We start from the raw sequence: 129,463 nt of genomic DNA, 5'->3' as shown, positions 1-129,463 counted from the left end.
CTACCCCAGCCAGCATAGCTAGCTGGAGGGATGCTGGGAGCTATAGGACTTTTTTCTGTCTAAATATGCGTAAGATTGCACCCCAAGGTTCTTTTGTTTTTTTTAGTAGATTTTATTTCCATGCATGTGCTTTAAGATGTGTATTTCTAATCCATCTTACATGTCTACTACATATAGTAAGTACATTCTTTGTTTTGCTGTAATTGAATCCTCAACAGGTTTGAAGATTCTGGGATCACATTCAGTCTATGTTGAAGATGGTCTTATGGCACTGATTCTAGAGACAGCTGCTCCCATTTACATTAGGCCTAGTTTTGGACTAGCATATTTCCTGCTGGACCAGAATCAATCTGTTTCTGTGATAGCTCCTCTGTGTTGGTTGCTTTTTACCTCAGTGCCTTTTAATAAAATACTACTCTCTGCCCAAGGAATGGTCTTAAACTGCAATGTGTAGAAGTTTCAAGAAGCTTCTACAGGGGGGCTTTAATATATTTTAAATATATTTTACTAGTCTACGAAAGCCAAACTCCCCTCCCGCCCCGACCACCCTACAAGCTAGAAGGATTTCAGTGTTTTCTGAGCTTTTTCCTATAATTAACTTCTTAGTACTTTATGAGTAGAATTGTAAGAAAAGTATAAGTCCCTTGAAAGGAGAAAACATTATTTTCACTGTACATTATTATACACCACATATTGTTTTATGATCTGTGAAAGTCAACATAAGCATATGGCCAGATTCATTATATTTACTTTATATCCACTATAAATTTCATATAGTAATTACCTATAATAAGTTCAACATCTTATTTTTGTTTATACAGCACCATCATGTACAATATGGTGCTTTTATAGCATTTCATTAGCAAAACAAAACAGGTTCCTATCCCATGTACCTTAGGATCTCATCTTCAGCCGCAGGAGAGATATAGAGGGAGGGGAGGAAGAGAAGGCCAGTCGATCAGTATATTCTCAGGCCACATCATGTGAGATGTTTCATTTCATTCACCAGTGTAATTTCTGTAGGTGCATCTCCATTCCAAATTATCATTGGCCTGGAGGTGCTCAGGTAAGAACATAAGAACAGCCATGCTGGATCAGACCAAGGGTCCATCTAGTCCAGCATTCCGTTCCCACAGTAGCCAACCAGCTGTCAACCAGGAATCCACAAGCAGGGCATGAGCACAACAACACCTACCCATGTTCTCCAGCAACTGGTGTACATAGGCTCACTGCCTCTGGTACTGGATAGCCACCAGGACTAGTAGCCACTGATAGCCTTCTCATCCAGGAATTTGTCTAACCCCCTTTTAAAGTCATCCAAATTGGTGTCCATCACTACACCTTGTGGTAAGACCATAAGACTGGTTAGGCTAGTCCACAGTGTGCTCGCTTGATGACCAGCCAGCATACACACACTGGACCTGAAGGTGCCACACCAGTGCAAGCCATAGCAGCTTCAATAAGGCTCTCAGCAGTAAAGCACTTTGAGAGGTGGGTTTAAAAATGTGAAATCAGTAGCCATAAGGCATGTAGTGTGGCTCAGAACCTAACAAATGCTTTTCTTGGAATTGTCTGTAGATCCAACAGATTGAAGCCAGTGGTGTAGTGATGGCTGGAACAAGGAGCCAATGTCCAGGGCCCCACAGCCCAGGGGCCTCCCAAATGACCACCCAGAGAGCAGCAAGGGCAGAAGAAAACTCCGTTTTATTTCTGCGGTCATGATGGTACTGTGATTTAAGTGAGTTTAAAATGTGAAATTGCACATGCTCAGAATGGTTTATTATTATTATTAGGGTTGACAAATAGTTTTGTTGTTCTAACATATCAGGAATGAAGAAGCAGTTGTAAAGCATAGAATGGTGATGGGGAGAACAGAAATGTGCTTCACAACTGAAGCAATGCACATGGCTGTATTACGAGGGTGAGCCATAAGACCAAAATGTCCAGGGTCTAAAATTACCTAGCTGCACCACTGATTGAAGCATAAGAGGGGGTGGGGGGAGAATCTATGACTTCATCAACTTTCTTTAGGGCACAATCCTATGCATGTTTACACACAAAAAAGTCCTACAACTCCCAGTATTCCCAGAATGCTGGGAGGTGTAGGACTTTTTTCTGTATAAACATGCAGAGGATTGCATCCATAATGTTAATCGTCTATAGATGCAAAGTACATTGAAATGTTAATCTTCCTTATCTGCATCAGCCCTGTTCAGTAGGTCGTTATTCTTATATTTCATATGCGGAACTGAGGGTGAAAGCCAGATACTTATCGCAAGCCACCCAGTGAATCCACAGCCGAGCAGGACATAACTCAGCCTTCCCCAACCTGGTGTCCTCCAGATGTTTTGGACTTCCAACTCCCAGGAATGCTGAGTATCAAAAACATTTGAAGGGCACCAGGTTGGGGAAGACTGACACAACTAATCATTTCTATGGACAGGACAGGTTCCCAGTTCTGTGTTTCTGTCATTCCCTCCCACCCAGGAGTCAGCACCAGCATGAATTAAGAGTGGTTGTGGAGCATTAACTGCTACTGACATTCAAAACACTCCTTCTGCTCAAAAGCAGTTGTCTGAGGGCTGTTTGTATCCAATGAACATGTCTCAGATTTTCTCCTCCCGCACCAGCGGTATTCAGTGGATGAATGTGCTTTATTAGGCTGCAGGCAATATGAGGCTGCATCTGGACCACCTTGCTACTTAGTGCCCTCTGAACCTCTGGACAAACTGATGTTTGGCTTTCTACCTATTATTTTTGAAAACATGTTGAATTATTCCAAACTGAACATTATATATTACATAATGTAATAGTACTGTAATAAATGTCAGTATATCACACAAACTGACACAAATGTTAGTATATCACACAATATATCACACAGTTGACCATTTATGTCAATGTTGTGCCTCTGTCCGGGTTATAGAGGCTGGTGCCTCTATGACCCCACCCTATGAACGTAAGAGTCTTGCTGAATAAAAAATGGGTCCATCCATTCCAGCAAGTACAGTGTTTTACTTTTCCCCCTAAGAGTAGGCAGCAGCTGATCACATTTTTTGGAAGAAAGTAAAAGGTTGGAACTATATCCATTCCCTGCTTCTGGTGACTCCAGCCATTAACAATCAAGCTTACTGATATCTTCCTAACTACCTGCATCCCCAGGTTCCGTTTCTTGGTCACACTAGGGTGTGACAAAATGCTAGAAACTGGCTTTTATGTACTGATTGCTTTTTTTTTTTTTTAGTTTATTGTAATGTTGTCTGTATTCCTGATTGTATACTGCCTCCAGCAGCCTTTTACACAGGAAAGCGATTTTCACATGCTTTTAAAAATCAATCAATAATAAACACGAGACTTGGGTTGCTGCCAATATTATAAGTGTAAAGAAATGAGGAAACTGAAGTAGAGAAATTCGAAAACATTTCCCTTCTTGTCATTCCTAATGAACTTATCTTCCTGGGCATGATCTGGTCTGAATCATGTTATTGTCATTGCTGTCGCGGATCAGCCCTGCTAGACACAGCTAGGGTCTAGTTCTGATTTATTGTCCCTAAGAATGAGACAGCTATCACCATGGGATCTCTGCCGGCCTTTTGAGATTCAGGAATGCAAACAAAGGTTGGGTTTGCTCTTGTGTAAGGCCTGGTTGCCTTTTCAGGAGGAAAGGCAAGTTTATTTCTACACACTTCTTTGTTCAACCAACAATCATTGAGGTACAAATTGATGTGGGAAGGAAGGAACTGAAGTCAATTTGTCAATTCTCCCTACTTAGGTCACATGAGGCAAATCTTCCAACTGGCAAATCTGAATCAATGAAATGGCAGATCACTGCTTATTAGGAGTGTAATATACTACATAGGATAAAACAGTCGTGAAATATGTTTGCTTTAAATATTTGTATTTTTAAAATTTAGAAGGGTAGAAGTTCAGATTCTTGCAACATACTAAAGTTGATTTTAGCTAATGGTGATCATGAGAAGCTCCATACTTTATGAGGCAAATATGATTCCTGTGGATATATCTGTGTTACATTATTTATTATTTATTTATTTACAATATTTATATACCACTCCACAACAGAAAGTTTCGGAGTAGCGAACAACAAGGTAAAAGAATAAAACACCAAGTTAAAAGAGTTAAAACATTTTTTAAAAAGACAAATCCCAATAAGGTGGAATTTAATGAACCGTGGCTGGTCACGGAAGGAAGGTCTCTCGAAATAACAACATCTTCAGGACGCGCTGGAAGGATCACAATGTTGGCGCCTGCTTGACCTCTAAAGGTAGGGGATTCAACAGGAAGGGGGTGACCACACTGAAGGCTTTTTTCCTGGTGGACTCCAACTGGGCCATGGGTCCATGTGGAACCACCAGGAACATGCCCTCTGATGACCTCAGTGACCAGGCAGGTTGGTAGGGAAGGAGGCGCACTCTCAGGTATCCTGGTCCCAAGTTGTAATGTACAAGTTGTTGTAATGTACTTCCTCGTTTGGACAAGCCAAACGAGGCTTTTACCATGCAATCACCCTGCCTCATTCATATAATGTTGTGTGTGTGTGTGTCTTCCCCTTTTTGTAACCCTCCTATCTTTACCCACCACTTATTCTGTCTTTATTCTTTCCACACACAAAAACACATTAAGGATGGAAAGTCAGAATAGCTGCCCAGTGCCTTCTCATTGGTAGGCAAGGGGCCCTCCATCTGGAAGCAGCCTGCTGTTTTCTTAAGCAAACATATGACTAGTGGTGTGATCGTAAACATCCATATACGTGCAGCAGGTGAGTTACAATTAGGGCTTCCAGATGTTTAAGGTATGTGCCTGTCATTTGCACTTTGGTCCCAGACTAGCTGCGCATGAGGACAGCACAGGTCGGTTAGTTGGTGAAAGCTCCCATCAGCTGTTCTGGAGGAGGAGAGAGTGAGGGGGAACTAAATACAGCCTCCCTCCACCCTTCAAGCAGCTAACGGGCATTGCCAGTTTTCTGACTTGGGCTACACACAAGTCTAGGAGCTGGATCAGTGGGACAAAGAAAAGCACAATGCAAGTTTACACAGGCTGTTTCCCATCGCACTAGAGATATATGTCTAGAGGCTGGCTTTCACGCAGGTGTGGCCCTATGTCAGGGGTGCAGAACCAAAGGACCAGTGGCCAAACCCGGCCTGCCTACAGTCCCAATTTGGCCCTCTGGAGTTCCCCAGATGGCCACGTCCCTATCCCTGGTGCCATCTCCTTTCCCCTGACCACTGACCATTTGGTGGTTTCCCATTTCTTGTGCAGTTTTTCCCCCATTCTAAAATGCTGAAATGCTTCCCCTAAGTTACTGGCGGTAAGAGCTTTCAGCTAAAATAGGCTGGTACTTTTTTTGGCACCACCCCTTTTACCTTTAGCACTGCCTACCACTGGCATGGTAGCTCCAGGAGCTTCTCCAAAATGGAATAGAACAGATCCTTCAAACCAGATAGTTGAACTTACTACCGACTGTAAGGAAACAGCAGAGAGGAGCCCCGTATTTGCAATGGCCCAGCATCACAGTTTCCTATTGCATCACAATGAGTTATAATGTCCCGAACTACTCTTGCCCTTGATGTACAACCAAGGAAAGGAATGTCTGTGCATTATGGGCAAAATCCAGCAGGAATTGCAGGTTTTACACAATAGGGTGTGGGCTAGTTTCCATTGTTCTTTCTAAGTACATGGCTAGCAATATGCACATGATCCAGCCCAATCTGGGCAATATTTCTGTAAACAAACTAGATAATCTGCACATAATTGCGAATAAAATTGGAATAGCTACAGATCTGCGTGGCTTTGTTTTTAAACTTATTTACCTATGTGTCAGTTCAATCCTGTTCCTGGAGGAAAAGGCTATCAATGGCTACTGATCTTGATAACTGTGTGCTACCTCCAGTACCAGAGGCAGTGAGCCTATGTACACCAGTTGCTGGGGAACATGGGCGGGAGGGTGCTGTTGCGCTCATGTCCTGCTTGTGGATTCCTGGTCAACAGCTGGTTGGCTACTGTGTGAACAGAATGCTAGACTAGAAGGACCCTTGGTCTGATCTAGCATAGTTTGTCTTATGTTTTTATGTTCTTATATCTGTGGTAGGAAAATGGATGTACATAAAATCTTATATACAAGCATACATTGGGTAAAATCCAACCTAAGTCCTACTTAGAGTAGACCTATTGAAATGAATGGGACTTAAGTTGGTCATGACTGACTTAAGTCCCATTCCTTTAAATGGGTCTACTCTAAGTAGGACTTAGGTTGGATTTTACCCATAGTGTACTAATCACATATTAATTAGTTTGTTAGGAGTTAATCATTTGGGTAGCATATAGCCACACTATAGCTCAGAAGGCATATAATAAAGCCCCATAACACAGCTATAGCAAAGGGTTGGCTAAGAAGCCAAAACTAGCATAAGATGACAAGACTATGGAAGGTGACAGAAAGAGGAAACTAGGAAGGTAAAGAACTAGACATTTGCTGACTTATAATCAGAAAATAAATACAAAGAGAACAAAGAGGCAGTGTTGTGGTTTAGAATTCTAAGGAGGATAATGGCGACAGTGATGGTTACTGAAATTTTGGAACAAACAAAGGCAGGAGGCATGGGTAGGCAGGAATAAGCCGGGATATCACAGTAATAGGAGCCAATCAGATTTCAGGGCACGCCATTGCCAAGTTTGGTACACTGGGGCTGTTTGCATGTTACAGTGGTATTTGGTTGCAAATTGTGGGTTAATTAACCCCCGATTTGTGGGGATGCTTACCATGCACGCACCACTTAAACTTACCTGGTTGTTCGTTGGTTGTGACATCTGAACCTCATGGGTTAAGCAAACCATGGGTTAACTTTGGGTTGTTTAACTCATGAACAACCCAAAGTATCCAGGTTTGGATGTCACACCAACAACCTATGAACAGGGTGTTTGTAGGCTGTTTCTAAAAACTGGAAGTGGCTCGTGCACAGCACACATCCCCACAAATTATGAGTTAAATAACTTATGATTTGCAGCAAAATGCTGCCATGACATATGAACCAGGTCAGTGAATGGGTATTTAAGGGAATGGAAGATATTAAGGGGGGTGGATTTTCTGCCAGCAGAAACCTGTAATGGGTAATGCCTTGTTTTTTCCTCCTAATCTAAATGTTTCACAAAGTACCAAGGTATCAATCCTTCACTTTTGTCTTCAAGTCTTTTAAATGAACTTTCCGTGTTTTATAAAGTGACTATTGTGTTATTCAATTCAGGAAGGTGGGCAGAAAAGCAAGGACCAGGGTTTTATGAGGCAAGGTTTGTAGGGGCTTGTCTGAAGCAGGGCTTGGGTAAAGCGTTCATGGCTGTGAAATAATACCACAACTAAAATAAATTCCTACACTACTCAGAAGTAAGCTCCATTGAGCTCAATGGTAGCTCAGTGTTAAGTGAGGGCAGTATTGCAGCCTGAATTTGCCAATAATATACTTCAACCTAAAGAACTTGCTCCGAGACAGCTGTGGAGATATTTTTGTCCCATGGATTTCTTCTAGCCCTCTAGCAGCCCCTTTAGGCAAAAGGAACTCCAGCAAAGGATTGTATTTCTCTTTCCACATATAATATTTTATTTTAAAAAATGGGACATGTCCTTTGATTTGAACTCAGTAATATTTTAAAACTAGGGTATCTTTGCTGCTGCATTAGCTACTTCTTTCTGAGATAGTATGAACTGGTGGTCCTGTTCCAGAGGATTTTCATGTAATGCCGATGCATAAAGCTTTAATCCTTCCAGAAAGGCATTGACAACAGCCCTACCACAGAGACATTCCTCTCATTCTTCTGCATACATCAGGATGATATGCCAAGATTCTGACTGCAAAGGACTGATTGCACCATTTACCCAGACTGAGCTGAAAGATGATGAGCTCTCTTCTGCAGCGATACACACAGTTATGCAACCCCTTTCTTTCTGCATATAAACAGGGTAACAGAAAGGCAGCTGATATGACTCTTGCATATAGTCCTGGACCTGTCATAGACCCCTGTAAAAAAATAGATGTGCAGATAATCTTGAAGTTTATATGTGTTTCAGGTCCATGTAGGAACACATTTATCTTGGACAGACATGCCCATTCTGGTGCATGAATTCTGTAGCTTCCATTTTCCAAGATGGCAGACATACGAATGGGGATGTGCAATGTCATGAATAAATGCCTGTAGAAAGCTCATTGAAGAACGTCGGGAAAACCACTAAACCGTTCAGGTATGACCTAAATCATATCCCTGATGAATATACAGTGGAGGTGAGGAATAGATTTCAGGGATTAGACCTGATAGACAGAGTGCCTGAGGAACTATGGACGGAGGTCCGTAACATTGTTCAGGAGGCAGCAACGAAATCCATCCCAAAGAAAAAGAAATGCAAGAAAGCCAAGTGGCTGTCTGATGAGGCTTTACAAGTAGCTGAGGAAAGAAGGGAAGCGAAAAGCAAGGGAGAAAGGGGAAGATATACCCAACTGAATGCAGAGTTCCAGAGAATAGCAAGGAGAGACAAGAAGGCCTTCTTAAATGAACAATGCAAAGAAATCGAGGAAAACAACAGAATGGGAAAGACTAGAGATCTCTTCAAGAAAATTGGAGATCTCAAGGGAACGTTTTGTGCAAAGACGGGCATGATAAAGGACAAAGAAGGCAGGAACATAACAGAAGCAGATGAGATTAAGAAGAGGTGGCAAGAATACACAGAAGAACTATACAGGAAAGATCTGAATGTCCCTGATAGCCATGATAGTGCGCTCACTGAACTTGAGCCGGACATCCTCGAGAGTGAAGTCAAGTGGGCCTTAGGAAGCATTAGTAACAACAAAGCTAGCGGAGATGACAGTATTCCAGCCGAGCTATTTAAAATCCTAAAAGATGATGCTGTTAAAGTGCTGCATTCAATATGCCAACAAATCTGGAACACTCAACAGTGGCCACAAGACTGGAAAAGGTCAGTTTACATTCCAATTCCAAAGAAGGGCAACGCCAAAGAGTGTTCAAACTACCGCACCATTGCGCTCATTTCACATGCCAGCAAGGTGATGCTCAAAATCCTACAAGCTAGGCTTCAGCAGTATGCGAACCGAGAACTACCGGAAGTACAAGCTGGATTTAGAAGAGGCAGAGGAACTAGAGATCAAATCGCCAACATTCGCTGCATCATGGAGAAAGCAAGAGAATTCCAGAAAAACGTCTATTTCTGCTTCATTGACTACGCTAAAGCCTTTGATTGTGTGGATCACAACAAACTGTGGCAAATTCTTAAAGTGATGGGAGTACCAGACCACCTTACCCGTCTCCTGAGAAACCTGTACGAGGGTCAAGAAGCAACAGTAAGAACCAGACATGGAACAACCGATTGGTTCAAAATTGGGAAAGGAGTACGACAAGGCTGCATATTGTCACCCTGCTTATTTAACTTATATGCAGAGTACATCATGAGAAATGCTGGGTTGGATGAATCAGAGGTCGGAATTAAGATTGCTGGGAGAATTATCAACAACCTCCGATATGCAGACGATACCACCCTAATGGCAGAAAGCGAAGAGGATCTCAAGAGCCTCTTGTTGAGGGTGAAAGAGGAGAGTGCAAAAGCTGGTTTGAAACTCAACATTAAAAAAACTAAGATCATGTCATCTGGCCCTATCACTTCCTGGCATATAGAAGGGGAAGAAATGGAAGCAGTGACAGATTTTACTTTCTTGGGCTCCAAGATCACCGCAGACGGTGACTGTAGCCATGAAATTAAAAGACGCTTGCTCCTTGGGAGGAAAGCTATGGCCAACCTAGACAGCATAGTAAGAAGCAGAGACATCACCTTGCCGACAAAGGTCCGTCTAATCAAAGCTATGGTTTTCCCAGTAGTAATGTATGGCTGTGAGAGCTGGACTATAAGGAAGGCTGAGCGCCGAAGAATTGATGCTTTCGAACTGTGGTGCTGGAGAAGACTCTTACGAGTCCCCTGGACTGCAAGGAGGTCAAATCAGTCCATCCTAAAGGAAATCAACCCTGAGTGCTCATTGGAAGGACAGATAATGAAGCTGAAGCTCCAATATTTTGGCCACCTAATGCGAAGAGAAAACTCCCTGGAAAAGACCCTGATGCTGGGAAAGACTGAAGGCAAAAGGAGAAGGGGACGGCAGAGGATGAGATGGCTAGATAGCATCACGGATGCAATGAATATGAACTTGAGCACGCTCCGGGAGAGAGCGCAGGACAGGAGGGCCTGGCGTGCTGTGGTCCCTGGGGTCACGAAGAGTCGGACGCGACTGAACGACTGAACAACAACAGAAAGCTCATGTTGGTGGCAAAATATTGTGTTTTTCTTAGTGGAGTAGAAGAACTTTTACTAGTCACTGTTACCACCTCTCTAGTAGATAAAATGCCAGGCGAGGAGTAGCAAGACCTGGGTTCAAATCAGTGCTCAGCTATGAAGCTTGCTGAGTACCGTTTGGACAGTCATTGTCTCTTAGCCTAATCTACCTTAACAGGATTGTTGTGAGGATAAGAGGAAGGAGAACATGTACACTCCGTTGATTTCTTTGGAGGATGGGTAGGATAAAAATGAAATAAATATTTATTTAATAACATTTAATCTGAGACTACATCCAAGCAGCAACACATATTTTTGACTGATAAATGCAAGTAAATATTTGTTATTTAAGATGCATTATGACACAGCTTTTCATACTTGCATGAAGTACAGCAAATCACTGAAAACCTCTTGCATTTGCACATTCTTGTAGGCATGGCACATGGTAATCAATCCTTCTGGTACAGTCATAAGGCACTTGGGTGGTGGCAAAAGACCATCCACTTCCTCCCAGATGTAGTCTAGCAGATTCAGCATTGTGTAGTCATGATCCAACAATAAAGCAATGCTAATAAAACAGCACATAATAAAACCAAAATAAAACCAGCAGGAAAATAAATTACAAAGATCTAAAAGCATTAAAACAGATCTTAAAATGCCTGGGAGAATAAAAACGTCTTCACACAGCAGTGAAGAAAACATAATATAGGCATGAGGGGAGCCTCTTTGGGATAAGTCCCATTTATTTCATTGGGCCTACTGTAAGCATGAGTGAATCTGGATGCAACCCAGTATTAGCAAGAAATATATGTAGTTGTTGAAAGAACCAGACTTTAAGGCAGCCCCTGTGGGCTTTAATGTGGCCCCTGGCCTAATTTCATGTGATCCTTGGCCTAATTCCAAAAGCCCTCTGCAACCCATCAGTTCAGACTTCTTGCAAGAGGTATCTGTTTCTCACCTGGCAGCCCACAGGGTGGAGAAGAAGAGAGGGAGAGAGGTAAAGAAAGGGGTGGTAGAAAGAGAGAGAAAGAAAGATGGGGTGGCCCTGCCCACCTTTGGTTCTGGCCCCACCCACCACTGGTTTAGACTTCATTATCCTGAGATGGGTTCCCTGGTCGCCACTGCAACTTCACTCCACCAGAATTAATTAGATATAATGAGAATATGATAGGTTTGGGGTAAGATAGATTTGTGTTTCTGTGACCTAGGATGAGGATAAAAGAGAAATAATCACTGCAGATTGTAATAAATAGCTTTAAACCTCTGTGGATTTAAGAAGCTGGCTATAATTGGTAAAGTTCTACTTCATGTTGGAATGCAGAGGTTCCTGGCCATTTTTGTGACTGTTCTAAAATATATGTCCTGTTTTAATGACTTGAAACCACTTGGAAGATATATAAGAATGAAATATTGTTATAGGCAAGAGAGGCGCTTTGTTATGTTTCCATTTGACAAGATTATGAAGGAAGGAAGTGTTATTTTTAAACGTTGAAGTGGGCATTGCCAACGATTGAAATAACTATACAATTGTATTTAAAATAGACAGTTTCCATTTCAGAGTATCAAGATCATCTTGTTTGCTTTCCAAGTGCAACCTCCCCCCCCTCCAAAAATGTGATGTGGAGAACAGATACTGCATTGAACACTTCTTGCATACAATGAAGTGCTAAACAAAACGTTCCTAAGTTGATATTTTCTATTTTCAGATATTATCACACTTAAAATCAAAAGCACCAGTCATAAAATATAGGGATTTCTAGAATACACCACTTATCTCCTTCTATTGGGCCCAAAACAGACATTACTTTAAGTCTGTGTCTAGTGGGTACATTTTAAAAAAAAAATACTATAGAGTATGTGCAGGGCCCCCAATCCAGATCTTGAAAGCACTCCTATACCCATGCTAGGGTCCCAATCTGGTTCTGGGGCCCTACACCAACTTTTGAGCAATAATGAAAAAAGATGTAGCTGCTTGACATGGATTTGGTAATGAATGTTTTGGCCCTTAGTAAAGTGGCAGTTCCACTTTTCAATGAGCTGGGTGTCAAAATAGGTTAGGGAGAAGTCGAGAGTGGGCTCTCTCATACTGTGGAAAATCCCCAAGGTATACAGAAAAATATGTTTTTGGGAAAAGGGCCTTGGAATAGATTGCGGGTTGTATATGTATGTGGTCCTCATGCTGCCTCTGAATGTTGGCGGCAGAGAGCAGTGGTCAGGCACCACTTCACAGCTAGTTGGGGCTGGGAGTTAGGGGGAGGAAGGCTTGCTGAGTGTCACTTTTCAGCCTGGGGCCTGAAGCAGGACGGGATTGGGCTCAGAGAAGGCGCACTGATTCCCCACCCCACCCCCAGAGCTGCTTTTAGCCATGGAATAGAAAACATACAGTACAGGGGTCTCCCTGACCCATGGCTAATATGGGCCAATTTGCCTCAGGGAATCAGAGTTGGGAAAAGAATTAAACCAGGTATGGAGAACTTTAGGCCTTCCTGGGGACCCAATCTGGCCCTCCCAGCTTTTGTGCATTTCCCCCTCATTCTAAAAGGTGGAAATGCCTCTCCTAAAGCTTAGTTACTGGCAGTAAGAGCTTCAAGCTACAATATGGGGGCGGGGTGGGTGGGTGTATTTTTTGCCTCATCCTTTCGCTTTCAGTCACACCCACCACTGAAATGTAGTCCCCTAAAGATTCTCCGAAATGGAATTGGAAATGGAATCTGCATGCCTGGATTAAACCTTCACTCTCATCACACCACATCCCCAGTTCAAACCCCCCCCCCCAGTGGCTGCTTTATTAGGGGAAGACAAATATGTTGGGACATACATAATGGAGCTGTTTGCATGTAACACTGGCAAATTGTGTGTTAATTAACTCACAATTTGCCACAATGCAGGCCGGGCGCATTCTACAGGCTTTTTGAATATTCAGCCCTCAATCAGACCAACTGAGGGTTGCTACAAGATGTCTGAACCCAGACAATATAGGTTAATCATGAGTTAAACAGCCCACACTTCACCTAACTACTAATTGTAGGTTAACTGTGGGTTGTTCAAGCCATGATTAACCTATAGTGTCTGGGTTCAGATGTCATGTAGCAACCCCTGATCGGGAACTGAATATTCAAAATGGCTGTGGAATGTGTCTGACACACACCACAGCAAATTGTGGATTAATTAAATTGTGGGTTAATTAACCCATGATTTGCCACTGTTACATGTGAACTGGGTCAATGTGTAGTTTGGCTCTTGTTGGGGACTATTGATCCCAATATTAGATTGTAAAGTGCTATTTACAGGCATAGGAGGGTTAACCGATGAATTTAAATTTAGCATTAAGGAGTATGATCTTTGACATTTGTTATATCTAATGTGCACAGATGTAAACCTTTACAAAATGTACAACTGTAGCAATTACTATAGTATTCAAGTGTACAACTTGTGAAGTTCTAACAGACTGATGTTCTAGCTTTCAAAAAGCATTCTGCCCATAACTCATTGGTTCATGCTGCAACCCTAGGAGCATAAAATCCACTCTTCTTTCAACAGTTATTAATATGTTATAGGTTGCAGTGCAGAAGACTTTGTTTCAGAAGAAATGATTTCACTTAGCAGGTTTTAATCTAAGCAGATGCAGCAACAGAAGGGATCAAATATGCAGTTTGACCTTGAGCTCACTTTTCCACAACCCGCCATTGACATGAATGGATATGAATGGCTGCAAATGCATTTCAGACCAAATAGAAGAGACGTTTCACCTCTTCTGACCTTGCAAATATTTACTACTAAAATTCTAATCATAGGAACTGATGTGAGAGCCAAGTCTGAAATAATTGTCTTGTGGAACAAGCAGCCATGCCAGAAAAGTCCTGCAGAGAGATGCATAAGAGACATTACTGATGACACAGGGTACACTGAAGCTAGTGCTAGATTAGCTGGGCTCTCTGGTGTCACACTGCACTGCTATCCACAGATTAGCACAAGGGCCATTTCAACGTCTGGGCTGATCTCTTTAACACCCTGATCCTAAGCACATTATGAGAAAGTAACTACCATTCATTTAAATGGCAGTTATTCCCATGTAAGTAGCTTAGGATCACAGTTCCAAACCTGGCACTGAACACAAGGCATCTGGCTCATACAGGGACAAAAAGGAAAGGAACTAGGGAAGGGTGAGGTGGGAAAGGTAGTTGTGGTTCCAAAGACTTTATGCTTAACTAACTAGCACCACCCTGTTCAGTTGGTAACACAGCTTCAGGAGAATGTTAGGTGTGTTCTAGGGTGCCTTCTCAGTTCACATGGAACAATAGTGAAGCACAACAAGCCTGGCCATTTGGTACACCATATAAACAAAGCACATGTCCTAGAATATGCCAAGGAATCTTCTTTAATGTGCAAGAGGCCCAATGCAGATACTAAGTGATTAGCAGGAAGATGGTATGGAAAGAGCTCCCTTAAAGTCTGAAAACCACTGTATTAAGCTATGGGAGCAGTCACGTCAGGTATCTTAATTGGTCTTATGAAATGAAACTCTGGACAAAGCACCTTGGATCGTTCCTTTAGAGTTCTGACTGAAACCCAGAGCAGATTCACCACCCCACTGTCATCAGAGCTACCAGCCTCCACTGGGAATACTATTAGCTTTTTTACATGAGGCTGTTAATCAGCTGTATCTATTTTCAATTTCATCGCAAAACTGAGATCCAAGCACTACTCTGCGAAGCATTTCCTTTCCCGCTTTTCTGTTCCATAACCACTAAGTGGCACTGTGGTATAGTGGAATAGAGCAAACACACAGGAGGAAATTACACTTTCTTTTGCCAAGCAGAAATAATACCCCATTTTCCCTGCTCTAAAAAAAGCTCTCGGAAAGTGCTGTTTACAAGCAGAAGCCAAACTGGAGGGTCACAATGTCATCTAAAGAACTGTAAATAACTGTGAGTAGGGAATGACGAGCACACAATAAATGCCTCGAGTAGAAAAGCCCCATAACTCAGAAGTTATGAATATATTAATGACAGATATTTTTCACCTCTCCCTTATTGAAGTCACCCAGTCAGTCCGCAGTATATTTATTATAAAAATATATAAAATACACATTATATTCAGTAATGGCAGATTAGCTCCAAAAAGGAAAAACAAAAGAAGGAGGGGGATAAAATAAACTGAGCTTAGATAGGCTATCACCCCTAGAATTATGCTTTCGCACCTTACCTAAAGGATGCCTTCTCCATTATGAACCTGTAGGATTTTAAGGTCTTTTGGATTGGTTGTTTTCTCTGCTGTATCAGCATCCAAAGTGTGTTTGGCAAGGACTTGAGAGAGGGCTTTACCCAGGCTCTGGAACTCCCATCGAGTCCCCTCTCTGATGTCCTTCTACCAACAGGTAAAGATTTGCTTTTTCTGTTCTTTTTAAATAGGTTTTTAATTGGCTGTTGTTGCATTGTTTTACTATTTTTATCTGCTCTTGTTTTAATTTGTGTACTATGATATTTTTATATGGTTGTTACATTATTTTAGGTGTTTTTAGTTGCCTTGAGTGCCATGTGCAGAAAAGCGAGATATAAATTTAATAAAGACATAGTATGTTACTTTCGATATTCTAGAGGTGATGGACTCGACCTTGGGGGAGCTGGGGGTGGCGACGGCCGACAGGAAGCTCTGGCGTGGGCTGGTCCATGAAGTCATGAAGAGTCAGAAGCAACTGACCAAATAAACAACAACAAATGTTACCTTCCTATCCAAAAAATCCTAGATTTCCAACAGATGTAGGGCACAGAAGATAGAACTTCTTCACAAAATGCTAGTTTAAAAGAAAGAGAAAAAATAGCAAGGCAATCCACTTCCTCTCACACTCCTCCATCATTTTAGGAGTGTTTGATCTTAACAATTTCTATTCATTATGGGTGCTCCCTTTCTGTGCAAAGACAATTCTGGAGCATTCATAACAGCCCTGTTTTTGTTTTGTTTTTTTAAACTATGTATATCCCTCTGCAGCAAAATTAGCCCTTATCAGAATAGGATCAGTGTCAGTTAGCACTAAGAATAAAATCTGGGGTGTGTATGTGTGTGTTTAGATCACCCGGAAAGGTTCACCAACCCCAGCCTGATTAAACTCCTTTTGCACATGCTTAGATTAGATATACTGAAATCAATGGGATCAGTTAGTCATAACTAAGTTAAGTGCCATTGATTTGAATTGGTCTGCTCTAAGCATGAGTAAGTCTGGATCCAACACAAATATACTAGGCTACAGGACAATAGTGTCTATTTGTTCTTATTTTACAGGGAATAGAGCCAGCTGTATTTGTAGCAACATCTGGGTTTTCCATTGCAACGGCTGGAATGAGAAAGAAGGGGCAAAAACATGATTGACAGCTCCCATGCGGTGCATTACTACAATACACAGCTAATACTTTTCTCACACAGAGTCCAAATACTCAGTGCCTCAAGGATTCCCTCCAGATGAGAATATGAGATGGCAGGTGTTCTCCTGTTTTGTTGTCCTACTTCTCAGAACATTGTGACATGACTGCCAATTTATTTAGAATCAAGAATAACTAGGCATCTGTCCAACTATAAAATTTCTAGTTAAACAGGAAAAGCAGATTGCTTTGGAGAGTCTTTGTAAGAAGAGTGGCCCCATGTAATATATTGTGAATTATTTCAAGATTAAATACACACTGCTAAAATTGTAGGAGTTCTGCTTAGAATCTAAGACAACCTGCCAGATTTGCCAGACTCATAAGGTGTGACATTTTTATAAAGTACTAGGATAAGACACTAGAATCTTGGGCTTGGATGTGAGAATCCCAAGTTCAAATCTACATTCAGGGCCAACTAGAATTGCCAGATGTACAAGCTGGGTTTAGAAAAGGCAGAGGAACTAGAGACCAAATTGCCAATATCCGATGGATAATGGAGAAAGCCAGGGAGTTTCAGAAAAACATCTATTTCTCTTTTATTGACTATTCTAAAGCCTTTGACTGTGTGGATCATAACAAATTGTGGCAAGTTGTTGGTGGGATGGGGATACCAAGTCATCTTGTCTGCCTCCTGAGGAATCTGTATAACGACCAAGTAGCAACGGTAAGAACAGACCATGGAACAACGGACTGGTTTAAGATTGGGAAAGGAGTACGGTAGCGTTGTATACTCTCACCCTACCTATTCAACCTGTATGCCGAACACATCATGCGATGTGCTGGGCTTGATGAAGCCAAGGCTGGAGTTAAAATCGCTGGAAGAAACATTAACAATCTCAGATATGCAGATGATACCACTTTGATGGCTGAAAGCGAGGAGGAGCTGAGGAACCTCATGACGAAGGTGAAAGAAGAAAGTGCAAAAGCTGGGTTGCAGTTAAACCTAAAAAAACCAAGATTATGGCAACCAGCTTGAATGATAACTGGCAGATAGAGGGAGAAAATGTGGAGGCAGTGACAGACTTTGTCTTTCTAGGCGCAAAGATTACTGCAGACGCTGACTGCAGCCAGGAAATCAGAAGGCGTTTACTTCTTGGGAGGACAGCAATGACAAATCTTGATAAAATAGTGAAGAGCAGAGACATCACACTGACAATAAAGGTCCGCATAGTGAAAGCAATGGTATTCCCCATAGTAACCTATGGCTGCGAGAGCTGGACCATAAGGAAGGCTGAGCGAAGGAAGATAGATGCTTTTGAACTGTGGTGATGGAGGAAAATTCTGAGAGTGCCCTGGACTGCAAGAAGATCAAACCAGTCCATACTCCAGGAAATAAAGCCAGACTGCTCACTTGAGGGAATGATCTTAAAGGCAAAACTGAAGTACTTTGGCCACATAATGAGAAGACAGGATACCCTGGAGAAGATGCTGATGCTAGGGAAAGTGGAAGGCAAAAGGAAGAGGGGCCGACCAAGGGCAAGGTGGATGAATGATTTTCTGGAGGTGATGGACTCGACCTTGGGGGAGCTGGGGGTGGCGACGGCCGATAGGAAGCTCTGGCATGGGCTGGTCCATGAAGTCACGAAGAGTCGGAAGCGACTGAACGAATAAACAACAAAAGTGCATGTTTTAAGAACATAAACAGTTGTGGGGGGGGGGGTTGCCCTGAGGCAGATGACATGGGGAGGGTGCTTTAACTCTTTGTGCCTGCTGTGGTCCTGATTGGCTGGGGCTACTGGAAGTTGTAGTCCCACACATTAGGAGGGCACCAGGTTGGGGTAGGTAAACTCTTAAAATGATGACGTGTGGACAGATCAAACATGTGCTTCTAAGCACGTATACGCTCATTAGCAGGGGATCCTGACTGCACCACCAAATTGAACACTGGGCAGCAAACCAGGATATGTCTGAGTAATGGCCCCTGGGTGAGCAGGGTAGAGTTTATTTATTTATAAATATTTCTTGGCTGCCTTTCAGGGCAGAAGCCCTCCCAAGGTGGCTTACAGCAATAACATACATAAAAACAGTTAAAATATTAAAAGCGATAAAAGCAGCCATAAAAGCCAACAATAAAACCAGCAACAACGATAAGGGCAGTAACACCAAGAGCAGCAGTCATATCGTGAGAAGGCCACGGTAAAGTAATATGTTTTCAAGGCCTGCTTAAAAGCCTGCAATGACAGAGCATGGTGGACCTCCAAAGACAACTTATTCCAAAGTTGTGGGTCCACCACAGAGAAGGGTCTAGGCACTTCAGTTTCCCTCGCTCTGGGGATAAAAGCCCTAACGTATCGCTTCCTATCAGCGCTCGATGAAAAAACAGCGTTTTATGTAGGAAGAGTTTCTGTGGGAATACGGCACTACTTTCGACAGCTGACTAATGCTACGCGGAAGAAGACCGTGAGTGCGATGACCAGACATTTTTGAAGGCATAACGGTCCTTTGTTACGATATAAGCGGGGAACGCGCCCCTAGTGCGTCTCCCATTGGCTGCGCCTCTCGCCGAGCGATTATCCATCAATAAGTAGTTCCGGTTGGGCGGATAAATCCCGAGAACGGACCTCGTGTGAGTCTTGTGGCAGCGGCGCGGAAAAAGGCGGGAGGTGCTGCAACGATGGCGTCGAGCGCCGCTGAGAAGCCTCAGCAGAAAGGGATGGAAGAGAAGGAAGAAGAGGAAAGGGGAGCTGACACGTCCTCCGGCGCCTGCTTCAGTTCAAGTGCAGCGGAGAGCCCGCCTCAGGACTCGAGGGGCCGCCGTCTCCTGCCTGTCAGCGCGGGAGAGGACAGTGGGGAGGAGGAGGCCGGTCCGCTGCCGGTGCAGTTCTCGTCCCAACTGGGAGCCCTGACCGGCCGGGAAAAGGTGGCGCTGTACTGCGACGATCTCCTGAGGGGCTGCAAGGTGATCCTCGGGCCAGGAAGCGGGGGAGAGAGGGCCTTCCTGTTACCTGGCTTCGAGGGCGAGCCCGCTGGTCGGTGGGGTCTTGATAGTGGGTAGTGTGAAGTGAGCCTTCAGTAGCGCTTGTGCCGTGTCACATACACAACAAGGCCGCATACCGTTGCGATAGTCCGTGTAAATTCCGTGTATGCCATAGGGATGGAGAACGTGTGGTCCTCCAGATGTTGTTGGACTACAGCTCCCATCATCCTTTGTCATCAACTATGCAGGCTAGGACGGATGGGAGTTGCAGACCACCAACATCTGGAAGGCCAGATGTCCTACCACCCCTGTTTTAGAGCATCCACACCTGGGGACAAAAAAATCCTATCTTTGTGCTGTACTGCTCTGGAAACGGTGGAAGCTATTTGGCTTCATTTGGAATGGACAGAGAAGGATGCCCAACCACAGAACTCCCAGAGAGGATAGGATTTCCTGTCAAAGTGATGCAAGTCGGTAAAGCGGCCTTGCAGTCTTGGAGACCCAACCTATCTCATTTAGCTATGCTGCATTCTGTACATTTATTTTTAAGTTGGAGTAATGAAGAATTAATTTTAGCATATTGTGTGCCTTTCAACCTAGAGCAACTACAGTCTGGCCTGTTATGCCTAGAATTAAGAAATGTAAGTGATAGGACTACTTCAAGTTATGCAACTCTGCAGGCAGTATGAAGCCTCTGGATTGGCCAGATAATATAAGTGTATTGTGTTTATTGTATTAACTAATATTAGTTATGCTTGTTATCATTAGCAAAAGAAATGCTACAGGAAGTGTCTGCTATGTAACATCATGTGGGTTCTTGCTTCGTTACCTTAAACCATCACCCCAGTTAAACTATCTTTGTATCATAATATACAGATCTTTCCAGGAAAGAAAATGACTGGAAACATGGCTATGGTGGTTATAGCCTCCCATTGGAGCCGCTGAAGCACCAATCATTTCAGTGGCTTAGGGACTTGAGCTCATACAGAGAGTGAGACTGCTGGGAGTTGTAAGACTTTTTTCTGTCTAAACATAGTTAGGATTTCACTCTGAGACTATAATGCTATGCACCTTACCTAAGAGTAAATTTTATTTACTTAGCCAGACTTACTTCTAAGTAGATAGACATAGGATTGGGCTTTAAGTTGGAAGTGGGTGGTCTCAAATGGGATTAGGTAGTGATGACCATAGGCACAGAAATGCTGTGACCTGCCCTGCAGAAAAAGTTATCTGTCCCCTACCTGAAACTTCATTATTGCAGAATTACAGACTTTCCTCTTTTATACCAGTTGTTTGTACTTGGCTGATCAGTGTCACTATTAACACGTTCTATTTGGCTAGCTGAAGAGATTGTGGTAGGGTTAAACGTACCAATCCTGAATTACATATTACTATTGCAAGGTTATATTTTATTTTTGATAATATTCACATACGTTTCTAACATTGAATAAGAGGAGTAATTTGAGAAATTGAAGCAGAAGAGTAATTTGAATAATTTACATCTCCCCTCTATTATGTAAAAGGCAGAAGATGCCAATGAGGCCATTAGTAAATATCTTTTGGAGAAGTTGAAGATGAAGGAAAAATGGCTTGGAGTCTGGAAGACCAATCCAGAACTTTTTTTTGTCAATTCTGAAGAAATTCCCATACCATATGTTGGTGTGCTTGTTGAGGTAACTACGTTCAGCTTTAGTACTTAATAAGAAGCGTTGGTGACAAATGTATTCTGTTTTTAAAAATTTATACTATATTTCAGAAAATTATACTGCTTTATAAAAAAAATTCAGAGTTGTGGAGATTAATTTCATTTATTACATTTCTGTACTGCCCAACAGCCAAAGCTGTCTGGGCGGTTTACAAAGATTAAAAATCTTAAAAATACATATTATAACATAATATTAAACTATTTAGGTATAATATATAAACGCACACACATGTATTGTTAATATGAATTAACAAGAAGAAATCCCAGGACCGGTTAAAATCTCTATCAAAAGCTGCCAAATGCCTGAGAATAGAAGAAGGTCTTAAAGATTTGGCACCAAAAAGTTGTCAGCATTGGTGCCAGATGGGCCTCACTGGGGAGATTGTTCCATAATTGGGGGGCCACCACTGAGAAGGCCATCTCCTTTGTTGCCACCTTCTGAGCCCCACTTGGAGGAGGCACTCAGAATGTGTTGTGAAACAGTGCCACGAATTTAAAACTTTCTTGTATCAGAAAATGTTATAGGATGTTGTTTTAGAAAGTTCCTGCATTTTCATTACTGAGTATGAGACAGAGGAGGATAGGAGCTAAGCCCCACCAAACATCCCTTCTGGAGCTTTATTCCAAGTGTCTTAAATTAATTGAACCTTCTGATGGTTGTGAGGACAATTGGTTCTAGGCAAGCATGTTAGTCCCCACCCCCAATGGAATTGCCCAGACCCCATTCACATACATACAGCATACATACTCCCCCTCCTCAGTAATGCCTCCATGGCAATTTGGCTTTTAAAAACCTTCATTGGCACCAGTGGAGGCTTTTTAAAAAGCCTGAATGTTGTGCAGGTGGGGTGAATGGGGGGTGAGGGGAAGTGTCACAGCTCTCGGAGAGGGTAGACACTAATGGAGACTTTTAGAAAGCCTGATAGCAGTGCAGGGTGGGGTTCAAGGGAGGCTGTAGTCTTCAGGGAGGGTTAGCCCCCTCCCCAGCAGCCCACCCCCCTAAAGATCTAATTGTGCCACAATTAGGCTCCATTGGCGCTAATGAAGGCTTTTAAAAAGCTTAAATGCGGTAGGGAGGGGGCATCAGGGAAAATCAGAACTGATTGGAAATGAGTTTTCCTTGCCTGGGAAGAGGGGGTGAGGCCTGAGGAAGAAGCTGGCAGGCTGAATGGGGAACCCTGCAGGCCAGAAGTTCCCCATGCTGCCCTTAGGGAATACCTTGTTCTGTTTGTTTCTCCCTGTTGCTTGAGCTCAGCAAATGTGGCCTTGCTCTGTATCCTTCAGGTGAGATCAAGTAGAGCACAGAGTAGGGCTTTCTCTGTGGTGGCTACTATTCTTTCGACTTTCCTTCCCAGGAAAGTCTGGCTGGGAACCTCTCTACATAGCTTCTGCCAGCAAGTGAAGGCTTTCTTATATTGGAGGTCTTCCTCAGGAATTCACTGACTTGTTGAGTTTTGATTATGCTCCTTTTAAAAAGTCTTTTTAGGGCCACAGTCTTCTGCACAGTTACGAGAGAGTAAACCTCATTGAACACCGTGGGACTTACTTTTGAGTACACATGCATAGATAGGATTCACTGTTAGTATTCTATTTTAATGGTACTATTTTTATTTATTATATTCTAGGTTTGTATTTAATACATAGCTTTCAGAATAGGCATACTACTACTACTACTAAATAAATTAAAAAATCCCTTTTTGGTAACAATAGCAACAAAGGGAGGACTCTTAACAGCACTGGGGCTAATACAGAGAAAGCCCTGCTCTGTGACCCCACAAATTTTACTTGCTGAGTTTGATTACATTTTGACCAGAATTCCTATTGAATTCCTAAAGGGTGTGGTAGTACATGTGGGGCAGTAGCATGCAATGAAACATGCCCAGTTTAAGGTCAGATTGCTTATTTTCCATCCCATGCTGCTACTTTCTGTTCCCTGCAAATCAGCAACATCCTCCAGTCTTTATAGATTACATAATTTTATGTTTAGGGAAGTTAACATTTCAATTTACACTAGTATAATAGGCAGACCTCAGGTCAGCAGTTCGAGACCCGAGTGCCGCGTGACGGAGCGAGCTCCCGTCTTCGGTCCCAGCTCCTGCCAACCTAGCAGTTCGAAAGCAAGAAATTGCAAGTAGATAAATAGGTGCCGCCTCGGCGGGGAAGGTAACAGCGTTCCGTGCACCTCTGTGTTCAGTCATGCCGGCCACATGACCACGGAAGCGTCTTCGGACAGCGCTGGCTCTTTGGCTTAGAAACGGGGATGAGCATCGCACCCTAGAGTCGGACACGACTGGTTGGGGACACCGTCAATAGGCAGACCAGTCCTATACTCTATTTATGTGGGGGTGGGTACTTGCTTTGCTGCAATGATGTAACTAGCACCGTATCCTATGGTGGTTAGCCACTCAAAAGCATATCTTGATTGTGCCCTAAATTGGGTTTTTATACTATAAAAGTCAAAAGTGTTGGTGAACATACTGACAAATATGAATCTTGATCCCCTTTTACCTTGTAATAGTTTATTTCTTTGTCAATTTTAGGTTACTTGCAAACTTCCCCAGAATCCCTCTGCTAACTTCAAAGTTTCTGTATCTGTAGCTGAACCCTTTTCCTCTAATATTGCAAATATTCCAAGACAATTAGTTGATGAAGTTCTGGAGGAAATGGATCATTGTGTGCCTCTTTTGGAAGTCTATCCTGTTGAGGGGCAGGATAGTGTAGTGTTTCATATAGCCAAGGCTCTGGAAATTGTGAGGTATGTTTTTCCTCAAATTTGGTATTCAACATGTTATTAAACATAAAGAATGTGTGTTAAAGTAGAAACAACTGGAAGATTTATCGTTCATCTAGATTAAGCATTGAAAACATTTCAGCGAAATTCAAATACTGTGGAAACTTATTACTGATCCTTGGAAGGAACCATCGCCCCAAAGCAGAGCATCTCCAGTTAAAAGCATCCCAGGTAAATGGTGATATGAAAGATGTTTGCCTGAGACCTTGGACAGCTGCTGCTAGTCAAGAGTAGAGAATACTCTGATAGATGGACAAATAATCTGATAAAAGGCAGGTTCCTTTATTCCTTTTGAAGTTATAGGGCAGTATCCAATAGGACACAACTGCTAAAGTAAATTACTTTGCGCTAGCATAAAGTACTCTAGTGCAATGCCAGTAGCATGCCAGCTGGGAAATCAGCATGCCAGCTAACAGTGTTGGCATTGTGCTAGAGTAATTTACAGTAGCGCAATGTAGTTTACATTAGTGGTTGTCCCCGTTGAATACAGCCAGTAGAGCCCTAAAATCTTTAAACCTAACAAGCCAGCTGATGATCAATTGATGTATCCTGCCCATTCTTCAATACTTTACATTCCCCCCCCCCCATTATTTTTTTAGCAATTCTTGGGTAATGGACATTCACTAGTGGATTCAAAGATGCAATAAATATTTTGAAAATGCCACAGTATGTTATGGCATTGTGAGTTGCAGGTGTTTCCTTAACATTTACTAATCATTTGGGCCCACATTCTTTGTCTTGATGTTATGAACCTGTGCCCACATTCTTTGTCTTGATATGAACCTGTGGTCTCCAGAAGTTATGTGCCCATTGCTTCAATTGTATAGTCTCGATTACTGCAATACTTTATCTATGTTCCTGCTGGTCTGTCATTTGGAGCCATGGCTTATGTAGGAACATTATTCGCCTGGAGGCTTACTTTGATTCTTATCATTAATGTGATGCTTCTTGCTTTGGAGCCATAAGTTCTTGTCATATGTTATCTGAAACTGTCTCCTACTATGATTTAAAATACTGTTTCCTTAAGATGCTCAAGAAATATTACTCAAGCACTGTACTTCATTAGTGACTACAGACTATTCAGATTTTGTGAATAAGTGAGCTATTTAATCCAAGCTTCATGTTTAAAAGAATTAAGGGTGCAGTCCTATAGATTGCACCCTTGATGATCAGAAGCCCCCAAACTTGGAGGCTTCTGATAATCCAAAGCAGGGTGGGAGGAGTGGCAGAGGCAATCTTCATCTCCCCATCTTCCTGCCCTGCATTTTTTACTACATAGGGTTTTTTGACCATCTCGTGATGGCACTTCAACAGGAAGGAAGCTTGGGAGGCCTCAGGATAGCTTGAATCCTGGCCTCTCTGGTCCCCTCCCCACCCGCTGAAATGCCCCCTTTCTCCCCTCTCCAAGGTCATTTTTTCGCACCGGCTGTGAGAGGTCAGGGGAGTCAGATCTCCAACTCCCCCTTCTGAGGTTGGGGTGCTATCTCTGACCTTGGAGGGGGAATCCCCAGTATCCTACAGCTCCTCATATAATGTCTAGCAGCCCCAGGATTTCTTCCTCCGTTTCTTTTAGTCAGAAAACCAAAACTAATAAAAAACTACCCCATACTTGATCCTACCATCTTGGTGACGTTGAAGAGCAAGGATGTGGGAACAAATGACATTTTAATCTTTCTGTACTACTTGATTGGCAGAAGTGTTTGTCTGCAATATGATTTTTAAAAAGACTGGTTTATTGTTTAGTGTGATTTCACACAATTTCTGTGTTTGGTTTCCATTGTTCTAGTCTGTATAGGAAGGAAACCTGCTTTGTTTTTTTTTCCTGCTGTACTTATAATATCTTGGAGTTAGTGCAGTCAACCAGCAAAGTGACTAACCATACAGAATCCCAGTTTTTATTACTTTAGGCTGCAGAAGGAAAGGGAAAGATAGTTGCAAACTTTACTTTCTTGGAATAGTTTAGTCAGCATGGCTGAATTACTTTTAAAAATAAATTATGAAGGACATTCTGGAATAACCTGAAGCAGAACTTCAGTATATTTAAATAAAACAAGATATCTATGGAAGCAAAACCAGGCAGAACAAAAATACGAGGCATTTAGAAATAAAAGAATAAATACATTTTAGTTGACATATTCTTCCTATAAATAGGTTGTAGAAGGATTATGTGGTTGATAAAACAGTCAGAACATAAATTCAGTATAGTACCTATACTAAATTAAAAGACAAAAGAACGGAGGCAGAATGTGTAGTGTAGTTTTGTCTGCACTACATTAAGGGAGCAATCCTATACCTCCCAACAGCATCGGGGGGAGAGGGATAGGATAGCTTTGTTTCCTGGTTCTGAGGTTGGAGACAGGGCTCTGACCTTGGAGACAGGAGACTGTGCTCCTTGCCCCCTTGTAGCTGGAGCATAGAGAACTGTGCTGACTACCTCTCCGCCCTTGGAAAAGAGAGCGCAGAGATGGGGAAAGGGGGGTATTCCTGGGGAGGCTGCCCTGGCCTCCTTCCCTCCCCCTCTGAGGCACCGCTGCTAGATGGGCTAAATTGCTTGTCTAGCAGAAATGTAGGGCGGCTGGAGCGTGGAGGCGAAGATCCGCCTCCTCTGTCCTCCCGCCCTGCATTGGATAGTCGGCAGCCTCTGAACTCTATCCACATAGGATTGTGCCCTAAGAGGTGTTACTGTGACATTAACAGACTTCAGTTCCTGAGGTTCTATAGTGCTTTTTCTTTTCCCCTCCTTTCATTTCCCTTCTAGCAAAAACAAAATATTGTTCTTGCTAGATTTCATGTCTTCTTGCAATGAATACTTTTAGAACTTGTTATAATATATACATAGATACTTTAAAAATAAATATCAGTGTTAACACCACTGTGGGTTTTCTGTGATTTAGGTTTTTCTATGATTTCCTTTGGAGAGATTGGGATGATGATGAAAATTGTGAAACCTATGCTGCACTGATAGAAGAAAGAATTAAGATGTAAGTATACTTCTCATGCCTAGTTCTCACAAACAGTGGATGAGGTGGTAAACCTGTGTTTGGGTGATACCACTTCACATTCCTGGTGGAGGCTTACATGCCTGAATATTTCCCTGCCCAAAAACATTTCATCACATTGGAGGCTAGGATATCACAGGCTAGGCTAAAAGCCTTGCTCTTCGTGGTCTCTGTGCATCACACATATGGGCTCTGCGCCTGTGCGGAGACTCATTCAGGAAACTTCCAAGCTGTATAGGTTTTTGGCGGGAACCCCTCCCCCACCGTCCATGTTATATATAGAATGGGTTCCTGCCTTCCCCTCAGTTCCTTTTCGACTGCCTTAGCGTTACTTTGTAGGGAACTTCTTCGACATTCTTGTCAAGCTGTTATTCTATCTTTATCTTGTCTGTCTTCCTTTTTTCTTTATCTTTTTTCTTCTTTATCTAAAACAAGAGTGAGAAAGAGAGAAAAGGAGAGCGGTGGAGGAGAGCGTTGTTCACCTCAGTGGCGATGCGTCTTAAGGCCCAAAAGCTCTATTCAGAAAGTGTACAGCTTGTGGCAGTAAGGTACCTTCTTCGGACGGTCACTCTTTATGCCTAATTTGTTAGGGAGAATCCCATGAAGTCGAATCTTGCCACCACTGCCAATCGTTATCAAAGCAGGCTTGCAAGAATAGGGCAGATCGACTAAAGGCGATCCTTTGGCAACGGGCCCTTCAGGCGGTTGATATGCCTAAGACCCAAACATCTCGAGAACAGCCCGCTGTTGCTCCTTTAACAAGTGCAAAAGGAGCAGCTTCTATGGCTCAGTCGTCCCCTCTCTTAACCACAGAGCCAGTTGAATAGACCCACCTACGCTGGGAAGGAACCTAACTATTTCAGTGGCCAAGAAACTTTCAAAAAAGGCAAAACGCCCTAAATCGGCTACAGACACACAGGAGAAAAAGAAGAGGAAGTCTCTAAACAGCAGAGGACTGGGATGTTTTGCCTCCCCATCCTCTGCTTGATTCGCCCATTCGTGTTGTGGCCCCTTCCACACAAGCTGTGGCTTTGGATCTGGCCTCCATGGTCTTGGAGGGTGAATTGAGGGACACGCTAATCACACCACCCTGCCCAACTCAGACAGCTCGGGACCGGAGATCTAGGTCTCCAACACCACACCATTACGATATACAGTCACCTTGGTATCGACCGACACTCTCTCCTCGGCAGCTTCCTCAATACTGATCTCTAGATCGATACCGTATGGATCATCAGCGTGGACAATAGGACCGTGATCGCTCTCGCTGCCATGATTGGGATCGTTTTTCTACTTGGTTGTCTCCTCCCCATGGACTGCAGCGTGATGCGGACTGGAGACTTAGGAGGGATCGGGACCTTTTCCTGGATCGCTCTCGTTATTTAGGTGCAACCTCTCCGTCATATACCCGGTTTCAACCCGAACAACAGCCATGGTCCAAAATACAGGATATTTTTTGTCCTCCTCCTCCGGTACCGAGATGTACTACATCTATGATGCTACAACAACCCTGTTGGGTCAGTCAAGCTCTGCCTCCTCCAGTTCCACTTCACAATACAACAGAAGTAGCACAAACACAACCTGCCCCTTCACTGGAATCCAGTGAGGACTATTAATCTGATTCTTCCTCCTTTTCCTCAGTCCCCCCTTCTATCTCATCTCCAGATGATGTCGTTGGGACAGGAGATAGAGCCTCGCCTTCCGAGGAGTTGGGACACTTTTCTGAGCAAGTGCTTAGAATGGCACAATCATTGGGCATTGAGGAGCAACAGCATACACAACAACTCCATGATCTGGTGTTCGATGCCGTCACAACAGACATGTCCATCCCGGTGGCCATCCCCTTTTTCCCAGCTCTGCTGAGTACAGCGCAACAGACATGGAAAATGCCTTCATCCTTGACCCTGACATCCAAGAGGTTAGAATCGACTGGGTTCAAGCGATGGATGCGTCTTTCCTCTTTGCACATCCAAAACCAAACTCAATAATTGTAGAGTCTGCTCAGGGCTGCTCTCAAAAACCGCATGTTCTCACCTGTGGATAAAGAGGGCTGTAAACTTGATCTCGTGGGACACCACCTCTACTCTTCAGCAGCCTTGGGACTTCAGATTTCAAATTGCCAGGCAATGGGGGCCAGGTACCAGTTGTTCCTTTGGGAAAAAATTGATTCCTTTATTGCTTACCTTCCTAAGGATCAACGCAAGTTAGCAAGAATGTTTCATGCGGAAGCGTCCAAACTGTCCAGTCAGCAGATCAATACCACCCATCATCAGGCGGACTGCAATGCTAAGGTGATGATGGGTTCCGTCTCCTTAAGGAGACATGCTTGGCTTTGTTTTGCGATTCTAACTCCTGAAGCTCGATCTAGAATAGAGGATTTACCCTTTGATGGCAAGGGTTTATTTAATGCGAAAACAGACGAGCAAATGGACTCTGCAGAAAGCCAGAACAACTGCTCATAAAATGGGTATCAGTGAAGTCCAACAACAACAACATGTCCCTTATCGTCAGCGCTGATGGTACTGACACCAGACCTATGCCCCTCAACAACCTTAGGATTGAGCATACCAACAACTAGATACCAACAACAGCAACATAGGAAAAGTTACCCTTTCCCAAGTTTCAACAAAAGACGACAGATTTTCTAAGCGTCTTTGACTCCAGTCTTCCCATCTGTACTGACCATTACAAACTACTTTTTGGAGATCTCCTGAGCAAATTTTACTCAATTTGGACGAGAGTGACATCAGACAACTGGATGCTAACTATTGCCTGTCAAGGATACAAAATAGAATTCAGTGCACTTCCACTGCTGGGTTTGGAACGGACCACCCCATTCTCGAAGGTCCTCCAGTAGGAAACACAATCTCTGCTAAGGAAAGGAGCTATCCAGCACATTCCTCCAAACCTCTGCATGGAGGGTTTTTTCTCCAGGTACTGCACCGTACCGAAACAGGATGGAGGCCTCTGACCCATTTTAGATCTTCGGGACCTGAACAAATGTGTCACTCCCAAGAGATTCAGAATGACAACCCTAGCCACGATTCTCCCACTCCTCGGAAAGCGTTCATGGTTCGCCACGGTCCATCTCAAGGATGCGTATTTCCACACAGTGATAGAACAATCACACAGAAAATTTCTCCACTTTGTGATTGGCGCAGAACTCTTCCACTTCAATGTTCTGCCATTCGGTCTCTCAGCAACCCCACGCATATTCACAAAGTGTGTGGCTGTGGTTTGCACTTAACTCCGCCTCAAGGGAGTAGAGATCTGCCCATATCTCGACGATTGGCTGTTAGTGGATACCTCCCGGGAAGCCCTGTCGTGCACTATTATAGTCGTTCTGGATAACAGTTCATAGGGGCTATACTTGATTCCAGGACTGGGCGGGCATATCTTCCCACAAATCATGTCAAGGATCTGGTCAAACATGCCACTTCAATATTTTTCAGTCACCATCCCAAAGCGCACAACATTCACTGCCTACTTGGTCATATGGCAGCGACAGTATCAGTTGTAGAATGGGCTCAACTGCAGATGAGGCCCCCACAAAATTGGTTCATTTGAACTTTTGACTTAACCAGCAACCCTCTCCTCATCAGCCGTATGGTACTGGAGGAGGTCGCTTTCAGCCTGACGTGGTGGATGAATTCCAAACATCTGACCCAAGGGATGCCATTTCTTCCTGCTCCTTCATCCAGGGTCCTGATCACAGACGCTTCCTTACTAGGTTGGGGAGCCCATTGCAGCTGTTTACAAACACAAGGTCTTTGGTCATCCACAGAAACAATCTACCACATAAATTTCCTGGAGCTGATGGCAGTCTGGAAAGTCCTCCATGCATTCGAACCATACCTTCGGCACTGGCACATCCAGATTCTCAGAGACAACACCACAGTTCTATGGTACTTAAACAAGGGGGGACACACTCCTCACATCTCCTTTCTCTCACTCTGGACATTTACAACTGGGTCGTTACAAGGGTCGTTTGTCTGACAGCTCTCCATATTATGGGGGAAGACAATGTCTTAGCGGACTCTCTCAGTTGCCTTCACTGGTGCTCCCACAAATGGCAGCTGGCCAAGGCAACCCTACAGACGATTTTCAGAAAATGGGGTCGACCCAAGATAGATCTCTACGCAACTCCTGCGAACGCGGCCTGCAGAAAATTTTGCCTCAGAGCAGGAGTCAGTCAGGGATCCCTAGGTGATGCCTTTTTCCTGGAATGGAAGGAACGGCTATTCTACCTCTTCCCTCTGTTTCCGCTCCTCACGAGGGTGATCTTGAAAATCAGACAGGACACCACGAATTGCATCTTAATCGCCCCATGGTGGCCCAGGCAACCTTGGTTCAGAATACTGAGAGACCTGGCACAGGGACATTGCCTACTGCTCCTGCGAATAGACAACTTAATTTCTTGAGATCGAGGCCAAATTCTCCACCCTGATCTCCATACCTTGAAGCTCATGGCATGGAAGATCCAGTGCCCGGAGACCGCTCCCCACCACTCCCGGCAACTGTACAGGCAATTCTGGATGCGGCGAGAAAGCCATTAACATGCCGCTCTTACTCAGCTAAATGGGCTTCATTTGTAAAGTTTGCTACTGACCGCTTACGGATATGTTTTCTCTAGCATTTATATAGTACAGGACTGAAATATTATTCCATAAGAGTATATACCCCAGTGATATCCGTGATGAGGGACAACATAGATGGGTGTTCCATCTTCAGCCACCCCTTATGCAAACAATTCTTACGAGAACTTAGAAACTTGGCTCCCCCATGAGAGACCTCATCCCTCAATAGGACTTGTCGCTAGTACTCAACAGCCTAACGTCTGCGCTATTTGAACCTGTTGCTACCGTGGACTTGAGGCTGCTTTCTTGGAAGATCACCTTCTTTTTAACGATTACAAGCTCCAGAAGGGCGAGCCAGCTCTCTGCTTTACAAATAGACTCACCTTATACCATTTTTCACAGGGAAAAGGTAGTACTCAGGCTGGACCTCCCTTTCCTCCCTAAAGTGGTAGCGGACTTCCATGTAAAACAGCCAGTTGTCCTTCCTGCTTTCTTTTCCTCTCTGACTTCTGATTTGGAGAAGAGATTGCACACTTTAGATGTTCAAAGAGCCCTGGCCGATCACGGACCGAGTCTTTCCAGAAGTCACAGCGATTATTCCTGTGTTATGGAGGACATAATAAAGGCTTACCAGTTTCCTCCCTGAGACTAGCTTCCTGGATAGTACAAACTATTAGGTTAACGTACCACCTCTTGAGAAAGGAGTTACCACCTCAAATCTGAGCACATTCGACAAGCGGAGTGTCAACTTCCACAGCCTTTACAAGAGGTGTGCCTCTGGTGGACTTGTGTAAGGCAGCTACCTGGTCTAAGCCTTCTACTTTTATAAGGCAGTATAGACTAGATGTTCGGGCCCGAGAAGACTGTGCCTTTGGAGGGCTGTGCTCTCATCGGTACTGCAGTGAGACACCAACCCACCTCCAGTAAGTCAGCTTGTTATTTGCCCATATGCACAGAGACCACGAAGAAGAAAGACAGGTTGCTTACCTGTAACTGTAGCTCTTCGAGTGGTCATCTGTGTATTCACACAACCCTCCCACCATCCCCACCTCGGCGTCAGCGTTATCATTTATTGGTACCGAGGTGTTTTTTCTCCTCAGGCTCCAGACTGCTTTGTGGTCTTAAGGAACTGAGGGGAAGGTGGGAACCCACGCTATATATACCATGGACAGTGGGGGAGGGGTTCCCGCCAAAAACTTGTACAGCTTGGAAGTTTCCCAAACGAGTCTCGGCGCAGGCGCAGATCCCATATGTGTGAATGCACAGATGACCACTCGAAGAACTACAGTTACAGGTAAGCAACCTGTCTTTCTCCCTAATGTGCTAGTATCCTATATGTAGAAATGTTTTTTTCTAGAGGAGCATGCTGTCATGTGAACAACACTTCCTTCAGTTTGAAGTGATACAGTTCCAATTTACCACCTCATCTGCAGTTTGTGGGAATTAGGGCTCAATTTTCTTGTATAAAGCTTCAAGGAGAGAAGTTCTAATTTTCTTAACTCTTCATAGTTGGTGTGATATTCAGAATGGGATTATCCCTGCTCCTATTGCTCACCGTTTTAGAAGAAATCTAGAAAAGTACAAGAGCATGCATTTGGACTTGATTCATTACCAAAGTAATATTAAGGAAGAGCCCACAGCAGAAGAAGCTGTTGAATGTTGGAAAAAATACTATGAACTAATAATGCTGTGTGGATTGTTGAAAATATGGGAAGATTTGCGCTTAAGGTAATTTCATTTGCCATCTGTTCTGATCTAAAAAAACAACAAACCTGTTGAAGTTAAGTGCCTGTTGTACAGATATTTACTTTTACCAGCAATCACTTTGTTCATTAATTGTATATATAGCTAGTTTGTTAGTGAATTAGGGTAAAATTCTATACATGTCTCCTCAGAAGTAAGTCTCATTGAGTTCATTGGATGTAAAATAGGTATAGGATTGCCACACAACTTATTACATTGAACACAATAGGATATATGTATTTGTAGCTTACTGTGCACAAATTGGCTTGTGCCAGTGTAGCTACAGTTAATATCTTGGGTATTCCCATTAGCAAATATCTGATTGAGGAGTGGCAGCATTGTTGTATGGTCTGTTGTGATTGAAGTACCTGTAGGATGCAGCACAGATGAACTACCCTGGCCCATCCCACTCCTTTTCCCCCACTCAAAACTGATCAACAGTTTTTCACGACATCATATCTGATTAAGAAAACTGTTACTGATATTGGTGATATTCTTATTAAGAATATGTATAGTTCTGCTAGTATGACATCAGATTGTGTAATTGAGGCAGACATTTGTTATCTCAAGATTGGACATTTAGGTACACACCCAATTAATAGTTCTTCCATTGCTGTTTTTCATTCTTTGGAGCAGTTGAATAAATATTAAATCAGAAAATTACTACTATTAAATTTTGTTCCTTCAATGCATGTACATAATTTTATTGTTAAGAAATATTTGTTATAGCTGAGTAGATACAGTCAGGGCCAGAAATATTGGAAGAAAGATAACTGTTTTGGCAGTTGGCCTCTGTACACCACCACATTGAAGTTGAAAGGAAACACACCCGATGGGAGCAAAGTCAGGACTTTCAGCTGTAATTCAAGGGGTTTGACAAAAGTGGGGCACTAACCATTCAGGAAGTACAGCCAGTGGCATACACGCACACCCATCGTTGGTGGCTCATAAATAATGGAACAAATGGCTGACAAGCAGCTGCAGTTATCCTTGTTCCAGTATTTCTGGCCCTGACTGTACTTAATTCTCATACCATTTTTGTCTTCAGTGGGAAAAACAAAGGTAGCTATATTCTAAGTGCACTCACCAGAAATCAAGTTTCATTGAAATTGGTGTGACATAAACAAAAGCAAGTAAGATTAGATTGTCAGCATCTAGTTCAGACAGCCCCATATTCTTAGACTTAGAATCTAAGTCTGTCAGTGTTATTATTTAACATTGTATATATAGATTTAAGTATATAAGAGTGTGTACATTTATTTAAATATGTATATTTTCTTATTTTATGATTATGATCATTTATGTTTCTGATTTGTTTAAAATATTTAAAAGTGCAGATTGTTCTATAACTTAATGAATTACATGGAAATTACTGGAGGGCAGAGGACAAGGAGCATGAAAACTGAAAAAATTCTAGCCCCACTTTAAATTTCACCTTCAGAATTCTAATCTGTGAATTTATTAACTTTGTATGTAACATCCCATCAGCATGGCTTGTAAAAATGCTGTCAGGGAGCTTTGGCCAAGCATCCCTTAGTAACCTTTAAAATTAACTGTTTTGAATACTGTTAAAACTTCAAATAGTTGAAATTCAGACTTTGTTTCTTAAAAGAAATCAATTAAAAGCCAAGGTTGATTACATATTTCTAGGGTCTACAGGGCATTGTTTCAGTTGTAAATGAAGTTGTCTGGCAAACAGCAGTAATACTGGGTATTTGATTTTTTGTGAGCTTTGCATTTTTAAGAATTTGTTATACAAGACATTTCTGATATGTTCATTTTGTATAGGGATATTGTTTAGGCTTAAATATCTCTGTGTGTTTAAATTTGAAAGAAATGCAATGAAGTGTACTTGAAGCCAACTTACTTTACATACATTCACAGAATGCGTTGTCTAAATCTAATTGTAGCACAGAGTTCATTTTAAATTTCAGGGCTCACGGACCTCTGACCCCAAGAATATTGAAGCGTAGGAAAGGACACAGAGATGATGGGAAAACCATAACTCATATTGTTGCAAAAACAGTGCCAGCAGAAATGGTAAGGAAAACTTAATTTGCAGAAATCTCCAAGTGACTGATAACCCCTCCCCATTACTGCTGCTCCTTCTTCAACAACCCTTTTGTGCTATCCCTTCTTTTCTCCTACCCTGCTAAAACATCATCTTCCTTTCTTGAACTGCAGTGTTCAGGATTGTTCTCACTTGCAACAATGTGGACTGAGCTGCCTCCTGCTCTTTGGATAATGTCTTGGTAGTGTGGCTCGAATAGCGTCTTTTTTCTACCCCTGGCACATGTGTACAGAAGGGTCTTTTAATTTTATTTTAATGTGCTTTGTTAAACTACCCACATAGGCTGTTGCAAAGGAGATGAAGACCAGCATTCTTGTTTGGTAAGGTGTTTTATTGGGACTATCCTTTCAGAATGCCTCTCATCTTGGCATTGATAAATTAGTTAACACTAATAGTGCAATATAAACTTGTAATCTGGACTCAAGCCACAGCAGATAGAATTTAACTTCTTTGTTCAAGAATGTCAACAGCAGAGTGTCCTGGGAGATTGAAATGTTTGTCCTACATAGAAAGTGGAAAGGCATCGCTAACAGATGATAACAGATATCACACTGGAAGATTTGTAGGTGAATGAACCCTTGATGTTGTGGTTGATATTATTAGGTGCGTAATAGTGTTGCCTGAGTTGATCTGGGGACATAGTTGGCAAAAGAGTTGTTGCGGTGTCTATTCCCTGTATTTTCTTCTCTGTTACATGGCATGTTACTGATGGGCAGTTGTTTCAGGTTAGCGGACTTCTCTATAAGCTAGGAGCGGCTTGCCACACAAGGCCTGTGAGAGGAAAGCATCGTTGTCTAGGATGGGCTGTAGATCACTGATAATATATTGGAGTGATTTTACCTGGGAGCTGTAGGTGACAACAAGTAGCATTTTGTCACTTTCTCTTCTAGGTCTGTCCTGTAGTAGATTATTCTTGGGTACCAGTCTGGCCTGGTTGCTCATTTCATTTGGGTGGATATTGTACTTGCAGAAATGTCTGATGTCAGACATTGGCTCACAATTTAAGGATTTACAAGACAGATAAGTTTGTATTGCAGGGCTTGGTTGGAGACCGTGGATTTTGTGGTATGTTCCGGCTGGAAGCATGTAGATGTATGTAGTGGTCACTTAAGTTTCTGATACAAGGTGGTGCTTACATGCTCATAATGTAGTTGGACGGTAGTGTCCAGAAAGTGCATCTGCTGCATGGAGTGGTCTAGGCTAAGGTTGATGGTGGAGTGAAAGTTGACATTTTGGTGGAACCTGTCAAGTGTGTTGCCCCATGTTCTCATTCACACACTTATACGAACTCGTGTACATGTGTAATGACGAACACAGGACTCAAGGGACCTCTGCCAGAGTGTGGTGCTTACACAGCAGATTTATGCACCATGTTTCAGCAAAGTGGAGGAATAGCTGCTTCTAAAGTGAGAAAATTAGCTCATTCAGACATTAATAGTATAGACCTTATTTTTACAGACCTTTTTCTTAACGTACATATATGCGTATACATCACAAAAGAGAAAAATATCTTGGTTAATATTATTATTATTATATTTATTTATTTCATTTCTGTACCGCCCAATAGCTGCAGCTCTCTGGGTGATTCGCAGAAATTAAAACCAAAAAACACACAGTAAAACAATATAAAATATAAAAGCATTAATACCACAATATAACAATACAACTAGAATAAAACTAGAATAAAACCGAGCAGCAATGTAGAGATTTAAAATACAAATTTAAAACAGCAAAGCTAAAAAACTAGAATGCTAAAATGCCTGGGAAAATAAAAAGGTCTTTACCTGACGCCAGAAGGAATGCAATGTAGGTGCCAGGTGAACCTCACTATAGAGCTCATTCCACAGCTGGGCGCCACAGCAAAAAAGGCCCTCCTTCTAGTAGCCACCCGCCTCACTTCCTTTGGCAGGGGCTCACGGAGAAGGACTGCTGAGGATGATCTTAAAGTCTGGACAGGCACATATGGGAGGAGGCAATCCTTCAGATAACCTGGCCCCAAGCCATTAAGGGCTTTGAATGTTAATACCAGCACTTTGAATCCAGCCCGGAAATGGACTGGCAGCCTGTACAGCTGGAAAAGTACTGGTGTAATATGAGCTCATTGGCCAGTCCCTGTTAACAATCTAGCTGCCCTATTTTGGACCAGCTGAAGTTTCTGGACAGTTTTCAAAGGCAGCCCCACGTATAACGCATTGCAGTAATCCAGGCGAGAAGTTATCAGAGCATGGATAACTGTAGCTAGGCTATCTCTGTCCAGATAAGGGTGCAGTTGGTATACCAGCCTAAGCTGATAAAAAGTGCTCCATGCCACTGAGTTCACCTGTGCCTCAAGTAACAGTTCTGGGTCCAAGAGCACCCCCAAACTACAAATCTGACCCTTTAGGGGAGTGCAGCCCCCTCCAGAACAGGTTGAATATCACCTAGCTGGGCAGATGAACAACCCACTAACAGTACCTCCATCTTGTCTGGATTGAATTTCATTTTACTGGCCCTCATCCAGTCCATTACCATGCCCAGGCACCGATTCAGACCAGCTACTGCCTCACCTGGGTTTGATGAGAAAGAGTGGTAGAGCTGGGTGTCATCCGCATATTGATGGCACCTCAGCCCACACCTCCAGATAACCTCCCCCAGCAGTTTCATGTAGATGTTAAACAGCATGGGGGATAATATAGAGCCCTGTGGAACCCCATGGCATAATTGCCATGGTACAGAGCAATAATTCCCCAGCACCACCTTGGAATCGGCCATCCAAGTAAGAGAGAAACCAGTGCAGTGCAATGCCTCCAACTCCCAACCCAGACGACCTATCCAGAAGGATACCATGGTTGATGGTATCGAAAGCCGCTGAGAGGTCCAGGAGAATCGACAGGGTTGCACTCCCCCTGTCCCTCTCCCGGCAGAGGTCATCCCACAGGGTGACCAAGGCAGTTTCCATTCTAAAACCATGCCTGAAGCCCGATTGAAATGGATCTAGATAATCTGTTTCATTCAAGAGTGCCTGGAGCTGTCCTGCAACCACCTGCTCAAGCACCTTACCTAGGAAGGGGATTTTGGCCACTGGCCTATAATATACCAACTCCCAAGCACGTGGACCAGTATATTTGTTCTAATAATTCTAACGTAAAGAGAGAGATTGGGGAATAATTGTTTGCCAAATAAGGAGTGGAAGGAGGCACTATGGAAACAGCAAGGCAGGAGATTGGAGTATTTCATGGTACCGAATTGAGAGGGAGGACTTCATCCTATTCTGGATCTCTGAGACCTCAACGATTTCATCAAGACAAAGTTTTGGATAACTACTGGAGGCTGTAAAAAGGGTTTGCAAGTATAATCTCAGAGGTTTGTATCTTGGATTGTTCATGCTATAAAATTAGCTCATGAGGACTAAAACTGGACAGCCCCATCAGGGCTCTTTCTATTAGAAGCGTATCCACCTTGACCGCTTTCAGGAGAGAAGTGTTGCTACTGGACTTAGGTAAGGCTGTGACATGATCAAAGCCATCAACTTTCATCTTGCATTATAAGCTGGATGTTCGGGCAAGAGAGGACTCCAACTCTGGTTGTGTGGTCCTGTCATTGATTTTCCAGTAAGGCATGACAATGCTCCTACCCACCTCTGGTAAGTCAACTTGTTAATCACCCATGTGTGTGATGGACAGAAACCACAAAGAAGAAATACAGGTTGTTTACCTGTAAATATAGTTTTTCGAGTGGTAATCTGTGCATTCACGCAACCCACCCATTGTCCCTACTTTGGTTCGATGTCACTATTGTAGCTGATGCCGGAGTGAGATATTTTCCTTGGTAATGAGGCCATTTAGTCGGTCTGAAGGAACTGAGGGAATGGGTGGGAACTCACTGGGACATACACAGTGGATGGTGGGGGAAGGTTCCCACCAAAAATGTTTTCCTCAGCTATAGAAGGTTCCCAAACAAGGCTTCTTGCTGGTACAGAGCCCATATGTGTGAACGCACAGATGACCACTCAAAGAACTACAGTTCTTCTTTGTGGTCTCTGTGCATCACACATACAGGCTCTGCGCCTGCGCTGAGTCTCATTCAGGAAGCTTCTAAAGCTGAGGAAAATTTTGGCGGGAACCCTTCCCCCACTGTACACTGCACATGTCCCAGCAAGTTCCCACCCATTCCCTCAGCTCTCTTTCGACCGCCATAGTGGATAGTCTTTTCAGAGCTTCCTCTCTGCTTAGAAAGAGAATTGCAGTGTTCCTTTGCTGCTGCTGCTGAGGACTTAAATTTGTTTATTTCTTGTTTGTCTCCCCTGTCGTTCCAAAAAAAAACATCCCTTGTCGTTTGTCCGATCCCTCAACTGTGGCTGCAGTGCTGTCTTATGGCCACAAAGGCACCTTTTTGAACATGTGTCAAGTGTGGGAGTAAGTTGCCTCCCACTGACCCTCTGCCTTTTTTTTCTGGGTGATGGACACCTCCCTGACTTCTGCTCGTGCCAATCATTTGCTAAACAGCCACGAAAGAACAGATCAGACAGGCTTAAGGCACAGTTGTGGAGGAGAGCATTATTGGCTATGGATCCAGTAAATGCTGCAGGGTCTTCTTCAAGTAACAAAGTTGAGGTGACTATGTCTTTGTCCAAGCCAATGTCTCCTCACCTAACTACTTCAGTCAAATGGACTGATCCTCCGACCCCAGGGCACTCCTTAGCACTCTCAGTCGTGAGAAAAATCACAAAAAAGGCAAAGATTCCAAAGTCAGGATTGAATGGCCTTAAAAAACATAAGAAAAAGGTTGCTGAAAAGTCTTTGAACCCAACGGTTTCCGCCGCCACCTCCGTTGTTGGACTCGCCAATTCATGTTTTATCACCGATACCTGGCTCTCCGGTTGCCGAGCCAGTGTCGATGGTGTCTGAGGGTGAGATGCTGGAATTCTCCCCTTCACTACCAGTCTCTCAGGATCGAGAGATTTCTCCATCTGGAGACCGTCAATCGCCTATGAGGCATGAAGCCCTACGTCGCTGTCTTCTTTCCCCTCCCCGGGATCAAGAGCATTGGTTCTATTCTGGGCCATATCGCTCTCTGTATGGGGATCACTGTTCTGATTTTCGCTACAGGGACAGGTGATGGTCTCCTCACGGTGATTGGGACAGGTACTCATAGTGGTCTTGCCCGCTGCAACGGCCCTACCATTTTGAGGAATGGTGTACTGTTCGATGTACTGTTCGAGATTGAGAGTATTTCTCAGAGCTCTCCAGGTATGCTGCCCCGCGCTACACTTGGTATCACTCTCTTCCATCGAAGATTGTGTCCCATCCTCCTGAGAGGTAAGAGTTCCTGGTGCCTCCACCCATGCCACCTCTTCATTGCTAAGGAACAAGGACCACCTAAATCGGTGCACTCGATTCCGACATCGGTCCCACGACTGATCCCATCAACAGACCGTGTACTGCAAACAACTTCATGCCATGATTCTGCTGATGACCACCAGTCAGACTCTTCTTCCTACTCATCTGTTCCACCATCCATTCCATCTCCAGATGATGTGGTAGGATCCCATGATGGGGTGTCTCCTTTAGAGGATGCATTTAACTTCACTGAGCAAGTCAGCAGAATGGCGCATTCCTTGGGCATTGAAGTTCAACAACCGGAGGAGCATATACAGGACCCCGTTTTTGACGCAGTCCATTCTGAGTCTTCGAAACCGGTAGCGGTGCCATTCCTTCCTACCCCTCTACCGACCATCCACCAGTCTTGGAAGGCTCCCTCCTCCATGGCCCCGATGTCTAAGCACCTTGAATCTAGGGATGTATGAAAGTCACTTACCTTTTTGCGGATTCTGTTCATGGTCGGGGGGAGGTGTTCCGTCCCTGCCCCCGGAATCCTCAACGGGGGGGCGATCCGGTCCTCCCCCCCGGAATCCTCGACGGCCAGCTGTGCTCTGCGGCAGCTCTGCGGAGCAGCTGGCCAGGCCGGGGCCATCTGCAGCCGGATTTCCAGCCGCGGAGGGCTCTGGGTAAAAAAAAAAAAAAAATGCGTACGCAAATGGAGGCAGCTGTGGCCGCCACCATTTGCATTCCTTATTTTTCACCGTCTTAGTCTACGTAAATATTTTTCGCCGTCTTGGTCTACGTAAATATTTGCGTACTTGTCTTCGTCTTAGTCTATGTAAATATTTACGTAGACTAAGACGGCGAAAAAAAAGGAACGCAAATGGCGGCCATAGCTGCCATTTGCATATGCGTTTTCTTTTTTTTTTACCCAGCCGTGATAGGCTACATAAGTCTTTACGTAGCCTATCACGTCTATTGGGGGGGGGGGAGAAAAACACAGGCTGCAAATGGTGGCAGTGACAGCCGGTCGGAAGACCAGCTGGAGCCGCCGCCGTCCGAAACATCTGCCCCAGGTAAGTCTTGTCCCGGGGGGGATCCGTGGGGGGCGAGGGGGTGGCAGGCATTTGGCCTCACCGAGATCCGTCGTGGAATTCTCTGACATCCCTACTTGAATCTCTTTATAGGGTGCAGGAGAAGGACACAGCATTCCTGTATTTATGCCCTCTCCCCAACTCCATTATTGTGGAATCGGTGCGAGGTCGATCGCAGAAGTCTCACGCATCATCTGTCGATAAGGGAGGGAGAAGGTTAGACCTCCTGGGTAGGAGAGTGTACTCCACGGCTGCTTTGGGGCTTCGCATAGCCACTTACCAGGCCATGATGGCCAGGTACCAGTTATTCCTGTGGGAGACAATAGATTCCCTTTGTGCCTACCTTCCAGAGGAACAAAAGGAGCTTGCCAGGGTCTTCCATACCGAAGCTGTCAAATTATTGAGGCAGCAGATTAATGCCTCTAGACACAGTGTGGACTGCAGTGCCAAGTCGTTGGTTGGTTCCATTGCTCTCAGGAGACGTGCCTGGCTGAGGTCTGTGGGGTTGACTCCCAAAGCTAGGTCCCGAATAGAAGACCTGCCTTTTGAAAGACGGATGAGCAAATGGACTCTGTTCAGAAAGTGAAGACAACTGCCCGTAAGATGGGTCTGGGCCCTCCAACCTCTACAGCAAAAGTACAAGAGTCGTAGGTGGTTTTGGCCCCAGCAGTACACGACCAAACAACAGTTTGACCAGTAACAACGTTAACAATCTTCTCAACACCAGAAGCAACCTGCTGCGACTGCAAAATTTCATCAGGACCGTGGAAGGATCGACTCATCCTCGAAGTGTTGACTTTGACTCCCTGATGTTGATCGCCTCCATTCTCCCCAGCCAGCCTTTTTTCAGATCCATTGTGGCATGCTTCACACCGACCTGGAAGATCATAACATCAGACACATGTGTGTCAAACATAATTGCTCAGGGTTATATGATAAAGTTTCACACTCTTCCCCCTCTAGGGGTTGTTTGCATCACACCACCGTTGCAGGCCCTCCTTCTGGGGACGTCCACCCTGCTCCAAAAGGGAGCTATTCAGAGAGTCCTTCCATTCCAGCTGGACAGCTGCTTCTTCTCCCGGTACTTCACCATACCAAAACAGGACAGAGGTCTCCACCCCATCATGGACTTAAGGAATTTGAACAAGTTTATCAATCCCAGAAGGTTCAGAATGATCACTTTGGCCACAATCCTCCCTCTCCCTTGAAAGAATATTTGGTTTGCCACCGTAGACCTGAAGGATGCATATTTCTACATAGTGATTACAGATGCCCACTGTTGGTACCTCCGCTTCTTCATCGGTACCAACATTCCAGTTTTGGGTCCTCACCTTTGGTTTGGCAAGTGCCCCAAGAGTTTTTACCAAGTGCATGGTGGTCGTGTGCGCGTACCTGAGGCTGCAAGACATCGAGGTTTACCCTTATCTGGATGATTGGCTCCTGGTCTCGGATTCCAAGAGAGATCTTTGTCGTGCCATCGGGATTGTTCTAAACCTCTGTGCACATTGGGCCTTTATGTCAACAGAGAAAAATCAACACTGGAACCCACTCAACGTCTCCAGTTTATAGGAGCACTATTGGATTTGACAGTTGCGCATGCTTACCTCCCTCAAAACCAACAAAATCAATTAATCTGCGCAAGGGCAATCTTCACCCATCATTCAGTCACCACCCATACTATCCAAGTTCTATTGGGCCACTTGGCAGCTACTGTTGCGGTTGTCCACTGGGGAAGGCTTCGGATGCGGCTGCTACAGAACTGGTTGCTCTGAAACTTTGATTCCACCAGGGATGCCTGGCACTGTCATCTCTCGATTCCAGGTGAGGTGCTGACGTCCCTCTCGTGTGGATGAAACCATCCAACTTGAATCAAGGCATGCCTTTCGTCCAACCACCTCCTATACGAATCGTGACAACGGATGCCTCCCTTTCCAGATGGGGAGCCCACTGTGGCCTGTTGTGGACTCAAGGCATATGGTCTGGAAAAGAGAAGAACTACCACATAAATTTTCTAGAGTGTCTTGCGGTTTGGAAAGCGATGCATGCTTTTGAAACTTACCTTCAAGGTAGACATGTACAAATCCTGACAGAAAATACTTCGGTCTTATGGCACATCCGGAAGCAAGGCAGGACGCATTCTTCTCAACTTGTCACCTTCACTTTGGACATCTTTCAATGGACAATTCAGCAAGGCATTCTCTTGAATGCTCTTCATATTGCTGGACAGGACAATGTCATAGCAGACACCCTGAGTCGAACACACCAGTCTCATGAGTGACAGATGTCGGCTTGTATTCTAGATCGTCTCTTCCAGGATTGGGGCCATCCAACAATAGACTTGTTCATGACTCCGACGAATGCTGTATGCACTCACTTCTGCACAAGAGCGGGGGTTGGTCGATCATCTTTGCATTTGGTGCTTTCCAGGTTCAGTGGCGGAGAGAACTTTTCTATCTGTTTCCGCCATTTACCCTCCTCTCCAAGGTGCTGCGAAAATAGCACACGATGGGACGGGCTGCATTCTCATTGCTCCTTGGTGGCCGAGGCAGCCATGGTTCCCAGCTTTACTGTGTCTGTCAAGGAGATAGTTCCTGCACCTTCCGCAGGCTCCGGATCTGATATCTCAGGACCGAGGCAGGATCCGTCACCTGGATCTCAACACATTGAAGCTCACAGGTTGGAAGATCCAACAGTGATCACCCCTCCTTGAGTTCATCCTGGAGTTCAGGCTATTCTGGATGCGGCAAGGAAGCTGGCTACCCGTCGTTTCTATGCTGCAAAGTGGTCATCCTTTCAGTCCTTTGCTTCATGCTTTCGATCCTCTTCAGGCTTCTTTGGAGAACATTCTCTTTTTTCTACAAAGTTTGTTTCAAACAGGTTTAAAACTTTCATCTTTAAGAGTTTATCTAGCGGCTCTTTCTTGTTACAGAGGGCTGGTTCAAGGTTTCTCCCTCTTTACTCATCCTACTACTCACCAATTCCTGCAGGGTCTAAAGAACTTGGCCCTTCCAGTTCGAACTTGGGTTCCTCACTGGAATCTCTTAGTGGTATTATATGCTCTCCTCTTGAAGCTCTTCAAACCTTTGGCCACGACAGACCTTCACTTACTCTCGTGGAAAGTTGCCTTTTTGGTCGCCATCACATCCTCCAGACGTGTCAGTGAACTCTGTGCCTTGAGGGTGGACCACCCCTACATGATCTTTCAGAAGGACAAGGTTGACCTCAGGCCAGATATTGATTTTCTGCCAAAAGTGGTCTCTTGAATTCCACGTCAATCAGACCATATCACTCCCGACCTTCTTCCCAAACCCGTCTTCTGACCTGGAAAGGAAATTGCAAGCTCTCAATGTCAGGCGGGCATTGGCTTTTTACAAATCCAGGACAGCATTGTTCTGTACCAAGCAACACTTTTTTGTTTGCTGTGGCGGTCCTAAGAAGGGCTCTCCTGTCTCTTCTCAAAGACTGGCTTCTGGGATCGTGCAAACCATTGGTTTGGCCTGTGATTTGTCAGGATTGGATCGCTCTCCTTACTTCGGAGCACATTCCACTCAGGCAGTAGCCACGTCTATGGCTTTCACTAGAGATTTACTGCTGTTGGACTTGTGCAGGGCAGCAGTATGGTCGAAACCACCAACGTTTGTGAAGCACTACAAACTTTACATTCAAGCACATTCGGACTGTGCTTTTGGGTGAGCCGTGCTATCATCAGTCTTGGTTTAAGACACCTACCCCCCTCCAGTAACTGAGCTTGTTAATTGCCCATATGTGTGATGCACAGAGACAACGAAGAAGAAATGCGGGTTGCTTACCTGTAATTGTAGTTCTTCAAGTGGTGCATTCACGCAACCCTCCCACCATCCCCGCTTTGGTGTCAGTGTTGCATTTGATGTTGGTACCGAGTTGTGATTGATTTCCCTGAGATTGTAGGCCACATTAGGCGGTCTCAAGGAATTGAGGGAATGGGTGGGAACCCACTGGGACATGCGCAGTGGACGGTGGAGGAATGGTTCCCGCCAAAACGTTCCTCAGGTATAGAAACTTCCGGAATGAGACTCAGCACAGAGCCCATATGTGTGATGCACAGATGACAACTCAAAGAACTACAGTTACAGGTAAGCAACCTGCATTTACAGGTAAGGAACCTGCATTTATTCCCTAACAACAGTTTGTAACCTGGTTTTGCTACAGTATTTACTTTGATACGGTATGTTACAGTTTGTTTTTTGTTGTGGTAAATTAATACTTTGTCGGTATTTGTTTTTTCAGGTATCACATACGCTATAAGGAATTTTAATTCTTGTACTTATGGCTGTATAAGAGTTGGTTGCCGAGATCTTTTCAAATAGATACACATTTTCCTGTTGAGGAAGATGCCCGCTTGTGGAGCACCGAAAGGGTCAAAATTAGCGTATTTGCAAGCTGATTTTCACCCTTCTGGTGCCCTATAGTAGCTGTTGAGCACTAAAAGGATCAAAATAACTGCTCCGGACACCAATTTTTTTACAATTTTGGGGGGCAGCAGGGGCCACATGCTCACCTCTGTTTTAGGGTTTGAAACATGTTCAAGTTAATGTTATTTTTGTATTTGTGCATATTGAGTTATCTTTGGTTTATTGATGCTATTTATTGCTCATTGAGAACTGATAGATATTTTTGTTCAGTTTATGTATTGGTTCATTTATATTGATATTAAAATTTATGTTTGAAGTTAGGTTTTTTTTCTCCTTTAACATGGGTTAGGCACCAGAGTAGAGCCAGAGGATTGTGCTAGGAAAGGATCAGAAAGAACTATCTTGAAAGCTATTTGAACCCCGCATTAATCTTAGAGCTGAACTGATACCCAGAAGCGTGAGGGATGCCCAAGCAAAAAGAGAGAACTGATGCCCAAATTCGAGGGCTGTTACAGGTTTCTGAACATAATACAAAGTATTCAGTGGCTCTGAGGCCGGTCTTAGGATGGGTAAGACCAAAACATTTGGTTCTGGAGAATGAAAAGAAAGTTCAGGGAGGTTCCTTGCTACTTCTTTGAACTAAAACTTGCTGGCTAAACATGGCAAGAGCTGTAGAGTAGAGGACAATTAATTACCGATATTCAAAACAAAACATATCGCAAGGGCTGCCCAGGTGATGTCTAAACTTGTTGGTCTGTCTAGTGCATGGGAGTGCTTCAGGACTCAGCCTTATTTCCCATCAAGGCTCTGGGTTGGCCAATTTAAAGGTACCCCCATGTGTTTGCTAGCTTGGGTGTTAGTTTGGCAGTCTAGGTATTTGCATATTTCCATAGCTACATGGGGCCAGCTCCCCTTAATCTAATCAATGAGGAAGCACATACACAATTACTGCAACCTCAGAGGGACCATCCCACATATTATCATTGTTCCTGGCAGTTGACCACGCTGTGTCTTCTGTAACAAATGGATTCTTGAGCCAAAATGTCAGGATAATGTCAGTGACAAAGACCAGAAACAACTGCGCATGTATGGAGCATAAGCATGTCTGAACTCCTCTGCAACATGAACCTCTCTTTCATTGCTCCAGATGATAAAGATGCCATCAGTGCACCTCAAATAGAGGAAAGGCTTTTGGGGAGAGCTGAGAAAGCATTATTCTAAGTCAGCAGTGAAAATATTGGCATACTGGAGAACCATGCAAATACCCATGACAATGCCATTGATTCAAAAATACATGTTTTCCTTAAGCTGAATTAATTGTAGTTAAATACAAAGTAGCAGAGTCTGGTAGCTACAAGTCCTATAGCACCATCAGGGCAGATGTTCCTGATAACTTGTAGTTCATCCTTGTGGAAGATGTTGGTGTAAAGAGGTTCAGTATTCATGGTACCTAGCAATGTATTATCTTGGAGATTATCAATGGATTGCAGTTTCCTCAGGAAGTTAGTAGCGTGTGGCAACTAACTTGGAATATTGGTTGCATATGGTCTGCAAATGGAGACCATATAACCAGATATCCTGAATGCCCAGAATTATGGGATGCCCATGATTGCCTGGTTGGTGTATTTTGGGTTGTAGATAAATTCACCTGGTTGAGGCTTTTGAGGTATGTCTGTATGGATTTGGTCCTGTACATCTACAGGAAATTTCCTCATCAGGTTACGTAGTTCCTTCTGGTATTCCTCACTGTGGCCTGAGGATAGAGTCTTATAAAATATGGTGTTGGAGAATTGCCTCTCAGTCTCCCATATGTAGTCTAACTTGTTCATGGTGACAGCACTTCCCTTCTTGGCCTCCTTAATTACGATGTCAGAACAGGGTGAATTGATTTAAATCAAGGCGATTTAAATCATAATGATTTAAATCAAGTTTCCCATTGAAACCTTTTCATATATTTTATGAACAATGGTGCAAATCTGACCACCACTATGACTGTGCCATGTTAATGTACAACTAAATAGAGTATTATTTAGACCATTTCATTCTTACAAGTAGGCTGTGCATCTTTTTGTCACACTGTATGTATTTTGTGTGCTTTCCTTTTTTACCCATGGAGCAGGGTTTAGAATCCTTTTCAGTCCAAGGACTGGATGCAATTTCAGAGAAGTTCTTGGGGGCTGCATTCCAGTGGTGGGTGGGCTGAAAGGCAAAAGGGCCAGGGCCAAGAATGCCAAAAATTTCATTTCATTTATTACATTTTTTATATGGCCCAGTAGCCAGAGCTCTCTGGGTTATTTACAGAGATTAAAAACCTTAATGCAATATTGAACATAATATAAAAACCATTTACATACAAACATATAAACAGACAACACACATGCACCTAAACAGTTGTAACAATCAAGAAATCTGAGGACCCGATTAAAAACCTTATCATATGGTGCCAAATCCCTGAGAGTAAAGGAAGGTCTTAACCTGGCACTGAAAAGATAATGTTGGCACCAGGCAGGCCTTACTGGGGAGATGGTTCCATAATCGGGGTGCCACCACTGAGAAGGCGCTCTCCCTTGTTGCCACCTTCTGAGCCTCTCTCCAAGGAGGCATCTGGAGGAAGGCTTTAGATGATGAGTGTAGTATATGGGGTAGGTTCAGGACAGGAGAGACGCTCCATCAGGTATTGCAGTCCCAAGCCCTGGAAGTCTTTATAAGTCAAAACCAGCACCTTGAATTGGGCTTGGAAACGTACAGTTAGCCAGTGCAAGCGGGCCAGAATTGGTGTTATATGTCCGGACCTTTTGGTACCTGTTATCATTCTGTCTGGCTGCTACATTTTGCGCAAGCTGCAGCTTCTGAACCATCTTGAAAGGCAGTCCCAGATAGAGCGCATTGCAGTAATCTAACTTGGAAGTTAAATAATGTAAAATAGCAACATATTTTAGCTTAACGCTCTTACTGCCAGGACCTGAGCCTTAGGAGAGGCATTTCAACCTTTTAGACTGGGGGGGGGGGGTGCACAAAAGCTAGGAAACAACAAAATGATTATTAGTGGTTGAGGGGAAGGTGGTAGTGCCAGGGAAAGGGGCGGTGCCTTCTGGTGATCCCTGGAGGGCTAGATTTAGCTCCTGGACCCGAGTTCTGCACCCCTGCTATAGAGAGAATGTCTTTAGAATAGTTCCATGTCGGGTTGGTCGTACGACCAGCACCCATGACAGTTTGAGGTTAACAGCATAATCAGCATAACTCAGAAATATGTTCAGTTTAGTTCAATGGGGCTTAAGCCCAAGTAAGAGGGTATAGGATTACAGCCTTAGTATGGGAAATCAGGAAGAAGCACACTGTAAATGTTGTCTACTCTTTTTACTTTCCATTATTGCGCCTTTCTCCTATATTCTGTCTTGGCCCAGCTTAGCTTTGTTGTTGTTGTTCAGTCGTTAAGTCATGTCCAACTCTTCATGACCCCATGGACCATAGCACGCCAGGCCTTCCTGTCCTCCGCTCTCTCCCGGAGTGTGCTCAAGTTCATATTCATTGCATCCGTGATGCTATCTAGCCATCTCATCCTCTGCCGTCCCCTTCTCCTTTTGCCTTCAATCTTTCCCAGCATCAGGATCTTTTCCAGAGAGTTTTCTCTTCGCATTAGGTGGCCAAAATATTTGAGCTTCAGTTTCAGTATCTGTCCTTCCAATGAGCAGTCAGGATTGATTTCCTTTAGGATTGACTGATTTGACCTCCTTGCAGTCCAGGGGACTCGTAAGAGTCTTCTCCAGCACCACAGTTGGAAAGCATCGATTCTTCTGCACTCAGCCTTCCTTATAGTCCAGCTCTCACAGCCATACATTATTACTGGGAAAATCATAGCTTTGATTATACGGACCTTTGTCGGCAAGGTGATGTCTCTGCTTCTTACTATGCTGTCTAGGTTTGCCATAGCTTTCCTCCCAAGGAGCAAGCGTCTTTTAATTTCATGGCTACAGTCACTGTCTGCGGTGATCTTGGAGCCCAAGAAAATAAAATCTGTCACTGCTTCCATTTCTTCCCCTTCTATATGCCAGGAAGTGATGGGGCCAGATGCCATGATCTTTGTTTTTTTAATTTTGAGTTTCAGACCAGCTTTTGCACTCTCCGCTTTCACCCTCAACAAGAGGCTGTTTAGATCCTCTTCGCTTTCTGCCATTAGGGTGGTATCGTCTGCATATCGGAGGTTGTTGATAATTCTCCCTGCAATGTTAATTCTGACCTGCGATTCATCCAACCCGGTGTTTCTCATAGCTTAGCTTTGCCCTCACAAAAAACAAAGTAGTAAACAAAAACAAAATGTCTGTGACTAATAGGTCAAAGCAAGGTTTGATCATTACTGGGCAGAAAAGATCCAATTTAATTTTTTAAGAATCTCATTTTGGGGATTTTTAAAAAGCATCCATTTTTATCTACCCCATTATATTGTCTTTCTGTCCAAATTAACTCCTCTGCCTTGCTTGGCCCAAGTCCACAACTGCAAAGCATGGAACAACAACAATCCTATCTAGCCTTCGCACAAATGACTTTAGTCAGAGAAACTGGAAGCCGAGAACTCTAAAGAAGCAAGAGCTGTTAGTTAGGCTGGACAGAGCCATTTTCATGAGATGAAAAATTGGAATGAATGCCATGGTTGACTGGTAGGTAACTTCATTTTTAGGAGACCGCAAGTGTAGGGTTAACATGTTTCTGATGTGATTTAATTGTAATTATTATATTTTAAGTAAGAGAATTTTTTTTTTTAAAAAAAACCAATTTAAATTAAGAAATCGATGGTTTTTTTTTAAAAAATTATCCACCTTGTGTCAGGATTGTTTCTGACATTTCTGACATTATGTTCTGAACTGCTAAGATTGTGTGGCAAACTCGGCGGGTTGCCGGTTACTTCAGCCTGTGCACTGTGGCGGAAGCACACAGTGGCCCTGTTCACATGTAATGGTGGCAAATCATGGGTTAATTGACCTAAAGTTAACCTAAGAACTAATTGTCAGTTAACTACAGGTTGTTTAACCCCTGAACAACCTGTAGTGTCTGGGTTCACATGCCATACAGCAACCTGTGATCAGGCTGATCAGGGATTGATTATGCAAAGTGGAAGCGGCTCATGTGCAGCATACCACTATTATGTGTGAACTGGGTCTATGTAAAAGTCTAATCTGGTGTTATGACCAACTGAAGGGGTCCATACAGAAATCTTGTCACCAAGAAGATGTTTGCTGTGTATTGGTGCACTGACCAGTGTCGTGTTAAGAAGATAGTTGTTGTGTGCTGGTGTACTGGTTAGTATCGTAGTGGTAGCATTCCTTGAGTTGTAGATGGGAGAAGAAAGCCTCTAGATCTTGACGTGGCAAACATGTCTCATTACCTGAGCTATCAAAACACATTAGTAAAATTTGCCAAATGCTACCTCAGTAAAGTAACTCAGAGGAGTGTTAAAATTCCTCAAAAAGATAGAATAGCATCATTTCCATAAATATTAATTGGATATTGGTAATGCATTTTTATTGTATTAATTTGCAGGACAATACTATATATGTCTACTCAAAAGTAAGTCCCATTGAGTTAATTGGGCTTACTCTCCGGAAACTAGTTCTAAGATTGCACTCTTAGATGTCTTGTCTGAGAGCTTAGCATGGATATATCTTCATTTTGCCATCATGATAATGCTTGTGAGGTAGTTTAGGCTGAGAAATATTATGAACTCAGCACATTCAGCTGTGCCCGCTGCTGCTTGTGTCAAAAGCTTTAAATTTTACATCAAGGTAATTTCAGATTCCAAAAAAGAATTCAGCAACCTGTATACGTTATTTAAATTAATAGATAGTTTATTTTGCTTCTGTTAGTCAAGGTGATTGATTAACAATCTTTACTATAGCAAGAGAACATTCAGAAAGTTGATTTTGAAAGACTGAATTTCTGATTTTCTTTTATGTTATTCTGTCTCGTATGTCCAGGTTAAAGAATTATCCTCTGACACACTTCGACAGCATGATAACTTAAACTTGGCTTTGGACAGCTGTTACAGTGGAGATAATGTGCTTATTTTTCCAGGAGAATATAAAGCAGCAAACCTTTCCATGTTAACTGAAGATATTGTCATTAAAGGTCATTAGCATCCTTCCCTATTTCTTTGTGTTTACAGCTGCCAAATTAGAAGCAGTTGCTGTGGTTTTTATTAAATTGATTAAGAAAACTGAAATAAAATATTTGACAGAATATTTGGTTAAAATGTGAGGGCTCTTCCAGATTCTCAGAATTTAGAAGAGTGGATCACTTAGTTTCATATAAAAACATGTCTTATTTTCATCTCTCTTATTATAGACATGACAGCTTCTTAATGCATAAGCCCTGAAGCAGTTGTAGGCATGTGCAGCACTGGTCAGATCATTTGTGATAGCAAATAATCAGGGGGGTGGGTGAGGCTTGATCTAGTTCTGTGTTCTCCTTTCGCCTCTTGAACAAAAGCATCACAACTATTGCTGATCTGACTGCTGGAACAAGCCAGGAATAATGATATTTCTTAGGCACCTTAAAAAAAGAAGTTATACAGCAGGGATGGGCAACTTACAGGCCAAAACATCTGGAGGGCCACATCTCCCATCATCCCTAGCCAGCATAGCCAACGGGTAGAGATTATGTGAATTGTAGGCCAAAATATCTGGAGGGTGCCCACAAGTTGCCCACCCCTGCTATATAGTATGTAATGGGGGACAGTTTGTTAAAGACATCTATTTTAATATATTTTACAATGTGAACACTGAGAAGCACATAATCTACATTCACATCATCAGTCTTCCCTAACTTCTATTTGTTTTGGACTTCAGATTCCAGCATTCCTAACCGCTAGCATTTCTAACTCCCAGGCTGGCTGGGGCTGATGGGAGTTGAAGTCCCAAGCATCTGGAAGGTAATAATAGGTTGCAGAAGGCTGATCTACATTGTTGTTTCAACCCATGTCATCCTCTATATTGGGTGGGCAACTTGTCACCCTCCAAATGTTCTTGATCTGCAATTCCCATGATCCCTCACCATTGGCTAGTCTAGCTAGGGTTGATGGGAGCTGCAGTCCAAAACATCTGGAGGGTGAGTCTAGTTTGCATCCATTTGTACAAATTTGTACATTGCCCCCTCTAGATTCCCCCCCTTTTCAGTGTATTTATACATTTAGTTAGTTTTAATAAGGCTTTTTTTCTGTTTTATTTAGGAGTTGGAAAACCAGAGGAAATTGTGATTGTTTCAGACCCTGCCCATGAGAGTTTTGTAGTATCCAGGGCCCAAAATGTGAAATTAATGAATATTACTTTGCTACAGCAAGGGACTGTCGATGGTATTATAGTAGTTGAATCTGGACACACAGTTTTGGAGAACTGTGTATTGAAGTGTGAAGGAACTGGTGCCTGTGTACTTGTTGGAGCTTCTATGACAATTATAAACAGTGAGATAACTGGAGCTCAGGTACTCTAGTTCAGTATAAGATACAATATGTATATGTGAATGTAAAGTCCTTACATAGAGCCATGAGTATACTGACACAGAAATAGACTTAGTTTAATTGGACAGGGATAACATATGTAGGAAAATATGGACTCTGTGCTTGCATGGAGCCCCATTTGGGAACCTTCTGTAGCTGATGAATTTTCACTATAATACTGGTGGCTTTGGCTCCAGCTTCTTCTTTGACTCTTGCCACCGCTGCTTTGCTACTGGAGATGACCCATCGCTTCTCAGCTCCAATCTCCACTGTAGCTGCCTCTCACCCGACCTTGTTGGCTCCTCTAATTAAGTGTTTTGGCCTCTACTGCACAACCTCCATCTCCATGACAACTGGCAGAAGCTTCCTATACATCAGCCCAGGAGGATTACCAGTTAGACTTTACATCATTCTGTTATATCGTCCATCTCCTCACCGGATGCAACGATAGGTGCCCACGGCCCCCCTTCTCTCTCTGAAGATACAAGACTAATTACTCAACAGGTTCTCTGAATGGCCCATTCCCTGGGGTTGGAGACACATCAGCCAGTGGTGCCTCTAAAGGATCCAGTCTTTGAAGTGGTACAGTCCAAGGCCTCCTACCCGGTGGTCATACCCATGCTATCTGCTCTCTTGTAGGCCGTTCAACCATCATGGAAGACTCCTTCCTCAGTACCACCACCATCTAGGTGTCTTGAACAGTTGTACAAAGAACCTGATGCTGGGTTCTTGTTCTACCATCGAGCCCCTTTCTCTGTTATAGTAAAAGCTTCACAACAGAAATTGGAGAAGGCCCACTCCTCCCCTTGAGAACAGGAGACTGGGCATGATGGGGTACCACATATAGTTATGGCTGCGTTTGGGCTACATATTGCCAACTACTAGGCCACAATGGCTAGGTTATCAACTTTTTCTTTGGGTAAAAAGTTAGGACTCTCTTCCAGCATTTGCTGGAGGAAAAGAGGGAGCTAACACGGGTTTTTCAAGGTGAGACAATAAATCTCTCCTGCCAGCAAATTATGGCTGTTAACTGGAAGGACATTTAAAAAGCTTCCAAATTAAACTTAGCTGCTCTATTTTTCCTCTTTGTTTGTGATCCAATGAAGCTGTCTACACAAAATGGGGATAACTGCACACAGTGGCTGGTTATTTCACTATTTGCACTGGAGCTACATCTGCTGCTGAAGAAGCAAGCTGCTTTTCAGCTGGAAGTTCAACTAGAATAGTGAAAACACACTAGGTCTTCAGTACTTTCTATTTTCTGCTGTGGGGCTAATAGTTGGGATTTAAATCAGGAAAGTGGGGTGGGGGGGTAACCCCCCCTTCTCCAGGGCTACTGCCCTAATCTAATTTGAACCCCCTGCGGCTGCTTTTAAATTGGGAGTTCTGATTGTAGCTGGTGCAAATAATTTTGGTTCCCTAGGGTATGCTACAGGGTCAAATGGTTGTGTTGCCTCACGTTTTCAATAAAATCACCAGCTTCCCTTTCTGGACGTGGACACAATCGCTGGCTCAATGGGCTGTGCTATAATTGCATTTATTTTTTCACTGAAATTTTTCCATTTCATAAATTCATTAGTAACAATGAGTGGATGCCAATTGCAAATACAGCATTAGGCAAGGTTGGCAGATCCAAAGTAATTCAGATTTCTTCTTTGTGGTCTTTGTGTATCTCATACATGGGTTCTGCGCCTGCACAGAGCCTCAATTTGGGAAAATTCTGTAGGTGAGTTTTGTTGGGAACCCTTCCCCCACCCTCCCAGTGTGCATGTCCTTAGCGGGTTCCTGCCTATTCCCTCAGTTCTCTTTCAACCACCATCATGGCAGCCTCGTGAGAGAAATTCTCCTGCATTCAGTTCATTCGGAAAGCACTTCAAAAGCTGAGGTTTTACCCTTTCTCTTTGTTCTTTATCAAAGTTTTCTATCTTTACCCTTCTGTGTTATTTTTATTTGTTTTTCACAATCTTGTGATTGCCCTTACATTCCAATCATGACGACGTTGGAAGTGAGATCAGGGACCTGTCCCCAACAAATCCACCCCACAATGGTATGGAACATTCTGAGACCAACATCTGGGATCCCCAGATTCACTCTACTCAGTTGCTTCTTTCAACAGAGGTCATCACCCTACTTTTTAAGAGCGGAGCCATGATAAGAGAATGGGCCAGATTCCCATTCTCCAATTGGTAGGGACCTCCATTTTGGGATTCTCAATACAGAAGACCCCACAATTGGGATAAAGACCATGGTGATCCATATGAGTCTTACCACCTGCTCACCATTGTGGCCTTTCCCTTTTGGGGAATGCGTCTATACCATCTGCTCCAATCGGCTACCTTATCAAGACCACTGGATCGGGAAGACACCATTTGAAGTCCCATCCCCAGTACCACTGCCGCAACAAACAACTCAGTTGCAGACTGCCCCACGTCATGAACAACCGCCGGTCGTGCTACAGCCATCACTACAAATCAACGCTGACGGTGTGTTGTCACTCCCCCACAAGGAAGGTGATAAATAAGCTTGGCCCCAGGCACCACCAGGGAAATCCTGGCTCTCCGCTATGGAAAGCAATCAATCTGACAGCACATCTCAGTCTTCCTGCCCTATATCCATTTCTTTGCCTAATGCTGTTGTCAGGTCAGATGACGCTATCTTGCTGTCAGAGGACCTCAGACAATTTTCTAATCAGGTGCTGACATAGTCCCTGGGTTTGGAAACCCGGCCAGTGGTTTCCACAGTGCAGGATCCCATTTTTGATGATGTGAATGCAGAGCTATCCCAACCTTGGCCATACCTCTCCTTCCTGCCTTGGAAGAGACTATTAAACAGTCCTGGAAGGCCACCTCCAGCATGCCACTAAAGTCTAAACATTTAGAGGGAATGTATTATTCACAAGAGGCTTAATGCTGAATACTTGTTTAAACACCCTGCCCTGAACTCCATGGTTGTCAAGTCTGCACAAGGAAAGTCTCAGAGAGCTCATTCTTCAGCTGCTAAAGAAGGCAGATGCCTTGACCTACTTAGGAGGAGATAATATTTTTAGGCATTGATGGGCCTAAAATCTCAAATTATTGGGCAGCTATGTCTGGATAGCAGCTGCTTCAGAGGGATAAGGTTGGCTGCCTCTTTGAACATCTTACGGATGACAAGAAGGAATTAGGCCACCTCTTCCAATCTGAGGCAGTGAAGTTGTCGAGACAATAAATATGTCTTGCCATCAAGTTGACTCCGAGTCAGAAGTCCACATCAGTGCCATCAGCCTGCATCATCACACCTGGTTGAGGTCAGCTGGCCTTCCCCAGGAAACTACAGCCCACACTGAGGATCTACTCTTCAATGGCTAGCATCTGTTTAATTAAAAAAACTGATGACACATTAGACTTGGTCCAGAATGCCCGTACCGCTCCACGTCATATGGGATTCATGTTCCAGCAGCCACCTAGACAACAGCACTGGTTCCAATCATCTACTGCTAAGTAGGAACCCCAGCAACTGGGTCCTTCGCAACAACAGTGCCCTCAGCCAGCGGCATTGGGAAACTCTTTGTTGACTTTGAAGTTTCGTAACTATCGCCACAGAAGTGACAGCAGAAATCATCAGCACCTTTGAATTGTACCCCCTTTGTTCCTCTGCTCAGCTCTCTATATTTGGAACTCTTCTGTTCTCTTACCATCTGGCTTGGCACAACATCATATCGGACTCACGAGTCCTTTCCATCATCCACCGGGGCTACCGGATTGAGTTCAACGACCTCCCTCTGCTCAGTACCATGCATGTGACCACTCCATCTCAGGACCTCCACCTCAAAGTTCAGTTGCTACCTAAGAAGGGAGCAATCAAACCTGTCCCAGGGGCTCATCTACAGGACAGTTTCTACTCAAGATGCTTCGTGATACCGAAGAATCCTGGCTTTGGGTGATCCTGGACCTGTGAGAGCTCAATCTTTACATTTCTCCCAGGAAGTTCCGTATGATCTCTTTAGCATCAGTACTCCTGAACAAAATTTCTTCAAACTCTGTGTGTGTGTGTGTGGGGGGGTATATACTTGAATGGTCACTGGGGGAAAAATACTACTTGTACATAGAAACCTGATGTGCCAGGCAAAATGGTGCTGGGTTAGTCTTTGCCTAGATATGCTAATTTTTTATATGTGGGTAGTTTCTTTCTGATATGAGGGAGTAGTCAAACACACAACCCTCTTGCTAACCTAAAATCCAGAAAAAAGCTTTATCGGTTGATTGCTGATGATATAAACTGGTCCTAAGTTTGAATGACAAGCCTTGTCTACCCCTTGGTTCTCTTTCAAGATTAAAAAAAAAAGCCCTAGAGACTAAATAGAACTGCAAGCAAGGATAAAATATATGAATTTTCCTGTTGTAGCTCCAGCAACTGGAGGCCCCGATACCACTATAACCTCTGAGCAGCATCTCTCTTCCCCACTACCTGAGTTGCCCATCCATAGGCAAGAGATGTTGGGGTGGGGGAGCGGGGATGGCGGCTGTGGAAACAAGACTCGGTCCCAATTCACTTTGCAATAATGCTCTAGCCCTGCCACACTCTATACGCTACTTCAAAGTGGCTCCCCTAACCAGGGCTTTAAATGCATCAGTTACATTGTTTTCACACAAAAATTTGACATTCTGCAATGAACTGTTTCTATTCATGTTACTCAAACTAGAATTAAATTAAATTTTGTTTTTGCATCCAGGGAGCTGGAGTTGAGTTATATCCAGGAAGCATAGCTACTTTGGAGGGTAACAAAATTCATCACTGCAATAACTTCAGAACCAGTGACTCCTCACGAGGTAGTCTTGGTGGAATTAATATTAAGGTAAATCATTGTAGATAATGGAAGGCAACTTAAAATGTTAGCTTAAATACTTGTGGAAGAGAAATAGAGACTGGGAAATGTGGAAAGATGTCTACATTTAAGCAGATATTTGACTAAGCTGGGAAAGATCTAAGAGTTTATGAACAAAATTTTGATTCTTTAACAGGTCCTTCCTGCTCCTAAACTAAGGATGAAAAACAATCATATTTATGGCAACAATGGCTATGGAGTGACTATTATTAAGCCTTCAGAACAGCTGTGTGCTACAGTTGAAGGAGCAGTGGAATGTGCTGCAGCAGGAGATGGAGAAGATTCCATTTCCAAACTAATGCAGGAACTGAGCCTTGAGATAAACACTAATATTCTAGAAGACAACGCTAAAGGCATCAGCATAGTTAACTGAAGTTACAGGTTTCACATAGTTTCAACCATTAGCTGTGGTACAAAGAGAAAACCTGCTTTATTAAAAGACTTTACTAAGCATCGTTAGCCATACTGTTAAAACATGGAGTAGTCATGCCGTTAAGTACTATTTCTAAGTAAAGAAAGAGCTCTTCATTGCTTGGCACAAATAGAACATTTAAGCTTAATTTCTATTTTACATGCCTCTGTACCAGAAACCACAACGATGATTGGTCGTCTTAGATCAAATTACAACCCTTTGATCTATAATTTGAATTCTGTACTTACCTTTCCAACTTATTAATAGATTTGTAAAAACAGTGGCAACAAGTGCAATTCTTAACTGGGAAAATAAACCTCTTGAAAGGTTAGGATAGACTTGCTTTCTGAAAAATAGTTAAAAATGCTGATATATCACAGCATCAATCGTCTTATCAAGTTAATTTTTACTACATTATAATCTTAAATGGCAAGGCTAGTAGGATATTTCTTGTACCTACAACATGTAAGCATTCTTGTAGCAGTGAAGAATGGGTGAGAAATAAGGGATTCTAGACTTAAAATGGACTGTTAGTCCTATTCAGCTCAATAGTAAAGGTTAGCTGTCACTTACCAGCTTTTTCTGACCCCTTTTCAAATCCTATATGCAGTGATGTTATATCAATATTGTTTTCTACAATTTGTCTCATGTGTGAGCCATCAGTTATCATTACTTGTCCATGTTATTTCTAGCTGTAGCACTTTATGTTTTTGCTCATGTTACCTCTAGCTGCAGTTTTCAGCTTTTTTCTTGCATTCAGCAGACACTTGTGGAAGCATTCTTCCCCTGAACATGATTTGCTAAATGCTGTGATTAATTTGCATGTGAGATTGTAGCAATACAAAATAAACAGAATGGAGGGGACAATTTAACTGTAATCAGTTTGTAAGTCAATATATTGCTTTATATTGATAAACTTAAGACATGAGTATTAAAACAAAGCCTGCTTTTACCTACAGCAAAAGTAAAGTAATTATCAAGTGCTATTGCTTCAAGGAAGAGTAATCAAACTCAGACTAGAGAGCCAAATTCCCTACTCAGCAGCCACCTTAAGGCTGCATCCATAATTTTAAAAACCACTGGTTTCTAATGGGGGTGGGGGCGTGATCTTCGAGCCAGTGATTAAATTCTAGAAGTACCCTTTGCCAGTGACCACCCAACCCTGTTGTGCCATCACTCACTTTGCCTGCCAAAATCCATTCACCAGTAACACTGCTTTCTCCAATCACTGTCTCCTCCCTCCCAGATCTGAGCACTTCCTTGCAATTCCCAGCTCTGCATCATTTGAACCCACTTCCTACATACTACTGTTTGCCCTCAAAATTCTCTCTGGTGCCACAAGAACTGCCATGGCTGGTTTCAGAGTTTTGGAGAGCGTTGGCAAGATTCTGACCAGCCCCCTGCCCCCCTTTGCAAAACTAGGCATGATGCCATAGACAGTAGCTCCTTTCCCCCTTCTGCATCTACTACACAACGGCTAGGCAGAGGCAGTCTCTCTCTCTACCTGCCTAAGCCAGTGGGTGAGTAGTGGCAACAAATAATAGCGGTTACTGCCAAGTGAAGAGTATTTGCTCCTATCATTGCCACTTACTTCCTCACTTGGGTTTGCAAATGGTGATGGCAGCTGCAGTTCCTGCTGTCTGATGGAGGAAGAGGAGGGGCTATTGCCACAGGTGTCAACACAAGGAGGGGAGCTGGGGCATCCCCAAATCCTTCCAAGAGGCTCAGTTCCGCTGCCCACAGAAGGCAGGCTGCGGTGGTTGCAGTTGTGTGATGGTGGGCCGTCCTTGGCTGCTTGGGTCTCAGCAGCTGCCTGAGGTTACTACACCTTATAGCCAGCCCAGACTGGCACCCTTGCATTCTAACAGTTGAAACGTAGCTATTGCCTAACTGGTCATAGGACACCAGCTCTCATTCCAGACCCTTCCCTTTTGGGTAAACTGATAAATTGCAAATTCTTCAGCGTGTCTTAGGTATCACCCTACAAGATGTGTTTATACTTCTGTATAAAAATAATTGATTGGAGACTGCCTCTTGGAACACCATACCGCTTCAGCCCCCAGCCGTTTTGTGTGGCAGCAAAAGATGTCAGGCTTTTCTTTCAGCAAGTCTCAACAAGTTTACTGATACAGATAAGATTCAACTAGTTCACTTCAGGAGCACTTTGGATGGGTGAATCTTCACGAAGTCATTGCTTACCTACTACCTAGCCAAACCATAGCTGCCTTTTCTCTATTTACAATGCTACTTGTTCCCACCATCCTGCCTTTGGTCTGATCCTGGAGAATTGGTGTGGCACATCAGGACTATTTGTATGCTGCCTGATGCTCACTTCATGCTTCGGGCCCTGCATCAGGGATAGGTAACATGGTGCCTGCCAGAAATTTTGGACAACCCATGCTAGCTGGGTATGTGGGAGCTGTAGTCCGAGACATCCAGAGGGCACAGGGTTGCTTACCCCTGCCCTACACCGTGTCCTACAAAGATGTACTTGAATAACGTTCATAGCCCTAAAGATGTTTTCCAATTTCCAGTTTACCCAAGCTGTTCTCTCTCTGGCCTGACTTCTTCCAACAAAACAAGTTCTGCACTGGATATTTGCAGGGCAGTAGCCTTTTACTGATGAAAATGTGGGCCCAGTGTGCAGCTGCTGTGAACAAGGCTAATTCCATGTTAGGCATAATTAGGAAAGAAATTGAAAATAAAACTGCCAAGATCATGCTGCCCTTATACTAATCTATGGTGGTACTGTGTACAGTGCTGGTCATTGCACCTAAAACGACATCACAGAGTTAGGAAAAAGTGCAGAAAAGGGCTACTAAAATGATCAAGAGGCTTGAGCAACTCACCTCTGAGGAAAGGTTACATCAGCTGGGATTGCTTAGCTGAGAAAAAGTGATTAAGGGGAGATGGCATAGAGGTGTACAAAATTATGCATGGTGTGGAAAAGGTGTATACGGAGACATTTTTCTCCCTCGTAAACCTGGGGTCATCCCACAAAAGCTGACTGATGAGAGGTGCAGAGCAGATAACACAGCTCATAGGGCATAGTCTGCCCTGGCTAGATAGCCGAAATTGGCCATCTAGCCACAAATAGAGGGTGGCTGCAGGACAAGATCCCCTCTGCGCTCTGCCTACCCTGCATTGGATAGTTTGTTGTTGTTGTTCAGTCGTGTCCGACTCTTCGTGACCCCATGGACCATAGCACGCCAGGCCTTCCTGTCCTGCGCTCTCTCCCGGAGCGTGCTCAAGTTCATATTGGATAGTTGGTTGCCTCCAAATTTGGAGGCAGCCAACTAACCCCATAGGATTATGCCCTTAGGATGTTTCCTACAAGCATAAACATTTACGAGTGATTTAAATGTATGTCAAGATGAAATACTGTCTGGTACATTATCCATCCATTTAAAACTGAAATGTTTTATTAGAATCAAAATGAACATAACATGGAATACTATTATAGTCATCTCAATATTTTTTATAAATATTAGAACTCAAATCAATGTTTCAAACTATTGTGAATTCCAGGAGTACCCCCCCAAAAAAGTACGGAAGAAAAGTTCATGCATCATCTTACTCTGGTAATGTAGTTTCTTCAGTAGCCACCCCTCCCACCCCACCCTCCTCTAAAGCCACCCCCTCTATTTCCCCCACTTTGGTATCCTCCACCTGAACCTCGAAAGCCTCCAGTACCTCGAAAACCACCACCACCACCACCACCACCACCTGAATATCCCCTTCCCCCAGAGCCACCACGATATGAATTATATCCGCCTCCATATCCACTTCCGTATCCACTTCCGTATCCACCCCTGTAGCCACCACCACCTCTTCCTCTGTAGCCACCTCCATTGTCGTATCGAGCCATTTTGGGTGGACGAGGTCCATCACCAAACCTAGGAACAAAAACGAAATTTATGTCTATAAAAACTCTTGATATATACAATCTATAAAACATGCAATTATGGCTCTCAACCAGAAACCTAATTTCGTGTTGGTTACTTGATGGGGATTTTCGCATGTAACAACCCATCAGTTTAAAAATGGATAGGTTGGCATGCATGAGCAAGAAAGAATAGCTGCGCTGCCTGCAGCGCCCCTACCGCCTCACTTTTACACCACAACCCATGATCAGCTCCTTCAAAGGTTGTGGAGCATGACATCTGAATCTGGGCTGCTGGGTTGTTCAGAGGCTAAACGACCAAGCGTTCTCCCACTCATGCATGACAACCCATTAGTTTTTAAACTGATGGGTTGTCTTTACATGTGAACCAAGTCGAAGTGTAAAAATCTGCTGCCTTGCTGCAATTTTTCATTTTTAGATATGGAAGGCACAATTCTATGTAGGGATAATCAGCCACCTCTGTCATCCTCTATATTGGGTGGGCAACCTCTGAACTCAGAGGCAATCGAAAATCCAATGCAGGGTGGGCAGAGCGTGGAGGTGATCTTCTCCACGCTTCGGCCAGCCTGCATTTGTGGCTAGATGTCCGATTTCGGCTGTCTAGTTGGGGCAGCTGGGAGCAAGGGGGGGCGGCCAGACAGCACAGAGGAAGCATCATTCTACCCCATCCCCAGGAATGCCCCCTTTCCCCCTGCTCCATGCTGCTCTTCTGAGTGCAGAGCTGGGAACAAACCACACCACTACAAGGGAGGCAGTTTTCTGGGAAGAAACCTCGGAGCACTGAGGTCAGTCCCTGAAAACTGAAACAATCCTATGGCCATCTAGCCACTGTAGCGGCTACAGGATTGCACCCTTAAAATACTATCTATAGAACTCGTTATTTTATAAATTTATTCTCTCAGTATATTTTTACCTAAAAAGCCTCAATTGTTTAAGCCTTCCCTTTATAAAATAACATCCCTCAATTGTCCTTTTTTCTACCTTCCCCAGTATTTTTTGAGTTTCAGCAATAAGAAATGGAAACAGTGTTGTAATGCAAACTAATGGCATGACACTTCTTTTATGATTGATATACGCAGCTTTGAACAAATATTTCAGGGTGGCTAATAAAAAAACTTTAAAAGCCACATAATAAAAAAATAGCAACAGGCAGCACAATAAAAGCCACACAAAAACAGGAGCAATTGAAAAGAAACAAAAACAGGGAGCACATAACATAAGAGATCAAGTTCCATTAAAACCCCAGAGACTAAGACAGGTATCACCATTCACCTGTACCAAAGGTACCAGAAGCCATATGCTTAGGGAGTTCACTGAGAAGGCCTCTCTCTTGTGGCTACATGCCTAACTTCAGAAGGTAGGATACCTAGAGAAGGTCCTCCAGTGAAGACCTTAAATTTCCAGGCAGGCTCATGTTGACAAAAACAGTCCTTCAGATACTTGGGTCCCAGGCTATTAAGGGTTTTAACTGTCCAAACTAGCACTTTGAACTGCCTACAGAAACAAACTGGTAGCCAGTAAAGCTCTTTCAATACTGGTACGATGTACTCACAACACCCAGTTGCTAGTAGCTATGGCTGCCGTGTTTTGAACCAGCCATAGTTTCCAGATGCTTTTAAAGGGCAGCCCCATGCACAACGTATTACACTCAGTGAACCTGTCTGAACATACAAGAGCATGCATAACAGTGCCCAAATCACCTCTCCATGAAGGAATGTGGCTGGCACATTGACACAGTTTGCATGTCACGCAAGTAATTCCTGGGTTGTTTAACCCAAGAATTGCAGTGATGAGCAGCACTCTTCAATTTTAATTAACAGCCTGGGAACATTCCTGGGTTGTTTTGTGATGTCTGAAACTGGATTTTAATGGGTTAAACAATCCAGAGTTAACCCAACAGTAAGCTATGGGCAATTGAGTTAACTCTGGGTTGTTTAACCATAAATAAGCCAGAGTTTCTGGGTTTAGATGTCACAAAACAACCCAGGAAAGAGGAAATGACAAGCACACAGCTTGCACATGCCACTCGTTGCCACAATTCCTGGGTTAAACAACCCAGGAATTGTTGCTGTGACATTTGAAGTGGGTCATTGTAAGCTATTGCTGCAACTTAGGCATCATCTGTCAGCAGAGGTGGATCAAGCAGACCCCCCCCCCCCCCGAAAAAAAAAAACTATGAACCTGGTCTTAAAGGGGAAGTGTGACCCTATCCAGATCATGCTGAATGCAGCTTCTTGGACTGAGTGTTTACAAACAGAAGCAATTCAGTCAATATACATGTATAAGAATTATTTTTTCATTGTGCATTATTTGTACTTGGAACCATTAAATTTCATCTGGAATTTTCTTTCCTGAAAATCTACCATTCTTTCATCTGTTTTTCTTTCATTTGCCATTTCATCCTGTCTGGCAAGATACTTTTGGGACTGCATTGTTTGCTTCCATACTTTACAAGCCTGAACACATCTGTTACCAAATTCATAAGTTTGGCAATCTTTTCTTCAGATTATGAATTACATTTACAGTTTCCTAACATGGATCCCGGGACAGCCCAGTTTAATTCACCATGAACTGTCCCTTTATTCTGACCATATATAGTCGTAACCAGTTTCCAACTGATAAGCTGGATCCTATCAACTCTGGGGTATTTCTGGCTAAAAGAAAATGCATTCATATCTCAGGAGACCCAAATAGCAAGGGATAAGGTTTTCATAATCATGGAGCAAACCTCATATTGCCTGTTGTGAGGTTGATGCCAGCAGCTAATGGTTTGGAGATCTCCCAAATTACATTCAGCATTTGTTTGTTCAGTGGATCTATGTCACTGATGATTTCTGGATTTTTTGTTACTTCCACCACGAGGGCTTCCATTGCCGCACGCAAAGCAGCAATACAGGCAGCTACGTTGTGAGGCATCCGCAGTTTGATCCTGAGGAAGAGAAGACAGTTTAGTAATTGAATATATTCCTCATAGGTACATAATACATTACTCTGTGGAAAAAGGAGGCTTTTGAGAAGAAGAGTGGTTGGGTAGCCAGATGGGCAACTAATAAATAAAAAAAAATAAAGTATTTTACAGAAGAGCTAGAATTTGAGACTCTCAGTGTGATCCAATACTTTTCTTCCCATTTAATTAGAGAACTGATTATTTCATCAGCTACATTAGTACTTGAGGCACATCAACTCCGCATATCATCACTTCCCCTCAAAGATGTCTGGTAGCTGTAGCTTTGTAGGAATGAATATTGAGAATTCTGATGAAGACCTAGGCTGTTTTGAGAGGAAATGTTCCCAACTGCAAAATTCGTTTTCATTTTTCTCATGTCAACATGCCCTCAAAACTCTGAAAACTGCTGGATTCCTCTCTTTCACCCACTTCTAATGCATCAGCATTGCAATCAACACTTCTGCATTAGTCATGTTGTCATTGCCACTAAAGAGATATGGAAGAACTGAAGCAAACCCTAGAAGCAAGACCCTAACAATTCTGTTAAGGATACAAAAGGATATATGTGATGTCAAATGGTTGCCTATAGAACCCTATAGATTGGAGAAAAGGTGCAAAACTGCAAGGTTATCTCTAAGAGCCTAGTGGCTCTTGTTAAGATTCAAGAGCTTCCGGCGAGTCTTCTGAAGTACCTCAAGATTTCAAATTAACAACTTACAGAATTGCTAAACAAATTCTGTCCCTTGGAACGAGGACCATGTTCTGACAACACTCATCTATGTTTTCCCTTATACAGCCGTTTTAAGCTATGAAACCAGCTGCTGTATCTCACAGCACACACCCCGCCCCGCGTATAACATCTACAGCCAGCCAAAAGTTCATACCAGTCATCCAATATAATGATCTCTCCATCAGATACAACTTTCTTTGAGCCAAAGAGAAGCAGCTGCAAAGGGCTCACTAAAGTCATTGCTTTGGCAGAGATGGCTCGTGTCCGGATCTGCAGATACAGAAGTGTACAGAGGTCTGTGTGCCTCATGCCACCTTGGAATCTGGTGTATGATACAAAATCAGGATCGCTTTCTCATTTTAACAAACAGATTTCCAGGTGTCACAGTTACAGTGAAGAAAGGGAAGTCACCCCAACATTGCATAAACAGTTAAAACATAAGAAGGGAATGGAAGCAAAGTTTATGTTTGCCAGAAGGCAAGCCTGTACTCTGTACCATCCCATCTTGCTTTATTTTTACCTGGCCTCCATCTGCTTCCTCCATTACCCTAAAATGTAAGCATGTTTATAATTCTGTGGGAGGAAAGCCTCAAGCACTGGAATCAAAACTATTCAAACTTAATTCTTAGATATGTACAAAATTTATTCTAAGCAGAATACATATTGCTCTGCATTTCCTACACTAATAAAGCCATCTACACATTCTTTCAGTGACCACAAAACAAAAGATGGTTGACAAGCTAGAACTACTAAAAAAATAACAGCTCAAGTTACACTGTAAGAGGATGCAACAAAGTTGGCTTTTAGTTGGACCCTGGCCTATAAAGGCTTGGGAAGTCATTACTTTTTAATAAAGAATGCAGTGTTCTTTATATTGGACCAGGACATACAAATTCAGGTTTTCTACCACACAGTGCAGGTTGATTAAAAGTAAGAATACAGACACCAGACTGGAAAATTCTCATATTTCAACTGGACGATTTTCATTAAAAACGAATGCAAAACACATGACTCCTAGTGACTAAAACAGGGCTACTGACCCTTTGTTAGCCTGATATCCGAATTACATTTTGGAACTCTCGGGAGGCCACCTACCAGTAGTGGGTGTGGCCAAAGGCAAAAGGGGCACGGCTAGGAATTAAAAAAAATACCAGCATATTTTAGCTTAAAATTCTTACTGCCAGTAAGTAAGCTTTAGGAGAGGCATTTCAACCTTTTAGAAGTGGGGAAAAGTGAAAAAACCAAATGAATTGCAACTGGAAGAAGGGTGTGTCCATCTGGGGAACCCTGGAGTACTAGACTGGGACTTCAGGTGGGATGGATTTGGCCCCTGAGGCTAAGGTTCTGCATCCCTGGCCTAAAAATATACTCAAAAGCAAGCTAATTTGATAATCCCAGATCTACTTTACTTGCCTACCTTTTCTCCAAAAACAAAGAACGGAGAAGGGTACTTCATGTCCTGATTGCTGAATGGGCAGTTAACAGAAGATTTGTGAATAAGTGCATTGCGCCCCTCAGTGGTTAGAATCTTCCTCTTCTCCTTGTGGAAGCAGACATTGGGGTACAAGCCAAAAGCCAGCAGAGAGATAACGACATCCAGACTGTTATCTGGTCCGGTATTATTAAATATTTGCGTCATCAAACATTCTAGGAAGGGAACAGAAAGTTGATTTTTCTCTGCATCTTGCCAACAATGAAAGCCTAATTATTCAAGCTGCACAGTGTTTAAATGTCTCAAGATTTTCAGTTCACACCTGTTTCTCAAGAGCTATCAACTCAGACTACACACACTTTCTTCAAATATAATATAGACTTATTTGCAATTAGTAAAGTAAATGCTGACTTTTTTTAGCTCTGCTTTTAAAATGTACTACTTAGAAAGCCAATTTCCCCCTCCCTACAACAAGACAGAAGCAAATGCAGCTGGAGTGATAAGGTCTCCCTGATACAGCAACAGTCGATCTAGTAACTGCACATCCAAAATTCCCATTGCATACTTTAAAATCCATTATGTGTTTATGTAATTCATTCCAAAAATGGCATTAAAATGCGATTGTAAACTATGGCAGCAAATGGCGGAACTATTTCTGGTGATTTGAGCCAAGTTTTAGAGCCAATTCTTTTTACACACACTTTCTATACACTCTGCATCCACCTGCCATCAACTATTGCCATAGAAAGTACAAAACTGGCGGTTTCTCTCTGTGTCTCAAAATGTTGATTGCCCCTCTGACCATATCATGTGTGACAGGAAGTGCTATGCATTCATTTAATGGACCACTCTCCCAATATTCAGTCTCAAAACATGAAAAAGCAGTATCAAGACTAGTTACATTCACACAGCATTTTACCTTCTGGGAATCCAGAGTTGACAAGAATATCTTTCAATTGCACTTTGGCTTCCCATGTCATTCTGAGTGTTGCCATGTTGAGTCTCTTGTGCTCACAGAAACGTATTTCTGCATTTTCTCCACCCATTCTGCAAAAAGAAAATGGACAAGACAGATTGATTTGCAGCCAACCTGTAGAGCCGCTCTCCAGGTAAGTGTCAATGTGCTGACCCTTTTGGATAGTCAAGTAGGATGCCTTGTAGGCAATGAAGCTATTCACTGCTTGCATTGCCCTAAACCAATTTACCTGGCATGATCCCAGGCTTGGAACACTGAAAGCAGGGCCACGTGATCAGAAAATCGGTTTCCAGCAAAATTCCTGTGGACATAACCCAGCCTCTTTCCCTCACTGATGAACGGCTCAGGGAAACAGGTGGCTGCAGAGATGGTACATACAGCATCTCCCACACTGAAACAGAACCCACAGAATAATTTTTCATTCGTTTCATTTATTATATTTCTATACCACCCCATAGCCAAAGCTCTCCAGGCGGTTCACAAAAATTAAGACACCATTAAAATGCATTATGTAAGTTTAAAACCATTCACATAAGGACATAAAACAAATAGCACACACAACAACAACATATATCTAAAACAATGTAAAACAGGCAGAGACAATCAAAGAGACTTCTTATATGCTGCCAAATGCCTGAGAAAAGAGGGCAGTTTTAACCTGGTGCCAAAAAGATGACAATCTTGGCACCAGGTGGGCCTTGTCAGGGAGATTATTCTATAAAAGGGGGGCCACCATCAATAAGGCCCTCTCCCTAATTTCTCTCATGATCTTGCTACCAGCAGCTGGAGCTCCACTTCAATAAAACCTGATACTGTTATTAACATAACTGTACAGCAGAACTCACTGGTGCAGTTAATAGAGGCTGGGGAGGGAGTGGGTGGGAGGTGGTGGTGATCATTTTCACAAATTCTGAATAAAAACAGAATGAGCACATTTCTGTCTTTTAAAAGTTTGTTAATATTTGGTCTCATGGCTTTTTAATCTATTCAATATTAAGTGCCCACATCTAAGTCCAATCATAATCAGTCCCCCATTTTTTCACTTAACCTTCCAATCTTACTAAATGGCACTTACTAGAAAATACATCCCATTATCATCATCTTCCCAAGGCGTGGTTCGATGGGGAGCCTAGCTAGAATTCGCCCAAGAGGTGTCAATTCATCATTGGAGTCAAGGGCATCAAGCTCTGAAATGAAAGCCGTGTATCAACAAAATCCATTAGTGTTCAGTGCTGTCTTCCTGTCCCACTTGCGAGCTTCCAAAAGGTATCACGGCTGACTATCACTGAAAACAGATTGCTGGATTACATGGACTACTGGGCTGAATTTAGCAAGGCAGAGCTTATGAAACAGAAAACAACAGAAAAGGGGAAAAAGGCCAATCAATCACACATATACAACTGAGATGGGTGGCAACAATTGACAGCACATATACCATATGCTGGTGCAAACTGATGCAACATATAGCAAGAGATATACAAATCTAACTGTCCATACAAAATCATGAATTCTCAAGTTGATTGTGATTTTACAGAATTATACATTCACATGAGGGATAGCTGGCAAAGATCCATTCCAATTTAGTCTTTGTCATAAACCATCCATGTATTATGACCACAATCGAGATCTGATTCTCATATAAGAAACATCACTGACTCCATCCATGTGCATGTCAACAAAATCATTGTAAATATCACTGAAGTAAATAAATCACTGCAAAAAAATCTCAGATGAAGGTCTGATTGCTGCAATAGACTAATCCTTTCTGATGGGTTCAACAAGGAGAGCTACAAATGTAAGCTCTTCTCCGTTTGATCCACAGGTCCTGCAGTTGCACTCTCCTGCATTCTCCCTCCACTAACAACTGCCTTTCATAGGTAGTAGCATTTATGGGCATATCTGCAAGGTATCGTATCATACCATTCAGAATTAACACATTTCTTTAGAAAATTTTAATCTCACCTTTCCACTATAGTGGCCCACAAAGGCAACTTGCATATCCATCCAATTTAACACAATATAAATAATCAACAGTAAATAATAACAAATGAACTAAAAAAGAACTAAAAAATACAAAACCAATGTAGACACACAGAATAAAAAGGCAAAGCAGTTACAACAACCCGGGTATCTTAATTGCTGTAAAAGTTCAGGCAAACAGGGCAGAAGTAACATGCGTTTAAAAGAGTAATTTGACCTCTGAAAATGGGAGCACCTAGAGAAAGGCTTGACAAAAATCAGATGATTAACTTCTGACTGGGCCTGCATTAGATATGAATGACAGCAAGTATATGACATGGAAATTAAGAACAGAGAACACCATCTACGTTTACTGACAGGAAGGGTAAGCCAAGTACCTCTGAGTGTGTGCTCTGCTTCAATCACTGCGTCCAAAGGGGGTGGCTCTATAGCTTTGGCCAGAAATTGTCCAATCCCTCCCAGTCTTAGTAGTTTGATGCTCAATGCAATTTCATGTAGGGGTGTTCGGAACATCTCAGGGGTCATATGAGTCTCAAGCCTGGAGGCAAAATGAAGGGGCGGGGGGGGAATTTTGGATATGTTCATCTCCGCAGGTCATGCTAGTAGCTCCTGCCAACAGTACTCTGTGAGTCATGTACACACCACAAGAGCTCTCCAGAAAGCATATTGCTTTAACAGTGTAAAAGACCTTTTCAGGATCCCCCCCGCATGTGAAAATCTCCCCCCCTCCCCCCCGCTTTGAGACATTTTCTTCCCATCAGATTAATTCTGGTATTAGAGCTGGGTTGGGGAAAAACCATCTTCAAGCAGCAGAACGTGGGGAGGGAGCTGGCGGAGTGGGGCAGGTTTCATTCCCATCTCCCAGCACTCCTTTTAGTGTTAGAAGTTAATCCCCAGAGCCTCGCTTTATAGCAGAACCGGCAAGCACATGTTTAATACACATACAGATCAGGTTTGGGCCCTTAATGAGAGTAGAAGAGGCGCAACAACTCACAGAAGCTGGCACAGTAACAACAGCAAAGTGAACAAGGTCATTTCAACATAAAGTGGATAAATTTGCCTAATGGAAATCCATGCAGATTTACAACCACAGGCTACAGTTTCTCTCTGCATGTATCGTAAGGAAATACAATTCATTTCCACTGCCATGATTGCTGTGGGTCTGGGTTCAACCTGGCTTTCCTAGTTCAGTTTAAGTGCTTACTCAGTTCCCGAGCACTGAGAAGCAGCAGAACTCAAGCCTACCTCTCAAAGCGGGCTCTGCTGCAGAGATGAAAACAAAATCCAGGGCGGACGCGACCAGCTCGTCCTTTCCGCTGCTCCAGGTTAGTTTTTGAGGCCCACACAGTGGCATAGTTGGTCATGTTGTTGTGAGCGGTAAACAGTTTCACCTTTTGTCTGCAAAGCAAGTTGGAAAAATTGCGTATCAAATAAGTTCGAGTTCCCAAATGTTGAAAAACAACAACAGCAGCATAAATATTCTTTGAAGATTACAAAATAACGAACCCCACACCTTCAGGCTAATAGCGCTCATGAGTCGCTTACAGTACAGGGCCAGTTCATGCAGGACTGAGATGGTTTCATGAGCCTGCGAACTCTAACCACACAAAGACATTTGGAGGAACAGCACTAAGTCAAAGAGACAGTTGTAAATCAGCCACTAGGTTGGCACTGGCCCAGGAAAAAATGTGGCTTAGAAGGAATATAAAATGGAAAAATGCAAGGCCTAAACTGGATGAGGAAGGGTTTTACCTCACCTCCTCCACTTGAGGATGCAACTTGATCCCTGCCTCCAAGCAGCAGAGCTTCCCAATCTAGATCACCCTACAACTTTAAAGCAGGGAAGGCCTTTAATAGCAGTGGTTAAAAGCTTCACAGGTGATCCAGGAAATGTCCTTAAATTTAGGCTCAAAGTACACATGACATTAATATTCACTAATCTAAAGCAGCCACGTGGGCTGCAGTCTCCAATGGAAGACAGGCGTTTTGACATCCCCACCCCTCACAAGTATGCTTGCCCCCAGGAAGCTGCTTTTCATCCCTCAGAGGAAAAGCAAGGAGTATCCTGCAGGACCAAAAGCAGCTTGAGAGTTGATCTGGAGGCGGCAAACTTGTAGAGAAAAACGTGTTTAAATGCCATCCCCACCACGTCCCAGAACTAGTAGATGGCAGCCTGGATAGCTGCTTTAGGTAAAAAGAGAACATGTTGGGGAGAAGACATGATCCATGTGTCCTAGTTGAACATCTTGAGGGTAGCTCAGTTTCCTACATTGCTCCAAGGAGAACCTAAAGACAGTTCTATAGAACTGCGTGGAAGGGTGCACATTCTGTGGGACTGAGTCTCACCGCCCCTTTTGTGCATCTGTCCAAGGACAATTCAAAGTGCTTATTTTAATCCTGAAGGACGGTCTTCTCCCATAGGAACCTGCCCAGACTCTTCTCCAAAGCCTGTGCCATTGGGGATAAAGGAGAGTGAAATCCAGGCATCTACCATTTTCAACTGGCCTTTATAGCAGAGCCAATAACTGTGACAGTCCTTGTCCCATCCAGTTGGGCAGAAGCAAGCCCTCCCGACAGCAGCTAAGGAAGCCGCGCCCCCCAACACACACACCCCTCCCTTTCCTACAGGAAAGGGAGATGGGGAGTGTGTCAGCTTGGCTGACGCTAGGCAGAGGCAAGGGGCCTTTACCAGCCATCGAAGAAGATGGAGCAGGACGAGTGGGGTGGGGCTGCCAGTTTGCCCTTCGCACTGACAGGGTGCTCCAATTGCCTCAGCAGCGCAGTAGCCTAACTACGCCAAGACTTCCTTCTAGTCTGGGATGAGGGCAGGGAGGCAGGGATCCCCACACAACTGCTGGGATGATCCCCACCCACTTTTGCAGCTCCAAGGCTGGCTGCTTATCACCCTTGCCATGGCGAGCAAAAATGCAGACAGCTTGATGAAATCCGCAGAACTAGCTTCACAGCACCAACATGTCATTTTCCATGCATCACCTTTGGCGTGTGTGTGCAGTATAATTCATGACTTTATAAAGGTTCTGTTTAATAGCTACATTTAAAAAGACAGATGAATCCAGCTTACAAAGATACTGCCAATTCCATTCTTATGTTCAGTCACTGTCATTTCAAAATCCTGTGCTCCCACTATTAAAATAAACCTTGCTTCCTGCTTGGTTCACATTACAAAAGGAAGAGCAAGAGATAAGGGGGCCTGAGTAAGCATCTCTCTGGCCAACAGGGCTGGGCGAGGCTTGTTGCATCAACCACCATTCTGTTCTTTGTCTTCCCTGCAGGAAGTGGTGATGGTTCTATACCCAATTCTTTAGTTAAACTAGAAGTAGTTATCAGTCCTTGGGTCAAAGGTGGTCACAATTCTCTGCAGCAGGGGTGTACAACCTTTCCAGTGTCAGAGGCCACATCGGGTGCTGGAAATCCTATTGGGGGCTGCACAAGAAAAGGGGGCACACCCAGAGCAAAAAGAGAGGGATGTCCGAAGCAAAAGCAGGTTTATCACTTTCTTTATTCTGGAACAAACGCAACTGTTGGACTGAGAAAAAGCACTGGAGCAGAACTTCCCATCCCATCCAGTTTATAAGGTGCACCCCCTGATCCCATCTCCATCTGTTTAAAATCCCATTTATATTTTATCCCCCTTCATTCATCCTTATCCACCACCACCCTCCACTGCTTCTTGAAAGCATTACCATACTTTCAGTTACTAAAGTTTTCTTGGCATAGCCAGCACCAGAAGGGAGTTCTGGCTGGCTGACAAGCTGCCCAGCAACACTCTGATGGACACTACTCCAGAACTCTATGGTTCCTGCCATAGCTGCCCCATTTTCAAGAGCGTCAGCAGAAGTAAACAAAGAAGTAATAAGGAAGTGTTCTTCTAGCTCAGAGAACATTAAAAGTACAGAATGAATGGGGAAACAGTTATAGTGGCAGGTGTGTGTATTTTAGTCTAGTGGTTTGTTAACTGTAACAGGTGAAAAAGGTTCTCCAAGCTTAATCTTCAGTTTTCTAGGAGGCATAGTAACACAATGTGGCGTAGTAACACAAAACCCATTTTGCAGCTCAATAAAAACAATAGGAGGAAAAACTCACTTGCATGAATCAATAACATAGACAACATCATTGATGGTAATGCTAGTCTCGGCAATGTTTGTCGATAGAATTACCTGGGAAGACAAACATAAGTTTATTCTGAATGCAAGGCTTTATGACAAATGTACCGAGGTGAACCCCAAGATTACCCTGGACTACCTACTATCCTCCTTGCCTAGCATAGACAAGAGAGGCTCACCTTGGTCATACCAGGGGGCACTGGGTCAAACACTTTGCGCTGCTCCTCTCGAGGAATCTGAGAATGCAGAGGAAGAATTCTGTACCGCTGGCTTCCTATAGTAAGAGCACATGGAAGGAAATGTTTTAAAAGCCCAAACAAATGCACATCTCTCTCTCTGACCCACTATTTTAAATATTGCTATTCACTCTTTCAGTCACTCATTTCTTGTGCACAAAAGGGAAGCTATTCCACCTTCAAGAACACCTCAGAAAAGAAATAGGAGAAAAAAGCTGAAAGCTGCTTGTACCAAAGTGTGGATTCATTTCCAGGTATTTCTGCATGGTGTATATCAGATTCCAGCCAGGCAAGAAGACGAGGACTGCTCCTGGTGCATTCAAGGTCTCAATATACTTCAACAGGGCCTCGATGAGCTCAAAGGGGGTTTCCTTCTCATTCAACTGGGCCATGCGGTGTCTAGTTTCTGGGCCATATTCATCACTACAGATAAGGTTGCAATTGGCCTACAAGAGAAGAGAACATGGTACACGTAAGACACCTTCTTTAGTAACAGTATTTTTATGCAGCTCACTATCAAGAGGTTGAGGAAGCAGAAAGACACACAAATACCCTGAGTAAGAAGGGTTGCAATTATAGGCTCAGTTCTCGGTGCTCCAGACTAGGGTTGGCAGAGAATTTCTCCCCGAAACTTCGGGGGGCCGAGCGCCAACGTGTTCGGCCCCCCGAACAAATTTCGGGGAGAAATTCTCCGCCCCCCCCCGCGATGGGACTTACCTTTGCCGAATGTCCCTCCCGGTGGCGGGTCCCGGCGGCGGTTCGTCAGGTCTTCGTCAGGGGCGGGGGCGGCAGCCGATCTTTCAACCGGCTGCCGCCGCCGTCATTCCAATAAAACTAAAAAAAACACAACTCCCCCGTGATAGGCTACGTGACGATTAACGTAGCCTATCACGGCTAGATCTGCAAAGTCAGCCGTGATAGGCTACGTAAATCGTCACGTAGCCTATCACGGGTGACTTAAAAAAAACAAAAACGCGTACGGATAATGGCGGCCCCCATAGGGAGCCGCCATTCCCGTTCCTTATTTGGTCGCTGTAGTCTACGTAAAGATTTACGTAGACTACAGCGACCAAATAAGGAACGCGAATGGTGGCTCCCTATGGGGGCCGCCTTTATCCGTACGCGTTTTTTTTTTCAAGTCACCTGTGATAGGCTACGTGACGATTTACGAAGCCTATCATGGCTGACTTTGCAGATCTAGCCGTGATAGGCTATGTTAATTGTCACGTAGCCTATCACAGGAGCGTTTTTTTTTTTTTAACTTTTAATTTCGCCGCCGGGCGAGGCGCCTCCTCCCCCGCCTGAATTTCGGCCAGGCAAGGCGGGAAGCCTCCCCCCCGGCCTGAATTTTGGCCGGGCGAGGCGGGAAGCCTCCCCCCGCCCCAGCCTGAACTTCGGGGGGAGAGCAGCAAAGCGCCTCCCCCCACCGCAAAAAGCTGCGAGACCAGGTAAGTGGGTTTCGTGCACCCCTACTCCAGACTTGAAATTTATCCTAGCCCTACTATCAATGTTGTATCTTACACAATCTGCTGCCAAAACTATTACCTTTCCTCCAATAAGAGATGATGCTTGACTATCCAACATATAGTTAAGTTAGTACCACCCAAGCCACCTTACTCATTTCCTAGTGTGGGTGTGTGCCTTCTAGTAAACTACAAAAGCTCATCATGAAGTCCCGATGCTCTTAGTTTTAAAGTGCTCTGGCTCCTAACTGAAACACAGCCCTGCTCTCCACATGAGAGGAGTATAGATTTTATTGTTGTTTATTATTCAAAGAAGCCAAAGCTCAAAGTGGCATACATGTGAGAACTTAAAACCATTACAATTCATTCAACAGAACCATAAATTATCACAAAGAGTATATTTATGAATGCATTGCCATTACTGTTCGAGTTCTTATGAAAGCTGCTGAAATTTTACATGGGAAATGCAACAAAAAAACCCTCCCTAGCCAACGCACATCGTCGTCTTCACCACCTTCTTCATCCTTATCTTTCTTCTTCTTGTCCTTTGGTGGAGGAATGAATTTAGTCATCTGAATGCAGTCTTCCAGAAAATATTCTAAAACAGATAGAAAATTATCAGCTAACCACTTAAAAGGACTCTGCTGGGATTTCCTGCAGGGTGACCCATAGGATCTTGAAGATGAAGGCTTACTTCCCTCATGCCTAAAACAATTTGCAAAAATTAAAAAAGTGATACCCCGAAACCCAAAGTGCTAGTGATTTTTTCTCCACATGAAAAGGTACAATCAAATAGGTGTTGTATAAGCTTTAGAACTACATTATCTCACTACTGTTGCCAGTACAAATACAATCTTCCAGGCTCCATTTTTGGCATTAGCTACACAGTAATATCAGCTCAGTATTTCAATCAGTGTTTAACACTAACACCTGAACACTAAATGGCATTGTTTTCTCTATTACACACAAAAACAAACTGGAAAGCTTTTCAAATACTCCCTCGGGCAGTTGTTCACCTTGAACCGGGAAAGTTCTGCCATAGACTTCAATGATAGGGCAATTGAAGAAATATTCACAGAACATGCTGGTATCAATGGTGGCAGACATGAGGATGACTCTGACTTCAGGGTAGGCCTGAACTACGTCCCGCAGAACCACCAACAGGAAGTCTGTCTGTAAAGAGAAAGAGGGCAATTGTTCAGAAAAATAGATCTGGACTCTGGTAAATCTCAGAACAACCATTACGCTCCTGCCTGCTCCCTCCTGTCATTAGTGAAGGCCCTTTTGGTGGTTCTGCATGCTCCCTGGATTCATGTAGCAGCCACTTAAAAAGGGCATTTAGTGTAGGTGTCTCTGCCCCTGGAATACTTTGCTCCTGTAATTAAGGAATACAACAACCATTGTGAGCTTTAGGCATATGCTAAAAACATTTCTTTTCATTCAAGCTTTTCCAGGTTACTTCCTGTCAATCGAGTATGCTGCTGGTCACTTTCAGATACGTACATTTTGAAATGGACAATTTAATATGCTTATATTGTATTTTATTGTGTTCATACTTGCTTGATATTGTACACTACTTTGGTACATTTCTTTAAGCAGTATACAAATGTATTAAATAATCAATTGAGGTACTTACCTAGAATACTACTACTTTGCATCTATAAAGCAACTGTCCAAAGCACTTTGCATCATTATCTTGTAACCTTTCAACAACCCTTAAAAGGTAGCTGACAGTGGCTTGCCCAAGGACCCTAGTGAGTTCATGGCAGAGATGGTGACATTCATATTGGGGTCTTCCTTATTCACAGCTCAGTCTCTTCGCCATCATGTTACAACTAAAGGATCCAAACCATCATCATGAAGTGATATCAAAGCCTCCCTTCTAGCTTTCCTCCATGTGATGCATACTGAGAAGCTTTGGAGTACATCTTTCGGGTTTACTCAAGAGTATAGGACCAATGAATAACTTTGTACAGCTATTTTCTATAAACAATTCACCTAAAGAAATATTATGTTTAGCTCTACGTACTTGCAACAGATCTCTAGCAGTGGCTAGAGGTGAGCAAGGCACCGACTAAAAAGATTAAGATATCCTAGTTTTAAAGCTGCACAGAGTGTGCACACAAGCCCTGTGGAGGCAAAACATACCAAAGCCACAATAGAAGCACTTGCTCTCTTTCACATGGCACAACAGCAAGAACTCTTATAAAATGTATACAGAATCAGGTAGCAAAAAACCTCTGCTGGGAAAGAGTTCAAAGCTTACTCACATTAATATCTCTCTCATGGATTTCATCCACGATAACGTGACTGATTCCTCTGATACCAGCTTCCAGCTTTCTCAGGAGAACACCTTAAAAAAACAGATCCATGCCAATCAATGAAGAGGGATGTCAGACAAGTGATAGTTTCACCCAATCTATTAGAGAGGGCACTGTAATGCACTATACACAGCCACTGTCTAAAATCTCATGACATCTCCTTGCTTCATTATGGAAAAAGTGAGAAATGGGGAAAACAGAAAAATCCCCAGACCCCCCTTTTAACGGCTACTATGGATTCAGCATCTACCTCATCTCCCTAACAAGCCCCGCCAAAACACAGGAGGAAATACTTTCGTTTTCAGTCATTTCAGTCCATTCCCTCTCCATCCTGGCCTAAAAATGAGAATACAGAAACCAGCACACACCTACAGTACAGAACATCACACTGGCATGGGGCCGGGGAAGCACCGATTCAAAGCGGACACTATAGCCACAGCTATTCCCAGGTTCTTCTCCTCTCTCATAGGAGACGCGTTCTGCCACTGAAACAGCACTGATCCTCCTGGGCTGTGTAGAAAGGACATTTTTCACACAGTTCAAATATGAAAGCTTCCCCAACTCACCCACAGCAGTCCCCTGCAACAAGCAGGGAATCTAGTGTTCTGCAGTATTTTTTCACATCTGTGCAGGGACAGTGCTTAAAAATTCATGTGGGCACTACACAATCTGAAATATTGCTCCAGGCATAACTTTACTACTGCAAAGCACATGTTTAAAATGGCCACCATGAAATTAAGGAAATGAACGGATTTGTCCCAACTCCATTATAGTCAGGACACACACTACAAACAACTCTGATCTTTTAGCTAAAAAATACCTGTATCTCACTTAGTTCTCTCTTAAACAGATAACTGAAAATAAAATCTAATATTTACATTGACTGGGTTTGCACAACACAACAACCCACCATGGGCAGCCAGCCAGCCATGGTTGGTTGTCATGTTGTCCAAACCATTCCAACCATTTCCCCCCCTTTTCAAGAACAAGCCATGCTGAGAACCCATGGCTTGTTGTAGGGTTGTTCGTACCCACAACGGCTTGTCATGTCGTCTGAACCCAAGAGACCGATTTTATCATGGATTGTCGTGATTGGTCAAAGAGCCACTCAGGAAGAGCGGCGAAAGAGCCCATGCCACCCTGTCTTCGTGATCTCGCCGGTGACTGCCCTTCCAATGATGCCAAAGTGGCACTTTGAAAGGACTGCCAACTTGTTCCCCAGTTTTTTAATGTTATTTTTCAGTGCCTCAAAAATATACAACTAGGGTTGCAATTTTTTTAAATTATTATTATTTTTGTTTTCCTTTTGCAAGTGCGCCGTTACAGCTGTCTGATACCTGCAGTCTTGCCTGGTCAATTTCCTTGTCTGTATCAGCTGTCAAAGAGAGAGGCAAAGTGGAGTAGGTAACATACAAGGAAATTGACAAGACAAGGGTGCATATAGGCTAATTTGAGCACAGTTGCAAAGGACTTTGGGAGATATAGTAAAAGAAAGGAGGGACCCAGTAGCATAAGTCAGTGGGACCAAAAATGGGGTGGGGGAGCTAAAGGCTTGAGCATGAAAACCTAGTGGAAAAAGTTCAGCAGAAGTGGAGAGTCAGTTTTAATAAACTGAGGGACATCTATCTGCAAGCTTTTCCTAATAAGATACGTTTCTCAGCCACTACCAGGTAAACTACTGCACAAATACATGAACAAATGGCAAATTAACATCACAGGTGTATTGGAGCAGTATATATGGCATCTGCACCGTAACAAAATAGGAGTTAAATGTATTAAGGCTTGGCTAACTATTAGGTTTAGTGGCAACTAAATCTTATGGGTATTATTGCCAAACGTCAATCACATATACACTTTGACTAGGCTCTTACTTGAGTCACAACAATGCTACATTCAGCAGCTCTTCCACTGTGGATATATTCATCCAGGATGTACTGTGGAACCTGTGTGGTTTTGCCACACCCCGTGGCCCCACGGATAATGACAACAGAATTTTGATGGATGGCTTCCAGAATCTCTTGCTCAAACTTCTTCACAGGCAAGGTTTCCCTTTCTTGAAGAATCTGGGACAGAAAATAGTTTGTCATTAGTACTCAGTAATTATAATCTGGCAACTGGCTGAATCATTCTCCTTAGCAAATAAATCACCCACTCCAAATAAATCACTTCTGTACTTTTTGAGAGTTTGGAAGGAGACGTGTGGTTTTTGGCTTCTTCCCTCTCCTCATATAAAACACATATACAGTTCACACACTTTTCATGTGTATGTGTGTGTTCACTCATGCACATGTGTCATACTGGTGGATGAGCTTCCAACAGGTCAGAGACCGAAATCTACATCCTCCGACAATGGCAGATGACTGGCTCTAGAAAGGGAGTGCCTAAGTCCAGCCCCTGGCCAAGTCTATCTCCAAAGAACCTACCTCGTGGCGAATGGAGAAGTGTCCAGGACAGTTACCAGGAGGTGACAGTAAGGGAGAAGATGAGTGAAGGTGGAGCACTGCATATCATGGGAGTTGGGCTTACTGGCAGACCACTTGTATGTGGAGTTTGACTAAACCAGACTGATATGCATTCTGGCTAGTAACTGCTGTCTAATGTCAGCAGACTTACTTTCTGTAGGTCTTGATCATTTTCCAGCTGATACATGAGGTTGCTTTTCAGGTCAATGCTTATCTGCTCTGGTGTGGCCTAGAAAAAGAACAAAGGACTTGAAGACACATATTAATTTAAAATGGCTACAATTAAGCCAATTAAGTGGACAGTTAATGTACTTCACAAGAGGCTTTGGTAAAGGGGGAAAATGGTTGGAAACGTAAGATAAATTTATGAGAATTTGTAAACTGCAGACTTACATATGCCAGAGGACCTTCATCAATATTGCAACTGGTCCATGGATTCCAGTTTGACTGAGGGGGTGACCATGGCACAACCCCCATTTGATTCTGTTTTTGGGATGGTTCAAAGTGGGCCAACTTTCCAATGTTGAGTACAGCCGGAAAGCTGGGATCCTCAGGCTGCAAGTTAGAAAAATAAAATTCTACTCTCTGAAAACTGACAGAACCCCATTGACTGGGAAAGAAAGGGAGAAAGAAAACTTTCTTGACCACACACTCACTGGTGGAACGATTTCAAGACCCATCTCTTCTACAATACTTTGCAGTTGACTTTCCAAATCAACGGAGAGGTTGACTTCATAAGGCTCCACCTATGGAATTAAATGAGTGAGGATCCAAATTAGCCACATAATGACAGGCTCAGATTAAATAAGAAACCAAAGTCCTTGAAATATATACTGGCACAGTATCACACTTAAGGAAAGATACAAAATATTCTTGGATCAAAGACAAATAGGAAAACAGTCATGTTAAACCATTAAAGTAGCTTCATTAAAAAAAAATTATATGCATGTGCTAGATGTAAAATCAACACATGGCACAAACACTGTATAATACAGAACTTTAAAAATGATTTGCCACAGAATAAACAAACATTAAAGGAGGGAAACACAAAGAAATGGTTTAAAAACCAGTATGAATACTTCTAGATGCTAGCAAAGTAAGATGTAGCAGGAAATACTTTTAAAACATTGACTAAGCTAGGCTGACTCTCAGGGGCTGTTCACATGTAACAGCGACAAATCCTGTGTTAATTAACCCACGATCTGCCATGGCATGTCACGGGCATGTTCTGCAGCCTTTTTGAATATTCAACCCCTGATCAGGTGATCAGGGATTGCTATGTAACATCCGAGCTAAGACGCTATACGTTAATCACAGGTTAAACAACCCACAAATAACCTAACTACTAATTGTAGTTTATCTGTGGGTTGTTTAACCCACAATTAACCTATAGGGCCAATTCGCACACAACAAACCACCATGGATTAATTAACCCTCGGGGTGCTGTGGTGCATGCCAGCTGCTGTTCTGAATCTTTAAGCCTGAGCAGGCATGGCTTGTCGTATTAGACAACCCTCAAATAACCCAAGGTTTGTCTTAGGGTTATTTGAGGGTTGTCTAAATCTCAGACAGCCCCTGGCTCCTGGGTTCGCACAACACAACCAACAGCAAGCTAGGCGCCTTGCAAAAATGGTGCCTGTGGGCGCCTGGCATAATGCGACAGCCCACGTGGGTAAATTAAGCCACAGTAGACCATTGTGTCATGTGAACCAGGTTGTAGTGCCCCATCACATAGCAACTTCTGATAAGCCCGATTGGGGCTGAATATTCAAAATGGCAGAACAGAGCTGGCACGGTCTTGACAGATCGTGGGTTCATTTATCCATGATTTGCTGCCATTATGTATGAACCAAGTCTCACTGAAACCAACAGAAGCTTTGGGAGGATCAGGCCCTTCCAAAAAAACCCAGAAACAAAAGCTAAAATAGGACGAACATCCAAAATCTACCCAAACCATCCATTATCACCCAAACCATGAAAGCCAGCCCATACAGAAAGGTTTTGCAGTACTTCAAAAAGACATCGCGCTTTGTCAAGTCTCCATGAGAATAAAATCTTATTTTACCTGCTTGGCCCTCTGAATACATTCTTGGTGGACAGCACACAGGGAACAGTCTTGTCTTCTTCACTCACTCATTTGCATTCTTATTTCTTTAGCTTAATCACCCAACTGTCCAAATATTAATCACTTCTCCAGAGGACTCAAACAACATAGCAATCTCATGGCTGTTCAGAGAGTTTGATCTTCACATCAGCAACCTACAGTTTTTGGCTCAACAAGTTGCTAAAGCATTTCTCTGTGTGTGTGTGTGTGTGTGTGTGTGTGTGTGTGTGTGAGAGAGAGAGAGAGAGAGAGAGAGAAACAAGCAATTGTGGGAAATTTCCTGCAGGACTCACCGATTCACCTTCTTTCTTCTTGGTCTGCCCAGAGTAAGCTTCAATGACGCCCAGGTGATAGAGTTGTCTTACAAGAGACAGAGCACAGGACTGTGCTGCCAGCTTTTTATTTGAGCCATGCTCACGAGCAAAGATTCCTGAAATAGAGAAGTACTAAATATGGCAGTGGTCAATAATGATCTGTCTCTGGCTCTTTTTCTGTAGAAAGGTATATTAAAAACCAAGTACAACCACAATAATTGATTGTGTGAAAATCGCCAATGTACGCTCTGAGATGTTACCCAGTGTGAGTGCTTTAGAATTTAATTATCATCAGGAAACACATGCTAGAAAGTAGTTATCACGGGTTTGCGTTATCCTGTGCAGAGCCTGTTTATATAATCAATAACCTTATTCAGGGGTTATCTTCCCTTCAGTCTAATTTATTTATACAACAGAAGGAAGAAGTAGAGGTTGGGCAGAGATGAAAACAACAAGCTCTGGCAATATTAGAGGCTCTCGGCATTTTTTTTCTCCATCCAGTAAGGTGTCAGTTCTCAATCTGTGTGTGTGAGCAGGAAGGCAACGGACAAGCAAATTAAGTTTCAGAGGACTGGGGACTATGGGCATGGTGCCAAAGGGGCACAGAATATTTGTAGCTTCTACTAGCATTGCACTATAGTGACCTGGCAACCTAAGGGTCAACAAGCGCCAACATGGAGGGGAGGAAGAAAGGGAGCTGTACTTCCCCTATTTATTTCAACTAGCCAGCCAATTCTTTGACCGCAAGCTTCTAGTCAATACGAATTTATGCTAGTAAGCATAGCTGGAACAGATGAGGCTTATTAATACCACCAGAGTAAATAAAACACCTTTGAAGTGGGACTGCCCACATTCTGCCATGATGTTCACTCCCAATAACACTTACTTCTGGCCAGCTGCTTGACATAAATGGTCATTTCTGCAATAAAACTCCTGCAACACATTCAGAAAAAACTGTATTAGTGCCTTCATTTTTGAGGAGGATCAAACCAGGCCTACCTCCAGCACAGTCAGGCCTTCCAAGTGATTAGGCAAAGCCCATCACAATTCATATACCCATATTTCCAACACACTGAACAAGAACTCACATTTTTAAAAAATGGCTCTAGCCTGAAGTAACTATAAAATGAACAGCTCTTCCCAAGCCTCTATGAGCTCATCATGCCCTAAAACAGGGGGAAATATGACCCTCCAGCTGCTCTTGGGACTGCAACTCCAGCACAGCCACCAGTGAGGACTGATGGGAGTTGCAATTCAACAACATCTGGGGGCCACAAGTTCCCCATCCTGGCCCTGAAGATCAAGATACTATTAAGAGAATAATTTGGACTCCATTCATTTATTTATTGCATTTACATCCCGCCTTTTTTCCTCTTGCAAGGAACCCAAGGCGGCTTACATGATCCTCCTCCTCTCCCTTTTATCCTCAGAACAACAACCCTGTGAGGTAGGTTGGGCTGAGAGTCTGTGACTGGCCCAAAGTCACCCAGTGAGCTTCCATGGCTGAGTGGGGACTAGAACCCGGATCTCTGGGCTCCCAGTCCAACACTCTAGAAAGGACGAGCCCAGACGTTCCCAAATATGTAGGGCAAAAAGAATCCATTGAGACCAGCACTTCATAATATAGGCTCAACATTTTACAGGATTACTTTGCAGAGTAGAGCCACACTTTAATTCAAACCCCAATGGTTTACAAACAGCCCATTTAGGATGCTGCATACCTCAGCCTTAATATTTGCTCAAGTGCAGTTTCTGCACAACAGGAGCCAACATACAATTAAGACTGGCGGGATGGGCAACATACGTACCTCTTTTTCAATGAAGACAGTGCTTCTGCAAGCAAGATGTCCAAGAAAAATATGCCTGTGTTTGGGACTATCTTCCAAGACAGCAACAAACACAGCCAGCTCCATGTGGCCCTTATTTCAACCTGTCTGAGATCTGATCAGATTCAGGAATAGCCTCATTTGGCACAAGGTATTTAATTTCCCCAGCTACTGTGACAATTTGTCGAAGGGCGCAATCCTATGGCCGCTAGACAGCAGCTAGATGGCCACAGGATTTTTTGTTTTCTGGGAACCAAGCTTGGAACCAGCACCCCCGGCAGAGTTGCCAGAAAACCGACTCCCCTCCCCCTCCCAGGTGGCAGTTTGCCCCCGGCTCCGCACTTGGAAGAGCAGTGTGGAGTGGCTGAAAAGGGGGCGTTCCTGGGGGCGGGGCAGGGACAGCAGAAGCGCCATTATGATGCTTCCTATGCGCCATCCAGCCTCCCCCCCTCCTCGCAGCACCCTGGCTAGACAGCCAAAATCAGCCATCTAGCTGCAAATGCAGGGCGGCCGGAGTGCAAAGGAGAAGATCCCCTCTGCACCCTGCCCACCCTGCATTGGATTGTCGGTCGCCTCCAAGTTCAGAGGCAGCCGACTATCCCCATAGGACTGCACCCTAAGAGGCTCTAAGCAAACAAGGCTGTAGCATACTCATTTGACAATGAACACCACCGTCATCAATGAGACATAGGCCATAATCCTATACACTCTCCTACAGAAAGTCAGTCTCAGTGGGATCTACCTCTGAGAAACATGCATAGGAGCAGGCTGTTCGTTATTTCCCAGTGAATGTCTATGATCCAAATCTAAGGCTAGGATTTTTAAAGTAACTTGAGAACCAGACACCCGGCATCAACAGAGCCTGGGAAGTCATTTTAAAAATGCCAGCCTAGATACATTATTTGGGAGGGGTTATTCAATCAATTGGGTTGTTTACACTGGCTTTTAAAAATGGATGCAATCTGAAGTGCCTCCTTAGATTTTAAAAGGTGAAACTCCCCTCCAATAGCTATACCTCTAGTATTTCTACCATGCTGCGGGAAGAACACATTACACCTGCAACTAGGTCAAGGTCCAGATTATCTCACTGCAAACAAAAGAGCAAGTTAGATGACGCTAAGAGCTTGTTCTCGGGTCCCTTCCTAAACCACCAAGTGAACTGACCTTCAGGCACAGCGGCTTCATGAGTCAAAAGGCCACTGGCTCTCAGGGACACAACAGCAACCCTTTCATTAATGACACCGATGCCAGTATGTTTCTCAGCCAGGCTTATATTCAGCACTCAATTCATTCTCCTCCACCTGGGGGGAACAGCGACACCAGAAATCAATTTACAATAGATCCCCATGTGATTGCTTAGTACAGCCTAAGCAGAAGCACATGTGTGAATGAGCCAAAATCGCTGGTGTCGCAGTTGGCCACCCCTTTCAGCACAGAATTTAAACTGTATGGCTGCTATGAAGTCATGCTCCCATCTCATCATTTGATACAATACCCTGTTTGTGCACCAGGAAAACATGCTTGTAGTATAGCTTTTGCAAAACAACTCCCAATTACAAATTTCATGCTCTCGCCGAGGCATGGAACCCTCTCCAAGTTACGTAGAGTGGAAAACATTTCCACCGGTATATTTTTCTATAGAAATTTTTCCATGTCTAAAAAGGCACTGCTTCATAAAATTGGTAACGTAATGAGCAGAACAAATACTAGCCAGACTGGCCAATTTCAAAGTTGTAATTAATGTTTAGAGGTGACTACCTATTGGAAGCATACATACATACATATAACAGATATGGATAAAAGGATGTGCACAGCTTTTCAGATGTGATAAAATTAAGTTAACAGTTTTCAGTGCTTTCATTTCATAAAACAATTAAACAAACCATGGATAAGCATCTCATGAACAAGCCTGACTGAACTTTGGAACTGCGCACTCCTTCTTCTTCTCTGGTGCACACCAGAGAAGACCAGAAGCATCCACTTTCAGTTTTAAGGTAATGAGTGATCCCTTATATCTGAATTCTTGCAAGTTTACACTATTGTTGGTGAACACGACAGAATCGCAAGTCACAGCTTGATCCTGGTTTGTTCGAACCAGTTTAATCTAAACAAAACTCCTTGAATATGGATGTAACAGGGAACTTTGGTTAGTTTAAGAGCAGAAGTTTTCAATCTCCTCCTATAGCATGTGCCAGAGGAGGAAAGGAGAGGGAAAGCACAAGAGCCGAAGGTTCAACCAGGCTTGTTCACGTAACACTAAACCATGGTTTAACACACAATCCTATTCACATATTTACTCAAATGTAAGTCGCACTGTGTTCAGTGGGGCTTACTCCCAGTGTGCACAGGATTGCAGTTTCACTGTTATGTCTGAAAGGGCCCCATGCAAAGGAAAAATATGCCATTGAGTTAATATGCCTAAAAATATTTCCAAACATTCCAACACAACTAATTTCCAAGTAGAGATATGAATTTGTTTGAATATATAATTTAAAACATACTGTCTGCTTTCCTGTTTGTTTTTTTACCCCAATTAGATTTACCAGTTCAATGATATTTGGCTATTGGAAAAACATCTGAGATATAGGGCGCTGGAAAAAAAATTAATTCAAGATTTCCCAGAAAACCTACATCACTGGTCTGATCTGAACAAAAAGGAAAATGCTGCATAGAGAAGTAAGACACACTTGCTTAGCAGGAATTGCAAGGCTAACAAAACACATATGAAACATCAGAATTCATCAATACAATAGAACCTATGCTTTCTCAGAAAGTTTTGTTTGAGATCACCTTGCAGCAGATGGCTGCAGTTAACAGGTTACACCATTTCTTCTTCTTCTTCTTCTTCTTCCTGCTAAGTTAGAACTTAACTTCTGGAGAAATCTAAACCACTGGACATAGATAGCACAGCATTTTTCAACACCATTTCCCCCCCATAAAACACAAGTGATCCATCCGAGCCTTCCTGGGAGTAACAAGTCCTACACCCTGGAATACTCTCTGGAAAACAGCAAGCAGGCTGAGAAACATACTGTCACCCACTGCCCCCATCTTCATCAAGCAAATAGATTTTAAGACTTCAAATTGAAAGGAAGCCTCATTCTAAACAAGTACAACTTCGCAGCTGTTTGGGAAAAATCTTCTGAAATTAGCACCTTCCAAAGAATCCATCATCAGGGCTGCCAGCTTTTTTACTGGCATTGTTCTTGCGCATTTAAAAAGCAGCCCCATTGTGCAGAAATGACACAAGTGACATTTTTTCCTGGTGCTGCAACAGAGAGATGGGAAAAGTTTCAACTGCTTGATTGCAGCATGCCAGGCTGCTGATAAACACAAAAGAGCACTGCCAATAAAAAAGATGGCAACCTTGACAATGTTTTTTCATATTCAAAGCAATGCACAAAGATATATCACCAAATGGAAGCTGAAAGAAAAAAAGAGATGACATGAGGTACATTTAAAGCCAGAAATTAAATCTGACTCTGAATACCTAACATACCTAGTCCAACAAACCATGGGGTTGTTGGAACCGGAACAAGCAACAAGATGGAGCCCTTCCTCCTACCTCTCCCTTAGCCGCAGGGGAGACTTCCTGGATTGTTAAACAACAGTATCGATGAGATGTCCAAACTAGAAAGCTGTGGCTCTAGGGCTGCCTATGAACCAGGACTGCAAGCCAGAGGAGGGAAGAGGAGGCAGGAGCACTCAAGCTTATTGCTCATTCCCACTCCAACAGCCTGTAGTTTGCTGAACTGGAAGCATGATGTCTGCGCTGGACCAGTAAGTCCATATAGCACCTAAAAATGTAAGGAATGTGATTTGCCACTCACCTACTCATGGAAATACCCCCCCCCCCAAAGCAACAGAGTTAAAATTGCCTTGTTGCCCTACTAAGAAAAATACAAATGAGTACTAACGGTAGCTGCTCTTGTGCGTGTCTGGCTCCTGGCCTTTCAAACCTTTAAGAACAGAGCCCAGAAGCCCCCTAAGCACAGCTGTCAAAAGCATTAGCCATGGCTGCAGCATGTGTCCATTTTTGCCCTTGGCATTAAAGGCGTGGAGGAGAGGGATGGGGTTGGCAGCTGCCAAAGCACTAAACTGTTTTGTCCCAGAAGAGAATGTGCAGCACTACGGAGGCTATACTCCACTCCTTGCATTACAGCTAGACAGGAGAGACTGAGGAATGGCAGTTGCCATTGCACAGTGCTGTGCTTCCCCATGAGTGCATTTTTTGCCTATGGCTTGGAGGAGCAGCAGAAGCTGATGGTAGGGAGTAGCAGGTAGGTGACTGGAGCAGGAGATGGATAACCACTATCTGCACACTCCTAAGGCAATTTACTATGCATTCTCTTGTTGACAGAAATAATTTTGGTAAGGAATAACCCTCATCAAACCTGTTCCTGTATAATATATTACATTTCTCTGGCGTATATTGTAAGGAACTTACAAAAAGGAGTTAGGTGCCAAGCTCACCCCAGAAATCAAGCTGGCATAGACATTGACAGCCTTGCTCTCAGGGCTGATCAGGAAATCACTTTACATGGCAAAGTTCTTCTGGGATTATACTAGATAAGACTGCATAAGGAGGAACTCACATTTTCAAATGATCTGTGTAAAAAAAAAAACAACCCTCCGTGAATGTAGAAAACTAGCACAAAGATAAAAGGTCTTAACTTTGCCTTGTCCTTGATGTGCTAGTTTTCTACATGCAGGGATTTTATTTTTTGCTAATAGACAATCATTCAAAAATCTTCACATTGTGGTTGCCTTCCCACTCCTGCAATCTGAGTGCCCAGGATGCACTCTTCCATGAGATTTTGCTCAATATGAAGCTCAGGTTTAAAGAATAGTTGTCACTGAACTGCATTTCTTTATACTACAGTATTAGCAATCAGGTGTTTACACAAAGCCTTCAATTTCCTGAATGTCACAAATTCTGACTCCTACATAAAGATTATGAAGCAGAGCCATACTTTTATCTACTAAGAAGGTTGATAAAATAAGTCTTTTTACAGAAATTGTAAACAGAGACAGACCATTTTCAAATTCAAGCAAAGGGAGCAAGAAATAAGGCCAGCAGATTAACATGACTTTTGGTTGCTTATGAGGAACAGCTCATGCGACCTTCTTTTACCCTGATCCATTAAGGGCACAATTCTATGCATGTTTTGACAGCAAAATGTCTTACAACTCCCAGTATGCCCCAGCCAGAATCCTAGGAGTTGTAGGACCTTTTTCTGTCTAAACATGCATTCGACTGCACCGTAAGGTAACTATATTTATTCCTCATTTGGAAGTGCAGAGCATAAGCCAGGTATTTCAGACAACCAAGACGGATTTCAACATTAGCAGCAACACTAAGGAGAAAAACTAGCAAACCTGTTGTGATCAGGTCCCACTAGAGTATATTTATATTCTCCTTGGATCTTCTCCTTTTGGAAAAAATGGTTCAGGCGTGCCTTGGCATTCTCCAAGGTCCAATTCCCATGAAGGCCAGCATTTAAGTCTACTTCTTCTGACTCCAAGGTCTAGTGGTAAGAAACAACTGACTTGTGATTAACGTTTACAAGCCTCACTCTTTAACTTTGTTACATGTCTGTGTAAATAAAACAATATTTAAGACTCCTTGATCATTTTGTCTGCTAAATGAGCATTTCCCCAGGAAGTCTAACTTTTAATCCTATTAATAAACCTTTGGATCTGCACACCGGGAACTCTGAACACACAGAATAGGAACAACCCTTGATATCTATTTTGCGGAATGCTCAGAATTATTTGACTACACCCCAAATATATTGTCATAGATTATTGGGCGGGGGGAAGGGTAACAATAATCAATATCTTAATTCATATGTTAATCAAGGAGGACAAAATGTCAAACATTTGGGCATTACTTGCAGAGTTATCTATCTGCACTGGAGCACTGATCCCACTCCCTTCCCCCAAAGCATACAGAAGTATATTCTTTGAATGAAAAGGTGATAACCTTGATTACAGACCAAAACTGACACCATAATGGGGAGCTTAGCTAATCAGTCATAAAGGGATGGTGGGGGGACTTACTGCCTGGGCCTCCTGCTCCTCCTTCCTGGAATAGTAATCCTTCAGATTAGCTCCACGGTCCCACTGAGCTCCACCATAGCCAGAGCTCCCAATCCCAGGAGGAGCAGCACCATCTAGTGGGGGGGAAAGAAACCCAGATGTTTCCTAATAGTTATAAAGCACATGCCATGAGTACTTTCTGAAGAGATACAGAATCTACCTGAATCTCACCTCTGCCTGGCCCCCAACGCTCTTGGCTTATACAGCATGAAAAGTGCCACACAGGCACACACACCAAGCCTACTTGCCAGAGGAATTATAGAAAGCAGTTTTCCCTGCTCTGGCAAGTGGTCTTTAAGTTTTACTACTGTTTGGCATTATTTGCTCACATTCAAAAGTTGTGGAGAAGACGCCTAGCCAAACACTGCAAGAGAATACCTGCTCTGTTCTGTTATCTTATCTATTCTAATCAAAGACAGCAAGACTAGGGATTCCCGTTTAAAAACAAGGCTGGGGGACATGGACTGTAGAGCCTGATCCTCTCTTTAGGTCTGCAGACTTTTTATAATCACCCAGTTCTAACATCTCAAACTACTAGCTTGAACTGCAAGGGACTAAATGCCCAAAATATATAGAAATAGAAAAGAGAGTGAGAGGAAAAGAATCAACAGACCCTCCTTTTCTTTCAAGGCGGTTCCTAATTTAAGACTAGTAGTTTAAATGGTAAAAACTCACCTGCATTTCAAATTAAAAGCAAAAGGGTACATCTTAGTTGGCTGAGGAGGAGCTGTTTGTTATACAAATGCTCAATGTGTTTTACAAGTTGAATATATGCATATTAATCAGAAGTAAGCGTCACTTAGTCCAGTGGAGTTACTCCCAAATATACACACATAGCATTATGGTCTTAGAATCAAAATATATAGTTGGGAACAGTTGAAAGTTAGGCAGTGTTTAATAATTTGAACAGATTTCCCATCCCACTTTTCAACAGAGATTTTTACTCATTTTAAAAAAACAGGCTTACAGAAGTGTTAACTAACTCTGGTGTAAATTTTTATACCTTGCCAACACTTTGCGTTTTTCACTAGGCATGATGAGAAAAATGGTATCTCCTTGTAATATCATAATTGAATCAGATCATTTGTCATGGAAGTTTCTGAAGAAAATAAACCACCATTCTGAGGGCCCTAAATGAAAAGGCTTACATGCCAAAAAATTGGTTTCATCATGAATTCTGATTATAAATTCTAGTGTGGCTTTTCCAAATGGCAGAGTTTCAGTGATTCAGCTTAGGAAAAAAACAGCATCTGAAAAGATTTCTCTGATGTCTGAACACACTTGATAGGGATTAAGTTCCACTAAACACAGTGGAACTTATTTCTGAGTAAACACGTTTAGGACTGCGCTGCCAGTGTTTAAGGTGCTACTCCTTCTCAAAAACCCCTTCTTTAAAAAAACCCTTCTTTCTTCATCCATTTTTGTTATAACATGTCTTAGACAGAAAATTAATATAACCATCTAACTGATCAAATTCCACACTTTCCCCACCTTCTGTAATTACAACAGAAAACAACAGTGTACATGAAGCCTGATTTACGTAACTCCAGACAGCATCTATATTAATAAATTCAGATAATGTTGTACTATGATGATGGAACTGGACTTCACAGCCGGCTAGAAGAAATTAATGCTTGGCTACCAAGTCTAGCTATACTTTGCAGATCCCTGGCAAAACACAAAATGAGCATAGACTGCAGGTATTCAAGACCTTACCCCCTCCTGATTTGAGAGCCAGATGTGGAGGAATCGGCCCTCCCAAAGGACCATCAAATCCATCTCCACCTTCTTCCGCTCCAGCCACACCGGCAGCAGCAGCACCCACAGCTCCTGCCTAAGCAAGAACAAGTATTTGGTGAATTACAATGCCGCATCCCTCATAAAACACAAGCTTTTCCCAACCCTGAAGAGTCCTCATATTGCTCAAGGTGACACTTGATACAAAAGTGATCCAAGCTCAGCTTGGTGTTTTCAATTTTGTAGTCAATTTACTGTTTCAAAACTATACTAGAAGTATGTGTGTATGTCTACATGCACTCTGTTTCCCAGACTCTGCATTCCTAGATATCTCAGCTTTCTTTTCTCTGCCTTTTAAGAAAGAGTCTAGCCTTTATGGATGTGGCTAAAAAGGCTGAATATTTTAAAGGGTAAGATGTGTCTCATGAAACGTCAGGATGTAATCTGAGACAAACTTACTAGTGAATAAATCCCACCGAACTCAAGAGGACTAACTTCTGAACAAACATGCTTAGGACTGCACTGTATGTAACCAATCACACATAAATACCCCTATCCCTCCCTAGAGTGTTTCCTCTTTGTTTCTTCATCGCACCAGTCTGTTCTTAAAAAATTCTATATTTGCAATATATCAAGTATCTCCATTGTAATACACTATGCTAAGCTTCATAAACGTATACAACTTCACACAAACATTTTGTGCCAAAGAATGTGATCTTCATCAGATTTTGAAGAAAAGTGTTTTACATGTAAAGTACCTACCTAGTCTGGATTATAAAACTATACATTCACCAAGCATGGTAAAACATACCATATACCCAAGCATATGACAGATCTACTTACTCCAACAGCTGGAATTTCTTCGCTCTTGATTTCATTCACGCGAACAAGGTAATTAAGGAAGTCTCTTGCAGCATTGGTTTGGGCATCTTTCTTGTTGGTGGAGTTACCCATACCAATATAGTTGAAGCCTGTCACTCGAACCTGTAACAAATAGACATGTGCAGGAAGAAAAAGTATGAGGAGCTTCCTTACTCCCTTTAAATTACAATGTTGCAAGTAACACATTTAGATGTTTTAAATGTGATTTTACTATGTTTTAGAAATTTTTATTTAATTCTGTAAGTCATCTTGAGAGTCTGCTACAGACTGAAGGTAGTGTGGGATATGAGTAAGTAATGAGGGTACAATCTACTCAAAGTGAATCACTTTTCCAGCTCAATTAATTTAAATGAGGAAGTTGTGCTTAACTCTCTCCCATTGAAATCTGTGAGCCTGAGGAGTGCCTAACCTTGACCGGATCACGTGAACAAATAAAAAACGTATATAGCCAAGCTCTCCGTATTACTGCCCAAGCCAAATAATCCCTCTCTTTAGAGGCTAAGTCTTTCCAAGCAAATTTGCATGAGCCCATGTGAAAGTAGTTGAAGGCTAATTGCTTTGGGCTGTTCGCAGACACAAGTATGCACCAGGCCCTCACCTCACATGTGAACTTCTGTCGGTTCTTGTTACCCACAGCACGGATCTCATAAGCAGGCGTTACTTTCCGTTTGCCACACCAGGCATACAGGAAATTCTTCACGTCCCCCATGGCAGGCGCAGCCAGGGAAAGACAGGCCCTATAGAAGAAAAGTGCAAACTTAAAATACTAGGCCGATAATGTCTTTGTGTAGAGGCAGCACTTCCCAGTTATGCCACCATCCCCCATGAGTGAGGGAAAAGCAATAGGTGCCCACAAGAGAAATCCAGGTCTTTCTTGTAGCTGTAAACTGGCAGCTGTGTGTTGTCTGTCTTTCTCTCTTTTACACACACAAACAAACACACACATAGTAGAAGCAAAGACAGGAGTTCATACTCTTGCAAGATCAGGTCTCATTGTGTAAGAGAAACTTGGCACTTTAGAATGGTTAAACATTTAAAAAATGCCCCTGCAAACGCAGCCCATAGTTATTATTATCAACAGACTGTAGGCTAGATCATTGTAGAACGTTGTAGAACTATAACTAAGACAGCAGCTTACAACAAAACTGCAATATAGTTGTTCTCTTATTCTACTAATACAGCAGACACTGAGTAGTATTATGATGTACTTCGGAATTTCTAGTACATGGTTACTACCCTTTTGAACAACAAACAACTTGGTTACACCATGCTTTAAAACAGCGCAATATGATTTATTTATTTATTTATTTGTATTTATATCCTGGCTTTTATCCAACAAGGAACCCAAGGCAGCGTACATAATCCTCCTCCTCTCCATTTTATCCTCACAACAAACCTGTGAGGTAGGTTGGGCTGAGAGTATGACTGGCCCAAAGTCACCTAGTGAGCTTCCATGGCTGCGTGAGGACTAGAACCCAGATCTCCTGACTCCCAGTCCAGCGCTCTAGCCACTACACCACACTGGCTCTTATTATCAACTCTCAGGCTGAGTCCTGCTCACTTCCTGTTGGGAGCTGTGTTGGATGTTCTGCAAAAGATCCCTTCCCTCCACCCCTATCCTCAGATTGCAACACAGGCAATTCCAGTTGAACTACCACCTCCGCCAGTCCCTCAAACCAGGGGTGGGGAAGCGTGGTCCCTCCTGATGTTGGACTGCAACTCCCATCAGCCCCAGCCGGCAAGGGATGATGCGAGTTGCGGCCCCAACAACCAACCCAAAGCCAGCGCCCAGTTGAATGGAGATCACTGCGAAACGGAAATCAACCCAGAATCTGGGAAGCCAAAAAACGTGTGTTACATTCTACCATTTTTTACCTCTATGGTAGAAACGTATACCGGTGCTACAGCGAGCGCAACTGCGCCTGCGCATCCTATCCTCCCCGTCCCAGGCCCAACAGTTCTATTGCGCATGCGCCCTCCTTTGGCCACCCTCCCAATTCCCCTCGCACGTTAGCGTTCTTCACGCACTCGCTTGTCGCGCCTGCGCACTCTGTCCGTCCCCGGATTCCTTTCATTTCTACGCCCCAAGCCCCGTTCTTTCTCTCTCAGAAGGCCCACGGCGCAGACGTTAACACGCACAGCCTATTTATTTGGGGAAGAAACCCTGGTAAACGTAACCTTGTCCTGCCGGGGAGAACTTTGCCTCAAGCGGTGGTCAGCGCGGGAGCCTCTTTCTCAAGCCTCTCGCTGCCTCACTCGACACACCAGCACGATGGCGACGGCTTCGCGCCTGCGCAGAGCAACCTTGGAAACCTCGCCGCGCTGAGCAAGCGAGAGCGCGCCTCCCGCGGAACGGAGTGGAACTGCGTCCTGTGCAGAGGGAGGTGGAGCCTGCGGTCTTGTGGCGTCGTGAAGGGGAACCCATTTAAAATGGGTGAGCCTGCATAGGCCACTTCCTCAGATACGTGAAGCGCTACTACACACGCGCACGCAGGTGGACAGGGGGCGAGAGAAATGCAAAGGGGATCAAAGGGCAGTGAAATGCAAAAAGCGTGGTCTGTGAAAATCCAATTAAAGCTCAAATGTGTGTGCAAGAAGCAATGGCCATTCATAATTGCGGTAGTAAATGATAACACAATCACTCTAGCATGGGCAAGTTAACACCTGCAGGGGGATGGGAAACTCTTGCCCTTATTGGTGATCATATGAATAAAATAAAACACCCATATTGGTTCTAATTCAGCTCTTTTTTAGAGCTTTCCCTGTGAAATTCCGCCACAAGAGAATGGCAAATTTCCAAAACGCCGCAGAATGATCAAGGAACTTCAAGTGTGCTCCCACTGGCTTCTGAATGTTCTCATTTCTGATGGCACAGCTGGGTCCATTTGTGTTTGTGCATAATGACTGACCTGTTTGTCATATGTTGATGGGCATTGCAGGCCCTTGTAAGCATATTTCCCTGCTGGAAGATGAGCAAGTGAATGAGCTCAGTATTACTAGAATGAGCCTAGTAATAGACATGAGCCCTTCCATTTGTTTCAGAAAGTAAGTTGGAAGCCTATTCTATGGGATCTAATAACATCCACAAAATCCACTTACTTTCTGAAACAGATAGAAGGGCTCAAGTGTATTACTAAACAGTGCCCTCTGATTTAATCTTAAATGGGTGAGGACAACCTGTGGTTACTCAGTGGTGAGAGGAAGAAACTCTGTACATTCTTAGAAACACTCATTACACTACATATTCCAGGAGCCGTGATAATAAAAGTACATTGTGGGGCTGAACTGGAAGAAGTTAATCTCTGGATAGGCTGTTTTACTTCCAATCCTTTCCCAGCTCATATCCGTCCGGTAAAACATTTTAATTTTAGTTGCAAAGCAGTTTGCAGTTTTTGCAGTTTTCTTTCAGTATACAAGTAGAATGCTTTGAATGACAAGTAGGTTCTATCAGGGTTGGAAGAAGGTGAAGAATTGTTAATCTGCACAGGAAAATTCAACGGTCAAGATGTCACTCGCAAGTTAGCCACTACAAGTATACAACATCACCTTTTCGAATTAGATTTGCCCAGGAGAAAAATTGCCAGTAATAACATTGGCTTCTACACATTCATTCATAACGGTCAGTGGTTTTAAGTGTTGCATTTGGCAGATCTGCCTTGTATTCCTGAATTCAAGCAGGATGCATGTATAATGAGCAAGTTGCCTTACCAGATCTTTCAGCCTTACTAAATAAAGTGAAGCTTCACTTTAACCTGTTCTGGAGGGGGCTGCACTCCCCCTAAAGGATCAGGTTAGTAGTTTAAGTGTTGCTCTTGGATCCAGCACTATCACTGAAGGCACAGCTGGCCTGGCGGCATGGAGCACCTTGTATTAGCTTAGGCTGATATATCAACAACGATCCTATCTGGACAGAGATAGCCTAGCTACAGTTACCCACACTCCATTACTTCAGGTTTGGATTACTGCAATGTGTTATATGTGGGGCTGCCTTTGAAAACAGCCCAGAAACTTTTGCTGGTCCAAAATAAGGCAGCGAGATTGTTAATGGGGACTGGCCAATATGATCATATTATGCCAGTGCTTTATGATCTGCACTGGCTGCCAGCCAGTTTCTGAGCTCAACTCAAAATGCTGATATTAACCTATGAAACCCTAAACGGCTTGGGGCCAAGTTATCTGAAAGATTGTCTCCTTCCATATATACAGTAGATACCATTGGCTACGCTGGCTAGAGTCCACCAGCACCTGGAGGACCACACGTTCCCCACCCCTACTGTATGCCCACCGTGTTTGCTGCCGCTATGAACATTGCATAGAGGAGGGGGTGTAGAGCACAAACGTTCCTCTCAGCTGTCAGAAGTTCCTGACCTGGCACTGGGGGCCAGCGGAGGAGGGTGTATAAAAGTTTGCTATTACAGTAGTTATTTTCACATCAAAACAGTGACATCCAAGACAAGAATAAGAATCCTTCCCCCTCCCACTGTATAAAAAGGAAGATCATGCAGTTATTTTATGGTATACTTTTACAATGACCTAAAGAAGTTACACTCCACTTAACTTAGTAGGACTTACTTTTGAGTAAACATGTAGAGGATTACGCTGCATGTATCCTAGAGGAGTTGAGAAAAAATCCCAGGTTCAGGATTCTCTTTAAAACAATGTTTCTCTTACTAGCCAACTGATTCCGGAGTGTACACAAAGCTTTATTCTTATCTGTACTGTTACCCCTTTGTTGCCTTAAATCAGCACTTATCCAAGAAATGGCTGCCAATTAGAGAAGACAACATTCATTAGCCATGGCAGATGTTACTCCAGTTGGATACTTTACTATTCATGAGGATATAAAAACACCCTGCAAATTTCATGAAGTTGTCTAATCTAAACATATTGGAGGTTAGAGTCTGAGTTCTACAAATGCAAAGCAAGATTAAGACCTAAAAAATCCAGTTATATGACTCTTCATTGTTTTGGGGTTTTTTTTTTTGAGATATAGAAGTGACAAGAAATACTTGTGTTGGTTAGTCCAGTCTATGCCCTTCCCTCCCCCCACCCCGCTCCTCCGTGTTGTGGAAGAATTCTAGAATTTCAGCTGACAGAACTTCTTCACTTATCTTCAAAAGTAGCAACTTCCTTTTTGTTGGAAAGCAACCATAGCCTTACTTTTTTATATTTTTTCATTTTCTTTCTTGCTTTCTTCTTCCTTCTCCTTCTGTTTTCTTTTTTCATTTCCTCCTCTCTTTTTCATTATTGCTGTCTCCTCATAAGAATACTGTATTGTTGGGAACCTGTAGATACTGATTAGGTTGTTGGTACTGTTTATTTCATTTATAAAGATAAAAATAGAATTAAAAGGTGTTTTTTTTAAAAAAAAAGAAAGCAACCATAGCCTTGGTGGACAGGAACACAGCAACCGTCTTCCACATAGACAAAGCTAGAGGACCCTGTTTGATAGTCCCCCGATAGACAGCTACTCAGTCCAGACTCATTAGCCAATTCCCTCATGAAAGCTGTCCAGTCAGCGTGCATCTCAAGTACTACATTTCAAGCGATACTGGATCACCAACTCATATGGACCATGCTTTGAAGACCACATTGATGTTTAAAATCAACTGTAGAGGCAGTTCTTTAGGCTCTCCAGTTTGGCTTTTACTTTGGCAATAAACTCCTCAGAAGCACTTGAGAGTGGAAGCCGTGGAGGACCCATTGGTATCCCCGAAACCAGAGTCATGACTGCTTTGATCTGTGCAACACCAAAGCCTATAAAGAAAAAAAGAACACACGAATAATCCCAAAGAGAAAATTCTTAAATATATCCCTTACCCCACGCCTTTACCATCACACACAGTCAATGATGTGAAGTCATTTCTTTTTAAAAAAGAAAAAAGGCTATGATAAACCAAGCAGTTTATAGCCAAACTGCTCATCCAAACCCTTTTATTTAACCCTTTTACATTTCCAGAGAAAATCCACATACATCATCCTGTTGAAATCCTGTAAGATAGAACAGTAGTATCTTCATGTTACAGATGGGGGAGGGGTCAACTTGCCTAGGGTCACCCAGTCAGTTCTCAGCAGATCTGAACTGGGGGCTTGCCAACTCATATTTGCCACACTAGCTCTCAAAGTTCAAAGCCGGACCATATCACACCGGCATATCTTGACTGGTGTGAGTATCGCTATTGCTAAAACTTTAAAACATCCTATTGCAGTTTGACTAAATTCTATTGAAATGAGCAAGATGTTGTTACAAAAAGATACAGGATGAAATACATAATTCAATCATATATATACATACACCCACCATACATAATGGAATAGACACTATCCTGTCTTTACATCTATTTGGACACTTTGGGGTTCATCACATGGGAGCAGAAATCCGCATCAATGGGCTTTCTCCATCCGGTTTAATCACAGGATTAGACTGGACCCATTTACACTGCTGTTTCTATCTTGTTATATTCCGTCTCTTACCTTTTCATGGGGTGGCTACCTTTCTGCGAAAAGCCATTACACACACTGGGGGCATTGCGAAATTTCCCTCCTGGTTCCTGCCCCTTTCCCTCCTCTCACAGATTACTGGTTTGGTTGTGATTATCACACAATGTGGGTGGACAGCAACCTCCACCGAACTGCCTGAACCCCACCCCCCACAGGCATTGGCTTCCCGGAGATTATGACATCGTGTAATGGTCCCGGAAACTTCCATGAGTGGCCAATCGTGAACGCGCGATAAATTGCAGGTGTAGAGATGTCCATTATCTTCACGTTGAACAACTTGGCAGATAAGTTGTATTTAATAAATGCATCACTGTTTAATTTCCTAATGTTATTGATAGTTATTTGTTACTACAATCTTACGATAATAATTTTAAAAATAGAAAAGAAATGCATTTGGAAACAAAAAAGTCAGAGTCAAAACAATAGGAGAAAAATTGTACCTGAAGAAAATGCTAAGGGCATTTTGTGGAGGAAAATGGGAGTAAGAGATGGTTGAATAGAGTCTTAGAGAACATATTAGAACTTCTTAGATGACAGAAACCCAAACTTATGTGGAATTCAGAAGCATTCAGTCCATTTTAGATAAACTATACAGGAGAAGCAGAAAAGGATTCAGCCTGCTGTAGTACCTACCCTGTGCAATGACGAAGCCAAGGAATTCCTGAATACAGAACTAAGAGAGAGAAAAGGAAATTATTATTATTATTATTATTAGCATTCTTTTGTATTACATTCAGTGACTCCAATTCAAAGGACAGCACTAATTTTGAAATTCCATTTGGGGTGGAGCAGAGAAGAGGAGAATGTGTCCAAAGCACTATCTAGTCTTGTTTTACAGGCTGAATTTCAGTTACTGCTGCCTGAGCAGACAGACAAGGTGCTATGAGAAGTATGGCCTTCCATATGATTATTTGCCTCTTAGCCCTCTAGCAGAAGAGGACTGAGGAATGGCAGTAGCACAGTGGCAGAGCACCTGCTTTGCACGCAAAAGGTCCTAAGTTCAATCCCTGGCATCTCCAGGGAGGGCTGGAAAGACCCCTGTCTGAAACCTTGGAGAGCCACTGATAGTCAGTGCAGACAATCCTGAACTACCTGGACCCAGGGTCAGACTCTGTATAAGGCAGCTTCCTATAGGACTAACCAGCTGGGTCCAGGAGGCAATCAGTGCCTCCTTATGTCTGCCCTAAAGGAGCCAGGTGGGAGACCTTGAAGGAGGCTCATAGAAGCTCATAGAACCATAGGGTTGGAAGGGGCGTACAAGACCATCAAGTCCAACCCCCTGCTCAGTGCAGGAAGCCTGATTCCCAGGTGGTCTCCCATCCAAGTACTAACCAGGGCTGACTCTGCTTAGCTTCTGAGATCAGATGCATCCAGCCCTTTGCTCACTAGCAGGACATCAGTTGGGAGACCTTCAGTTGGGAGTCTGAAGAAACCTTGGAAACTGCCTTGGTCACCCTGATGGATGGCCTTTGTCAAGACAACAGGGCAAATGCAACCCTATTAATTCTCCTGGATCTCTCAGTGGCTTTTGATATATTTGACCATGGAATCCTTCTAGATAGGCTGCCTGGGTTAGGGATTAAGGGCATGGTGCTTCTGCCTCCAGGCCAGCTTCTAGAAAGTGGTACATTTGCCATGGTGCTCAGGCCCATGGCACGTGCACTACCTTTCTCTATTATGTCCCCCATGCTTTTTAAGCATCTACATCAAAGGTGGGCAACTTGTGGCCCTCCAAATGTTTTGGCTTACAACTCCCAACAGCCCTAGCCAGCATAGCCAATGGTGAGAAATCATGGGTGTTGTGGATCTCCCAGATGTTTTGGCCTACCAGTTGCCCACCCCTGATCCACATGAAACTGTTGAGTGAGGTCATCCAGGGACTTGGAGGAAGGTGTCCTCACTATGCGGGTGACACTCAACTCTCTCTTTTATGTCCAGTTTAGGTGACACTGTGGAGGTGCTAAATCAGTGTCTGAAATCAGTAATGGACTGGATGAGGGTGAATAATGAAGCTCAGCCCTGATCAGACAGTTACTGGTGGTGGCTGGTTCAGAGAGGTGATATAAGCATCACATTCCCCCTAAAGGATCACATTCACAGTCTGCAGGAGGCTTATAAATCCAGTTCTGTTACAAAGTGCCTTTCACTGGCTGTGGCCTTTGCTGGACAGAGACAGTCCGGTCATGGTTACCCTTGCTTGAGTAATCTTCAGGTGAGGCTGCTATAACACACTGTAAGTACTTGGTGCTGTTTCAGAAGGCTGTTTTGGAAATGGCAGTTAGTTCAAGACACGGTTGCTAATGGCAACCAGGCACTGGAGCTTTATCTTGCCAGTTTATAAAAACAGGTCTAGTGGCTTCCAGTCCATTTCCGAGCACCATTCAAAGCACTGGTTCTGAACTTTAAAGTCCTAGAAGTTGGCCTGGGACTTGAAGGCTCACCTGTTCCCAAACCAGGCTGCCTGAGACCCAAAATCTTAGAGGAGAGGTAGGGAACATGTGACTTTCCAAATGTTGTTGGACAGCAACTTCCATCAGTCCTAGCCAGCACAGCCAATGGTGAGCACTGATGGGAGTTGTAGTCCAACAACAGCTGGAGAGCCAAGCATTCCACATCCCTGTCTTAGGGTGGGATGGCTGGCTGGGGAATGCTGGGAGTTGTAGGAGCTTTTCTGTCTAAACATGCATAGGATTGTGCTTGCCTCTGGGTGCCCCCACCCTCTGAGATGAAGCAGTCAGCGACTGAAGAGGGGTCCCTTTTGGCTGTTGCACCCCATTTCTGGAACGCTCTCCCCAGGGAGGCTCCCATGGTGCCTATTCTGTAATTTCAGCAGCAAGCAAAGTACTTTAAATTTATTTCCCAAGGCCAGTGAGTTTGCTTTATTTGTTGTTCTTTCTCTGCTCTGATTTTTTTTATTATTGTTCTATGTAGATGTTTATTTTGATGTACTTGTTTTTATTCTTTTAGGCTTTGCGAGCCACCCTAGGAACCCTTACATTGTAGAGAGGCATATGAAGTTATCAAATTAAAAAAACAAACCAATGAAGTGTGGAATGGTGTGCACAGAGGCCCTTTTAGAAAGCTGGAATCCTTCCAATCCACCAGCTGGTGGAGGAGGGAGACATCAGGGGAGTTTGGAGGAACAGAATCCAGCTCCCCTTCCCAGCAGGTGGTAAGAAGCTAATTTTCGGGGCTTCTTATAAAGGGCTTGTAGTTTCACCAGCTGGATCAGGGTGCACAATATCTGTGGAGGGTGGTGGTTGCAGCAGACAGGTTGGTATTTAAGGCACAGCAGCAGCTAGGCCATACTACACCACACACTAGTCTTGCTACAAAAGCAGGATGCGTAGGGAGGAGGGAGGATCCTCATCCAGGAGGTGATACCTGCCTGGAATCCTGTTTCTGCGTGCCCACGGCCCCATGGCAAATCAGGGTGTGCGGGAGATACATATTACTCCTAGCTATAAAGGGTGCTATAATTACTATATACAAAAGAGAGGGAAAAAAACTAGGGCCGTCTTACGTCCCACTGTAATCAGCTTCAGCCAGAAACAGAATACCTGATATTTTTGTGCTGAATCGACGTCTCCACTGGCAAAAGCTTCCAGCATTAAGTTATTTGCCTTGCCGAAGTAGTTATATGTGCTGTTAAAAAAAAAAAAAAGCAATGACCAAAGCAAAAGTAGATTCGGCATTACAGACATGTCAGCACCATCACTGCAGTTAGAAGACAGCAAGCAGAGTAGTAATTTTGATATATTATTCCTATGCAGAAGTAAGACGTGCTGCTGCACAGAGGGTGCCCTACAGAGTTATCATCCTACACATTTGTTTCACCTGCTCCCAAGCCCAGGACCTATCGCTCCCCAAAGGATACCTACGGTTTCATCTTGGCACCCATTTCCTAAGATAGTCCGGTTTCAGCAACTGCCAGGGACCCGAGGCTGCACCTGCCACCCTTTTGATTAGATTCCTTGGGAAGTCTGTACGTTCTATATGGCTGGCAAGAAGCACAGGTTCTGAAGGTCGTTTGCACACATGAGTTGTCTGCTTGAAGCCTTTCCATACAATAAAAATTATGCAGCCCACCAACTACATTTTATCAATACCAATATTCTTGCAACCCCCAAACCAGCCTTCTCCAACCTGATGCCCTCCAGATGTTTTGGACTACAACTCCCAGCATTCCTGACCATTAGCCATGCTGGCTGGGGCTGCAATGGGAACTGCAGTCCAAAACATCAGGAGGGCACCAGGGTGGGGCTGAGAGAAGAAATCAGGCAGAAACTACAATCATAGAAAGAAGAAAACTTGTATATTTCTGGCATGAAATCTTTCATACTTAGCATGCAGCTGTATAAACAAAGCTAGTGCAGCGGCAATGGCAGCAGGAAGAACGCGTTGCATAAGAATCCTTTCTACTGTAGAAGATGTGGCATCGTGACTCACAGAAGCCCTCCCATCCATGCACAAAGGACGGGTGAAAGACAGACTGACCTTCCAACTGCCCCAGTCGCTCCCATTGTCAGGGCACTCAGGAGTTGCTATATGGTGGAAAACAAAATGGTCGGGTTTATTTCCATATAGTTCGAACCAAATGAAGACATTCCAGTAGTACAGCTTGTTGCTCAAATATTTCCACACTTGCCGAGTGGAAACCACTCAAGAAGCAATCATGGAGACTCAGTCTTTGGCATACATCTGTGGAACAAGCTCCCTGATGAGGTCCGCCTGGCACCAACATTGTTCTCTTTTCGGCGCCAGGTTAAGGCCTCTCTCTTTTCCCAGGCATTTGGCAGCACATGATGAGTTTTAATCGGTCCTGCATGTGTCTGTAGTTATGACTGATAGTTCAATGTTGTTTTTAGTTATATGTTGTTTGTGTATATTGTGTGTGTGCTTTTCTGTAAATGGCTTTTAAACTTTTTTTATGTTGTATTTAATGTTTTAACTTCTGTAAACCACCCAGAGAGCTTTGGCTATGGGGCAGTAAGGAAATGCAATAAACAAATAAATAAATAAATACAGGGGAGCTTAGGCAATGAAAGGCCTTGTATAGAGATGGGTGGCCAGATGGGACTGCCATTTGCCCTCCACTTACCATTCCTCCATTGCCATCACATCCATCTACCGCTTCTCTTACCCCTAATTTCCTTGGGCTCTTTCCAGTCTACCATTGCCTGAGGCCCTTAAGGGTGGTATAACCTTCCTTCCTTCTCCCCCTACCCCAGTGTCCCCTCTTTGAATTGTTCTGCTCACTACATTTCAGCCTTCACCTCCTTTTTCCAACCATCCAAACAGCTGGCAAGTTCCTCACATGGAATTTGCCTCTAAATTTGGAGCACACCTACTTCTTGTTCAGTCAGGGAAGAAACTGATGAGATCTAGCAGTCCTTGGTAGGTCTAGCTCAAAAAACTCTACAACTTGGCTACATCGCCTTCAGAAGCCATCTTGTGGTTCTACTACAGCACAGTAATTCACATAGGAAGTCCTTACCTCATCCACACCATACAGAAGCACAAATCGGCCTTCATCATTTTTCTTCACACACCGTCCAAAATCCAGGAGGTCTCTGTCGCTGAACTTCAACCCCTGAAAGCTGGGGATCTGCTCTTTCATTCCATCTAGCAGCTCTTCAGCACGAACTAGAGAGAGAGGGTGTCATCACACGGGGCCTTTATTTTGCGATTGGGATTGGTCACTCGCAGAAGTTTGTGGATCCTGTACATGATGTCATCAACCTCCAGCGCCTCTCTTGTCCTTTCCAAGCAATTTTGTGGGGTTAATTTGAAATGGAAATAAACTAGTAATGAACAGATCCATTTCCAATTTTTCCATGGGGGAAAAAAACGTGGTAAGAAGAGCTAATCCACAGCGCCATCTCGTGGCTGCATAAATGAAACATACAGAAACATATAGAACTCCCAGATAAAGGGGGAAAAGGGAGTGAGGAGGGGGGAAGGAGGAGGAAGAGATGGGGAAATGGAGTGCATCATGATTCTGCAAAGGAAACGAAGGCAGAAAGTCCTAGTATAGTTGTGGGATTTCTGCATTGTGTGATGACACCCAGAGAGAGAAAGAGAGAGAACCACAATAAAAGATGTTTTCAAATCTTACCAGACAAGGTACCAGTGCAGACAACATAGCAGCACAATGCAGGCTGTGATTCTATCACAAAATACAATACAAATAGTGTCTTGTGAAGGTCTGGGAAAAATACCCCAGAAAGTCCCATCTTCCTTATTCATGGAAGGCAATGAGATTAGAATTCTTTGATAATGGAATGGACTACCGAGTATACTTACAAACCTAAACTGGATTACTCCCTTGCTTCAGGTCAGGAACTCTGAGAACTGTAGTTCTTGAGAGGGGCCAAGGGGTATCTAAGAGTATTCTCAGCACCCTGAGGGTAAAATCCTATAGACTGCACCCTTGATGATTTGAAGCCCCCGAACATGGAGGCTTACGGTCATCCTATGCAGGGCGGGAGGAGTGGTAGAAGCGATTTCCACCTCCCCATCCTCCTGCCTGCATTTTTCACTAGACAGGCTTTTTTACCCATCTAGCAACGGCACTTTTCAGGGGGAGGTAAGGAGGCTGGAAGAGGCTCAGGACAGCTCATATCCTGGCCTCTCCAGTCTCCTCCCTGCCCACCAAAACACTCCCTTTTCACCCTCTCCAAGGTCACTTTTCTGATTTCGGAGAGCAGCCAGTGCGGTTCTTTCTGCGCTGTCTGCAAGGGGTCAGTTCTTCCCCCCACCTTCTGAGGTCAGAGCGCTGTCTCAGGTGCAGTCAAGGGGCCATAAGATTGCTCCCTCACCAAACTATAATCTCCAAGATACTTTTAGGGAAGCCATGACAGTTAACCCTGGTTCTGAATCAGCATGGGTTGCAGACTTCAGGCTTGCAAGATCTATTTTGTTCTTACTAGGACTCTGAGATCCACAGACCGGAGCCACATGCGATAGACATATGCTTAGAATTACAGAACTCTGAGCTCAGGGATTGGTTGTGAGTTGAATGGCGCTCACGGTCCCTCCACACACAAATCCACTCCTGGCTAACCTAAGCTTTCTTCATTTCAGCAGTATAATTTAAGGCAGAGGGGAGTCATCACTATAGTTAAACGGAGTCAGAAGTCCTTGCTGATCTTCTTCAAATCACCCACAGCTCTCCCAATTGATCCAGATCTACCTTCTGCCTGCCCTTGGTATAGGTAGACCAGAAAAAAAATATCTCAGTAATACTAACATAAGTAGAGATATGCAAAATGGGACTTACATGTAGTTATTAGTACACTGCCAACTGTAACAATCTAGTGACTCTCCCAACATTATTTCCTGTGATGAAATTAGCCACCACTATTCTCCTTACACATGATTCTAATAGTATAAGTATTACTAAGCCGTTTTTTAAAATCCCTCCCATACAGAGATTTGGGTCTGTCTTGATCACCACTACATCATGAAGCACAGCTCTATGGATGTGTACCCAGAGGTCAGTCCTACAGAGTTCAACAGGGCTCATCTGGAAGTCAGGGTGTCGTCTAAGAGCAATGTTGCTTACACATAGTCTGGAGGCTCACACAGGTGAAGATAAGCCCCTCTGCGTCTGGTCAGGGCCCAGTGGGAAGACCTCCTGGAGATCCCACATACACTGTCCTAAGCTTCGTGGAGGAAAGGTGGAATATAAATGCAACATCAACCAAAAAACCAGGAACAATCCTCCTAGTTAGGTATTTCTCATAGATTAACTAGGATGGCCTGGATGATACCACTTACTTTCTACACCAGTCAGGGGAGGGATGTGGTAATAATAGAAAGGGACGCCAGGAGCTTCACACGCAACATCCCGAAAGAAGGCGACCAGCGCATCTAAAGGAGACAAAGCAAGGAAAGCAATGGGACACCTGGGCAATTTTAAAGGACAGATGAAATTGACTAAGTAAGCCAGCTTTCCCCAATCTGGTGCCCTCCAGATGTGCTGGACTACAACCCCCAGCATCCCCAGCCAGCATGGGAGTTGTAGTCCAACACATCTGGAGGGCCCCAGGTTGGGGAAGGCTGGCATAGTCCTATGTGACATGTAAGTAGTGGCCCCACCCTTACTCCACTCTTGAGGAGGAGCCATAGCTCCCAGTTCATCTGGCCCTTCGAGTTCCCAGCTGGGTCACAGTGTGTAAATCTATGGCCTCAGGTGAAAAGGCCAGAATCACTCCAGGCTTTAATTTAGGATGCCTAAACAGCCACAGCTAGTCTGTGTCAGGAGCGCCCTAGCTGCCTCTTACAGTCCCCTCCAATAGCCAACTCAAGACACAGACGAAGAGGATTCTTTCCAAGGCTTTATTCCGTTACAACTTAATGACTCTTTCAGATGCTCATCACAAGCAACTAAGCAAGGAACTGCACTGGGGTAGTTAGCAGAGTAGCCTAAACTCCAGGTAAGGCAGTTGGTCCCCGTTTGAAGGGGAAGAGCGGGAAACCTCTGAACTTATGGGCTATGGAGAGGTCCTCCCTCTTACCCGTAGATCCTCAGGACACGACCGTTGTTTTAGCGCCAAGCGGGCAGAGCGCCTCCTCTCGGTGCCCTCCATCTGGCGCCGCTCCCTGCGTCTGCGCCGAGCATCCAGCAAGACCCCCTCCTCTGCTCTCTCGCTGCCAGGGTCACTATCTCTCTCAGGAATGCAGTCAGGAGGAATCTCTCCCTTCTGCTGTGCCTGTGAGCGATGAGCAAGCTCCTCTCCCACAGGTTGTTGTTCTTCCTCAGAATCAGAACTGCTCTGGGGCTCTATGGACTCAGTTTCCACCCTGACAGTCTGGCTCAAATCAGTGGGGAGAAATGCCAGCTACATCTTGGATTAGCACAAAATGCTGGCCACACCTTGGATTAGCACAAAATATGGTACAGGAAAAGTGCATGCAGGGAAAGGCAAGAAGAAAAAGGCCAGAACCCCATATCTTCATTGTTTGTGAATGATCAGTCCAGGATGTCTAAGAGCAGAAATGTATCCAGGAGCATTACCAAAAATGTTTACGGCTTTGATACAACTTTTTGCATGCTATAGAAATGTGTGCCCTTCGGCATTTTCTTCCTGTTCCCTTGTATTTAGGGCCAGGCATACTCTGCACTTAATAATAATAAAAAAAGGAACACATACACGCATACACACACACACCTGCCCAATGTAGCCTGAGTTATGTTCAAAGAAAAGCTGGAGTTTGCAACCAGTATAATTTATGTAAATTTGCATAACTTATGCTGATCTTACATAATTAATTCTGCCTCTGCCAGTTAAGGGAAGGGACAAAAGTTATGGGGGGCATTGAATCCTCACCTCCTGCGCCCTGGAAATTTCATTCAGTCTCACTTCTGAGATTTCTCAAGGCACTGCCTGTTCATTCTCAAGCAGGTCTTTTAAGCCATAAGGGCTAGAAACGTGTTTATTTTTCAAATGGAAGCAGAGATTTTCTGGAAACTCAGTTTGTACCCAATACCACATTCTGCAGCTTTTCTTCACTCCCATGGAACATGCAAAATTCTTTGCATTTTAAGTAATGTGAAGAGGGAATGCAAACTGGGAAGCAACTGCCTAGCAAAGTGTTGGTTTTGCAGCAATAAGCAGAAACTGCCCCACACATCTTGAGGCTTTACAGTTGCACATCGCTACAATGCTGTACACCACAGACCTGAAGGCCTGCATGGGCAGTGGATGGCAAGGGGAAAAACAATTTTGTGGGATCTAATAGTCTACCCACCTTTGTTCACCTGTTTGAAGAAGGAGGGGGTGATAACAGCTATGCCATCCGCTCCTATTTCTGCTGCATGCTTAGCCTGAAAAGGAAGGATTGGGGTGAACTGAGGGCACACTTTTATATTGATAGAGACCATTATTGTCATGATAGTGCCAGAGAATAAGAAATATAAAAGGGATAACATGACAATAGCCTATATCGGACCAGTTGCAGCTGGAGTAGGAGTGTGCAAGCTTTTGAATTACACAGAACACTATTCCATATAAAATCCTGCACGATCCTACGCAATTAGATGCTTTGTCTAGTATATGTTAACTGTGTATCTATTTCCTATATTTATATGGCGCAGAATAAACAGCTCATCATACCCACACACCTCAGCACTACCCATCTAGGCCAGCTTAAGTGCAAGCACATAGAGATGGTGTGAATTGCACCATTTATTCCTCCAAACACTATCTTGCAATAATGGCTCCCAGTTGGAAGAGTTGTCTCCTTGCACACCAATGCTCTATGCAAAAACAAAAGCAGGGTCAAGGAGGAAAGTACATTTAGCACACACACACTCACCAGTCCCTTTGATTCTGGCAAACTCAGTGCTCCAACATGAATGATCACATGATCCAGCCTGAAGAAGTTAGAAAATGTTTTTTGTTTACGGTTTTGATTGGTAGGTAGGTGAAAGAAGGGAGGGTTCCTAATACTGACAGTTTGCACAACAAGATATATTTCACAGTTATTTTACTGCGTGCACATGTGTGAATCTATTGCCTGTCAGGGTTAACTAAACCTCCACACGGAAACCCATGTATTAGAGCTCTGACAATATCTATCTGCCTGCATGTGTGTTTAATAGAAAAGCTGCTTCAGGAAGGGGCAACTGAGAATGAATGGGGAAGCAAGGCAGGGGGACTTTAACTCTTTCAAAAAAGAAACAGCTGTACCAATTGAATTCCCAACGCCTTTTGACACTGGTCTCTACCAAGGGAAAAACTCTTAGAGATTTTTCTGGAGGATTCCCTCTCCCTTGCTTCTTCCAAAGAAGACCCTTTGGAAGAAGCAGGGGAGACGGAATCCTCCAGAAGAATCTCTACGCGTTTTTCCCTTGATAAAGACCAGTGTGGAAACACGTTGGGAATTCAACTGGTACAGCTGTTTCTTTTTTGATTTGGGTTTCTAGCCTTACAGTTGTTTTTTCTGGTCCCTATTGGTACTGTTGCACTTAACTCTTTCCTCACCCACCTTTTCTTCACTCCAAATTGTACCCCCAGCAGCCTCTCCTCATAGCATTTCAAGTATATTTGCCCTCATTAACATGCATTTCAAACCACATGTGGGAAAAGGTGGGGGGGGCAGGGAAAGAGTTGTGCCCCTTAAGTCCTTCCTCTGCATGTACTCAAATCACCCCTTCTGAAGGGGGTCGGGGAGGATTCAGCACATAATATGGAGTTAGGCCAGATTTCCCCAACCTGGTGCCCTCCAGACGTGTTGGACTATATTTCCCATCATGGCTAATGGTGGCTGGAGATGTTGGGAGTTGTAGTCAGATGCATCTGAAGGACAGAAGGCTGAGCAAGTCCTTCAGGTTTACATCAACATACAGATATGCACTTATCACATGTGGTAATTTGCAACACAGGGTGCCTGGGATTTCCTACACAGAGGTGGCATAAAGACATCCAGGGACTGCTTTGCATAGAGGCCTCTGTTCAGTAATGAGGTATCCAGTGAACATCCAGTTATGCAGAAAAGATATTTCAAAAGAGATTATTAATAGTAAAATAGAACACAGAACAAAATTAGAATGTTGGGGAAAAGCCCACATTTCAAACACTTGCAGGAAAAAAGAAAGACCTTGGATCCCATCCTCCATTCTTACTTCTGCAGGCTGCCCATAACCTCTCCTCTGAAGCTGCATGTTATTCAATGAAGAAGTCAAAAGTTGTATCTCTTTCAAATGTCTCAGGTGCTGAGAAACCGCAAATTGGGATGTGAAATGATTTGGTCCAATCACAGCTGCTTCATAGGTCAGATCCCTGAACTCTTAAGGATCTCATTTGATTCTAACTGTTCTTATTGGAATCTTCCTTCTGTTTCTGGACCAGGATTATGGCAGTCCAACTGGGCTTTCTTCACACAGAGCTTTTATCTTGTGATTGAGATTGCTCCTTCACGGAAGTTTGTGGGCTCTTGACATGACACCATGAACCTCCAGGGCATCTCCTGCATGAAATGCCCTTTGTTCCATTTTTAAATAGATCACAGAGAATGAGCTATCAAATCACCCCGCTGTGTTCCGCTTGAGTTCCCTCCGTGAAAAGAGGAAAAGCGGCAAGAAGAGGAGCGAGATCGATGAAAGATAATGGAAGATTCAGATACAGGGAGAAGGAGGGGGGACAGGGAGGGGGGAAAGGAAGTGGGTGAAAAAGGGAGTCGTTGTGATCCTGCATTTAAAATGGAAGCAGAAAGCCCCGTTTTAAATGCGGGATTTTAGGCTGGTGTAGAGATGCCCCAAGATTCCTGTCAAGAGGGCAACATTCTCCCTTTCCCCCTATCCCAGTCTCTCCTTCCGTGTTTTCTCCCTGCAAGAAATCATTTGGGTAAGACAATATAGACACAGTGCTCCCATTAAAAAAAATCACTTCCTATTTTCCCTTCTCTTTCAGCAATGGTGACTAAGCCAGGCAGTAACTTCTTGTAACTTGTTGCTTCAGCAATATTCTCATGGCTCCCCAGTCCCTGACTTTTAAAGCAACAACAAAAAAAGGAAGTCAACAGTGCATACAGATTTCACAATCAAGCATCTTTGCTTAGATAGGCAGTGATTTTTCACAATACATTGCAATCTTTCCCGCAGAGTTACTCACTTATCTTTGCCCTTGGCCACCCACTCCTCTGCCAGCTGCTTCCTCTCCTGAACGCTCAGAGACAGGCCTTCCCCTGTTGTCCCATTCACTGTTTTAAAAAAGAGATTTTGACACATACAGGAAGGATGGAATATTGTTCTCTGGAGGCACTAAGTTTGAAGGAAGCCCACTTCACATACCATTGCCTACCAAGGCACACCACAATGCAGCAGGGCGATTCCCACTTGCCATACCTTCCCTACAAACAAAACAAATTTAAAACAAACAAATAAACCAAAAACTGTGGTGCAACCAAAGGCTTGGCTGCCGTAAGACAGAGCCCTATGGCACCTTAAAAGCCTAGCAGATTTATTGCAGCATAAAGCTCTTATAGGCAAGGTTCTATTTCAGGAAGAAGTACAGTCAGGACCAGAAATATTGGAACAAGGATAACTATTTTGGCAGTTGGCCTCTGTAGTCGAAAGGAAACACACCCAGATGGGGGCGAAGTCAGGACTTCCAGCTGTAATTCAAGGGGTTTGACAAAAGTAGGGCACTAACCATTCAGAAAGTACAGCCAGTGGCATTCACACACCCCCATCATTGGTGGCTCATAAGTAATGGAACAAACCAACATCATTTCAAACTGAAGGATCGCCTTTAATACCTGGATGAAAATCCTTTGCAGTCAATGACTGCCTGAAGTCTGGAACCCATGGACATGACCAAATGCAGAGTTTCCTCCCTCAAGATGCTTTGCCAGGCCTTTACTGCAGCTGCCTTCAGCTGCTGCTTGTTTGTGGGTCTTTCTGCCCTCAGTCTTGTCTTGGGTAAGTGAAAACATGCTCTATTGGGTGGAGATCAGGTGACTGACTTGGCCATTGAAGAACATCCCACATCTTTGCCTTCAGAAACTCTTGGGTAGCTTTTGCTGTATGTTTTGGGTCATGATCCATCTGCAATATGAAACGGCGTCCTATCAGTCTGGCAGCATTCGGCTGAATCTGAAGAGAAAGTATAGCCCTATACACTTCAGAATTCATCCTGCTGCTTTGATCAGCAGTCAGGTCATCAATAAACACCAGTGAGCCGGTTCCATTGGCAGCCATACATGCCCATGCCATAACATTGCCTCCACCATGTTTGACAGTTGACGTGGTATGCTTTGGATCATGAGCTGTTCCTTTTTCTTCTCCATACTTTTCTTTTCCCAACATTCTGGTACAAGTTAATCTTGGTTTCATCAGTCCAAAGAATCTTATTCCAAACTGGGCAGGCTTTTTTAGGCGTTTGCTGGCAAAGGCTAATCTGGCCTTTTGGTTCTTGAGCGTTACCAGTGGTTTGCACCTTGTTGTGAAGCCTCTGTATTTACATTCATAAAGCTGACTGTACATGTTGACAATGACATGCCTACCTTCTCAAGAGCGTTCTTGACCTGGCTAGATGTTGTGAAAGGGTTCCTCTTCACCACGAGCGGAATTCTGTGGTCATCCACTTTAGTTGTCTTCTGTGGTCTTCCAGGCCTTTTGCTGTTGCTGAGCTTGCCAGTTAATTCCTTCTTTTTCAGGATGTTCCAAACTGTTGTATTGGCCACTCCCACTGTTTTTGCTATCTCTCTGATGGGTTTATTTTGTTCCCTCAGCCTAATGATGGCCTCCTTCACTCGCATGGACACCTCTTTGGATCTCATGTTGGGAGTTCCAGTGAACAGCTACCAAATGCAAATGTAACACTCAGAACCACCTCTGGGCCTTTTCTCTGCTTCATTGGTCATGGGGTACCCAGGAAACAGGCCACACCTGGCCATGCAGCTGCTTGTCAGCCATTTGTTCCATTACTGATGAGCCACCAACGATGGGTGTGTGTGTATGCCACTGGCTGTCCTTCCTGAATGGTTAGTGCCCCACTTTTGTCAAACCCCTTGAATTACAGCTGAAAGTCCTGACTTCGCTCCCATCTGGGTGTGTTTTCTTTCAACTTCAATGTGGTGGTGTACAGAGGCCAACGGCCAAAACAGTTATCCTTGTTCCAGTATTTCTGGCCCTGACTGTAGGTGCCTACCAAAAAAACCCTTGCATTACAATAATCAGTTAGCATGTTAAGATACCCTAAGCCTCTCTGGCTGCAATTCTCCAGATGCAAGGAGAATATAGCCAGCCATTTACCAAGTGATTACCTACCACACTGTGCATGTAATCTCTTGATATTCTGATTGGCCATATTCACATGTCACTTGAAGCCATGAATTATAATAAATTATAATTCTTAATAAATCATCCACCCTGTTTGCTCCCACTTAGTCCCTCCCTTGAGAGTAAACAAAGTAGGGAGCCTTTTGCATGACACCCGAACCAAGGCTTTTGGCTTTATTGCATCCAAACAAGTCAGGATTGTAAGCCAGCTTTAAACAAGAGTTTGTTGTTGGCTTATGGATCCTGGCTTGTTTGGGCGCACTTGGTTGTCTGCATCTCAAATTGTACCCATTTCTGTGCAGGCCCTCCCATTTATACGAAAGCAAATGCTCTTCATGACAAACACATTATAAGCCATATCTTACCAAATACACTCCTCACACCTTGCTCATTTATCAGGTAGTCCACATATTGGCCAACCACAGAAAGATTGATTTCTCTAAAGGAAAGAAATGCAAGACAGCAGAAATTACTACTTACAAAATTCATTTACAAGTAATATCTTGCAGATTGAATTCCTTAAGAGATGCAAGCTTTAAATAAACAGAACTTTCTTTCCCCTGGTCTGTGATTGACACAAAACACGCAGTAATTGGAAATACGTAGCTGTAATTAGCTCATTTCCCCCAAAACACTTTTACCAGATTGAAAAGCAAGGAGAAAAGGGTCCCAGGCTACCTCACAGTTCGCACCAAGATCATAATTGTCACTCAGTGTCTCACCACTTGTTGACTGAGGTAAACTAGTTAATCTGTGAAGACGGACAATCTTTGTTTACTGAGGCAGTGCGAGGCCCTCTCTATTTCAGGAGGGCAATGAGACACTGACTCAGAGATACGTTGTTGAGAATGACATGGCTGACATGCTGCTTCCCTCCTTGGCGGACACTACTGGCTTGTAATTTCCTGGAGTTGCCCCTTTCAGCTCTTATCTTAGGCCTTCAAGTTGTGCAAGGCCCAAAGAGCCAGACTGGTGCAGCTAGGCAATTTCAGTCTCTGGTCTTATGCTGCCCCCATCCCCGTCTTTAGGTGGCAATGTGAATTACTTCACTTCCTTCAAAATGTGGCAGGCCAGCCCTGCTGTGTTGCTCTCCAGCTCATTTTGCTGAGTGGAACCCTAAAATCCTGTGCTAATGGCATCACTGGCCAGACAGCACAGGAATCAGCAAAGACCTGCTTGTTTGTTAAACAGGAAGGCCACCTCTATGGTTTATTTCTGTGGTGGACCGACTTCTGTCTTGTACAGTCTCCTGTATTTTAAAACTAGTATCGTCATGGTCCACCAACGGATTATCAATTTATGAAGCAGGAGATCCTTAATTCTTAACAGTTAAGGTTTGGCTACATAGTGTTGCAGCACCCATCCTCTGGAATGCTTTACCAACTGTCGATCAACAAGCACCCACAGTTCTGACATTTAGACATCTTCTCAAGACCTCTTCACACAGGCTTTCCCCGAAGTGTGACCCAGCCAGATATGGTCTGTTGCACACAGCAGAGTGTGCAGTTTTACTGCTGATTAACATTTTTATCATTGCATTATTTTATTGTTATATTTTATTATTGTTTTGATGATATTACATTTTATGTTCACCGCTTTGATATCTCTTTGAAAGCGATACATAAATTTGAACAATAATAATAACAATAATAATTCATTTTTAAATTATGGTTATTATTATTTACATTTATATCCTGACTTTTTTCCTCTTGCAATGAACCCAGGGCAGCTTACATGAACCTTTCCCTCTCTATTTTATCCTCACAACAATCCTGTGAGGTAGGTTAGCGGGAGACTCAGTCACTGGCCAAAAGTCACCCAGCGAGCTTCATGGCCGAGTGGGGACTAGAACCTGGATGTCCTGAGTCCCAGTCCAACACTCTAGCCACTATACAACACTGTATTGCATATTATAATTATTATACTTATAATGCACACTTCAATGAGTCACAGAATATACACTTGCTTAAGAACAGAAGGAGTACCTTACAGGACCAGACCAATGACCACCAAGTCCAGCATTCTTTGCAAGAAGTGCAGAAACCAGCAGGCACTGGATGGTCCACAGGAAATTGGCTAGTGGTGAATGGTAATCTTTCTTATGCCCACTCCTGGTTTATTCCACACTAGAATCATAGGACTGCAAGGGAATAGATCCAATCCCCTGTCCCAGCCTCCCCAAACCTGGTGTCTTCCAGATGTTTTGGTCTTCAACTTGCAGCATTCCTTACCATTGGCCAGGCTGGCTTGAGCTGATGGGAGTTGCAGTCCAAAACATCTGGAGGGCACCAGGTGGGGAAAATGGCACTGCCCTGAAGCAGGATTCTCCAACTCTTACAGAGGAACCCATGTGGGATCCACAGAGCTACTTTAGGCACACGCAAGGACTTGTGTGCACCCAGTGGGACCGTGAGTCCCCTGCTTCTCTTGAACAGCAGTCCACATCACAAATCGCTTTTGAAACACCATTCACTTTCAGAAGTAGTTTGTCATACACAGCATGGGAGGCTCCTATTTGGGAAACACAAGTCCCAAGCCCTTGGATGCATGACTAAATGACTGGTTATTTGGATTCTGGTTGTAATTATTAGTGCTGTCCATGTACATGGAATCTTACAGAATAAACATAAGTTATATACACGCACATACACACACAAATACAAGGGACAGGTCACTGCTCCAAGGAGCTGACAATATAAATGTCTTTGGGGGAGAAAACAGTAGTATACAGAGAGGCTTAGCAGGAATAGGGGGAAAAAAGGTGGTACTCTCTAGGTCAACCTTTCCCAACTTGCCAGCCTTCTGGACTTCAACTTCCATCATCCTCAGTCAGCATGGCCAATGGTCAGGAATGATGGGAGTTGTCATCCAAAACATCTGAGGGGTCCCAAGTTGGGAAAGGCTGCTCTGGGTTATAGTGCATCCCAAGAAAAGAGCTGGCAGGAAGAAGTCCCACAAGTTCATTGCCATTCTGAAGTCCACTTCCACCGTCCTTTTAAGTAATTTGCATACGGGCAATGACAGATATGATACATCAACTCTAGATTTCAGCCAGCTATTAATTTAAGAGCCCACCAATGAATACTGCCATTGCTTTTAGGGCCAAGGGAATATTTACCCATCCTGAGTCATTGGAGTGATGGTGGCTGCCACCAGGCCCTGCAGTTTCTTTTGATGTGCCATGGAGCAGTCAGAGAGAAGTCAGAGAAAAGGAAGAAACCTGGCTGGAACAGGAAAATAAGTATGTGTTGAGTAACCTCTGTTAATACCAAAGCCTTGCAGACAAAGTCCAGGACAAACAGAATTTGGTCAACGTCTTTCAAGAACAATACCTATTATTTGTACGGCCATACATCAGCACTGATACAAGGCATAAACAGCAAGAACACGAGTTTCAGCCCAACACATAAAGACGACCTGGCCATAAACAGCTTCATCGATTAACCCCACGACACGTAATAATGAGGGGATTCACTTCCACAAAAACGTGGCGATAGCCACCAGCTTGCATGGCTTTGGAAGGGGGATAAATGGATGGAGAATAAATCGTGCTTAGTCTTGGCAGCTAAACGGAATCTGCATGTTAAGAGACAGTAATACCTACTGCCTGCTGCAAGGGGGACAACAGGAGAAGGTTCTTGCCTTCACACCCTGGTTGTGGGGCTCCTGGAAGTATCTGATTGAGCACTGCATAAAAGAGGATACTGGACCCAGGAGGGGGTCCAGGAGGACTTTTAGGTAAAATCCAACGTAAGTCCCACTTAAAGGAAACCCACTGAAATAAATGAGACTGAAGTTAGTCATGACTAACTTAAGTCCTGTCCATTTCAATGGGTCTACTCTAAGTAGGGCTTATGTTGGTTTACGTTCTAAGAACAAAAAGGTAACCTCCCCTTTGCCCCGACCAGCTCTGTTTTGCACCTGCCCCGCTAAGTTTTAATGCAGCCATCCCCAACCCGGTGCCCTCCAGATGTGTTGGACTACAACCCCTGGGGATGCTGGGAGTTGTAGTCCAACACATCTGTAGGGCTCCGGGTTGGGGAAAGCCGGCTTACTTAGTAGGTGACATCTGTTCTCCAAAATTGCCCAAGTTTCCAATGGCTGGCAAGTCCATCGGCCGCGACAGTTTGGCATCTTGCGCACGAACTCACTTCCTGGACTCTTCTTGACCCAATATGAAAAGACTTTAATGGCCCCGCTTCCAGGCAGCTCTCCCTGTGCCAAAAAACGCAGCATACTGTCAGCATCATGTGCTCCTTGCAAGAGACGGAGAACAAGGTCGGCTGCAGCAGCACAGTCGCCCCGCGGCTGGCGATCCCCGGAGCTTTGGCATAACCATGTCAGAATCTCATTATTGTCCCCCAGAAGCCTTTTCCCCGGAAGAAAGAGCCAGTCTGCCCTCGAGCTCTCCCGTGCCAACAGAAATCTCTTGCGTTTTGCAAACCAGCCATGCACCCGACGGACACAACAAACCACCGCGAAGAGACCGCTCACCTATCCACCGCTACACGCCCCTGCCGCGGGCTTCGGGCAATTCAGTTCTGTGCCAAACCGAAGTTGCAGTTCCTTCAAAACAATAAATCACTGAGCATGCCCGGCAGATCCGCGCAAGCTCAGAATCAACATGCGAGCCCACTGCCCTGAATTCAGCCTTCCGATAGAGTGTCAGGAGTTTGCTGGCTGGGAGGGAGGCGACAACAGGGATCCAGCGCGGTGAAACAGCTAAGGGCGTAATCTTGTGCACGTTTAGGCAGAAAAAAGTCCTACACCACTCAGCATATGCTGACTGGGGAATGTTGGGAACCGTAGGGCGTTTTTTTTTTTACTTTCTTGGGCTCCAAGATCACCGCAGACGGTGACTGTAGCCATGAAATTAAAAGACGCTTGCTCCTTGGGAGGAAAGCTATGGCCAACCTAGACAGCATAGTAAGAAGCAGAGACATCACCTTGCCGACAAAGGTCCGTCTAATCAAAGCTATGGTTTTCCCAGTAGTAATGTATGGCTGTGAGAGCTGGACTATAAGGAAGGCTGAGCGCCGAAGAATTGATGCTTTCGAACTGTGGTGCTGGAGAAGACTCTTACGAGTCCCCTGGACTGCAAGGAGGTCAAATCAGTCCATCCTAAAGGAAATCAACCCTGAGTGCTCATTGGAAGGACAGATACTGAAGCTGAAGCTCCAGTATTTTGGCCACCTAATGCGAAGAGAAAACTCCCTGGAAAAGACCCTGATGCTGGGAAAGACTGAAGGCAAAAGGAGAAGGGGACGGCAGAGGATGAGATGGCTAGATAGCATCACGGATGCAATGAATATGAACTTGAGCACGCTCCGGGAGAGAGCGCAGGACAGGAAGGCCTGGCGTGCTCTGGTCCATGGGGTCACGAAGAGTCGGACACGACTGAACGACTGAACAACAACAACAACAAAACCTGCGAAGGATTGTGCCTTGAGATACTTATGTACACAGGGACAGAACTGGTTTTGCGGGGTGGGTAGGAAATAGTTGCGCTCAGCGATGCTAAGTTTTAAGAAATGTTACCGTTATTAGTTTATTTTTAGATGTGTATCCTTCCCACTCCTGAAGCCCAGGGTGAATAGTAACATTAGCCGCACAGCCCTATACGTGTCTGCTCAGCAGGAAGCCCCACTGAGTCCAATGGGACTTATTCCCAGGTGAGTCAGCATGGAATGCAGTCTTAAACAGGCAAAAGCAAGAATTGTTAGGGCGCGGACCTATGCACGTTTAGACAGGAAAATGACCTACAACTCCTAGCATTCCCCAGCCAGATTGTCTGGGGCATGCTGGGAGTTGTAGGGCTTTTCTCTGTCGAAGCATGCATAGGATTGAGCCCTAACAAGGCCTAACAAATTTGTTTTGGTGTAAGCCAGCCTTTCCCAACCTGGTGCCCTCCAGACTACAACACACATCATCCCCACCCAGCATGGGCAATAGCCATGGGGGCACCAGGTTGGGGAAGGCTGCTCCAAGGGCTTGAATGTACAAGGAAACAGCTTAAGGGTTCATGAAGATGACTTTAAAAGGCCTGTTCCAATGGCAGTAGCATATCCTGTCCACACATAATGGGAAAGGGTAGCCATGTTGCAGGGAAATAGCCCATTTGCCATTTTTCCTGAAATAAAGAGGGGAGGGGTGGGGAAATCACTTGACATACACATCTAAGTGCAGTTAAAAGCACAGATACACACAACATTTTCATGTGCAAGGCACTGCTGGAGTGAGAGGAATAGCTCTGTTGGTGTTCGCTAATTTTCTTTGCAAAGGGTTTCCTGAGCAGTCCTGTGCTCAACCGTTGCGCAAAAAACAAAACACACCTTCCAAAACTTTACAAAAGGTCACAAAATGGCACAGTCATGGGTGGAAAGGGAGTTGCGTTACTTGCCACTAGTAATGTCACAAATGTCGTCCAGTAAGGTGACAGGGACCCACACAACTGCAAGAGCCAGTGTGGTGTAGTGATCAGAGTGTTGGCCTGGGAGTTGGGAGATCCAGGTTCTAGTCCCCGCTCGGCCATGGAAGCTCACTGGTGCTCTGGGCTAGTCACTGACTAACCTACCGCACAGGTTTGTTGAAAGGATAAAATGGAGATGAGGAGGAGGATCATGTACGCCGCCTTGGGCTCCTTAAAAGAGAGGCAGGATATAAATGTAACACATACATAAATAATAAATTCTCTGCAGCAATTGCCATAGCTGAGAGAAGTTTCTTCCTGGCAAAATACTGTGTTTTGAGCACTAGAATGACCTTTTGCAGAAAAGATGCCTGGATTCCCTACAACAGTTTACCCTGCAAAAAAATAACGTGGCACTTTTTGTTTGCAAAACATGAAACTGACACCAGAGGGCACTGGATGTACAGAAAAGTGAAACATAGGCTGAGGGTGTGATTTAAGATGGGGAGGTTAACCCCTCTCTACCCTCGCTGCAGTCCCTATCCAAATCCATCCCATCTGTTTTTTGAAGAAGAAAATTACGTTAGGAGTGTCAGTCACAGAATATGATGTGTAGTTTGGCACTAAATCTCTCCCATCAAAGATTCTAGTTTGCCTCTTAAAAAAAAACAAAACCACTTCTCTAACATTCCAGCACACACTTCCAGCCCTACCAGAAGTCTTGAACTGTAACAGGTAACCAAAAATAACAAGTAAATCACAATGTTTGAGAGACCTTGCTAGATGTATCACATTACAGTGTATTTTACACCGTTACTGCTTCCCTTAAAACAGCACTGATGCTCAGAGAATTATGCTGTAGCCTGTAAATCAGGTATGGGCGTCTTGTGACCATCCAGATATTTTGGCCTACAACTCCCATGATCCCTCACCACTAGCTATACTGGCTAGGGCTGATACAAGTTGTAGGCCAAAACATATGGAAGGCCGCAGGCTGCCTGCTCCTGCTGTAAATGGACGCTTCTAGTTCAGTTTTGGTATCTCAGTGCTGAGGAGAGAGAGGGGGGATGTGTTTCCATGAGCGATTTACTTCGAATGAGCTGCGTGTGGAGGTCATTAGGGATACATGACATCATGGCCATCTAGCAGCCTCCCCAGCGTTTATTGCGGAAAAAACAGTTCTTCTGAGACTGGTTATAGTCTGGCTTTTCCTGTATACTTCAGTTCAGTTACGGTCCTGTTGGGGTGTGTTCCATCACCTGCACTTGCATTGGTATCAAGGTCCTGCCCATGGGGGTGTGTTGCTCGCCTACCCATGACCTCACTGACCCAACCCTTTCCCTCCCTGTTTTCTGGAAGTTTCACCGCCATTTTGGAGCAGGATGCTGAGGGACCAACTTTTAAAAAAAACTTTGAAAACAAGAGCTAGATCATTAGTTTGTATAAGCAAGTACTCCCACTACAGCCTGAAAATCAGGTTTATCTCAGGTCGCTTCCCCAGAACTACATGTGGGGAGGATCCATGGCTGATATTCTTTTGTGTCCTTTGGATCTGGGAAACAATGCCGCAAGCCTCATAGTCCAGTTTTCATATTACACGCTAAGGCGCTATCTCATTATAACACTATTGCGCAGTTCTTCCATCAATACGCATACTCTCTGTGTCAGTATCTTGCTATCACTCTATCACCCAATCATGCAAAAGCACTAACATGCATTTGCGCTATTGCGTGAGGTAACGCTATTGTGCGATAGTGCATTAATTCAGGTGTTCCTGCTAACTCCTGTTGTAGTCAATGAGGCTTATTCCCGAAAGTGCACTATCGTGCATTTGCAGATGTGGGGAGTGTGAACTCTGGGAAAAACCCATACAATCTGTCTCACCAACGTGGCTGCATTCTTCACCCATGGCCCACAGATACATTGAAGCAAATCATGGAAGACCAGCACCTTCCTGGCTGTGGGGATGGCATGGGAAGGACTTCTGTATCAAAGGCTGTGGGGAAAAGGGGGCTTCTCCCCCTGGTTTCCTTCAGCTTTAATGGGACTTCAGTGAGACTATTCTGGACTGTAGCTGTTTCAGCTCTAATCTTTAAATTGTAAAGTGGCCTGGGATATATACTATCAAGGACAATATATAAATAGCTCTGGAAGGAGTGAGTTATGATGAACAGCTAGCTCATGAATCCCAATTTCCTTGGTAATGTAAAACAGATAATACCATTTGTGTAGATGGTGTCATTATGTAGTTTAGTCACCAGGTGGCGCTGAACTTGGTTGCATCTAGGTGGAATCGGGCATTTGCTGTTGCTGTTCTTGTCCGAGAGAGATTATAAAGTTTGTGTCTAGTGTTCTGACTATTGTGTCCTCTAAAAAACGGAGGTGGGCAGAAGGTCGATCTCCAGATGTTTGGACTTCATCTCCAGAAAACTCTGCAAGCATGGCCAATGGTCAGGAATGCTGGGAGTTGAAATCTAAAACATCTGGAGATCTTTCTGTCCACCACTGCTCTAAACCTTGAATGACATGGTGTCAGGGGTTAGCACAGCTTTTCCCAATCTGTTACCCTTCAGATGTTTTGGATACATCTCCCCACATTCCTGACCACTGGCCATGCTGGCAGAGGCTGATGGGAAATGCAGTCCAAAAGATCTGGAGGGCAGCAGGTTGGGACAGTTGGCGTAGCTGTTCTCTGCACTCTATGGCACAAGCATCCACGGGGGAAGTCCAGTATAAACTTGTAAAATCCCCCCCCCTGCCCACACACATATCACAATCCCTTCCCATACAAAAAATCTCATAATTATGAAAGAAATGTTTCTATTTTAATCCTGAAATTTCATTTTCTGAAATTATACCATGGCCCACACTGGGGCTTTTCTACATGTCCCAACACACACACACACACCTTTTGCCACTTTTGTTCAACATAACATCCAGCCTGAGGAAGAGTCCTACAAAGCTTGCTGACTATTTTGTAACTTTTTGTTAGCTTGGCACTAGCTCCCACTGTTCCTGGATCAATGTCCCAGATTATTATGGTGGCACCCTTTCACTAGAGGTCCATCAATCCTGCCTGGTCACAAGAACTCTGGGACTTGTAGTTCTTGAGAAAGCACGTCACATACAGAAGCACAGCTCTCTCGTTCTTCAAACTACATGTACGCTCTCTGTGTTCTAGGAAGGGTCTAGGCCAGCAATGCACTGTTCAGAATGGTGCATGTTCTGCTTCTGATTGGCTCCAGAAAATCTCACAAGGTCTGGACAACAGGGACATAGATACAAGGGAATAAATTTCCATAAATTCCTCAAGCATGATCTACAATTTATCTTTTCCCCTCATAGGAATGGGACCACAGCCTGGGCTGGAGCCTCCTAAAATGTATTCACCCCCACCCCATGCTTGGGCAATACCCCCTCCCCCTGCCCCAAGTCTACATTCTCCTGCATGTCCTTCCAGGGGCCACTCTTGCTATGTTGGTGACACTTTAGCCCTCAAATGGACATTTTGTTGGATTGTTAAAGAGGGCAAAAGACTACACAGTTACTTTCCTAATAACATCTGGGTGCAATTAATATTTGTTTGGGCCCAACTGCACTAAGCAAGGTGGCTCTCATACACCATAAACAGGACATTCCTCCTCCCAGTTGCCCCTTTCTGACCTGGGGACAACATTTCCGTGCAAGATGTGAGGGCTATGCATGTCAATTAGGCACTCTGTAATTGCCTGCCAGAGGTTTAGACTGAGGGGTTTAAGCTTCACTATAGGTTATACCATTGAATCTTTCCAAGGATATACATTTTCCTTAATAGAGTTGTCAGGATTTAGCAACTCTGGGGAGGCTGGTATTATATGAAGAGAAGGAAGGAAGGAAGGAAGGAAGGAAGGAAGAAAGAAAGAAAGAAAGAAAGAAAGAAGCAGAAACAACTGGTATCTTACTCATATGGGAGTGCTCATAAAAGTCTTCACAACCAACTCCTGCCTACCCCCTTGAAGCTCCTCTCACCTGCCCCGGCCCAGCTACTTCCATCATGGAACAGTGGAGGAATTAGTTGCCTCCCCACCACCAGAGCTGGCCCAAGACATTTTGCAGCCCAAGGCAAAGAGTGAGATAGCATCCCCTCCCATTCTATGTACAGAGACCAACTGGATGGGCAGTTGAATCTTTCTTCAGCACTGGTGACAGGACAGGGTCTTCCACCACACCTGAGGGCTAGCTTAAGAACAGCAGGGCAAGCCACACAGCACACAGCTTTCTCCTCCAACACCTTGCTGCTGTGTCTCAGCATTTGTCGCCTAAGGTGACCGCCTCACTCTGCCTAATGGCAGGGCCAGTCTACTTGCAAATGCAGCTTCTCCTCTGCTACCTCTCTCCCCAAGAAGGTTCTCACAAAGGCACTTCCTCAGCCATGCTCAGATGCAAGCCATGCATACACAGGCAACCCTCTCGTCACATGCACACACGCTCATGCAAACAAAGGGCTTCACCATGCCAGGCCTTTTTTATCCCGCTGCTTACTGGGGCTTCTGCTTCTGGATTCTTTGTAGGATTGAAATCGGTTCTTTGCACAGCTGGTTTTTCTTTGACTGCATAACGCTACCTGCCATTTACACTGGTGGGTGGAGCCTGGTGGGATGTTATCAGATGTCAGCAGCGTTGTACGTCCTCGGTTCACTCCTTCTGGGGTAGCTCCCCTCCCCTCTCAGCATGAAACTTTTCCATTCCAACTTCCTTGGCTCCCCTTTTCACTTCCACTGCCTCTGATCCCTACCTCGGCAACTTCTATATACAATCCACAGCACATTCGCAACTTCAGCAGTCTGCTCTCCCCCCCGCCCCATGTGCGCAAGTCCCTGTAAAAACAAGCAGTAACACTTTTCTTGTTTGGGTATACACTGGGAGAGCGGATTGAGTGGAAAGGGGTTGCAACATGGCAGGCGTTCGGAGCAGCAGTGGTCTCTGCCATGCTGTACTAGTGAAACGTCGGTATGCTGCACTTCTGAAATACCCAGTGTTGCTCCCGGGAGCGGAATGGCGAAGGGGCTGGAGATCAAGGGAGGCACAGGAGGGTGACACTCCCATCCGATTGTTGTCACTATGTCAACACCGCACTCCCAACACCAGCCTACACAAAGCGTGTCATAGCGTGATGTCAGCAATACATAGGCGGGTGATGGCAGATCCGTTGCATGACTGCAAATAATACCGCATTTTCCATGTACAGTAATATCCCAGGGAAAACAGGGGGAAGGCACAGGACAGCGACTGCAGGACAACAACATTGTGTATTGCATGCAGGAAATACCATGAATGAAGAATGACAATCGCACACACACACACACAAAAACTGTGTGAAGGAGCCCAAAAGCACCTCCTCACTTCACACTCACATGGAAAGCCACCCCCTTATCTCACACTCCTGTAAATGACAAATGTAGCCCCTAGTATATAAAAGGCTCCCCTCTCTTGCTCCCATCAGCTCCTCACAATTACGGTTAGATTAATGAGATATAACAAGACATGTTGTAACTGATAACTTTGCTGCACAGTGATTAATTTGTTTCCCCCCAATATGTTGATCAGATCCATAGAGCAATATGAAGAGTGAAAGGTGCACCGATATGTTGTTCCCCAGCCCTCTCTTTCCTGCAAATGGTCTTCTTTCCATATTCTTTGTTGCTACTTAGCGACGAGTACCAAGAGATGTCAGCTCCAATTAGTTTACTTAAGTGGCATTGTACAGAAATCATGTAATTGGGCGCCTGACTGTAGTTATGCACCAAAGTTTGCAGACATGCTGGGGACTGGGAAAGTGAATCACATTTTAAAAAGATACCTTGCATGCTGCTCACTGTGGCAAACAGATGGATTAATTGCTATTCTTGCATTCTAATAAGATATGTGTTAATTATTAGTTGGGGCCTCTAATGGAGTGAAATGAACAAGTATCGTGGTGGCAATGTTACCAAGTACCCAAAAATAAATATCACAGCTAACATGCAGGTTCAAGTGAAAAGGCGAAAGACAGCAGGTGCTCATTTGACTTAAACCTGCAGGACATGAAAAAAGCACTTTTAATACCGTAGGTGTTGAAATGTCCTAAGATTAGGAACAGAAAAGCTATGTTTGCTGAATATGTTTGGCTTTTTGGCCAACTGGAAAGTTTCTGGAGATGCTTGCAATCCAAGTATAATATAGTTCCTATGTCCTGATTTTGGAGATTTCCTGTTAACCAGGATTTTCTGATAAACCAGGTGCAGTTTCCATGGCAGAGAATGTATCTCCTTAGAACACAAGTTAAATGACTTGGAAAGGAAAGATATATTTGAATTGGCCACACCCACACTGAGTCGTCTCACTTTTCTTAAAACACTGTTTGTGTATAGGGTGTCTCTACATTAAAGGAAATTCCGCAGCCTTACTGGGACATTTTGCTTCCGTTCCCTTGGCACATTGATGGTGTGCTCTTTCACAAGGCAGAAGTGAAAATGCCATTTCCCTGCAGCCTGTACTGGGCTTCCCATTGTTTGTAATGCAACAGCACCATCTAGTGGCTGCCAAAAACTTGCTTTGTTGTTGTTCAGACGTTCAGTCATGTCCGACTCTTCGGGACCCCATGGACCATAGCACGCCAGGCCTTCCTGTCCTGCGCTGTCTCCCGGAGAGTGCTCAAGTCCATATTCATTGCATCAGTGATGCTATCTAGCCATCTCATCCTCTGCCATCCCCTTCTCCTTTTGCCTTCAATCTTTCCCAGCATCAGGGTCTTTTCCAGTGACTTTCCTCTTCGCATTAGGTGGCCAAAATATTTGAGCTTCGGCTTCAGTATCCTTCCAATGACCAGTCAGGGTTGATTTCCTTTAGGATGGACTGATTTGACCTCTTTGCAGTCCAGGGGACTCGTAAGAGTCTTCTCCAGCACCACAGTTCGAAAGCATCGATTCTTCGGCACTCAGCCTTCCTTATAGTCCAGCTCTCACAGCCATACGTTGCTACTGAGAAAACCATAGCTTTGATTATACGAACCTTTGTCGGCAAGGTGATGTCTCCGCTTCTTACTATGCTGTCTAGGTTTGCCATAGCTTTCCTCCCAAGGAGCAAGCATCTTTTAATT

The 129,463-nt window shown here is 43.8% G+C and overlaps 3 protein-coding genes across 8 annotated transcripts; 1 reads left to right on the top strand and 2 right to left on the bottom strand.

The window, feature by feature from the left end:
- The first annotated feature begins 19,330 nt into the window (after positions 1 to 19,330).
- Positions 19,331 to 60,089, top strand: SHCBP1L (SHC binding and spindle associated 1 like). The gene is made up of 10 exons (XM_084851317.1): positions 19,331 to 19,654; positions 21,196 to 21,345; positions 23,918 to 24,132; positions 27,063 to 27,149; positions 33,254 to 33,472; positions 35,422 to 35,527; positions 52,313 to 52,463; positions 53,563 to 53,813; positions 58,541 to 58,663; positions 58,830 to 60,089. The coding sequence occupies exons 1-10, from the start codon at positions 19,370 to 19,372 to the stop codon at positions 59,064 to 59,066; spliced, it is 1,824 nt and encodes a 607-aa protein (XP_084707443.1). The 5' UTR covers positions 19,331 to 19,369; the 3' UTR covers positions 59,067 to 60,089.
- A 2,407-nt stretch (positions 60,090 to 62,496) lies between these two features.
- On the bottom strand, positions 62,497 to 96,939 carry DHX9 (DExH-box helicase 9). Of its 2 annotated transcripts, XM_084851315.1 has the most exons (28): positions 96,824 to 96,939; positions 95,244 to 95,382; positions 94,607 to 94,747; positions 93,743 to 93,860; positions 91,988 to 92,100; positions 91,304 to 91,452; positions 84,985 to 85,031; positions 84,078 to 84,214; positions 82,337 to 82,426; positions 82,074 to 82,235; positions 81,832 to 81,909; positions 81,090 to 81,281; positions 79,587 to 79,728; positions 79,168 to 79,250; positions 77,914 to 78,070; positions 77,395 to 77,495; positions 75,667 to 75,880; positions 75,378 to 75,472; positions 75,179 to 75,252; positions 72,320 to 72,472; positions 71,452 to 71,612; positions 70,170 to 70,281; positions 69,324 to 69,485; positions 69,038 to 69,165; positions 68,104 to 68,333; positions 66,841 to 66,956; positions 65,738 to 65,938; positions 62,497 to 63,001 (listed from the first exon to the last, which is right to left on the bottom strand). In XM_084851315.1, exons 2-28 carry the CDS (start codon positions 95,352 to 95,354, stop codon positions 62,701 to 62,703), a joined length of 3,768 nt encoding a protein of 1,255 aa, XP_084707441.1. In that variant the 5' UTR covers positions 95,355 to 95,382; positions 96,824 to 96,939; the 3' UTR covers positions 62,497 to 62,700. The 2 variants fall into 2 exon arrangements, with proteins under 2 accessions (XP_084707441.1, XP_084707442.1); XM_084851316.1 differs by lacking the exons at positions 91,304 to 91,452; positions 91,988 to 92,100; positions 93,743 to 93,860; ... (1 more) ...; positions 95,244 to 95,382; positions 96,824 to 96,939 and adding an exon at positions 87,089 to 87,402 and having other exon boundaries at positions 62,507 to 63,001.
- Positions 96,940 to 99,329: 2,390 nt separating this feature from the next.
- On the bottom strand, positions 99,330 to 120,529 carry NPL (N-acetylneuraminate pyruvate lyase). 5 transcript variants are annotated; one of them, XM_084851312.1, is made up of 12 exons: positions 120,089 to 120,529; positions 119,056 to 119,157; positions 116,303 to 116,376; positions 113,767 to 113,854; positions 111,470 to 111,527; positions 110,903 to 110,978; positions 108,929 to 109,021; positions 106,644 to 106,792; positions 105,644 to 105,690; positions 104,707 to 104,791; positions 101,780 to 101,819; positions 99,330 to 100,402 (listed from the first exon to the last, which is right to left on the bottom strand). In XM_084851312.1, exons 2-12 carry the CDS (start codon positions 119,118 to 119,120, stop codon positions 100,251 to 100,253), a joined length of 927 nt encoding a protein of 308 aa, XP_084707438.1. In that variant the 5' UTR covers positions 119,121 to 119,157; positions 120,089 to 120,529; the 3' UTR covers positions 99,330 to 100,250. The 5 variants fall into 5 exon arrangements, with proteins under 5 accessions (XP_084707438.1, XP_084707435.1, XP_084707439.1 ...); XM_084851309.1 differs by having other exon boundaries at positions 99,441 to 100,402; positions 119,056 to 119,161; positions 120,432 to 120,529; XM_084851313.1 differs by having other exon boundaries at positions 99,445 to 100,402; positions 119,056 to 119,161.
- Between the last annotated feature and the right edge of the window lie 8,934 nt (positions 120,530 to 129,463).

Source organism: Heloderma suspectum, chromosome 4 (genome assembly GCF_057233095.1).
Source record: "Heloderma suspectum isolate Gila_16-S chromosome 4, 16-S_ref, whole genome shotgun sequence".
NCBI lineage: Eukaryota > Metazoa > Chordata > Lepidosauria > Squamata > Helodermatidae > Heloderma > Heloderma suspectum.
Note: the sequence above shows the minus strand (reverse complement) of the source record. Positions and strands in the feature narration are given on the sequence as shown.

Excerpts from the sequence above, each read along its gene's own strand:
- SHCBP1L (XM_084851317.1), top strand. The coding sequence starts at position 19,370 with ATGGCGTCGAGCGCCGCTGAGAAGCCTCAGCAGAAAGGGATGGAAGAG. Across the intron at positions 24,133-27,062 it reads AAGGCTCTGGAAATTGTGAG|GTTTTTCTATGATTTCCTTT; the intron begins GTATGTTTTTCC and ends TCTGTGATTTAG. Across the intron at positions 58,664-58,829 it reads TTGGTGGAATTAATATTAAG|GTCCTTCCTGCTCCTAAACT; the intron begins GTAAATCATTGT and ends ATTCTTTAACAG.
- DHX9 (XM_084851315.1), bottom strand. The coding sequence starts at position 95,354 with ATGGGGGACGTGAAGAATTTCCTGTATGCCTGGTGTGGCAAACGGAAA. Across the intron at positions 82,236-82,336 it reads GTCTTGAAATCGTTCCACCA|CCTGAGGATCCCAGCTTTCC; the intron begins GTGAGTGTGTGG and ends TCTAACTTGCAG. Across the intron at positions 65,939-66,840 it reads ATCATTATATTGGATGACTG|GATCAAACTGCGGATGCCTC; the intron begins GTATGAACTTTT and ends TCTCTTCCTCAG.
- NPL (XM_084851312.1), bottom strand. The coding sequence starts at position 119,120 with ATGGCACATCAAAAGAAACTGCAGGGCCTGGTGGCAGCCACCATCACT. Across the intron at positions 111,528-113,766 it reads GTGGCCAAGGGCAAAGATAA|GCTGGATCATGTGATCATTC; the intron begins GTGAGTAACTCT and ends TAACTTCTTCAG. Across the intron at positions 105,691-106,643 it reads TTCTGTATGGTGTGGATGAG|CAACTCCTGAGTGCCCTGAC; the intron begins GTAAGGACTTCC and ends TCCACCATATAG.